General features: G+C 41.0%; 1 protein-coding gene and 2 long non-coding RNA genes across 10 annotated transcripts; 1 reads left to right on the plus strand and 2 right to left on the minus strand.

The window, feature by feature from the left end:
• Nucleotides 1-7,149: 7,149 nt before the first annotated feature.
• LOC124035196 lies at nucleotides 7,150-9,116 on the minus strand. Its single transcript, XR_006838699.1, has 3 exons — nucleotides 8,927-9,116; nucleotides 8,447-8,513; nucleotides 7,150-8,015 (listed from the first exon to the last, which is right to left on the minus strand). It is a non-coding gene; the product is annotated as an uncharacterized LOC124035196 (long non-coding RNA).
• A 23,715-nt stretch (nucleotides 9,117-32,831) lies between these two features.
• LOC124036254 (pre-B-cell leukemia transcription factor 3-like) lies at nucleotides 32,832-108,761 on the minus strand. Of its 8 annotated transcripts, none has more exons than XM_046350564.1 (11): nucleotides 107,338-108,761; nucleotides 106,527-106,606; nucleotides 48,750-48,991; nucleotides 47,774-47,964; nucleotides 46,621-46,756; nucleotides 45,652-45,681; nucleotides 39,295-39,460; nucleotides 38,668-38,745; nucleotides 38,105-38,217; nucleotides 36,984-37,073; nucleotides 32,832-34,582 (listed from the first exon to the last, which is right to left on the minus strand). In XM_046350564.1, exons 1-11 carry the CDS (start codon nucleotides 107,529-107,531, stop codon nucleotides 34,490-34,492), a joined length of 1,413 nt encoding a protein of 470 aa, XP_046206520.1. In that variant the 5' UTR covers nucleotides 107,532-108,761; the 3' UTR covers nucleotides 32,832-34,489. The 8 variants fall into 8 exon arrangements, with proteins under 8 accessions (XP_046206520.1, XP_046206521.1, XP_046206522.1 ...); XM_046350565.1 differs by having other exon boundaries at nucleotides 106,527-106,600; nucleotides 107,338-108,759; XM_046350566.1 differs by lacking the exon at nucleotides 45,652-45,681.
• Nucleotides 84,643-90,247, plus strand: LOC124036256. The gene is made up of 3 exons (XR_006838900.1): nucleotides 84,643-85,016; nucleotides 85,885-85,990; nucleotides 89,520-90,247. It is a non-coding gene; the product is annotated as an uncharacterized LOC124036256 (long non-coding RNA).
• Nucleotides 108,762-144,179: the final 35,418 nt, after the last annotated feature.

Below are 144,179 nucleotides of genomic sequence, written 5' to 3' on the forward strand. Positions count from 1 at the left end.
GAACTGTACTTCCTCAGTGGTAGGGAGGCGAGCAGGCCAGAGAATAACAAACACTGCATACTATACATACAATGGAATTTTATAAAGGAACTATAAGCCGTTATGAATGCTTATAACAAGTCTTAAAGGCACGATTCATGATATATTTACATACAGGTGGGTCAAAGAGAGTGTCACCATAATATTGTCTTTTTCATGAAGAATTGTGATCACTTTATAATTATCACTCTTACATTTAAATTGACAAACTTGATTTTGTATTTTTTTTTTATGTGTCTTTTCAAATATCGCTTGACATAGATTCTGGACTGGGCATATAAAAATGGTGGTCTACAAGCCCGGCTGGCCAGTGTCAAATTCCTTCAATTCCACCCCTGATTTTGAATGATTATATACAGTAAAACATGAAATACAGAACTTGTGATAGAAGGTAGAAAGTAGAGTCATTCTTTCATAACAGAAAAACTCATGTACACATATCTCAATGATATAATCTCACAATAGTGTGTCACTTACTCCAAACATAAATGCACTAGAATGGTATCCCAAAAGTAATTGGGTGAGACCAATGTCCAGTGTTCGCTAGATGGATGGGTTACAAACTTGCATTGAGCGCACCCTCAGATCCAGGGTGGACTGTTTAAATCAAGCAGTGGTCACACTTGGTGTGTACATCACCACTGAGGCATGGTGAGCAATGAGACGCTTGTACAAGGCCCCTGCCTGCCCGTCGCAGGGCTGGACTGCTGAGGCCCGTGGGCTGCCTAATCAAATCTGAAACCATCACATTTACTTGCCTCTCAGGCAGCTATGCATGCAAAAAAAACTGACTAGGCTACATAACCAATCACACCCTCATGGCCCTTAAAGACAGCAATTTGAGAAGGATTATAAAGGAATACGCGGATGGATCATATTTGATTTGTCTCTTTTAGTTTCCCTCTATAACCATAGGAACCATGCTTGCAGTTACTATTGAGCTGAGGAAAGTTAGAACATAACCTGACAGTGAAATATCATGATGATTTATTATAAAACAAAACCATGTGTTACATGAATGTGGAGCAACTGTAGTCTCCACTAAAAGATATCCAATGCCTCAAACCCTGAACATAATATTGATAAGTGTTTATTTTGCTTGGCCAACCCAAAGTAGAGCTGTTATTGCCTGGTCTGAATGGGAAAGATGTAAGCCTCTTATTCATTACCATACAAGTTAATAGTTTCCTTTGATGGAGATTTGGGCCATACAAACTTAATTAGACAAGCTTGAGCAATGATCATGATAAAGTGCAGAGTACTAATTAAAATGCTTAAGCATTACAGTGTTTTAAACATGACAATAAATATAACAGGAGGCCCAAAATGTATCACATGCTGTAGAGGGCAGACTTCCAGAGAAACTGTAAGGGATGTAATGAAAATATGTCTGAATAGATGAGATCCACCATGAAACAGCGGCCAACTGTATTGTGTAACATCCTTTTAACCTTAATTCTATACCCCCAAAGATACTATAAATCCAATATTGCCACATTGACTGAAAGAATGTTTACCTTTCTCAGTATTGGAATCAGTAGAAGCCTGTTTATGTAAATAATGGTCATGCGGGGAAAAATGTTAGCATTATTCTTTGAATTCAATTGAACAGATCAGTGATACACATAAATCTCCCAAATTGAATGAAAATTGTATATGTTGCTGCATTAGCTTCCTGTAAACTGGTATTATTTATTTTAACTATAATCCTGTCATTTTTTTAAACTGAGTTGTACCTGGTTTGTATCTACTCTGCTCATTTTGTGAATATGTTTAACCAATCAAATGAGTTTGTTTGGAGTCTTTCTCTAGATGGATAACAACAATAAATTGTAACTCAATGTAACAAAGCACTTTCTATATCCGCAGTAAAATTAATACCATTAGTTATCCAGGTTGTATGAATACACATAGATAATATAGTAGAAGAGCACTTTGTTTTACCCACTGGTTTGACCTTGTCTTTTTCCTTCAAAAAACATGTCCATAAAGACCCAGTCAACATTCCACATCATAATGTGATGTCAGCCGGGTTACTGTATTCATTTCTAGCCTCGCCAATCTTTTAATGCATGTACTGTGGCGACTTCCAAGAGCATTTGTTTCTCTGAAGATCAAAATAAAACAGGGTTTTTGAACCAGTCTCCCGAGAGGAGCATTGATTCCGTAATGAATGCAAGGGCAGAGAAAAATGGATTTCTTCCTTTAGATGTGTCTCTATATCTCTCCTTTAACATCTCTGCAGCACTGCATTGCATTGCATTTGATTGCACATTGAGAAGGAGAAAATCTTTGCATCTCTATAAAATATTCATTTGAGTGGATGTGAAACAGTGCTCTGTGGATGGGCTTGGGGAAATGGGGAAAATACTTAAAGATTTGGCGGATTGAATAGATGAAAACAGATCATGGATTTAGTGGTAATAGGAAGAGGGAAGTATGTGCATTTTTTCATCTACAAAATATGATCAGTTTTATATTCATCGTGTGGCCGCTGAAGTTGTGTCATCCTGTTGTGTTTGGAGGCAGATTTATTTGATTCTTTTGAGTGTACGTACAGTTAGATACCGTATTCTTTAAATTGTAGAAGGATTATAGCTAGAAGAAGGACATTTAAGCTGAGGCTATAGTCAATTCTCATGTGCTTCATTTATCCATGTTGCTAATTCTGTTTTACAACGGAATTCACACATTTACATTCCCGAAACAATGCCCTATGTCCCCACATTCACTCATTAAAGCATATTTTCAGTCAAAAAAGACATAATCACAAATTGATTTTAATGCCTGGCTTTAAATGTGCCTTAATATGTGTTAATTGGGTAATAATTAAGATGGATTTTTTTTATATGCAAAACGTAATCAAATTAATTTGGAGTTTCCAGTCAATGGCCATAATTAAAAGGAATCACATTTACATCATCTGACAAAGGGAAACATATGAGTTTGTGATTGGATAATGAAAGCTGTGGTGTATTGTCTCCAGGGTATGGGTTTAGGCTACTAAATGGTAAAACGTTATTCTGCTCTTGATATATTTGGATGAGAAATACCTGGTGACAAAGTGTTTGATGCGTTTCAGTCAGTGGTGTAGCTCTTAGATGTGATTGACATGTGTATAATCCCATTGTTATTCATTACAAAATTTAAGACATAAGGGGCGGCAGGTAGTCTAGTGGTTAGAGCGTTGGACTTGCAACCGAAAATAAAGGTAAAACAAATAAATAAGATTAACTAACATTTCACATCTCAAGGCTGAACTAACTCACTACATATAAGTATTGTATTCATCTTCCATTCATTAATTTCACAATTAAATAATTACACATAAGAAATCAATTGGTTTTACTATGCTCTATGATTAGGGTGAACTTTTGTACACATTTAACTTGTTTGGATTGTGTTTAGGGAGTGCCAGAAGGTGTCACTGTTCATGCAACACTACCAGAAGGTTCATGCATCAGAGGAGCATGGAATCACTTCCTCGTACGAGTCTGCGGTCCATTGGATCATGTAGCACACTCAAAATAAATCAAAACGTCATACAGATAGTATAGGTAATTATATAGCAGGTAAGGTGGCATACAAAACGCATAAATGACTGTTGAAATAATTAATGAGAACTAATCAACGAGGAAGAGTTTGCTTATGCATGTACAGGAATTCTGATTCCTTTTAAACTTAATAGGATATGCTACTGTATTTCCGTTGAATATAGTGTAAATCATAGAAATTATGGTATTAATCATTCCAACGTGGGATCCACAGGGATGCCTCTCAGGCAAGGTGGTGTGGGCTAGAGAGACAGGAACAGTGTGCACCTAGAGAGATAGCTGGAGCTTGTCAAATCAATAATACTGCTTGCTTGGTATCTTCAAAGATGACTAGATGACAAACATGTCTGTCAGAGCTGTGCCAATATAGTTTAGGGCCTCTCGTGATGGGGCATACACCCAATGACAGAAGCAGGTCATTTCCGCTCCCTGGCACCATAAATCGAGCGTCTGGCCCCTGTCCGAATGCTGATGCTGCAGAACACCACGCGCAGAGGGCCTGTCTGTACACCATGAGCTACTGCACTGTCACCATGGCATACTGCACAGTCCACACTTCTTCCCTCCCTCCCTCCCTCTCTCTCTCTCTCTCTCTCTTGCTCTCTCAACAGCTACCACAGCAACACCTGTGTAATGCAAGACAATCCACATATTTTCACAAACTACAGTGCTTGTTATCACTTCTTGAATGTTCTGTGTCACTAGAGGCTGGTACTTAATGCTGGTAGTTGTACAGTGTCAACAAATGTTGTAAAAACCCAGAGGTCTTGCAGTTGACGTACGACGCCTTCTGGCGGCCATGTTGGAAGACCACCGCCTGAGTTCTTCTGACAACAGCTGAGTAGCAACCAACAACGGCATGATAGCAGTGCCTAAAACTAGTTGATTCATCACCACGGTCATTTTCTGTGCAGTATTTGGCTGCTCTAGCAAGGCAGAAAAGACAACGGGGATATATTTTTTTTTAAAGATTCCCTGCAATCATGAAACACCATTGTTGACACCAAGGAGATAAGACTCAAGAACTGTCGGATAAGTAAAGAAACATTTTTGCCCGTCAAGCCCTAAATTCAGACAGCTGTCAGTATGTGGTCTGCTACTATCATTTTATCACTGATAGGTCAAGTCTGTTCGATTTTGAGTTAAGCTGTTATTCTAACCAGGTGTTGACAACAACACTAAGTTAGCCAGAATTAGCTAGCTAGATAGCTTGTAGTGTAGCTATTAGCATGTGTCATGTGAGTTTCAAGTTTTGGGGAAGCTATTTTTTCACCATAAAAATGCACCTTTATTACAAAGGATTACATGCATTTATCATCGCATTTGCAGCCTTATGTAAACCTACTATTCCTAATATGAGTAGATTGGATAGTCATAATGCAGGCTATATCAGAGACTATTTTTTCCTTTGCACAGGAAAAATGTGGCCTTTGATAAACATGTCATACACTTCTACTATACTTTGACTGGAGACATTATTAGCACAATATATTTTAATAAAATCCTACCCTAGGTCCTCTCTTCTGACAACAGATGACCGTGTCTTGAATTTGCGGTTTATTATCTATGCATAGTCACATTATCCCTACCTCCTGTACATGTACAAACATTTCACTACATCCGCAATAACATCTGCTAAACATGTGTATGTGACCAATACAATTATATTTGATGTACAAATTACCTCAACTAACCTGTACCCCCGCACATTTACTTGGTACTGGTACCCCCTCCCCTGTACATAGCCTCGTTATTGTTATTTTATTGTGATGCTTTTTAGTAAATCTTTTACTTTAGTTTATTTAGTCAATATTTTCTTAACTCTATTTCTTGAACTGTATTGTTGGTTAAGGGCTTGTAAGCATTTCACAGTAAGGTCTACACCTGTTGTAGCCAGCGCATGTGACAAATACACTTTGATTTGATGTAACAACGTAATCTAGGCCTATGAAGAAAAGAAAAAAAAACAGCTTTTGTTAAATTAATGTGAAGTTATTTGTTTTGCATTTTAGTTAAGCCTAACCCCCTTCCTTACGTAATTCTCCGAACCTGCTACGTTAATTCTCCTAGCCGGCAGCGTAAATTATCCTAATCTGCTACGAAAGTCAAATTATTTTAATTTGACAAAGGTTGGATCCCTTATAGCCATGAAAAGAGGAGACAAATTATACAATGAGGTCCATTATTAACAATATTGTTTTAGCAAATGTATATTAAAAAAACTGAAATACCTTATTTACATAAGTATTCAGACCCTTTACTATGACATTTACATTTACATTTAAGTCATTTAGCAGACGCTCTTATCCAGAGCGACTTACAAATTGGTGCATTCACCTTATGACATCCAGTGGAACAGTCACTTTACAATAGTGCATCTAAATCTTAAAGGGGGGGGGGGGGTGAGAGGGAATACTTATCCTATCCTATGAGACTCGAAATTGAGCTCAGGTGCATCCTGTTTCCATTGATCATCCTTGAGATGTTTCTACAACTTGATTAGAGTCCATCTGTGATAAATTCAAATGTTTGGACATGATTTGGAATTGCACACACCTATCTATATAAGGTCCCAAGTTGACAGTGCACGTCAGAGCACAAACCAAGACATTAAGTAGAGAAAGAATTGTCTGTAGAGCTCGGAGACAGGATTGTGTCGAGGCACAAAGGGTACTAAAACCTTTCTGCATCAATGAAGGTCCCCAAAAGCACAGTGGCCTCCATCATTCTTAAATGGCAGATGTTTGGAACCACCAAGACCCTTCCTAGAGCTGACCGCCCAGCCAAACTGGGCAACCAGGGGAGAAGGTTCTTGGTCAGGGAGGTGACCAAGAACCCAATGGTCACTGACAGAGCTCCTCTGGAGATGAGAGAACATTCCAGAAGGACAACCATCTTTGCAGCACTCCACCAATCAGGCCTTTATGGTAGAGTGGCCAGACAGAAGCCACTCCTCAGTAAAAGGCACATGACAACCCTCTTGAAGTTTGCCAAAAGGCACCTAAAGACTCTCAGACCATGAGAAACATGATTCTGTGGTCTGATGAAACCAAGATTGAACTCTTTGACCTGAATGCCAAGTGTCATGTCTGGAGGAAACCTGGCACCATCCCTAAAGTGAAGCATGGTGGTGGCAGCATCATTCAACGGCAGGGACTGGGAGACTAGTCAGGATCGAGGGAACGATGAACCGAGCAAAAGACAGCGAGATCCTTGATGAAAACCTGCTCCAGAGCGGAGCACTCATGCCCTCAGACTGGGGAGAAGGTTCACCTTCCAACATGACAACGACCCTTGAGTGGCCCAGAGAGAGCCCGAACTTGAACCCGGTCAAACATTTCTGGAGAGACCTGAAAATAGCTGTGCAATGATGCTCCCCATCCAACCTGACAGAGCTTAAGAGGATCTGCAGAGAAGAATGGGAAAAACTCCCCAAATACAGGTGTGCCAAGCTTGTAGCATAATATAATAATAATAATATATGCCATTTAGCAGACGCTTTTATCCAAAGCGACTTACAGTCATGTGTGCATACATTCTACGTATGGGTCATACGCAAGATGACTCAAGGCTGTAATCACTGCCAAAGGGACACCGTTTTATTGTAGCCCCGGACAAGCACGCCTGAATCAACTTATCAACTAATCATCAGGCTCTCAATCAGATGAATCAGGTATGTTGATCTAGAACTGCAACAAAAGTGTGCTTATTGGGGGTACTCAAGGATGGGAGTTGGGAACCACTGCTGTAAGTCTTATAACTGCATTGGCTTTGCATGCCATTATCAGCTGCAAAATGGGTTCACATGGCTGATTCTGTATCTTGAAAAAAAAGTGACAAACAACTAATTGGACAGCTTACAACTGAACAAAAATGTGGGTAGTGCTCATTTGAGAAGAGACAAATTCCCTTACCCTATTTATTGCAGGATTGTGAGCTGTGGTTAATCGACATTGACACTAGTTAATCTTGAATAATGTAGTTAATTATAACTTATTTATTTGTAAAAAAAAAAAATTCAAGTTTACTTTTTACACCTTTTTTGTGATATCCAAATTGGTAGTTAGTCTTGTCCCATCGCTGCAACTCCTGTACGGAGTCGTGAGAGGTGAAGGTTGAAAGCATCCTCCGAAACGTAACCCTGCCATGCTGCACATGTTCTTGACACACTGTTTGCTTAACCCAGAAGCACCAATGTGTCGGAGGAAACACCATACTGGCCTGGCACAGGGAGTTGCTAGCACGTGATGGGACACCCTTCCCTAACCTGGATGACACTGGGCCAATTGTGCATGTGCGCCACCTCATGGGTCTCCTGTTCTTGTCCTGCTGCGACACAGCCTGGGATCAAATCTGGGTCTGTAGTGATGCCTCTAGCACTGCGATGCAGTGCCTTAGACCGCTACGTCACTCGGGAGGCTCCTTAAGTTAACAAAATAAAACAAGTTTAAACACTTCACTTCGAATAATCAACACTTTCATATCATGTCAAAGTGTACAAGTAAGCTAAATAATATTTAACAGGTTACACATCTTATTAACAAGTATGCTATTATTACTAAAGCATAATTTCAGGTGAACCAAAAAAAAAAGTAATTACCAGAGGTGGCCAACCTCACTCCACTGATCCCTAAACTACTGGCTGAGCAGACTTCTGTTCCAGCCTAGCAATAGGACACTTGATTATCAACTAATTAGGTTTGATACATTCAATCAGGTGTGTTAGTTATGGGCTTGAACAAAGCCTGCACACCCAGCAGGGTTGGCCTGCTCCAGTTGTAATTGGTTTATACATTGTTGACTTTGTTTACAAAATTTGCTAAGAATATAATCCATGGTATACTAGGATTTACCTTTATTCTCTTGGGACATTCATTGGGACCTCTTCAGCTGCAGACAGGGTTTCACGGCTCTCTATATCTGACAGAAAACATTAAAAGAAACAGGCTGCATTATACTCAAATTAAACAGCACTGAATATTATGTTTCTATATCTCTCTGTCCTCATAGTTTCTCGCTAGGGATTTTAACTGGAGTCTTTTCATAATGTCCTCCCACAAAGCTACATGCCTTATCCAGAGTAGCCGGAACTGCTAGCTTTCACCCTCAGCTAACTACAAATACGTTTTGTTACAAAAATAAATACATCAAGATAGGTAGCTAACTAGCTAATATTAAGTTAGCATATTGGTGAGATTTAATTAACTTGGCTACTGCTAGCTATATAGTATGTAAAGTTTGCTAGCTAGCAAACACATTACATTAGCAGATCATTTGAGTTAGCTTGCACACAAAGTACCTATAGCTATCATTTTCAGAATAAATGTATTTACTTGAATAGGTTCTCCCAATGCCTCCGTTTTCTGGGTCCTTAGAAAAACAAAATGGACAATCTTCCCGAAGTTTCCAGTGATAACAGAACACATCCAGCCTTTTGGACTATTGGAGGACTTCCAACAGACTGATTGGTCTTCCAACATGGCTCCTGTTGCTAGGTGGTTTGTGACGCACCTGCAAGCCCTCTATCGTGTGCAATTATAAACTGCGTAGTTCGAGCACTGAATGCTGATTGGTTGACAGCCGTGGTATGTCAGACCGTATACAACTGGTATGACAAAACGTTTATTTTAACTGCTCTAATTATGTTGGTAACCAGTTTATTTATAAAAACAATAAGGCACCTAGAGGGTTTGTGGTATATGCCCAATATACCACTGCTAAGGGCTGTATCCAGGCACTCCTTGTTGCGTCGCGCATAAGAACAGCCCTTAGCTATGGTATATTAGCCATATACACCCCCTCGGGCCTTATTGCTTAAATATACTCTTCAGCTATGAGGAATATCTCTCACCAGGAGTACAGTAATATATAACAATATCTTGCAGAACATCCATAGTCTGTCTTTTCTGTGATTCTGAATAGTGCTTGTGACATGAGCTGTCTTCTGTGTTGGCAGTGAGGCTAAGCAGCTACCACATCACACCACAGCATAAATAAAGTGTGGAACATGGTGGTGGGGTGAGGAATACTGTATGTAATATATTCATGTTTGTTAAGATCAGACTCAAGGTTAAAACAACAGCTATTTTTCTCCATGTCACTTCTCTTTGGCAGAGTGTGGAGAGTTGCAATGTGCCAAACTTGATGCCTATGTTCACTAATGGAGGAAAAATAAAAGATGAATGATAAATAAGTAAATATTTTCACAACCTTTCACTGCCCAACCCCCTCGCTCTTCTCTCTTCCAGACAGAAATGCAAATAGCCCCATTGGGTTTCATCCCCCTTATGCTCTAACATGCATTGACAGAGTCTTTATATTCCCACTTCCCCCGAAAGAAAAATATAGGCAACACTTTCGTTTAATATGAAAAGATATTAATGTTTCAGTATGTATAGGTAGGGATCAAATCTGTGCTTTAGGATGTCATAGACAGCAGTTGAGTGGAATGCTAAATGCCATACATCCTCAAGGTTATCTCTGCAGACAGGGGCCTTTTGCAATCCGTCTCTGTTTTCTTTTCTTCAATGCATGCATCAAGTCAGCCGAGATTGTTGTACAAAGAAGATGAAGGTGACTTTTAAAAGAAGCCAAATCCTCCCTCTCGACATGTATTCTGTCAGTGATTTTAAATTAGGTTCACACCTTGCTGTGACCACAATGAATGGTAGTAATTTGGAGGATCCAGTTGTGCTCTCCCAAAGCAGTGTGTGGCGTTGGTTTTGCTTGGGGGTGAGATTAGGCAGAGGTACAGTAACCCAGGGGCTATCACAAAGCACTGAAAGTGCCATTTCCCCCAACGAGTGCCCACCGAATATTAAAATTAGGTCATCAGTATAGCACACGCCAATTTTTGCCCTCATAGATCACTGCTGCCCTTCCATCCAGGATCTCATTATGCCATAATTGGACAATAAGCAGTTAACATACAGTGTAATTTTATGTAATTTTAACATGGATGAAGAACATGTTTCCATGTTTTCTGTAGAATTTTGTTTGTGTTGGTTCGAAGGCAGTCAGGCCCCTATCAAACAGTCATTTTGTATTTGTATTTATTAAGGATCCACATTAGCTCCCAAGGCAGCAGCTACTCTTCCTGGGTTCCAGCAACATTAAGGCAGTTATATACAATTTAAAATATTACATGACATTAAATTTCATAACACTTTACCCAATACATTTAGTGTGTTCCCTCGGGCCACTACTCCACTATCACATATTTACAATACAACATTCATGTGTACGTGTGTCCCCGCTGTTCCATAAGGTGTATTTTTATCTGTTTTTTAAAATCTGATTCTGCTGCTTGCATCAGTTACCTGATGTGGAATAGAGTTCCATGTAGTTATGGCTTTATTTTGTACTGTGAGACTCCCATAGTCTATTCTTGACTTGGAAATTGTAAAGAGAGCTTTGTTGGCATGTCTTGTGTGGCATGCATGGGTGTCCGATCTGTGTGCTAGTACAGAGGTTTAAACAGACACCTTGGTGCATTCAGCATGTCAATACAACACAAGTAGTCCATATATTCTCCACTTTGAGGCATGAGAGAGTTACATGCATATTATTAGTGGTGAAAAGTACATAAGAAATACTCTAAAGTACTACTTACAGTGCATTCTGAAAATATTTATACCCCTTCAATTTACCACATTTTGTTATGTTACAGCCTTATTCTAAAATATATTACATTTTCCCCTCATCAATCTACTACACACAGTACCCCATAATGACAAAGTGAAAACATGATGAACGGCGCAAAGGACAGAGAGATCCTTGGAGACAACCTGCTCCAAAGAGCTCAGGACCTCAGACTGGGGCGAAGGTTCACCTTCCAACAGGACAACGACCCTAAGCACACAGCCAAGACAATGCAAGAGTAGCTTCGTGACAAGTCTCTGAATGTCCTTGAGTGGCCCAGACAGAGCCTGGACTTGAACCGGATCGAACATCTCTGGAGAGACCTGAAAATAGCTGCACAGCGACGCTCCCCATCCAACCTGGGAGAGCTTGAAAGGATCTGCAGAGAAGAATGGGAGAAACTCCCCAAATACAGGTGTGCCAAGCTTGTAGTGTCATACCCAAGATGACTCGAGGCTGTAAACGCTGCCAAAGGTGCTTCAACAAAGTATTGAGTAAAGGGTCTGAATACTTAGGTAAATATAATATTTCAGTTTCTTGATACCTGATTTTGCTTTGTCATTATGGGGTATTGTGTGTAGATTGATGAGGGGGAGAAATAATTTAATCAATTATAGAATCAGGCTATAATCTAACAAAATGTGGAAAAGGTCAAGGGGTCTGAATACTGTAAGTCATTTTTTGGGATATCTGTACTTAATTTACTATTTATATTTTTTTAATACTTTTACTTTTACTCCACTACATTCCTAAAGAAAATAATGTACTTTTTACTCCATACATTTTCCCTGACACCCAAAAGTATTACTTACATTTTGAATGCGTAACGAGACAGGAAAATGGTCCAATTCACAAACTTATTAGGAGAACATCCCTGGTTGTCCTTACTGCCTCAGATCTGGCAAACTCACAAAACATAAAATGCTTTATTTGTAAATTATGTCTGAATGTTGAACTGTGCCCTTTACTATCTGTAAAAAAGGATTGCCTAATAGACGTCATTTGACGTGAATTATATTTTTACTTTTGATACTTAAGTATATTTTTTGCAATTACATTTACTTTTGATACTTAAGTATATTAAAAACTAATATTTTAGGACTTTTACTCAAGTAGTATTTTACTAGGTGACATTCACTTTTACTTGAGTAATTTACTATTAATTCTATTAATGTATCTTTACTTTTACTCAAGTTTGACAATTCTGTACTTTTTCCACCACTGCATATTATTAATGTTAGCTTTCCGTGTACATTTAAGGGCCAGCCAGCTGACCTGTTCTTAGCCAATTGTAATTTTCTGAGGTCCCTCTTTGTGGCACCTGACCACACCAGTAGTCCCAAGTGCGACAACTAGAGCCTGTAGCACCTGCCTTGTTGACAGTGTTGTTAAAAAGGCAGAGTATTACTTTATTATGGAAAAACTTCTCCCCATCTTAGCTACTGTTGTATCAGTTTACAATCCAGGGTTACTCCAAGTAGTTTTGTCACCTCAACTTGCTAAATTCCCACATTATTTATTACAAGATTTAGTGAGGTTTAGGGTTTAGTGAATGATTTGTCCCAAATACAATGCTTTAAGTTATTGAAATATTTAGGACTAACTTATTCCTTGCCACCCATTGTGAAACTAACTGTAGCTCTTTGTTAAGTGTTGCAGTGATTTCACTTGCTGTAGTAGCTGATGTGTATAGTGTTGAGTCATCCGCATATAGTACATAGACACACTGGCTTTACTCAAGGTCAGTGGTATGTCATTAGTGGCCTAGACAGTTGCCCTGGGGAATTCCTGATTCTACCTGGATTATGTTGGGGAGGCTTCCATTAAAGAACACCCACTTTGTTCTGTTAGATAGGTTACTCTTTATCCACAATATAGCAGGGGGTGTAAAGCCATAACACATATGTTTTTCCAGCAGCAGACTATGATCGATAATGTCAATGTAGAAAGTCTAACAAAACAGCTCCCACAATATTTGTATCATAAATTTCACTCAGCTGTAATGATATTCGTCTGCTGTTTGAAGAGAGTCAGACCGAAATGCAGCGTGTAGGTTACTCATGACTTTTAATGAAGAAAATAGCTGTACATGAAATAACTGAAAATACGAAAACAACAAACGAGTGAAACTAATTACAGCCTATCTGGTGACTAACACAAAGACAGGTACAATCACCCACGAAATACAACGCGCACTCAGGCTGCCTAAATACGGTTCCCAATCCGAGACAACGAGAATCAGCTGACTCCAATTAGGAATCGCCTCAGGCAGCCAAGCCTAACTAGACACACCCCTAATAATACACACTCCCAATTAATACAAACCCCAATACGAAATACAACATATAAACCCATGTCACACCCTGGCCTACCCAAACATATAACAAAAACACAAGATACAATGACCAAGGCGTGACATCAGCCAATCATTGTGTAAATGTGGTGCTTGTTGAATGTCCTTCCTTATAAGCATGCTGATAGTCTGCTGTCAATTTGTTTAGAATAAAATAGCATTGTATCTGTCAAATGTTTTTTTTCTCCAAAGGTTTACTAAGGGTTGGTAAGTGGCTGTTTGGTCAGCTATTTGAGCCAGTAAAGGGGGCTTTACTATTCTTGGGTAGCGGAATTATTTTTGCTTCCCTCCAGTCCTGAGGGCACACACTTTCTAGTAGGCAAATACAGTAGATGTGGCAATATCGTCCACTCAGTAATTTTCAACCACTCCACAAATTTCTTGTTAACAAACTATAGTTTTGGCAAGTCGGTTAGGACATTTACTTTGTGCATGACACAACTAATTTTTCCAACAATTGTTTACAGACAGATTATTTCACTTATAATTCACTCTATCATAATTCCAGTGGGTTAGAAGTTTACATACACTAAGTTAACTGTGCCTTTAAACAGTTTGGAAAATTCCAGAAAATTATGTCATGGCTTTAGAAGCTTCTGATAGGCTAATTTACATAATTTGAGTCAATTGCCATTCCTTTTGCTCATCCCTCTCAACCATACAATTGTACAATTCCTCATGAATCCACTGGGATTGAACTTTTTTACAATCATTTTCAGGTGCATGCTTATTAGTAACTGGAATAAGCAATTTCATAAATGTGTCAAGTTCAGCCATTTAGAAATCTGACACCTTGGCTGGATTAACAACAAGTTAAACTCTATTTTGATGTATTGCACTTGTGATTTCATTAAAGTTTAATATTTATAGTAATTTAATTTGAACTTGGCGCTCTGCCATTTCACCAGATGTTGGCCATTTCATCGGATGTTGGCCATAGGTGGGATGCTACCGTCCGACCTATCCCAAAGAAGTTTTAAGCAAGTCAATATTTAAATCACCCAAAAAATATACCTCTCTGTTAATAACACATACATTATCAAGCATTTCACACATGTTTCCAGATACTGACTGTTATCACTTGGTGGTCTATAGCAGCTTCCCACCAGAATGGGTTTAAGGTGAGGTAGATGAATCTATTCCAATATTACTTCAACAGTATTTAACATGAGATCCTCTATAAGCTTCACAGGAATGTGGTTCTAAATATAAACGGCAACACCTCCACCTTTGGCATTTCTGTATTTTCTGTAGATGTTATAGCCATGTATTGCTACCGCTCTAAGGTGTTATCTCAGTGAGTTTCAGAGATTGTCAGAATATGAATGTGATCTGTTACTAGCAAATTATTGATTTCATGACCCTTGTTTCTTAAACTACATATTTTAACGTGGGCTATTCTTAGCACTTTTCTGGGATGCTTGATTGTTTTCATTGCTTTACTGGGAATCGTAGCAGACGTAGACATGCTCATGTTATTTATGTTAGTGTAGGGTGTGCTACACACATTGGACTTCCAACTAGGGCACACCGCCTCACAGCTAACAGTAAAACTATGGTTCATAGGCACATGATTACTGCATACATAAATAGCTGTATGATCAGCAGAGGCATTCAGGTCAGTTAGTGATACATCAATTAGGTTACTTATATTGTGTCTTCCAACGCCCCTGGAATAATGTACATTTGCTGAAGCATTATGACAACTCAGCGACACAATGGTAGGGATTAACTGAGCTGGGCTTGGGTCATTGATAAGTCATTTTATCAACTCAGCCTTATATTGCTGTGAAAGGATCCATGAACCCAAATGTTTTGGGTGGATCCCATCCTCCATATAAAATCTTCTTTGTTTCCAGAAGGTATCAAAAGTGTCAATAAATGTTACACCCACAGAGCTGCAAGTTATGGAGGGCTAAAAGTCTGCTGAAACATTCAATGCCACGATTTAGGGAGGGCACGGTGCCAGATGTTATGGGGCATTTAACATGGATTAAACTGAGATTTTTTGTCACTGGCCTACACACAATATGCCATAATGACAAAGTAGAATTATGTAAAAAAATAAAATAATAATAAAAAAAATGTATTACAAATTACTTACAAATGAAAAGTTGAAATCTATTTAGTGAATACGTATCCAACCTGTTTGTTATGGAAAGCCTAAATAAGTTCAATAGTAAAAAGTCTACTAAGCTAACATAGAAATGTTTTAAGATGGTCATACCACGGCTTATTAAGCTATTTGATTTGGAATTGTAGGACCCATTTAGGTATCCACATAATTTTATTTTTAAATACTTTGATAAACTATTGAATTTGGCCTTTACTACTATAGCCCATAGAAACACATTAAATAACACATTCATAAATGGCAAAAAAATACAGTAAAAAAAATACATGATAAGGAATAAGGTTTTGAAGTGTCTGTCCTATATCTAGCAGATATAAGAAAGCTCAGGAAATAAATATATACATATATATATTTTTACACATATTTAATCACTTACTTTTGTTGGCTTAAAACTACCTCCATACTTCCATTCATTTGAGTTACCTTCAGACGAGTCCCGTGATACTTGTGGGGTCATATTGTTTTTTTTTTAGAAAACAGTTTGGATGCTACAGACAGAAGTTGGCACATCAGCATTACCGACTTCAGACTTGTCCTGTGGGGCTTGTGGAGGTCGTAGAGAAAAACAGAGAACACCAAATCCATAAAGTGGTCATATTAGTCCAAACCGTTTGGACACAACCAATGTTTTCGTGAGAAGACCGATTTTCGGGATGTCTCATGGTCTGACAAACATCGCTGTTGCTCGGCAACCTTCCAGTCCGTGCAAAGAAATGATATCTCTAGCTTAGACTGACAGATTTGGATGGTTTTTTAAAATTATGTTACTTAGATTGACATGCTTCAATAGACTCTGAAGGATTAATAGCCCTGAACATAGTTACCTGCATTTGATTGGTTCTCTTTGATTTGAAAACTTCACAATTGCCTTCAGATGAGCAGGAGGTATCAAAATTCTCTATAACAAACCAAAGCAGGGCTCTGAGCCCCCAGCTGTAATACATGGGGGAAATCGTTGTCACAGCCCATGTTTCTCTCTCCTTTAACGCAGTTACATGACTGTACTAGGACATTTATGGACTTCTTGATCCAGTGGTGGTGGATTAAAACAAAATCAAGCCAAACTGGTTTAAACACCCTTTGTGAAGGAGTCTCAGCATACTGTGTAACAAAAAGCATATTATGAACACTGAAGCATTGTTTTATTTTATTTTCCTTTTTTGATTCAATCTATTCTCCTCAATTTTATTTTCTTCAATTTTTTTGTTGAGTACCTTCTTCCTGCTTGTGAAAATGGGGTTTGTATTGATGAGCTGGGCCCAATATTGATTTCCCATCATTCCAAGTGTGGACATTTTCTGGTCTATTATACTACAGTCGCAGCATATTCCCCTAGCAGCTGTAAAGTGGATATATGGACAACCTGACCTTGGCAATACGGAGATAATGAAATATCCTTAATGACCCTCCCTGAAAGATTTTACAGGCCCGACTATAGACTGCCAACAAATGTACAATAATAGTTAGTGGAGGGGGATTTTAAAGGCCTACCTAAATCTATAGCTTCCAGTACATATTGGTGAAACGGTTAACTCTTCTGTTCCGTAAAAGTACTGCAACCATTAAGGGAACAGGAGTACATAATAGGCCCAAAAACATGAAACACAACCGGTGAGTGAAGTTTATTTTGAAGGGTACTGTTAGATATGGAATATGCGGGGAGAGTATTGTAAGATTTATCTCTTTGGCTTGCACTGGTTAGCAGCGGTAATCTCGATAACTTTTGTTTGGAGGCGCTTTCCTGTCACTTTCATTCAATGTATAACCTATAATAAATAAATACATTTACTAAGAGGGGAAATATGAATACTGATGGTAATGACCTAATCCACCAATCTTTAAAAATATATATATATACCTTATACTAGTTTCGGCTTAGACTTCAGCTGAGCGTATGCAGGTGAATACTGTAGATCATTATTCACTCTACTATCTGACAGGCATTTCAGCGATAGGTACAGTAGCGAAAGACGATAATAACAAATTTTGAACATGAAAAGAGCGTCTGTGTTGTATGATTGCCATCCAGAGGCAATCATAAAAATACTGTAAATCACTTCTAAAATTGTTGCCATAGGATAATATAAGCCTAACTATCATTATTGTGGACAGCCATCACACTTCATAGGTGTTTGTGAAAGGGCTATTGTAAATATTCATAATGTGAAGCAAGAGTTGTTTTACAGATTTGTAAAATAACAGTTACACTTGTACTTATTGTGTGGGAAGTCCTTTGAGTGTAGGTTTCTGATTTAAATAAGGCCCTGGCCATCAGTCTGTGTGGCTTTTCTGGGCCTAAATTGAGGAGGGATGGTTGCAGAGGCAGCTGGCTGAGCATGTCTGGTTCAGACACGGCTGGTACATAATGACTATAATCACAGCAGATAAGCAACTGGTGCATGGGAAAGGGGGAGGGACTGAGGGGGTGAGGGAGATAGAAAGAGTAATTTAATCTTTTGGGCCCACATTTGTATGAAAGCTGTGGGATTTGTGGGAGATGCCTTTCAGTGAATGACATTTAGATTACAGAGGCACCCCTGCTGACACCACGGTCAATACCACCCTCTCCACAACAGAGGTCCTAAGACTAAGCAACACCATTCTCAGAATAAAGCAAACATATTTTATAAGCAATCATTTTTTTTAAACCTGTAATCATTTAAATATGGACATGCTCAGGACTTAGAATGAGTCAGATGAACATTCATTTCAGTGGAATCTATGATTGCTTTGTTATTTATGTCCAATCTAGTGCACTCACTTTCACGGTAGTTTAGCAAAACATGTTGTATTTGATCATTTAAAACATGAATTGGTCATGTACTATACTGTACAATTGTGTATTGCTTTAGGGTGGGTTTATGGGATATTTGAACAACACTTGCGTTAGGTAGAGAATGCCATCTTCTTCGTCATCATCGTAAAAATTATCATCCTCCTCCGTATCATCATTATCATCTTATGTGTTGTTATCATCATATTGCATTTCATGAGTAGTAGTAAATCCACATATTTGGTGATCTCCTGTACATTGTTAAGTTTGGCCCCTGATCTACGTATGTGGACACGAAAACAACAAAATAACTACCCTCCTCAGTGTAAGACACAATAACGTAGTGCTTTGCTCCTTCCCCGTTTCCTAATATTAAAGAGATCACATATTTCCCTGCTGACATACTTCAAATGTATCTCAGATTAATGATATATCACAGTAAGGGATCTACAAAAACCGTTAGAAAGCCTGACACCTTGATGTCAGATTTTTTTACATCTGCAAGTAATCTTGTTGATTTATGAAAGTGTGTCCAGGTTCATCGAGAGTGATTTCAGATTTATCACATCCTGGTTAGAATTATTAATGATTTTCAATTTGTAAATCTGATGCTGCCATGTTCTGAAGTGCTCCGCAGAATCACCAAAGGCTGATATCGGGGTCTAAAGCTTGTTCCTGGAACCATGATTACTTTATCAAAATATCACTACCTATGAGTTACATTTCACTTATTTTCCTCTCTTGCAGTCTCTCCACTCCCCTTCATTTATTTCTCCTCACGTACAAGTGCTAAACACATTTTTCAGAAGTTCCTCAAAACAACACAGCCACAACTTACTGTATTTCATTGCCCAGCTAATCTTTTAAGGTGAATAAAACATGATTTTTATATTACTGTTGACTAAATAAAGTTATTTGACCTTCATTGACTCAAAAAGTTTTCATATGAGACTACCGGGTGGCACAGTGGTTAAGGGCGCTGTACTGCAGCGCCAGCTGTGCCACCAGAGACCCTGGGTTTGTGCCCAGGCTCTGTCGTAACCGGCCGCGACTGGGAGGTCTGCGGGACGACGCACAATTGGCCTAGCGTCGTCCGGGTTAGAGAGGGTTTGGCCGGTAGGGATACCTTTGTCTCATTGCGCACCAGTGACTCCTGTGTCGGGCCGGGTGCAGTGCACGAGGTTGCCAGGTGCATGGTGTTTCCTCTGACACATTGGTGCTGCTGGCTTCTGGGTTGGATGCGCAACCTTCGTCTCTCCCGAGCCCGTACGGGAGTTGTAGCGATGAGGCAAGATAGTAGCTACTAACAATTGGATACCACAAAATTGGGGAGGAAAAGGGGTAAAAAATAAAGTACATTTAAAAAAAAGTTTTCATACCAACAATTTTCAGTGGGGTAGAGAAAGCCACAAAGCTTGCATAAAAGTTAGACAATTATGCCTTAAAGGTACTGTTAATACAATTTACATTTAAGATAAACAAACAAGCCAAGTTAAGTTCGTGACACATGCTATATTGCGCAACCTTTGTAACAATGCTGATTAGCAGAAAAACTAGACCATCACTTTTGAGATGGTGGACAATGTCTTACTGTTGAGGTTTACTAGATTTTGATGGCTATGACATGTCATTTACAGATTCACAGATCCCCTTCACTCTCCCACTCTCATGGCAGCAACTCAGAGCTGTACTCACTCGTTATGAAGACTATGTGGGCATTCTGATTGCAATATAGACAGACATGAATAAGGATGGCAATTTGCGAGTTGGCAGTATTACCCCACAAACATGTATTGTTTGGACACTTCCGTTGAAATGTGCTGTTTCAAAAGAGTAATTTATAACTAACGAAGGCCAATTTTGCTCTTACCCGTTGAAATGTACATATAAAATCTATTTCGGTTTGCTTTATTCCAAAGTAATAATTGCTGCATGTTGTTTATATACTGGCTTACCTATCAGGCTGCGATCAGATACTATAACCTTGAAGTAAATAGTGAATCTTATGTGAGAATAACCCCCTACATAAATGGTGCCCCATGTGAGGAGAATCCACTACTTCACTGTCTAATCTGTTACAGCAACAATTGTACTCTCTGTTTAATTGGTTGACTTTTTCGTGTTCCTCTCTTGCAGTAATTTGCCAGTTGGTAAATCAGTGTGATACAGTGTTTATTGCTTTTTGGTAAAGAGCCCAGGGGAGTTTGTGTGTCCTAGTGGGGGTAATTAAGAGACATGAAGGAGTGGCAGGAAACAACGGTGGGAGTTCACACTAAATGATGGCCTATCTCCCTCTCTAAGTGATAACCCCATCTAATATGCAACATTTATTGCTGTATAAGAAACTTTTGCTGGAAACAGTCACAGAGATGCCCTTGCCTTTAGCATAAAGTGTCAACTGATCAGAGGACCAATTTGTGCTTAAAAGTTTAACAGTTAAGAAAATATTTACTAAATAAACTAAAGTAAAACATAAAATGAAAAGTAACACAATAGAATAACAGTAATGAAGCTATATTCAAGGGGTAATGGTACCGAGTCAGTGTGCGGGGTTACATTAAATGCAGGATATTACCTTCACTCCAATAACCTGTAGAAATAGTGTGCATCTTTCAGCTGCAATACATTAAATGTGACATTATTTTTGAAAGAGCCCACCATATTTAAATTGTGAATGTTTTCTCAGGTTGGATGGATAGCTCTAGTGTCGCTTTATCCTTGTACCAACTCCCTCTGTGGTGGGGATGGAGAACGGCTCATATTCCCCACCCTCTCATCCCATTTCCATTCATTGTGCTTGCCTGGGGACATAAGGCCATTAACCCTCCAGAGCAGTTGCCTCTTTTCCATTAATGAGGGTCTGGTGCTACGACAAATGCTGTCATCCATATTGCTCAGCTTCTATATGTTAGATTTGAAGAGATATTATGGGGTCTTTGATCATTACCTTTATTGAGACAAGTATTTTTAGCTAATCCACTGAAAATCCGCAAACATTCCTTTGTGTGTGTGTTTTTTACAGCCCGTTGCACACTAAATACAGCAAACACGAACAATGCCATTCTGAAACATCATCCTGACTCACTCCCATTCAGACATGCAGGTTATTTTCTCATAAGGAATCAATAGGAGGATGGAGAGTGAACAGGGATGCGTAGATGTGTAAAGCAGATGCTCTGAGAGGACACAGAGACAGGCTGATTTCTCTAGGGGGAGCGAGAGGAAAAAGGGAAAATGTGTTCCATACCTCTAGCTAGACACAATTGGAAATGGAGTTTGAATGCAAAACCCTCCATTGCCCCAACTCCTCTCTGAGCTGGGAATTCTCATTGGACGAAAACCTGCTTGTGCTAATTTGGTTTGATGTGCCTCAGTCTGTATGCCTACCTCTCAATGTGGTCATGTCTCCCAGAGGGACTGCAAAGGTGAAGGGTGACAGTACTTCTAGTAGGATTGTACATTTAATTCATAGCCTTAGGGGTTAATGAGAGAACCGTAATGGAGGAATTTGGGGTTGAAAAAGTCAAGCAAAGGATCACTTCCAACCAGCCCCTACTGCCATGACATACTGTGACAAACGGAGCTGTAAACAAACAGGCTGCCACCCTCTACAGACTTGACTACAGTAGTCTGACAACCAAACAAATTAAGGATGGCTTATGATGAAGTATTGTGGTCTAAGAGGGTAGACTGCAAGTGCCAGGACTTCATTTGTGTCAGACTAGCAATGATGGTAAGTCATTCCTGTGGTGGGCTGGACACTGTGCCAGGTTTTGATATCCATGCCATGAATACACGAGACACCGATTCTGGACAGGCCATGACGTCATTTCTAATTGCATCACTTCCTGCATGTATTCTCCTCATCTCCTCACACGTGGATAAGACCAATTTTTGCACAAAACAAGCAATATCTTTTGAACCACGGCTTAAAACCTCAAAGTGCAAATTCATGTGATTCTCCATGTAGTAACAGAGTCTCGGATGTCTATAAAGCTTTGGGCCAGAGTATTTTATCCATCCTGTAAATAACCATTTTATTGAGAAGGTCAATGAGGAGATCTGGTTACCTATGCTGGATCGGAGGAAGAGGGAGACTTAATTGCTCCCAGTGAGTGCAGTCTGAGGACTTGATTAGACCTCCAACCACTTCTCATGTTCTTCATTTGTATGGCGACAACCTTCCTCCTGACTGAAATCAGGCTGGGGTCGTTCCATGTCTACCGGTCTCCTGAGAGTCATACCCCAATGACTCTCCAACCTACTGACTACATTCCCTATATTTTACTTCACATTGTTACCCAGTGAAAAGAATATATACTGTATAACTTCAATTAATAGCCTGGTCATTTTTTTGCTTTAATCACTAGGCAACCGGTGCTTATTAGAGATGGGCTTCTACTAGAGCCAAGCGTCTATTTCCTTAATGCACGCAGCTTTTGCTCAGTAAAATGTTGCAAACACTACACTGTTTATTGTGACCAGTATGATCAGTATAGACATTACAATGAGTGGCAGATAACCTAGCAGTTAAGAGCATTGTGCCAATAACTGAAAGGTTGCTGGTTTGAATCCCCGAGCCGACTAGGTGAACAATCTGTAGATGTGCCTTTCAACAAGGCACTCAATGAGTCTGCTAAATGTAATAATAACAAATCCATCTGGATCAGACGTGCAAAGGCTTCCTGTAATTACACCCCTGATTTCGTGCTTCAGCACCATGAATTTGATGTTGTTTTTTCTTTTTGGTGGTGCCATGGCTATCAACGGTGGCAGAACATTTATTCAATCTTTTTTATGCACTTGACCATGGGAATATCAGAGCCGTGTACATGGTAACATTGTAAACCCTTCATTTATTCATTTAGACCTGCCATTTATTTTAAACAGGTGCTCATTTGTTAAAATGTGTCCGGCTATTAAAATGTTTTACATGATTCATATCAAGAAAATTAGTAAAATAAATATGTGTTGTTTTTTGAAAGTACAAATCATACTATTATATATAAAACATATTAGATGACTTTTACTTGAGTAATTGTCTTATTCTGTGACTGAATAATAGTATCTTAACTCCTGTATTTCAGTGATTTATTTTGTACTTTTGTACAAAATTAATCCAAATAAACTGTGTTGAGGGAACTGAGGACAGACAGAGCTGTTATCTCTTAAGTGTACTTTTGCTAATTGTATTATCTCAAGGAAAAAAATAGGAACTGCAGCCAGTATCATAAAATGAAAAGAGAAAATCACAATAATAGCGCTCAACTGAGCCGCCTGCCATTAGCAAGATGAATTAGTTGGGTCCATGCTAGTGACAACAGCTACAGAGGGAAACTGATCCTGGTGCCTTGAAGACCTGAGCTCCCAGACACCACCAGGAAGCAGACACAAGGCCGGGCAGATCTCCAAGACCCAGTGGACACACACACACACACACACACACACACACACACACACACACACACACACACACACACACACACACACACACACACACACACACACACACACACACACACACACACACACAGGGAAACGGTTGGCTCAGAAAAGTATACCTACATACAATGAATAATCTGAGATCTAAGATACACATTTTTGCAATTATACTTGATAGACATTCCAGTATTACTTTTCATACAACATATACACTTTAGTACTTTGGTAACAACGAACACAGAAAATAAAAACATACTAATTGCGAAAATTACTTTGCCCCTTTGGTGTATTTTACTTTTAGCTTTTGTATTTAAAATCATCCCTTATTTTGCATGGTCATTGCCTGGAGCCTGGCTCCCCAGTGGACTCTACTCGCCATTCTATCCAGAGGCCTACATAATAAAGTGAGGACCCTTGGTCAGAGGCAGGTTACATGGCAAGCACTGCTGCACATAGGTGACATTGACTACAAATTAGGTTTAATATTGGATTCCAGGCTGGCGGCCCTTGCCCGGACTCCATTACACCAGGGAGCCAGCAGACGCATGAAGAAATTTGTATCAGATCACATACAGGAGTATTTCAAAAATACGTAGCTAGGGGGAGTGAAAGTCAGCTGAATACCATGTTTATGTGGCTAAGGAGGTTCGCTTATGCAAGACCTGAAGACTTGTGTTAGCCGGAACTGATACCTAGTCTTACGCTTTAGTTATACCTTAATGTTTTGGCTTTGGTGAATGCCCCAATATCATTCAATTTATACACAACTAACACTTGAACAACATAAACCAATCAATGTTGTGGTGTGTGCCCAAATATTGTGGATAGAGAAGGCAATGTGTTAAAAACAACTATAATTGACCATTGAGTCAACTTAAACGTGCTGTTATCGGTTCCATTGAATTTCACATTAACACGTCTGTTTGTCATGAAAGTATTCTTAAATGGTCAGTATCTATATACTCGTCATTTTTAGTGGCCATAGGTGCTGGGATGATTGATGACATGTGAAGTATGACATCATGCCAGTGGGTGGCTTGTAAGATGTACCAATGAGGTCACTGGTCTCCTAATGACCTCCTCAGGTTTCACAGCAGCAGCCGCCTTCTCTTCGGCCCTACTGTAGGCCTCTCCACTCCACCCTGGCCAGCTCAACGCTTGGCTAGCCTCTGAGCTCATTGTCTTTAATCAAGAGTTTGGGGTATTGAGTAGTAATTCATTTGGTATCTCCTTGCCCTTAATTGATAGCACGTTTTCTGTACACATACAGTGGTGTTGCTATGTATCTATTGATGTTGATCCTGTGGATCTTCATTCATGATAGCATAACATCTTTCCTGCTACCTCATACTAGTGGGTATAATTTGCAATATATATTCATGAGCTTTAACTGGTCAGGTCACGAAAAACTCATGAGCTAAAAGTATGTTTGCATTAAGTATGCTTACAAGTTCTGTAACATGGTTACTATTCCTAGAGAGGGCTACTGTACAGCGTTTACGGTGGTCGCTAAAGGTTTTTTGGCACACAAACATCGCCTCAGCAGACTAGCCACAGCCTCACATCAGTATTTGTTCTGCTCTGAATCATAGGTGGCCCAAAGCTGTCTTGATAAATAGCTACTCCAGGCAAGCATGGAGTATGCTCTCTGACACTATAGGTCACATAACCTTGTTGTCGAGACTAAGACTAATGCAATGTGAAGTGTCAAGTTATTATACTGAAACTAGACTGTGGAACAGAACCCGAACTAGTCTGGTGATAGGAAATAGGTGAAACAAGGCAAGGTGAATGTAGAAAGGTCAGAGAACAAAGAGATATTGAGGAGCAAATGAGAGGGTACGGCCGGGGAAGTATTACACATTAACGGTAGCCTGTTGGAGCTGGAAAGGGGCATTGGGGGTGCTTGCTAGTTGATGTGAATGATAATAGGCTGCACAGAATAATTGAACACGTGATATGTAATAGCTACTCAATGGAGACTTGGTAACACATGATGCTTGTAAGGAACTTGTTTGTTTATTTCAAGACTAAATAATGCAATAATAATTCAACTCTCTGTGTCTCCTGAGCAAATGCTTCAGCACCTGTCAGAGATTGTGGTACAGTGCCTATTGAGAGAGATGCTAGAAGAAAACATGCTATTATAACAAAGCCAAGTAAACTCAAAGTAATTGTCTGCAGATGGTGAAAACAAGCCACAGCTGTTAATATAGAGTGAAACATGAGCTATAAAATATAAATGTAGCAGCAAGGGATTGAGAACACACAGCACCAGACCAAAATCAAATGACTTCCCATTACAGAATATAACCTACTGATCTGACTATGCTCTAGGTACATAGAGCATTTAAAGAGACCAATCTATGACTTGCTCATAAGGGTGGGGGGGAAGGAGAGAGAAGGAGGGAGAGAAGGCGAGAGAGAAGGAGAGAGAGAGGTCTGATTTCACTGATATGCCTTTTTCTCTTTTCTCTTTTTTTTGGGGGGGGGGGGGGACTTGATGTCAGTGTACTTTACCAGCACAAAGGAATCCCGTGCTTGCTGACATGCCTCTGCTGAGAGGTAAAGAGAACATCTGTCTCCTGTCACAAGCCTTCACAGGCCTGCCATTACCCAACAAGGGTAAGATAAGCCACCATCAGTTTGGAAAGGAGGCTACTTGAAGCCTTGTTGCTATCCTCATATAAGAACGTACATTGTACTAGCTATGGGGAGGGAAAGATGGTGGAATGGTTTCAGTGTGCTTTGAAATGAAATTGAGAATGAACTCCAGAGCTGCAAGGATAGGTGGGATCAAATGTTAATTAACTGTACTGTTTATAGCTCAAAGGCCACTTAGGACTCATGTCTTTATAGAAATCAGCACTCCAGATGAACTCAGTATAGAGAGTCCATGCCCCATAATGCTCATACTCAATAAATCAAACTAGTCTACAGCTTGAGTCGTGTGCTATATGCACGTGATGAAGCAAGTGCATTATAAAATAACCATATCCACTGAAGGCAAACTGACGTGTTTGTGTAATGAGTGTTGACCACATCCAGACAGCCTATATTTGCTGAATTCCCTACAACTATCACATGATCAAAATGCAAGAGGGCATGCTAAATACATGTCCATGCTTTTCAAATAATATTATGCTGCTTCTTTCAGAAGTCTTTACCCGCTATTAAGGTTGTGCTGGTAGCCTAATGTTAGTGTAGTTTATTTGGTGACAGATGGCCATTTTAAACAGCAGAATAAGCCTACATAATGCTAACATACTCAGTCATTTACATAGATACAGAATCAAACCAAAAACAGCAATCATCTTCCATCTCCATTGCTATTTTCCTGCAGTGGAGATGTCTGTGCACATTGTTAATCAAATGTGTTGTGGAAAAGCAATGCATTTGTCTATACATCACCCGCCAAGCAGGGAGAGCCAGGCAGGCCCTGTGCAGTAAAGGCCCTGTGCTGTAATGGGTGTGTGGTGGTTCAATGAAATATTAAAGGATCCTAATGAAAAATAGGAAGATTGCCTTTTGCTGCAGAATTACAAATGTGTCTATTAATTTATATTTGAAATCATACCAATTGAGTAGAGCCAGGCAATAAGAGCAGTTTAAATTTTAATGTATAAACATTGTTTCCCTATTGAAATGTAACATGGGTCTTTGAACAATGTACTAGCAGCAATAAATCAACAAGAGTAGAAAATTGCATGTCAAATTTGCATTTAACAGAATATGAACTCTACCTTAATAAAATCAATTACATCTTTCTTTAATTTAATTGGCGTCAGCTCAGATCTTGCAGAATGCTAATATAATTCAAGATTTCCATATTTAATGATGCATGATTTTCATGGTAAATTTTACTTGGAAAATGTTGTCTTTAATGAACCTTAGAGAAAGCTTCAGTAGGATTCTTATTTGATAAATGTAACTTCTTTATTTCTAAAGGTCTTTTGGTCATTTTTCATATTTTATTATAAAAAGCCTAATGGATCATATTTGAACAATAAAGAAATACTTAAATAAAATAAAAAAAACTTAAATGGTTCTTGTTTATTTATTAACGTTGCACACCGCATAGGGTTCCTACTGTGTGTTAGTGATGGAAAGGTTGACTATTTTTACTGACGGATCTTTTCGACTCGTTCGGTCAAAAAAACTAATCTTTCGACTAATTTCGTTCATCTGAGTCTGTAATGCCCAGAGCACACAGGACCCCCTACCGGCGAACGATGAACTGACGACTCGAAAGTGTTATGATTCTACAAGCCTCTCGTTCATATGTCGTTCACTTTAGGGGGCTTATTGGAGCTTTAATTTCCGACTGAGAATGGTAAAAGTGTGCTTTAAACAATCTAAATGTATTCAGTGCTAGTTATACAAATATGATTACTTCTTGGTACATGTATTTTTCTTCTCTATGCTTCCTGCAGCGTAATCTATTTTCCTGCGCGCATTTATGACGGACAGTTCATGGTCGGAACACGTTCCTGGACTAGAACTCCTGAGCGGGAGGAGCGTATATCAATCCTGCTGTAGGACTCATTGCGGCCAGCAGATCAAACTAATTACTAAAATGAACAAGTCATTAAAACGAATCATGCCTCTCGTGTCAGTAAAAAGAGTTGTTAAAAAATAATGAATAGTTTGCTCAGTGCACATCACTACTGTATGTGCAGAAACTATTTCAGGGGTTTGTTACATTATTGTCGAGCTATACAATATCAATACAACAGTAACACATGATCTATTCACACTATTGGTTCATACTGCATGATGTAGGTATAGCTACAGTAGCCAGTTTGCCAGGTGCTAGCCTAAATTAAATAATGCCACATGAATTACAATGCTAGTCTGTTTTACATGTGTGGTATTTAATCCATCATTTACAGTTGAAACTGAGCTTTCATAGCGAACATATTTTTGGGTGTATACCATGCTCTTAGCTAGTGTTACCTGGAGTAAATGTCCGAGCCCACACAATAAAAAACATTGCCATCAAAATCCCTCTGTTTAAACTATAAACTATCTGAGACTCACGAACGTGTTCTACGTTTATTCTACGACAACCAGAAAATTCACCGGCCTCGTGACGCCGGCGTTCAAACTTCGAGCAGGTCTTCTCACAAAAACGTCTGTCAAATCCGAACAGTTTGAGCCATAGGCTATGACCAAACCATGAAAAAATGGGACTCTCTGTCTGAAGACAACCCGGTACAGAACCCGGTAGAACATGAATGAAAATTAATAAGATTTTTTTGGGAAGCAGTGTTACACATGTAACTTTTTTTACAATTATTGTAATGATTTCCTATATGTATCAGATGCATCTCAGACACCTAAAACCATACTTCCTTTAGATTTATTTTTGGATGAATGTGTTATTCAATGCGTTTCTACTAGCTAATATCACTCAGGCCAAATAGCACTAAGGCCTAATTCGGTGTTTCATCAAATATGCAATGCATTCAGAAAGTATTCAGACCCCTTGACTTTTTCCACATTTTGTTACATCACACCCTCATTCTAAAATGGATTAAACAATTTATCTCATCAATCTAATATATATAATAATAATATAATAATAATACACACAATACCCCACAATGACAAAGCAAAAAAAGGTTTTTAGGCATGTTTGTAAATTATTATAATATTTTTTTACTTTAAATATTACATTTGCATAAGTATTCAGAACCTTTACTCGGTATTTTGTTGACGCACCTTTGGGTATGACGCTACAAGCTTGGAACACCTGTATTGGGGGAGTTTTCCCATTCTTCTCAGCAGATCCTTTCAAGCTTGGATGGGGAGCGTCGCTGCACAGCTATTTTCAGGTCTCTCCGAAGATGTTTGATCGGGTTCTGGCTGGGCCACTTAAGGACATTCAGAGACTTGTCCCGAAGTCACCCCTGCGTTGTCTTGACTGTGGAAGGTGAAACTTCGCCCCAGTCTCTGGAGCAGGTTTTCATCAAGGATCTCTCTGTACTTTGCTCCATTCATCTTTCCCTCGATCCTGACTTGTCTGCCAGTCCCTGCCACTGAAAAACATCCCCACAGCATGATGCTGCCACCACCATGCTTCACAGTAGGGATGGTATTGGCCTGGTAATGAGTGGTGCCTGGTTTCCTCCATTCAGTTTAATCTTGTTTTTTTTATCAGACCAGAGAATCTTGTTTCTCATGGTCTGAGAGTCTTTAGGTGCCTTTTGGCAAACTCCAAGCGGGCTGTCATTTGCCTATTACTGAGAAATTGGTGGAGTGCTGCAGAGATGATTGTCCTTCTCTCCAGGGGAACTCTGGAGCTCTGTCAGAGTGACCATCGGGTTCTTGGTCACCTTCTTGCCAAGGCCCTTCTCCCACGATTGCTAGGAAGAGTCTTCGTGGTTCCAAACTCCTTCCATTTAAGAATGAAGGAGGCCACTGTGTTCTTGGGGACCTTCAAAGCTGCAGAAATGTTTTGGTACCCTTCCCCAGATCTGTGCCTCGACACATTGCTGTCTTGGAGCTCTATGGATAATTCCTTTGACCTCATGGCTTGGGTTTTGCTCTGACATACACTGTCAACTGTTGGACCTTATATAGACAGGTGTTTGCCTTTCCAAATTATGTCCAATCAATTGAATTTACAGCAGGTGGACTCCAATCAAGATGAAGAAACATCTTAAGGACGATCAATGGCAACAGGATGCACCTGAACATGATTTGGAGTCTCATACCAAAGAGTGTAATACTTATGTAAACAAGGTATTTCAGTTTTTTATTTTGCCCTTACATAGCTGCATGCTTCCCTTTTCAGTCGCAGTAAATGCACAGTCCCTTTCCAAGGAGTCTGCTACGAAAATGGGAATAAATGGATGTCAATTTCCATTTTAAATTGGTAACCAATGACCCATTGAGACAGCCTTTCTACCACAGACAGACAGAATAACTGGAATTAGAACAGCCTGACATTTCAGTTAATTGCACCAAGCATGCCACCTTCGCAATAACCTCCAAACCAGGTTCAATTAAGTCTTCACCTTCCAGCCACAGTTTCAAATGAGAGCAAAGACCACTTAAACAGTGCTATGAAACAGGAGAGGCATGATAGATTGTAGCAGTCTTTTAAAACAAGTTCCTATTGGAAAGTCACATTGGGTAATTATATTTTGTACACTGAGTTCTGTCTCTGATCAATTTTTTTTTCAATTAGACATATTTCCTCATCTTTACTCTAATCTTCATAATTGGCAGGCTCTTCAATACTCAGCTCTTTGCATCTAAATGCATTTCCATGCAGACATCCATGAGAAGCTTACTTCACTGTCCAATGATTTTTACATGTTGTTTGTTTAGGATAATCCAGGATTTGGATTAATCACAAATCTGCAAACATCCCAATTCATTTAGTTGCCTTTGTCAGAGGACTCAGGCAACAAATATAACTATTACTATGATCTCGTCAGATGTCCGTCTTGTCATTTTTCACGTCATTTTTATAGGCAAGTCAGTAAAAACATCCTAAAGATTGATTCCATACATCGTTTGACTTGTTTCTACGACCTGTAACGGAACTTTTCAAGTTTTTGTCTGGACGAAGTGCCTGCGCCTCGATGGATTACTGGGCTGAACACGCTGAACACGTTAACAACAAATGGCTATTTGGACATAAATTATGGACTTTATGGAACAAATCAGTCATTTATTGTCGAACTGGGATTCCTGAGAGTGCCTTCTGATGAAGATCATCAAAAGTAAGTTAATAACTTGTTTCTAACTTCTGTTCACTCCAAAATGGCGGATATTCCTCTGGCTGTTTTGGGTTCTGAGCGCCGTTCTCAGATTATGCTTTTTCCGTAAAGTTTTCTTGAAATCTGACACAGCGGTTGCATTAAGGAGAAGTCTATCTTTAATTCCGTGAATAACAATTGTATCTTTTATCAATGTTTCTGCCAAATCACCGGATGTTTTGGAATCAAAACATTACTGCACGTAACGTGCCAATGTAAACTGAGATTTATACATGTATTGTGTAAAATTATGTCCTATCTGATGAGGATCATCAAAGGTTAGTGATTAATTTGATCTATATTTCTGCTTCTTGTGACTCCTCTCTTTGGCTGGAAAAATGGCTGTGTGTTTTTTTGACTTGGCTATGACCTATCATGCGTTGTGCTTTCGCTGTAAAGCATTTTTTAAATCGGACACGATGGGTAGATTAACAAAATGTTTATCTTTCTTTTGCTGTATTGGACTTGTTCATGTGTGAAAGTTAAATATTTCAAAAAAATATTTTTGAATTTAGCACTCTGCCTTTTCAGGGGAATGTTGTGGAGGGGTTCCGCTAGCGGAATGCCTGCCCGAGAAAGGTTAAGAACACATTCTTACTTACAATAATACATGTGAATTGCAAGTCCTATTGGACTCCCAATCACAGCCGTATGTGATACAGCCTGGAATTGAACCAGGGTCTGTAGTGACACCTCTAGCACTGAGATGAGGTGCCTTAGACCGCTGCACCACTTGGGAGCCCATGTAATGGTATCTTGCAAGCTGTTCCTCGTATTTATATCAAAGCAAATGCCTGAAATGGGCCCTGAAGTCTTATAGCCTTGTCTGGCCCTGTGGATAAACCATGCTTTCTTTAAGGGTTGATAATTTGATATTTAGCATGCCACAACAGAATGAATGACCTAGATTGGTCATACTTTATGCAATGTATCAACCCTTTATGCAATGTAGGGAGTGGTCTTATGAGCATATAGATACGCTATTACTTTTGACTTTACTAGTTTCTTTAATGCATTCTGATCATGACTGAATGTCAAAGTCAAATAAATGTAAATTATATTATGTATATATAGGGAACGATTGTTAGTAGTAATGTACAAATTAATAATAAGAACCAATTTCAATTTTTAAAGCAAAACGTTTATTCATGTTTGAAATTACACAGAACTACCACAAGGAAGACTTTTCAGTCCAGGGTGTAGTCGGGTTAGAAAGAAACACTAAACATTTTTAATACGTTAGAATCACTGCCACAAATCATTTTCCATGACTTTATCGGTTTCAGAATCACATACAATACAAAAAAGAGAAAGAAAGTTTGAACCCTGTCAAACAGAGCTTGAAATGTACAGTTCTGAAAACTGAAACCTCTATGTATTACAGTTTTTATAATGATTTTTTGTGTGAATTAGTAACAAGATGAGCAACATTCAAAATGTTCTTCAGTATTTACAACAGTTTAACTGTTTGGTGTTAATTTATGACCAACATTCTCCTAGCCCCTCCCTCAAAATCCACCAATTAACAATTTTGCACCTCTCCCTCTTATTTTTAAAAATGACTTTTTTTTCTCATTATTCTTAGTATTAATATTATTGTTGTTAACATCATACATTTTCTTGTTTTTGTCTTTTTGAAGTTGCAATAAAGCAACATTCTTTTTTTAAGATTAAAATATACATTAGATTACATGAACAAAAACAAAGAGTTTATTACAAGATGTAATCAAAACCACTAAATAAAAATGTTAAATAAAAAGACAAAAACTATGGTGGTGATATTGTTTAGAGGTAGTAAGTGAGCACTCTAAGCTATAGAAATGTTGAAAATCTATTGGTTTCTATGAGTTTGAATGAGGTAATAAAGCTGTGTATTGATTGGTGGGATGTATAAATACTCTTAAGCTATATTATATACAACATATTTTGTGTGACTGGTATCTTGTCACATGCCAAAAGGAAGTGCTATAACTGGTTGGATTTACTGTTAGACCCATGACTATTTCAACCAATAGCTCAAAATAACATTTGAATATCACATGACTTTCACCTCACACAGAATGTTAACCTATATAAAGTTGTCATTTTCTATGCTTGAAGATTTTGTCCCAAAATACAGTGTTATCCCATTAGTCTTGTCAATGAAAGGACTGCATGTCAACGAAAGGACTGCATGTCAACCTGGTGGTTGTAAACTCTTCCAAGCTGCCAGTGAGTTTACAACAGTAGCATTTCTTATTTGCTGCATTCCTTGCGTTCAGTGATGGAACTGCTACTTTGTTAGTCAATATACAGTAGGTAAGATACCAAGGGAATTAGCTGATCTAAAACAAAACACAAATGATATATATTGCATTTCAAAACCAAAACATTTTAGAATGCATATGACAACACCAAATGCCATCCACTTAGGAAGAAATTCAGCTTGGGGAACATCACTTCTTAAATCAATTGTCAATTGAAATGAATGTTGCGCAATAAACATCTGGGCCTTGTTTGATTGGTACATGTATGTGCTTACCCCTTCAAATGACAGACATAAAATAGAGAAATGGTGAAATATAATCATGAGACTGATGGAGTTTGAGCGAAGACTTCACTGAACTACCAAGAAAACATCAGGTGTCCATATTGTAGAACATCATTGTGAGGGGGGTTGAGGACTCTGGTAGATGTAGCAGACAATTAGTTCTGAAAAAAAGTTTTGTTTATCCTCTCTGGTTGGTCAGTCAGTGAAAGTTCATGCTCTACAGCTTGGGGATCAGATGCATCGATAACAGATCAATTCGAGGTATCAGAGTGCACACTTCCAGGTCCTTCTGTCGGGGAGATTACAGAAGATGCAGTCATTGCATCGTGCCATCCCCCATTAGCCTAGGAAGGAAGCAGAAGAGAAGGGATCAAAACGAAATACTACAAATGAAAGAAGTCCATGTTAACAACATAATGCTTCGTAAGGAACCTATATTTGTAATCAAGACCAGTTACCAGTTAACCAAAATGTTTTCATGTGAGGGAGAATATGATGACTCTGTACAATAAAATATATTTAGTAATACAGATAACCAAAATACAGGTAAAAGAGTCATTCTTATGGTGTAGAGTTTGTTTGTGACCATATGTTCATTTACTAATTAATAAATAAAAAGAGGTATCTCCTTTGATATACAGTAGTATGCAGTACAACTGGAAAGCCAATGGCCATTCTCTGCATTATACTAGCATCAGCCATGAGACTCCTAGAAACAAATGTGCCTTATGCCTCAGCCAATGGGAGCGATCCCTGAAATCAATGTCTAATCAGATTTCAGCAGTGGCAGACAGCTTGTCGCTACATATTCTTATGTCAGTCAGGAAGGAGGAGGGCTGGGGGTGGGTGAGGTGGGGAATGCTGAGTGGAAGTGACGGGGCAGGGCCTTTCCCAGAGAGCCAGTCTGAGCCAGCCTGACTCCGATTGGCTCGCGGCAGGGACTAGCCTTTGCTGGATCCCCTTCGTCACCATCAACAAAACAAAAGGTTAGCGTATGCTAATTAATCTATGATGCACTTCATTATCAAAACAATCCGTCTGCATTACTGTACATTGGGGGCTCTAGCACTCGTTGTTCATTGGTGGAATTAGTATTTTGATGATTTAGATCGCCTGGAATAGGTCAATAAATAGCTTTATCTGGTCTGCTTTGTCACAATGTCGGTACTGCATTGAAATAAGTGTATTGCTGTATGAGAAGGCCTCTCCATCTCTTTAAATGAATTATCCAAAGCATGTTTTTGTTGTTTTCTGGGTGTTTCTCCTTTTTTCACGTGCTATTATTGGATGTCTTGACTTGTCAGTAATGTTGTATTTCAGAGAGTATGTTTGTGTGGTGATTAATTGAGCACTGGCCTAAACAGTGAAGGAAAGTGAGAGAGTGAGAAACACTTCAGTTGAGCCTGCTAGAGGTTGACACTTCTTCTAAAGGCCTGCGGGCTAAAAGGTGTTCAACAAAACCAAAATGACACCAAACGCTGTCCGAGAAAGCTAACTGTGTTATCGTGTGTGTGATTGCTTACATGGTAAATCCCCCCCAATTCTTTTTATTTTAAAGATAACAGTGTGATATTTTAATATACTTCCAAATATGTATCCCACTTTGTGAATGTCAAGTGATTGTCAAGTATGGAAAATTAAACATCTAAGCGGTTAATTGACAAAGGTTGGCAATGTCGAAAGTATTAGGTTCACCTCTTTGCAATACTGAAAATGTATAACTTTTATATGACTATCAGAATGTACATATTAGCTCATGATATTAAAATGCCTCTCAATAACAATAGCTGTCATGTTGGGAAGCTGAAAATAACCAAGCCTTCACATCACTACTGTCCCAACCATGGCAACATGAAGACAACAAATGGTAATCGTTTCTCTCTGACATTGCAAAGGGAAATATGTCAGTAACCATTTCTCTCTCTCCCTCTGCCTCTATCCTTTCTCATCAAACAAATTAATCTTTACTCTGATGGCTTCAGAACCATATCAGCCCTCATCAACGAAGATGGAATTCACGTCTGGAAAAGGCTGCAGGCGATCTCACTTTCATATTTTATCATGGTGATAAGGATATGGCAAAAGCTCTGAAGCATTTCAAAACAGCTAAACTAAACATAGAATACAACTAAAAGCCTACTTATGTCATTTTGCTTTCAGTCACATAAGGTATTACAAGATGTTTATAAAATCAAAAACGGGGGGGAGATTTTAAATCCAATGTGTTTTTATTCCACCTGTACTATGATCTAGGTGTGTTTCATTAAACTCTGCTTTTATCCCCCTGCAATGAAAATGTGCCAACTTTCCTACAATCTCTAATCTCCAGTGTCATGTTTGCTCTATCCTTTAAGAAGCTCAATCACTTGCTGTGTTGCTGCGGCAGTGCTGAATGGAGTTTCTCACTCCCTGGCTCCCAGCTGCTACTATGTATTCTCCTGACATCCTAGATTTCCATTCAACCTTTCAAGTAACATTCAAAACTTTTTTCTAAGAAAAGTACATGTATAACGAGTCAAGAAATAAAATCAATTAGTGCAATTCATTTGCCTAAGATGGCACTTTAATCAAGACAGTTGGCAGCAACACGGGGTGTTCTCCGTCTGAGCTACACACAACTACCATTATGTGTATAATGTTTACAGTAGAATGGATCCAGTTTGGACAAGGTCTGCTCAAGGTAATGAAAAATAACCACTGTCTCCAGAATGGTGCCTACAGGAAGAGGATACCGAGATCACTTACATTCAAGCCATTTGGGCTGTACATAGTGTTCCCCCCCAGAGCTTCACTGTATCCTGCCGTCTGACTGATAACATGGCGCAGGGTATCCACCTGTGGGGATAGAGAGGGTGGGCATGGCTGTCAACTCACTGTGGCATGGGGTTTTACATTAACACACATGCTCAACGCCACATTTCAAAACATACAGGACTTACTCCATGTGGAAAGGGACTATGAGACACAGACAACACATTATGGTGGGTGTTTGCATTATGCAATGTATGTAGAGTATATCCACTGTCATCTAAATGACTTCTCTACCTATGGCTATGTCGAAAGTTATTGTGGAAAATGTCTCATTTCTAACGTTGAGACATACCATTGGGAAAAGCACGGCCACACTATACACATAAAGTATTCAAACATACAACAATGTGTTTTGTAAAAAAAGCTATATGCACAAACAAATAGAGGGGAGGAATACATCCGAATGGACATAATGACGAGGACATGTTTGCTGTAACATATGGACAATACAGTTGTATTGTACGGACATGATTCATATGTTCTTTAAAGTGTTAAAGCCATACGTCTCTAGTTCTAAGGGGTTCATCTGACATGCGTATGATTATGCTCCTCTATGTGTCTCTGAACCCGAAGAAATAACATAATGGATGACAACAACAATATGTAACACAACCGAAATGAGACAAAGACAGGAAAAGATACAAGAGAGGAATGTAGGGGACCATAAAACCCAACACCAACCCAAGAGCTCAAGTCAAAGCCAAATGCATTCACAAAATGGAAACTTCAATCAAGTCTGTTACAGAGATCAAATAAATCCATTTTCTGGAGGCTTTTATAAATAATTGTTGATAGCAATGGGGTGGGATATTTTTAGGTAGGCCAGAATATTCCATCCAAAGCGAATTAGAGTCAGTAAAAAAGAAAATGGAGCTCACAGTGTGGCTCACTTTTGCAGTGGAGACCTGACTGTGGGAATTTGAGCTGGCCCAATGTGGGCAGCATATCTTAGTTACTGTACTTCAGACTGCACTGTGGATGGCTCAGCACACAGGCAAAACTGGGACGGCTCTGTGCATTTGCACACAGGACCTGTCCCTGTTTTTGGCTCCTACCTGTGACTGCACATTGACTCCGACTTGTGCCCCTTGGTAAGAATCCCCATTCAGAGACTGCATGCTCAAGAACATGTCCCCAGAGTTTGGGAGGTTAAAAGAACCTGAAGAACCTGGAAAGGGAAGATGTAAGTAGCTGAATAACTATATAGAGGGCTACGAGGGAAGAGTACATACTAACTAAACACACACAAGCGCACAGAGAGACACAAACGCAGACACAATCTACTGTACATAGGAACACAACGCCCACTACTACACTCAGTTACTAGATTCCCAGAAAGTAAGCAACTACAAGAGGAAAGGACGGAAAGCAAGGAAATACAAGATAGAGGAGAGGATTATGGTCATGTCAGAACTCTGAGAGGCTATACAGATTTTCCCCAAAAAGGAGGCAAAACAAACTGAATGAAAATCACATGACACAAACAGAGATTCAATATGTGGCTGGTGGCTTTAAGCTCCAAATTTGTTCCACATCCCTTAATCCTTATCTACTGTTAGTGGGGAAATATCATATACCAATGACAAGGACAATAAGAAGCTTATGAAAAGAGCAGTACCAGTAAACATGTTGGTTAAAAGAGTGTTTTTGCTCTCTGCAGAGTCCAGCTGAAATTCTTCATCTTTCATCTGGAATCCTGGGTGCAAGAAAAAGGGGACCACTTCAAATAGCTATCGCTTACCAGATCACATCCCCTTGTCAGGTCAGCCAAGTCCAAAATCACAGTCATTCTCCTGGACTATACATTGTGTTGGATGTCTTTGTATTGTCATTTGTGTAACCTATACAGTCTACTCTAACTGCTCCCAGCTATTATTTTCAATCTCTCTTAGTATAAAATGCACTACCATACAGTGGAGCTACAGATTGACAAATTAGAGGGGGGGCTGAGCAAAAGTCAAGGGAAAACAAAACCTCAGTGACATCATTTTGAATTGTCTTTTTGCCAGAAATACATCTGTTCTCGGTTCACAAACCAAGAACGCACTCTTTATGCATGAGTTTGCTTGTCTTATTTGGCATCGACTGTCTCAAAGACAGGAGACTCTGGGATCCCCAGGCTGGGAGCAGTGCCTGTCACTCCTGCCTGTGTGAATGGTGCGTGAGTGGGGGTGAGGCATGGGGGGGCTGGGGGCTGAGGGCTGGGGGTGGATGGCAGAGTTAGGGCCTGCACAGGGGTGCCTACCGGAGTTGGGTGTGGTAGGGGAGTTGGTCTGGCTGTTCTGCACTGCGGCGGCCACTGCATGCGCTGCTGTTACTGCAGTCTTAGCAGCGTACAGGTTAGCTTCTTCCTGGAACTTGCCTATGTTCTTCTTGTACCGGATTCTCTTGTTGCCGAACCAGTTGGATACCTGGGGGAGAGAGCAGAGGGAGAGCCGAGGTGTCAGACGTCAAGCAGCCAAGGCACTGTGCACTGAGCAGTGTGATTGTTTCAAGACGTTTGGGTCCATCAAGTACCCAATTCCCAGCCCCTGCAGTAATGTCCACTGGGTATGCAGGCTAATTAAGCAATAATCAGGAATCACTTGTGCGTTTTCATAAAAGTGAGCATGACATGCTCTCTGTTTGTCTCTTGACAAAACCAACACACCAGGGGTTGCTCGTCTCCCACAACACAAACTGAAAAGTTCTCCTGACTGTATTACATTGCCAGGCCTATTGCTAAGGAAACAAGTTCTGCCATTACACTCAAAGAAATGTATAGACTTGTTTGCTTCTGCATTGGTGGTAGAACTTGCTTGTGTTTTTAACAGATACACAGTTTAATATTAATGAAGGATATTGCGTACAACACCAGTGCAGAGCATCAAACCCATGGCTGGCCACTGCACATTCTGACAGCCGGGCTGCATAACACAGGACACAGGCATTGTGGTGCTATGGTGAGGTCAAAGAGTAACAGTGAGACCTAAAGTGCCTTCACAAACTATTCACACCCCTTGACTTTTCCCACATTTTGTTGTGTTACAGCCTGAATTTTAAATGGATTACATTGAGATTGTGTCCCTGGCCTACACACAATCCCCCATAATGTCAAAGTGGTATTATGTTTTAAGAAATGTTTGCAAATGAAGAAAAAATGAAAAGATGAAATAGGTTGAATACTTATTTACTCAAGATATTTGTTATGGCAAGCCTCAAGTTCAGGTGTAAAAATGTGCTTAAGAAGTCACGTAATAAGTAGCAATAATAGTGGTTAACATGGTTTTCAATAACTATCTCATCTCTGTACAACACACATACCCTTATCTGTAAGGTCCCTTAGTCGAGCAGTGTTTTTTAAACACAGATTTAACCACAAAGACCAGGGAGGATTTCCAATACCTCCAATATGCTCCCTTTGAGCATGGTGAAGTTATTAATTACACTGCGGATGGTGCGTCATTACTTTCCTAACTCAGTTGCCGGCGAGGAAGGAAACCACTCAGGGATTTCACCAGGAGGTCAATGGTGACTTTAAAACAGTTACAGAGTTTATTGGCTGTGATAGGAAAAAACTGAGGATGGATCAACAAATATTGTAGTTACTCCACAATACTAACCTAAATGACAGAGTGAAAAGAAGGAAGCCTTTACCGAATAAAAACTATTCTAAAACATGCATCCTGTTTGCAATAAGGCACTAAAGTAAAACTGCAAAAAATGTGGCAAAGAAATTCAATTTATGTCCTGAATGCAAAGCATTATGTTTGTGGCAAATCCAACACAACACATCACTGAGTACCACTCCATATTTTCAAGCATGGTGGTGGCTGCATCATGTTATGGATATGTCATCGGCAAAGACTAGGGAGTTTCTTAGGATAAAAAGAAACGGAATGGAGCTAAGCACAGGCAAAGTCTTAGAGGAAAACATGGTTCAGTTTGCTTTCCAACTGACACTGGGAGACAAATTCACCTTTCAGCAGGACAATAACCGAAAACACAAAGCCAAATATACACTGGAGTTGCTTATCAAGATGACATTGAATGTTTCTGAGTGGCCTAGTTACAGTTTTGATTTAAATCGGCATGAAAATCTATGGCAAGACTTGAAAATGGCTGTCTAGTAATTATCAACAACCAACTTGACAGAGCTTGAAAAAATAATAATGTGCAAATATTGTACAATCCAGGTGTGCAAAGCTCTTAGACTTACCCAGAAAGAATCACAGCTGTAAGCGCTGCCAAAGATGATTCGAACATGTATTGACTCAGGGGTGTTAATACTTATGTAAATGAGATACAGTATGTCTGTATTTCATTTTCAGTAAATGAGCAAACATTTCTAAAAACATGTTTTCACTTTGTCATTATGAGGTATGATGTTGTAGATGGGTGAGACCTTGTTATGAATTCAGGCTGTAACACAACAAAATGTGAAAAAAGTCAAGGGGTTTATGAGGAACTGTTGCGTCCATATGAAATACAATCTCAGGACAATGTCTGCTGTGTCTCTTCAAATTGAAACCTGAAGCCTCACTTTAACAATACTAGTAAATGCTAACATTAAAAACAGTATAGGGTCCAGCTTCTATATTTCTAAACTGCAGTTTCTATATTTACATTTCTACATTTCAATATTCATATTATATTACTATGACTACTACTTCAATATTACCTCACTGTGATAGAAATAAAACTGTCTCTCATAGTAGAACGAAAGATTGACATTTTCTTTGCATGGGGTAAAACCAGTGTGTGAATGCTGGCTCTGCAATAATAGTGGAATAATAATGAGATTAGGTTTGTGTTTTAATAGTCCTATAAATTAGAGTGGCCTGTCGCCGTGCTATGGCTCCCCTCTCAGCTCCTGCAGCCTTCTGCCGGACCAGCCAAAGAGCAGCTGCCCCTAATGAAGCTTTATTTAATTTCCACCCCTGCGCTTACTTTTTAATATCTCCAGCAGCCCGCCAATACTGCAGCAAGCGCAAACTGACTGGATTTGCATGACATCAGATCATTTCTATCCTGCATGTCTCTGTGCTTCTAAATCTTTAATATCTAGGCAATTAAAATTAATGACCATTCAGGCGAAGCCACTGTTGGCATGGTTTCCTTGACATCAATTGTTTGATGGGTTTACCTAGAGGTTAAACTAACAAGCAAGGTTTAATTGGATGCAATGAAAGCCCTAGCCATCATCCTTTTTACTTAACCTGCTTACAGTGGTTTTTAAGGGCAGACAGGATGCAGGCAGTCTCACCCTTTGAGCCAGATCACCAACAGCATTGCAGACCATAGAAAACCTCTCTCTGAGTGGTATCATTACTGGAATATTACTGTATATATTTAACAGGAAACAAAAACACATTACCCTGCTTTGAGAAATCACTTTAAGGCAAATGCAATGACATTGTTATATTTTAGTAAATGCAGAACTAAATGAAGTATACAATTATCATTATTACAGTTAATTAAAATAAATGCATTTAATAACAGTGATGATTCTGCGGTATAGTACAGGGGCTAACATTTAAGAGAGAGAAAAACAAAGCATAGGTAAAAACAAGCATCCAGCCAGCTCTCTAAAGCCTCTGGCCTGTTTCATCTAATAGTAAAGGCCAAACTGAGCTGCCTGTCTGTGTGTGCTTCTGGGTAATGGCTGGAGCTGCCTTTCATCCATCCTTTATGAAAACACATGGTGGACCAAGACTGATGCCGTACACCCGTCTGCTTCAATGGCATCTATGGGCCTCACAGCGCATCATAAAAAAGTCACTTATCAGCAGCGTTGTGTTAACACAAGGGCCACAACATAATGAAAACTACCGAGCCCACCATAGCCAGACACTTTATGCAGCCCATCTACATGGCATTATAGTGCATAATAAACACAATGATTATGACACTGAGCTTGGATTAGCAATATATGAGAGGCCTTTGAACATTTTTATACCAGTAATGATCATCATTGTGACTATCACTGGTTTTGGTTATGCTATACAAACAGTAGTTCTGTCAGAGATATTTGCTTCTGATTCTTGATAATAATTCACTATCCGGTATTCAACAGTGTTACATGAATGCTTGAAATAGAAAAGTATTGCAATCAATTCATCAAAAACAGAATTGCTTTGACAGGATATATAATGTTGAAATGGTATTTAATATATCAGTATATCAGTTTGTGATGTGTTCAGTGTTCAGGTCAGTGTTATTCTGTTATTCAGGACAAGCTGTTATGACTGTATTTAACCACTGTTTGGTGTTGTTAGATTGCACAGCCTCAGCAGTGTTAGCATCACCTAGCCTGGGTACTCAGGGGCCACTTCCTCTGGTCTACACACATTTTACTCCTGCCCACTGAACCCTGGCTTTGGTGATTCACAGGTTGCGCGAAACATTGTGTAAATGCAGGCACCGTAAGGTAAGGACCACAACCCAATCCACAGAACTAATTCCCTTTTATCTTGTGGCAGACCGTGCATTCAATTGACTTCCCTGTGTTAGTGGGAGCCAGGTTGAAAGACTGAATTACCTGACCTCAGCAGCTGCATCAAAGGGAGCGATTGTATAATGGCCATGCAGACTCCTTGCAAGAACAAGACACCGGTTTTGTTCTCAGCGACCCACTAGAGAGGGCATGTAACAGTAGTTAATAATCCACTAACATTTCTGTCCCATTCCGGGTCAATACACCGCTCTTGTCATCGAAAGAGAATAGATGATCTTTCCCAGATCTCAATACAACTGGATTTATAAGGACTTCTTAGAGAACTCCTAAATGAAGCCTCACACTTGGGTCTTAATTATACAGACAAAGGTGGTTTCAGTGGCCTGCTGCTACTTATATGATCAATAATAGAACAGAGAACATTAATACTTAACACATTAACCCAAGGCATCCCTCGCGCCCTCGCCTAAATATATAATGACCTGAAATATTGATAAGTGTCGCTCAATTGAAGAGTGTGAGCTCTGAACTGGGCAACCACAGATTGCGGTGCTGAGTCGGCCATGTGTTCTGAACTCTCTTGTTTGTCCGTCTGGAGGGCTGCCTGTCCCTGTTCGTGCCCTGGGAGCAGAGTGACCCCTCACAGCAGCACTGTCTGGAGAAGATATCAATTACGGCCCCAGACACATCCATAAACCAAGACACAAACCACTGCCGTCCAATCACATGCTTTCATTTAGGAGCCCAGTGTCACACATGCAAACTGACAGAGTGAAATAATACGACTGCATCCTGCATTTAGAGGGCCATTGCCTCATGAAGTGAGGTCAACTTTTAAACAACACCATTAGCTCCTTTCGCATCACTGATGGTCGCTACAAACAAGCACATTTGGCCTCGGATGGTATAATCCGAGGATATGCTGTTTACTTCACCAGTAAATAAGTCATCCATTCCTTTGATTGGATGAGAAGTCCAATTCATGCTTGTAAGTGTTGGTGCACATGTTTTACAGATCTAAGTTAGGTTACTTTTTTCCAAAATGATGTTCATGCAATGAAACTCACACTCCGTTCCTTCTTGTCAGAGAAGAATATAGGCATTGTAGAATGTCCACCCAAACCTACTTAATCAATCCATTAATCAAAGCAGTACAATCCACCTAGACATCTGTGATAAACGTCAGGCTGATATGTAATGCTTATTGATTCACATAGTTCTACTACAGTCATTGAGGTTCACCATTAAATTTGAGGTTATTTGGAAATACCCAAACACTCATTCTCTGGAGTAACTTTCCTGGCTCTCCTCCTATGCTTGAGTATTTTAGGATGACAAACTCAAAGAGGACTTGGCTTAGTCTAACTCAAAAGTAGTCAGCAGGAGTGTCTGCAGTGGCCGAGGCTTGTCAAGGAGAACCCTGCTAATGGGGCTTGAGATGAGTTCAAGTGAATATGTAAAAGACCTCTTATTTCTGCATAGATTGATTTGTCCTCCTGGGAACTCCTACAGTGTCCTGTTTAGTGAAGCACTCAGAACAAAGAATTGTTCCACTTGTGAGGTTCAATGTCCACTCCTTCAACTAACATGAAGCACACAGGTAGAAAGCAGAACATTAGACACACGCTGCATGTTTTAAAACCAAGAGGAACATACCTAACAAATGATCTACAACTAACATAAAATGCATACAGTATAGAAAACAAATGATTTGTGTTATAGAAATAACAAAAAAGTGAAATGATATGACATGAGACATCAAAACAAACACAGTGTGGTGGCATGGGTGTTATCTTGAACTGGTATTTAACAATCATAAAAAAATGATTAAAAGTGAGCTGAAAATACAAATGGAAATGTTGTATGATCCCTAGTCTTTGCATATGATTTGCTCACACACTGATGTGTGAGATTCAACAGCAAAATAACACGCTCTATGTATCACAGTGGAACTTGCTTGGTGCCAAACCTACAGTAAAACTGTAATCATGGTATGCCTACATGAAAATAGCATCGGATACATTTGTTATGCCAGGATATCAGTCCATTTGTGTGAGGGAGGGGAGCTGTGTGCAGTGGTAGACTGTGAAGGTGCACATACAGAAACAAAGAAAATATACAAAGAATGAAAACAACAACAGTGGATCAGGAGAAGTCATGACATACCTGTGATACTGTGATGGTGCTTCCCACCCCCTGAAGGCAAAAAAGAATGGGCTTTTACAGTATCTGACTGCATGACTACACTCAATATACCCTTTCACACCCCCTCCCCACAGACAAGAGAGAACATTGCAAATCAGTGTTTCTTGTATGGGTAATTCTCAAATTGGAACAGCCATGGATTAACATCTGAACTAGAATACAAAAATCTAAATGGTTCAAGTTGTAACAATAGTAGCAGAACAGAGTGCAGGAAGATAACAATACTAAATTGGTTTGGGTGTGGGGGTTGGGTGTGAGAGATTATATTGCCTTCAGGTTAACCCAACTATTAGGCTAAAGGTCAAGTGGGAAAGTCACATAAGTTGTCTGTAAAAACAAAATGTTTAGTGGGTGAAGCAGTGTCGTCTCCATGTACAAGCCACTGTGACCACACACGTACACCTTAAAAATCATATTTATTTACTGGATAACCTATACTGATAGACATCCAGTCACCTGGACTGATCAGGCAGACAGAGAACACGCATGGCAGATGGGAATGAGAAAGAAAATGGCAGGAGACCCAGAGTGGACAGCTATTGAAAGGCTAACATACTGTAGGCCCAGAGTGGACAGCTATTGAAAGGCTAACATACTGTAGGCCCAGAGTGGACAGCTATTGAAAGGCTAACATACTGTAGGCCCAGAGTGGACAGCTATTGAAAGGCTAACATACTGTAGGCCCAGAGTGGACAGCTATTGAAAGGCTAACATACTGTGGGCCCAGAGTGGACAGCTATTGAAAGGCTAACATACTGTAGGTATCATTAGGCTCAATGTCAAGGTAAGATAAAGACACTGGGCTCTGATAGTGCGGAATAGCCGTCCTTCCAGGCTGGTCTGGTGTTGCAGCCAGGGGCCTCGTTTACTGCCTTTTCCCCCCTGATTACCCAACAGCCACTGCGTCTGAGACAAGGAATCTGCACCCACCTGGGATACTGTGATGCTGCACTTCTTGGCCAACTCCTCTTTGGCTTCTTCACTGGGATATGGGTTGCTGAGGTGCGAGTAGAAATACTCGTTTAAGATTTCCGTCGCCTGCTTGCTGAAGTTTCTTCTTTTCCGCCTGAAAAGTGAACAGAATGAGAGAAAGGCCAATCTCATTAGCAAGACCAGTATTAACTCATCCATTTGGAACAGCCAAATTGCACAATCAATCTCACACATAAATGGTGAAAATAATGAGGAATGTGGGTCTGAGAGAGGCGTCAGGAGCGGAATATTGTGTCCTGCCTTTCAGCACCATCCTCATCAACAGACACCAAGCCATCCGGTGACCCACAAACACACACAACACAAACACGTACAGTACATTGCTTAATTTGGTCTGTTGGTCTCTGATCTCCAGTCCAAGCGTGTAATGTGTAGTGTTTAGTGCAGTGGATGGGTAGGCGTGGTGATGGAGAGCTAGGCCCAATTGCCCAGTCGGAGTGTATCTCGGTACATTATAGAAATCACAACATGCCCAGCTGAGCATTCTTCCTGAAGTGCCACAGCCCCAGGGAACTTCAGTGGGAGCAAAGCAACTCTAACTAGATCCGGGTCCCCTTCTTCCCCCCAGGGCACTACTTACCATGTTATTGAGCATTAACTTATTTTGCCTTGTTTACTGCACTTCACGAAAGCAATGGGAAGCAAATGTGCTTCTGCTTGGTTTGCTTTAGCCCTAAACTTCCTCCCGCTCTCCTTAGAGCTCCACTCCACAAACTGTTTGTTATTACAGTAATCCAGAACACCTGCTCATGACCTCCACTCCACCAATTACACATGACTTTGTTCCTGCTTCATTTAATCTAAACTGCTTTCAGGTGCTAGCGGATGATTGTTTTGAGAAGATGGCTATAATACATAACGAATGCACTTTATGGCAAGATCATCTGTGAATATTTGCAGTGTGCTCTTTGGCGCTGTATGTTGTGGGTTCGTTTTTTCTCAGACAGGAAGTGCATTTCTCTAATGTTGTTATTACGATCATATGTCTACATACGAGTTCCTGTCTATGGGCACCTTCCGATGCTCCAGGCTAGAAACATTGGTTTTGTGCATCACAGTGAAACACACACGCACATATATACACACTGACCTGGCATCAAGGAATCTGGAGCGCAGGATCATGACGGCCTCACAGGTGCTCTGTTTGAGCTGCATCTGGATGGAGCTGAACTTGCGGTGGATGATCCCCACCATGCGCTCGATCTCTTTGGGAGAGATGGGTCGCGTGCGGGACTGCTCCCTCAGCAGGTTCATCACATGGGTGGTGAACTCGTTACACGCCTGCAGAGAAATCACAGAGCACAACCCAGCCCTGTTAGTGTCCTCCTGGCTGTATCTTTTGGCGAGGTACAACTCTCTAAGTAGCTGACCCGCCTCCCTTGGTTAAAAGCATCTTCACTAAACATTCCCTGTATTTACCCTACTGCTGAGTGCTTCAATGACTTAATAGGTGAAGTCATCTATGAATGCAAATGCCGATTTGCAATTTGGCTTTGGCCCAGCAGAGAGAGAATTTAACCAGCTTTTTGTTAAACCAGTAGTTCATACATGATTCATTAGAATAACTAATTTACGTTGTGCACACTTTAGCTCATTACTCTGAGTAAAATTCGTTAAGTATTTACATTTAGATAATTAAACAGGGAAACACCCCTAAGAAAGATGCCTTCACTCCAGACAATACTATCTCTCAGAATGAGAGAGTACGTTTGTGTAATTTACCTCGCCGCCTTGCTGAGGCAGTGTTCCAACCTTTCATTTTCTCCTATAATACTCCTCTGTTTTATTGCTGAAGCTCAACGTGGCAGCCTAATGAGTTGATCGTATTCTCATTTTACTGAGTCGACTGCACCACTCCTCAGAATTTGTTCACGAACCACACAATATATACATGTTTACAATATTACAAGGGGAATATTTTGTTCCCAGTTTTGTACTCATGGTGATTAATATTACTGGCAATATTTCTAGAACATCTGGGCAAAGTGAGAATGAAAAACATCATGCAAGCCTATGAAGCTTAAAGGTGTGATGTAAAGGAGGTTAAAGGTGTGACTCACACCCACCTGTTCGTATTTCTCCAGCTCTGTGTGGTAAATCTGTCTGATCTGGGTGAGTTTGGATCTGTAGTCTGAGTGTTCGATGGAGTTGTCTGAGGCCCCGCCCGAGGCTGCAGCTGCAGCGGCTGCAGCGGCTGATCCACCCCCTTTCTCTGGTCCTGACACGCCCTCCGCCAGCAGCATGTTGTCCAGGCGCATGAGTTGGGGGTCAGGAGGGTCCTCCTCCTGGGAACCACGGATGCTGAGGCCTGAGAGACAACAGAGAGAGAGAGAAAGAGAGAGAGAAAGAGAGAGAGAAAGAGAGAGAGAGAGAGAGAAAGAGAGAGAGAGAGAGAGAGTAAGAGAGTAGAGAGAGAGAGAGAGAGAGAGAGAGAGAGAGAGAGAGAGAGAGAGAGAGAGAGAGAGAGAGAGAGAGAGAGAGAGAGAGAGAGAGAGAGAGAGAGAGAGAGAGAGAGAGAGAGAGAGAGAGAGTTAGAGAGAGAGTTAGAGAGAGAGAGTTAGAGAGAGAGAGTTAGAGAGAGTTAGAGAGAGAGAGAGAGAGAGAGAGAGAGAGTAGAGAGAGAGTTAGAGAGAGAGTTAGAGAGTTAGAGAGAGAGAGAGAGAGAGACACACGATGACATCCAGACCTCCAGACATGACACAGAGGCTTTTTGATTAGTGGGCCGTATGATAGGGCAGAACCTCCATGGTAACTGAAAAGTAATATCACTCCATTATTTGTTTAGTGTTCCTTTGAAACCAGAGGGTGAGTTTGATTGGCTCACCAAGAACCACACCTAGACAGATATTCTCAAACAACTCCATGGCTGACTGGGTGATTTCCATTAGGGTGGAAAACACACAACAGCTCAAATTATGCAGCTAAAGTACCAGCCTCACAAGTATTGTCTTGTACAGAATCCTGAGCAGTGAGCCACTAAAGCCCAAATTCACTGGATGTCTGAATTCTGGTACGTGCAAACATTGCAGGGGTAATTAACGCCATTACCTCAACAGAATCGTAAAGCCGTAGTGTGGGACAGGTAGTCCCCTGTGGGCATGGATTGGGTACTTCCTGTGTATGGTCTGTATTCCTGTTGCCCAAGCCTTCTTTTAACTGCACACTGTGCTGCTCACTGTGTGTACATGGTGCCTTACATGACAGCAACATCCATAAACTGACAAAAGCTCAACTGCAAGGTAGCGCTTCTATTCTCCGAAAGGATGAATATACCTCAAGCATGTGTCTGCCTTTTCGGCATAGAGCAGAGCCTTAAATCACAATTGTCACTTTGTTTTCTGAGATGAAACACATATTTTGCATTATTCCACTTCATTTACAACAATCTGCGAGAACTACTGTACTACTACACTATAAAAAAGAAGATCCTGCTAATTGTGCACTTATTTACTCTGCAACTAAGAAACCTCAGGGCACACGCCCATGCACGCACACACCCACAAATCGTTGAGCGCTGACTTTTGCTGCTGTTTCTTTTTCCTTCTTTCTTATCTTTCAACAAATCCTGATTAGCCATCAGTCAGCCTCGGAGCACACCTGTGCGCATAGAGAATGTTGCCATGACGGCTGCAAAGAAAAAAGACTGCAGCAGTTCAGAATTAACAGCCAAATAGCCCTGTATTATTTAGTCTAATAAATGGATTAAAAAAACTGCACCCAATCTGCAGTAAACACTGAGTGCCCACTCAGACGTTATGATTACCAGAGTTGTCTCAATTCAATAATCTGCCTGCGATTCAGGGATTTCCAGCAGCTCATTAAGACTTCATTAAGATATGGTGAGCCTCTGAATTCCAAATAAGAAGATTAGTGGTTCTATTGTGTGAGGCAGTAGCCTAGCAATCAGAGGCCCTCTCAAATCACATTTTATTTGTCACATACACATGGTTAGCAGATGTTAATGCGAGTGTAGTGAAATGCTTGTGCTTCTAGTTCCGACCATGCAGTAAAATCTAGCATGTAATCTAACCTAACAATTTCACAAGAATATGTACATACAAATATATGAATGAGTGATGGCCGAACGGCATAGGCAAGATGCAGTAGATGGTATAGAGTACAGTATATACATATGAGATTAGTAATGTAGGGTATGTAAACATTATATAAAGTGCCATTGTTTAAAGTGGCTAGTGATACATTTATTACATCAAGATGGCAAGATGCAGTAGATGGTATAGAGTACAGTATATACATATGAGATGAGTAATGTAGGGTATGTAAACATTAGTGGCATTGTTTAAAGTGGCTAGTGATACATTTATTACATCAATTTTTCCATTATTAAAGGCTAGAGTTGAGTCAGTATCTTGGCAGCAGCCACTCAATGTTAGTGATGGCTGTTTAACAATCTTGAGATAAAAGCTGTTTTTCAGTCTCTCGGTCCCAGCTTTGATGCACCTGTACTGACCTCACCTTCTGGATGATAGCGAGGTGAACAGGCAGTGGCTTGGGTGGTTGTTGTCCTTGATGATCTTTTTGGCCTTCCTGTGACATTGGTTGGTGTAGGTGTCCTGGAGGGCAGGAAGTTTCCCCCCGGTGATGCATTGTGCAGACCTCACTACCCTCTGGAGAGCCTTACGGTTATGGGCGGAGCAGTTGCAGTACCAGGTGGTGATACAGCCCGACAGCATGCTCTCGATTGTGCATCTGTGTTTGTGAGTGTTTTTGGTGACAAGCCGAATTTCTTCAGCCTCCTGAGGTTGAAGAGGCGCTGCTGCGCCTTCTTCACCACGCTGTCTGTGTGGGTGGACGATTTCAGTTTGTCCGTGATGTGTACGCCCTCTCCACTACTGTCCACTACTGTCCCATCAATGTGGATAGGGGGCTGCTCCCTCAGCTGTTTCCTGAAGTCCACGATGATCTCCTTTGTTTTTTTGACATTGAGTGTGAGGTTATTTTCCTGACACCACATTCCGAGGGCCCTCACCTCATCCCTGTAGGCCGTCTTGTCGTTGTTGGTAATCAAGCCTACCACTGTAGTGTCGTCTGCAAACTTGTTGATTGAGTTGGAGGCGTGCATGGCCACACAGTCGTGGGTGAACAGGGAGTACAGGAGAGAACGCACCCTTGTGGAGCCCCAGTGTTGAGGATCAGTGGGGTGGAGATGTTGTTACCTACCCTCACCCCCTTGGGGCGGCCCGTCAGGAAGAGCAGGACCCAGTTGCACAGGGCGGGGTCGAGGCCCAGGGTCCAGATGGGTTAGTGCAGTGTGATTGTGATTGCGTCGCCTGTAGACCTATTGGGGCAGTAAGCTAATTGAAATGGGTCTAGGGTTTCAGGTAGGGTGGAGGTGATATGGTCCTTGACTAGTCTCTCAAAGCACTTCATTTACCTTAGCTTTCTTGGGAACAGGAACAATGGTGGCCGTCTTGAAGCATGTGGGAACAGCAGACTGGCATAAGGATTGATTGAATATGTCCGTAAACACACCAGCCAGCTAGTTTGCGCATGCTCTGAGGACGCAGCCGGGGATGCTGTCTGGGTCTGCAGCCTTGCGAGGGTTAACACATTTAAATGTTTTACTCACGTTGGCTGCAGTGAAGGAGAGCCCGCAGGTTTTGGTAGCGGGCCGTCTCAGTGGCACTGTATTGTCCTTAAAGCGAGCAAAGAAGTTGTTTAGTCTGTCTGGGAGCAAGACATTGTGGTCCGCGACAGGGCTGATTTTTCTTTTGTGATTGACTGTAGACCCTGCCACATACCTCTCGTGTCTGAGCCGTTGAATTTCGACTCCACTTTGTCTCTATACTGACGCTTAGCTTGTTTGATTGCCTTGCGGAAGGAATAGCTACACTGTTTGTATTCGGTCATGTTTCCCGGTCACCTTGCCCTGATTAAAAGCAGTGGTTCACGCTTTCAGTTTTGCGCGAATGCTACCATCAATCCACGGTTTCTGGTTGGGGAATGTTTTAATAGACACTGTGGGTACAACATCACCGATGCACTTGCTAATAAACTCACTCACTGAATCAGCGTATTCATCAATGTTGTTGTCCGCCGCTATGCGGAACATATCCCAGTCCACGTGATCGAAGCAATCTTGAAGCGTGGAATCAGATTGGTCAGACCAGTGTTGAACAGACCTGAGCACGGGTGCTTCCTGTTTTAGTGTCTGTCTATAGGCTGGGAGCAACAAAATGGAGTCGTGGTCAGCTTTTCCGAAAGGAGGGTGGGGGAGGGCCTTATATGCGTAGTGGAAGTTGGAATAAAAATGATCTAGGGTTTTGCCAGCCCGGTTTGCGCAATCGATGTGCTGATAGAATTTAGGAAGCCTTGTTTTCAGATTAGCCTTGTAAAAATCCCCAGCTACAATAAATGCAGCCTCGGGATATGTGGTTTCCAGTTTACATAGAGTTGAATGAAGTTCTTTCAGGGCCGTCGATGTGTCTGCTTTGGGGGGAATATACACGACTGTGATTATGATTGAAGAGAATTCTCTTGGTAGATAATGCAGTCGGCATTTGATTGTGAGGAATTCTAAGTCAGGTGAACAAAAGGACTTGAGTTCCTGTATGTTGTTATGATCACACCACGTCTTGTTAATCATAAGGCATAAGGCTTCTTCTTACCAGAGAGATGCTTGTTTCTGTCTGCGCGATGCGTGAAGAAACCAGGAGGCTGTACCGACTACGATAGCGTGTCTCGAGTGAGCCATGTTTCCGTGAAACAAAGAATGTTACAATCTCTGATGTCTCTCTGGAAGGCAACTCTTGCTCGGATTTCATCTACCTTGTTGTCAAGAGACTGAACATTGGTGAGTAGTATGCTTGGGAGCGGTGCGCAGTGTGCCCATCTACGGAGCCTGACCAGAAGAACGCTCCGTCTGCCCCTTCTACGGCCGCATTGTTTTGGGTCGCCGGCTGAGATCCGATCCATTGTCCTGCGTGGTGGGCCAAACAGAGGATCCGCTTCGGGAAAGTCATATTCCTGGTCGTAATGTTGGTGAGTTGACGTTGCTCTTATATCCAATAGTTCCTCCCGACTGTATGTAATAAAACCTAAGATTTCCTGGGGTAACAATGTAAGAAATAACACATAAAAAAACAAAATACTGCATAGTTTCCTAGGAACGCAAAGCGAGGCGTCCATCTCTGTCGCGCCGGAAGTGCCTGGCACTGACTGAGCGACTGACCCAGCACACCTAGTGACTAGGCACTGGAGTGTGTTAACACTCTCTCTCTCTCTCGCTCAGACACATAAACACAAAATTGAGCTGAAAACAGTGACACTATATGGTCCTTTTAAATGAACATGATGTCATTTCTCCTATCACATTCCCAATTGACATTGGTGTGTACGGTGTGTGTAGCTCAGATGTGGAGATGCGAATGCAAGACAAATGTGTGTCTATTCATGGATTGTCTGGATGTTTGTCTTGTAGGTGTAATGGTGTGAAAGTAGAGGATGAATGTGGCCATTTGTGTTGGAGACACTGATGCTGGAAGAGTTGTAGCATCAGGTCTGCCAAGCCAAATCACCCATGTGGACAATATGCCATTAACTCCACTAACTCTAACCCCATCCCCATCATACCTGCAAAGATGCTAAGCTATTAGAATCGTATCTATGGTGGTGGCAATAGCTGGAGGTTGATCTTCCAAACAGGTTTGCTCAGAGCAGTACTTTTGTCTACCTTTTGCTGCAGACACTTGTTTAAGTCTGCACTTTCCTTTGTGCTGGAGGTGCTAGTAAGTAGGTAGGCACGTTTTTCATGTCAGGTATATTAACTAGAACTCTGAGAGCAGCCGTTCACATTTCCACACCAAGCCCATGTTGTCACTTTCACTCCACTCTTTATCCAGGGGAAATACAGCTGGGGGAATTTACAGGGCTTTTCAGTTAAATGGACATAAATCACTGGTTTCATTCCAACCAAATAATCACCGGCCATAAAGAGCTCCTTGTCTCTTACCATATATTACCTCAAAGTTCCTATGAGCAATAATGTGGCCATTCAGAGCTTGGGAAAACAGACCGAGGTATTTGGAAGTGACATGTAATCCTGTTATGAAGCTGACGTGTGGAGTGGCCATGACATTTTTATCATAAGTGTCCATTTCTATTTGGGAAATCAGCGGGATAAAAATGATTACTCTACTGGTCTGAGATAGTGCCACCCCTCCAGCAGCCCACTAGGGTGTGTTTGTGCCAGAGCAGCTATCGAGCCCCATCCATAACAAACACGTTTGGAAACACTGCCACCCTCCACCTGGCTCAACATACAGTAGGGAGCAGCTCTCATTCAAAAGACCAAGTGCTGCGATTTTCCTCACAAAGTCTATCTACTACTGTCCCACTGGGTAAAAACTGGTTGAATCAATGTTGTTTCCACGTCATTTCAACCCAAAACAATATAGTATATGTGATGGTGTTAAATCCTTGTGGAAAACTGATTGGATTTGCAAAACAGTCATCAACGTACTGCAAGGGAATTGTCTTTTTTTCACCCAACTTTTAAGCTAAATCCAATATCATGGTGATTAAGTTTGGGGGGGGGGGGATTTCTCGTTGAATTCACGTTAGTTGACAACTCAAACTAGACGTTGGAATGACGCCTGTGCCCCGCGGGGTGTTTCTCTCCCTCTCCCTCTCACTCCCCTTGTATTTTTGTTTTCTCTCATCATTGAAATCTTTGTTCATGTTACTTAATTACTTAATTTCTCCTCTAGGGTTGAAAGGAATAGAAGTCGACAATGTGATTAATACATTCATATCAGCGAGGTCTGGCCTGACTTTTTATTTGTACATGTTTCAATGTCGTATCTGATCCGAGACAATAACACATACGACAGATAAAGACAAAGCAGGCCTCTCTCACAGCCTCTCTCCCCTCCTCTGTTTATGATAATTTCCGGTTTCAGGCCGTTGTCTCGTTCATCACCCCTGCTTGAAGTTCTGACAGTGATCTGAGCAGTGCCTCCAGCCTCTCCTTCCTACCACCTCTTTCCCCCTGTGCCCTCTTTCATTCCGTTGGCTTAGCTGACCTTTGGCCAGTGCTTGTTTACTCTCATCACTGAAGTGTGAGCTGGAGAGCCATAAAGGTAGAGCCCTGCTGGGTTAATGTGAGCTTCTGAGTAGAGGAGCAGAATCAGGGGCTGGAGCAGGGTTATCCACCAGTTCATACTGCAGTACTACACTGTTATAGAGAACAGTGACAATCATTTTTTCTAATGAGATGATTTTCTTATTTTTGCATTTCCTTGTATCTCTGTAACTTCCACTGCTTTCAAAATATCCTGTTCGATACACTTAACCCTGATCCCCTGCAGTTCCTTTCCTGCTCAATGCTTCCAACGAATGGGCCCAGCGCATATCTACACACTCTGCATCTAATTGCATCGATCCACAAAGGTCTCCCAAAGCTAACTAATCGAAACAGAATTTATTTTCTGTCAATAATTGCAAAGGTCATCTCTCTTAAACCAGGAGACAATCCCAGGCAGTACAGATGCGGGCAGGCTGTGGTTCTCCTCTCTCCTCTCAGCCCTCTCTGTTGTGTGTATTAGTGAAGATCCCTGATTTCCACCGTGTGGTTAGACCACACTGCCAAAGCAACACACCAGAGACCACGGAGGACTTAAGAGAAACACTATCACAAAGAGCACCGTGTCACTACAGTCTTGTTCCCATGTCTCTTTTGACTTAATATCATCTCAATTTTCAAAGCCCCCGGATCAGTGGCTGTCCTCTTTGGAAGCAGGGAAGTGCATCAAATTACCATTGGAAATCTTTTGTTCTGGCAAATCAAAAATAAAGATTCTCTTTCATTGATGTCCTTAAAGTCTCTTATAAGCTTGGCCTACATCCACATGGTACAAAGAATCTGGGAGAATGCCTGCGGGCTCTCTCAAGCATGTACATAATTAACATGCCATTAACACATTAATACACATTAGCTATTCCCAATGTTAATGGCAATCACACTGAGGGAAAGCTAGCACGCATTAGCCACATTTTGTTCCAATTTCTTTCTTACCATGAAAGAGCTGAAAAGGATCCTGTCTAATTCAGGGGCTAAATCATTATATTTCCCCATAGACAGAAACAGTGGCTTTGACAGTTCTCTGCACATGTCTGTCAATGCGTGCTCACACTCTCTCTTTCAAACTGCATCAATAGGAAGAGATACACACATTACATTACTATTCCATCTCAATAAAAAGAGACTTCAAAGCATGCAAGTTCTCGTTGTATTCCATGTAAACCGCAAAGGGTTTGACTTTAAAGGAAGAGAAACTGTGGGGATGAACAAGTGAGCATGCCGATTAAATGCAGAGTAATAGAGGGTAAGAAAGGGACCCTAAACTGGGGAATCCCTGTCCAGGATGATGCTGTATTTCCTCCCAGTATGGTGAGTGATAAGATAATCAGCAGGCCCGTTGACAGTGAAGTGGTACAGCCCCCCGGTGCTGGGTCAAGTCATACACCACCAGCACACTCTAAACGGACAGCACGCGAGGGTGGAGGGACAAGACGTGACAAAAAGTGGCTCCGGTCAGAGAAGAAGATCCCTGTCAGCTCAGGTAGCCTTTGTCCTTCGATGATGATGCTCTCCTCTCCCAAAGGAGGCTTTGACAAGGTAATGGGGAGGGGGTGTACTCCAAATCAGAAAGATTGGAGAGGGGATGGGTTAGGGGGTGGGAATAGATAACCCGAACAAACATCTTGTAGACATTTTGCCGAGTACACCAAAATGAATCACTGTCCCATTGTGGTACGGACATTTCTGGAATGTGACACAAGGCATGACAGGCCAGGGAGAGAGGATGGGAGAAAACTGAGGGAGGGAGACTGGGTAAACAAGGCCTAGTGTCACTTGCTGTGTCTGTGTGTGTGTCCGTGTGTGTGTGTGTATATGTGTGTTCACTCTGAATGCTGCCCTCTCAGACTATGGTGGGCAGGCAGCCAAATGGCGCGGTGATGGCTGACCAGGCCTCGCTGTGGCGGCCGCACGCGGCGGTCGGGGAGACTGGCCAAATGAGTGGACAGGACCTCCGTTACAGATCAGCACACAGACTGACCCTACAGAACACATACAGGGATCAGCAGCAATCACCAACTCAATTCTGCCTGTTTACCTAATGAACCACTTACCATCAATATTAACATAAACCTAGTAGAAAAATATGACATATTTATATACCTCATTAAAAAATGGCATCTTGCTCTGCTTTAGTAACAAATAAATGAGATTTACAGTAAAGTACTCATGTACAATTTCAATATGACTAAGATAATGTGTTGCTTCTTCCCTCTTCATTTCATATCTTATGTACTTTTGGTTTTTAGCTGCTAGCCTCAATTTACTGCAAAAGTACCCAGATTTTTTATTCAGACCCCGAGCACATAATGCAAATGTGGCACTGAAAGCCACTTATGAAATACCCAAAGGCAACTAATCTCTCCTCCTCTTGTTCCAGCCTTCTCTGCAGCTCCCTAATTAGAAGATTGTATGAAACCAGGTCACACAGCAGGTCCTGTACACACAGACAACCAGGCATATATACAGATACCATTTCATCTAAACATCATGTGCATGAAGCCATGCATACATTATTCTACAGGCTAACGGTGTTATTAATCCCATGATTTTACTGTTGCCCTCTAAAGAAATGGTTTAGGGTTGAAGAAGTGCGTGTGTGTGTGTGTGTGTGTGTGTGTGTGTGTGTGTGTGTGTGTGTGTGTGTGTGTGTGTGTGTGTGTGTGTGTGTGTGTGTGTGTGTGTGTGTGTGTGTGTGTGTGTGTGTGTGTGTGTGTGTGTGTGTGTGTGTGTGTGTGTGTGTGTGTGTGTGGTGTGTTACTCATGCACACATAAACCATAAAGCAGCACGGGGAACATACAGCAGACCATGATCCAGTGCCAGACAAATTATTCTTTGCAGTGGCATTTCTACACGAGAGTTGACAGTCTATCATCTAGATTTTGTTGCAGTGTATCCACGGTAGAGACTGCACTGCCTGAAGGAGCTGTTTCCCTCTGAAGAATGTATTTTATAGAGAAGAATATGACTCCAAATTATAAATTAACATTCCCTTCACAGCCGAGCTAACGTATATAGTCCCAATTACACTTGGAGGCAGAGGCTGTACCGGTGGAAAATGGGCGTCTTTGACACACAAAAGAGTATCATACTGCTGAGCGGTGAGAAATGCTGAGAAGCGCACCATACATTTGTTTTTACTGTGTTTATGACCTAAGGTAAATAGTGAATGTGATTGGTAGAGACAGAATGCTCAGGTCAGCCAAAGTCACGTGTACCTGAACAGGAGCATCATAGCTTCTGGCGTATTGTTGTGCCTGATGCTGCAGGTTGCTGTGGTCTGCAGTGTGACTTTGAGGAGGAGCTGGACAAATCAACGTCCAGTCCCAACAACAGCATGTGACAGAAGCAGGCCAGAGAGGATGGACAGAGGAACAGAGACGACCAGGAAGGCTGCCAATCTACTCTTAATCAGCTCTCCTTTTGCTCAATGCATCACATCATATCCATCGCAAGAATAACTGTGACAGTACTACAGTGGTATTGGGGTTTAATACAAACTATTATAATAGGGATTCACAATAAATAAATTAATTCTATAATAATTCCAACAACAAATTGCTAAAGGGAAAAAACCTTTTGTTTTTTTTGTGTTTAATTTGATCTTATGAGTAACTGTTCTGTATTTATGGTGCTACTGCTTGTCTGGTATCCAGTGAACAAGTTAAAAAAAGGTTGTTTGTTTCTAATTATTCTCAAAGTGTATTTTACGCAGCATTTAATGAGTTTGTCTGGAGGAGTGGCCATGGGCTGTGACTTCCTCCCCTAGTTATCCAAGATCAACCGTCCAGTCTCCCCCACGTCACCCCCATCATGTGAATCAAGTCCCTCTCCCTACACAATTCTCTACAACGGCTTCACCGAAGCAAGACAACAGCTCCCGTGCCATCTAGTCTCGGCTTACCGGGAGAGAGAGGGGGTTGGGGAGGACAGAGCGAGGGGCTTGCTCCATAATTACAGTAATTAACAGTTGCAGATTTAATTGGAAGGGAAGGCATTAACGGGAGGAACATTGTGGCGGCGTGTGCGGAGAGAACCTTTGCGGCACAGGGCTTTTGTGTGGTACACACCTAATGGAGCAGTGGCTTGCTAGCTGGCTGGCTGGGCTGCGGTAGCGCTGCAGCCCACTGCTGACACAACAAGCACTGGGTTCAGATGCCGGGGCTCGTCACGACTCAAACTGGAAGCAGATAATTAGGTGCCAGGTTAATGAGAGCATAGGCTCTTGATGGCATTTGGTTACTGTATGTGGGCAATTAATGATTTAGCTTTTGTGTGGAAAACATAGCCCATTACTCAGCTTGGCCTCTGAGTTGGAGTGATGGAGAGGCAAAGGGCTGTAACTATGAACCTGTTTTAAATGGCTAACGTTGAATACCTGCAGTCAACTTGCAGTTCTATAACAGACGTTTAATCTCAACTTCCGTGTTGGAAACATACATTTTATCTCAACTTCCGTGTAGCCACTAGCTGACCTTTTCAGACTGTATTGCCCTATGTCACTGCTTCTACGTAAAAAAAATAGCCCCATAGACATCAAGCAGACCATGAGGTTCCAGGTCAAACACAGTACATTGCACGCCCATACACACACAAGAAGAAAGAAAATGGGTAGTCATGCCATAAGTGTTAACTCACGGTATCGCCTTTCACAATGTGTTTGTGAAATCCCATACACTTTTGAAAAGCACTGCATTTTCATTCCATAGGATTTACTGGCAATGAATCCACAGAGAGAACTTAAGACATCCTCTTTCTTAGCCCTCCAGCCCAACGGCTCCACATCTCTTATTTTGGAGTATGTTGTTCTCTTGTCTGTGGTGGCCAATTAGAGTGGTATAAGATAAATGGGCACACACAACTTTGATGTCCATCTTTTTAATAAGCTTTGGTTAAGATGACATCTGTGTGAAAGGGTTCAATATCCTCACAGTGGGAGAGAAAAGAGGTTTATTCAGAAAACAAAAATCATGTAAATACTGTTTGAAGGTTTGGGCTGGGTTGGGGATCATCGCTTCTGCTGTGACTCTGCTGCTGATATTCATGATCATTTATAGCCCAACATATTGGACATCTTAGTTCTGCAAATTAGCCGAGGAGAGATGATGTTTAGAGCCTTTCCAAATCGTTACTTTTATTAACAGAGACATGTGCAAAAAATATATATTCAACTACAATGTATAATCCCTCCCCCAAAAATATTTCATATTTCATGCATGGACAAAATATTCAATTGAAAATAATTTTCAAAAATAACTCTATACTAGTATAGAATATGTATCTGTGTAGCCTTTAAGCCTGTGACATACTGTACAGTGCATGGAGATATGATCACGTTTTTCTGAGCATATTTGTTGGGCGTCCACGTGTGTGTGTGTGTGTGTGAAGTGCGCATACCCGCTCTGGCCTGGGGACGTGCCCTTTTATATGTGTGTGTAACTCAGCCAGGAATAATGTAAATGTCTGAAGAGTCTTAAGACTGAGCAGGCCGGTATAAAAGCGCCCTGTTTGAGGCTAGTAAAACAAGTCAATAAATACAGACGAGAAGCCAGAGCTGTCTGCTGCGGGCTCTCCTGAATGAAAAGAGAGGTGAGCTGCTTACTTTCAACATGGCATCACAAGATGACAACAGCATTATGAGCCCTCATACATTCTGACTATCACTCGTCACTCGCTACGTATATCTGTCAACATAAAACTCGCCTACATCCTAGATGTAAAAAAACATCCACCTCCACAAGAGAGAACTGTGATGGTCATGGAATTTTGGAGGATGGTAATTGGCCAGCCAAATGACCACGGTCACCGTAATAACCGTTCGAGTAGCATTTATTTTTCTGGCTGCATGAGCTTCCCTAGAAATAGAATGAATCCCCATTCAAGACAATGATGGCATAGTGGGTGGACTGGTGGCCATAGCGAGTGTACACATAGGAGCAAAGTAGGAAGTCAAATACTGTATGTGCTAAAATATGTGTTGTGTTTTGTTGATTCAACTCAACTGACATTTGCACATATTTTACTTCCTGCTTTGCTCCTATAGGTACAGTCGCTATGGCCACCAGTCCTCCCTTGAATAGGGATGCCCATTCTATTCATTCTATTTCTATGGTAGCACATGTACATGTTTGTTCCACAAACACAAATATATATATATTTTTTTTTGGGGGGGTTATGATGGTTATTATATTTTCATGACAGTCTACATACATACCCGTTGGTTACACGGTTATACAGTAATTGTGCCAGGCCTAACTGTCAGTACACAGCTGGTTGTGTTGGGCAGTGACACATTGTGTTAAATGCTGCCTAGTTACTGATCCAGGTTCTCTCTCTCTCTCTCTCTCTCTCTCTCTCTCTCTCTCTCTCTCTCTCTCTCTCTCTCTCCCTCTCCCTTTGAATTTTTTATCTCTAAAAGAACAGCAGCAGGAGATGGTACCACTCTCTGACTCCCACCACAGACAGCATCCAGAAGGTAGAGTTCCCTTCCTGTTTGCTCTCCAAATGGGAGGGTGATGACACAGACTTACCTAAATGGAAACACCATTACGAAGACAAACACTACACTATAAAAACTGTTACCTGATTACAGGTGAGAGCAAAGCCATGGCTTTCTACCTTTTACATTATGTCAACACTTCAGAAAAGCTAATAGGTCAGCAACTGACTGACTGGTCTGGTCCATGTTGTGTTCTTTCCCTTTTCTCCATATCTGTTATCCCAACAGGATGTGTTTACCAATGGGGAAAGTTCCTCTGCAAACAGGCTACAGTACTGTACTGTATGTATCATATCTGTGGCTTTATGTATGAACACTCTGAGGTCATATCACCACAGGCCATTTTCAGTCTTTTAAATAACACACCTAATATTCAATCGCGGATGTGTGGATATCCGTTTTCCATTTCGTTTGCATGTTTTTAGGGAGGATTATGTAGTATGAGTCATTCCACCTCAAAAAGCATGTCACATTGTTCTGAAATTGTTTCTGTAGTTATCGTTGCTGAAAACGTATTTTGTTGAATATAATGAGATGTCAGCAAAATTGATTGCACCCACATTTGAATTGACAGGATTCACATAGTATAAACAAAAATAGTACCCAACATCCAATTTGGAACATAATTCTTCTTAACAATGAGTAGGACGTGAGGAATCCAATAAAATGGTCAAAAGCCACCCACGGACCCCCCCACACCCCACGCTAATCCCATCCCAACAACCAGGATACACAGTCAGTTCTCTATGTCTGACAAGTAGTATGGAGCTGCTGCTTGGAGTATTGCTTCTTCAACATTTGTAGTGTATTCCCTGTGAGTATGGTGAAGGGTTTTTTTTCATATTCAGAGAAGCTATTCGTTTTCTACACAAAGTTGCAAAGAAAATGTTGTGATCCATTTAATAAACACAAGAGATCAGAAAATGGATACAAGGGTGTTGTGGAAGTACTCAATGGTAGGAAGAAGTTTGGTCCAAATCAAATGGTGCTTACTATTTTTGTTGAATATTATGTGAATCCCATAAATGAAAAGGGCCAATTTGGGTGCAATCAATTAGCTTAATCTCTCAGAGATCAAATAACGTTTCACCAAAATAATGTTTCAGGAATGATAATCTTATCTGTTTCCTAACTACAGAAATGATTGCAGAACAATCTGAGATAGTGGGTGTCATCACTTGCTGAAATGACATGGAATTTACCCATATGAAGTATCATGGAGGCATGTACTGCACACATCTGCACAACAATGTGTGGAGTGGGAGGTGTCATGAGACAAATCTACAGGAACAATTATTAGTCCGTTTCTTTCCCCTCAGACAATACCACCACTGGTGTAAGTCGCTCTGGATAAGAGCGTTGCTAAATGACTTAAATGTAAATGTAATGGTGATACACCAAATGTTGCAAGCCTAAAATCCTGTGATAAGCGATACAAATCCCCTGGACAAAATTAAATGTATTAAACATATGGATTTCATAAATCTAGCCTCCCTCACTCTGGGTCAGAGGTAGAGTCACTATAGAGCCCATCATGCAGTTTCCCTGAGTTCTGTTACTCAAAGTCACAAGTGCTCTGTCTGCTATAAAATTGAACACCAGCAAAAGCAGCAAGAAGCCAATAAAAAATGTCTCTCGGTCCAGGAGTTGTTGAATTTCTCAGGGAACTTTGACTTACTAGCATGTTACACGGTAACTATTGTAAGCTATTCCAATGGTTGTGACTCTAGTACAGTATAACCTGCAAATCTGACACTTGGAACGGTAGTAATGATGTTTCAATTATTACTACTTTCTGGCATCCATATTGATGGTGGATGAAAAATATGGATCAAAACCATCTAATTGAGACAACTGATCATCTTCATTCACTCAAAGACAAAGAGTTCACCCGGAAATAGGAGGGAGATATTCCTCAAGGTTCAGTGCTCTGCAGCATTGCTATTCCTGTTCAAGATACAGTAGCTCATGTTAGTGTTAGCCCGGGTCCAAGCCGTACGCATTGTTAAACACCCAACTGGGATCCTTCTAACCTTGAGCAGCATACCAAAGGTAGAGGCAGCCTGGGGCTATGGGGGGACTGGGTTCCACAACTCCCAGTGCCATGCTGCTTCACAGTGGGGGCCCAACATGGCCAGATTGGTAGAGAGGCCTTGTGGTATAAGGGCTGAACAGGGAGGAGGTAGAGGCTAGATGAGGGCCGGGGCACTAAACCCATTCATCTGAACCAGTGGTACTACATTCATTTGAGTTGTTTCATTATTTATTTGCTTTGATGTCCAAATGAGGCTTGTCTGGCCATCTCACTAGGCAGTGATACAGGGGGAAATTGCATTCACCTTGGTAGAGACAGTGGTGGTATATGAGCATCTGCTCCCAGTCTGTTCACGAGACATTCAGGGTAATTATTTCTCTAGCTTGATGGATAATCTGTGATCACTAAAGATCAGAAAGAGCTAAGAAAAGACAGCCAGTAATTATCATTGCTCTGTGACTCTCCCTGATAGGTGAAGGACTTTTGAGCATCTCGTAAGTCAACTGCGCAACTTGTTTTAAGCAAACGAACACAGAAATCTTCAGATCCAGTCTGGCAACAAGGTCACACTAACAAAGGCAACGTCTTCCCCACTAAAATATGTTGTTGGAGACACGGCATATGTCATGTTGACTGCAACTCAGAATGTCCTGCTGTAGTAATCTTTACAGGCCTCTTTAAAACAGATGCGGCCTATTTAAAAAATAATAATAATTAAGACATGTTATAATTTTGAGGACCATTGTTGTACATGGTCAATAGTAATTTTTGGAATGTTGTTTTACAACAAAAGGGGGCACTGTAGAAAATACTACAAATGCTTCCATTAGTAGCTAGCATTTTTTATGCCATTTTAAAAGTGATAGCAAATAGGCTTTTGTGTCAGAGTGGAGAATAGAATGGAAAGGAAACAGTAAGGAATGTGTGGAAATAGGTTAGGACAGAAGTGCAGTGGGCTAATAGATGTCCAGTAGTCCTATGAAAACCATGATTGTGTCCCTCACTACCAGGCTGTCCTCAAAGCACACAGAGTCCGAGAACAGCCAGAGTGGATGACGGTAATACACTAGCAGACTAGGTTTAGCAGCCTACTGTATGTGTGGGCAGAGTGAATATGATGAATAAATGAGTATTTGAACAAAGTAGAACCCTTTTTTCTCTCAGGCTCATATTATTAGTTGTGCAAAAACAAATATACAGACCCCACCATTTGAATCATTTAAATTCCGATTTCCAAGTATAATTTAAGATTTTTTTTTGTTGCGACAGTTGGCGGGTTATTTCAAAACAGCGTAATGACAGATTTAAAAAGTTGGATATTCAAATTGGATATTTAAGAGGACTGCAGGCAGAATTTTTAAAGGAATAACACAGATTGGAGATGAAATGAGGAACCTACATGCATATGTTATGCCATAGGAAATGAATACGTACATTTTCCTCCAGGCCACCTACTTTCTAACCGGGAGTGTATAGACGTGGTAATGTCACAGAGTAGAGTTCATGTGGGCGAGACATTGCTTTTCCACAATGATGTCAAAAGGAATATGTCAATGTGTGATCATGTGGAATAAAGATGCTATTTTCTTCTCTCTGTGAGTTAGTATGGTTTCATTATTCCCCTTAAGAATAATGAAACCAGCCTTTTATATGAACCTTGAATCAGCTTCTATTGAAAGTGGTTAACAGCATTTTAGTTTTCCATAGCAGCACAGATCTGTTGAAAATACCCACGTGTAACATAGGCTGTAATGTAACAGCTTTCTTATATATTGAACAAAAGAGAAAGTGACAAGTGACAGTAATGGTATGACAGTTTTTGCGAACGTACAAAGCCAATGTGCTGGATGCAAGAGGGTTAAGTCTCAAAGACAGCAGGGTGTTGCTATTTTACACAGCCAACGTAATTGATTGTAGGAACAATGTCTGATCAATACACACATACAAGCCTCTTCCTAACAAAGACCTGCATGTAGAATTCATATACAATATCATATCTCAAAAACAGATAGTTCTGGACAAGCATGCTGAAATAGCACTTACTGGACCCAGTGTCACTTCTGGCTGTTATTATTCAACACTTAACGATATAGTTTTTTCTGACCTTTGGTCATTTTGTTGTTGTTTGTTTGTTTTGTCTTTCACAAGCGTTTCCTTTCAGTAACTGTTACTCAGAAACGCCCTCATGTCCATACACACTTCCTCATGTCCATACACACTTACTCATGCAATAAGCATCATTGTCACAGTTCCTTCCCTTCCAAATGGCTCTGCCTCCACCATCTGCAGGCATTCCCAGACACCCCGCTTTGAGTCTGCCATAATGATGCATGACTAAGTACAGTTAAAGTGTTGCAGTCTGTTGGCAAAAAGCAGTCAAGCACTTTGCTATAGTGTCACTACAGATAAGCGAGACAGTTGAAGGTTGACGTTGGATAAAAGGCAGTGACAGGTGGTGTGTGTGTGTGTGTGTGTGTGTGTGTGTGTGTGTGTGTGTGTGTGTGTGTGTGTGTGTGTGTGTGTGTGTGTGTGTGTGTGTGTGTGTGTGTGTGTGTGTGTGTGTGTGTGTGTGTGTGTGTGTGTGTGTGTGTGTGTGTGTGTGTGTGTGTGTGTGTGTGTGTGTGTGTGTGTGTGTGTGCATGTGTGTGTGTGCGTATGTGCATGTGTGTGCGTGCATGTGTGCGTGTGTGTGTTCGTGCGTACGTGTGTATGTGTGTGTGTGCGTGCGTGTGTGTGGAGACCTTGGCACAACAGCTTTGAGTGTGTATTTCAGTGGCACGTGACATGAGGATGGACACACAGAAGAGAAGTGCTGCGCTGGGGTATATTAAATCTGGGACATGGTTTAAAATAAGCTCTTCTGCCAGGGAGTGTGGCCACAGTGCTGCCAGTGCAGCTTGGTCACGCCACTGCCACTGGCTCAGTACAGCCACAGCAGCTGGGCATCTCCTTCCACACAGGTGGCAGAACCCGGGCAACACTGGCACCATCTCTTAGGAAACTAAAACAGCCTCATGATGCTGGACTAAAAATACTTCTCAAACGGTGAAGGAAGTGTATGGTGTAAACACATGGTAATATAATTGAAACGATCACATTTATAATAAGAAATCCCTTGGAGAAGGCAACGTTACTCTTCTGAGAATGCCTACACAGAGTTCCCCAGCACTTGCAGTAAGCCTGTGAACAAAGTACAGCCTTTCCAGTGCACTCCTCATTAATGCAGTTTATTTGGCTTCTTATGCTGGGCTGTGAGAGCCGGTCTCTTTGGTGAGTCTATGGAGCAGCTGATGCCTGCTCTGTTTGACAAAGCAATCAGGGGGCTGGAGGTTCACTCAGAGCAGGGATTCTCTCTCTTCCTCTCTCTCTCTCTCTCTCTCTCTCTCGCTCTCCCTCTCTCTCTCTCTCTCTCTCTCTCTCTCTCTCTCTCTCTCTCTCTCTCTCTCTCTCTCTCTCTCTCTCTCTCTCTCTCTCTCTCTCTCTCTCTCTCTCCATTGTCCTGCTTCTGCCACTAGATATTCAACTTACAGTCAATGAAAAGCAGACAAAGAAATACCCGCTCCACTTTCTTTTGCCTGGGGTTTAATGTCTACAGTAAATGCTGCATAGACTCACTCGCTCCTTTACCAAATGTAATGCCGCTATTGCTTTCATGTACATTTTTTAAAGAACGCTTTTTTTTTGTAGAAATGCTCCTTTTGCCTCATCATTCTGTCACAAACCCTTCTCCTCTCCCTCTTTCTCCCTTCCACTCTCTTTCTCTCCCTCTCAGCCGCCACAGACTACATAATTGATGCAAATGCTGTCACTTGCGTCAAGAGTGGAGGCTCTTCTGGTTAACTTCTCTGCAACACTTTATCGAGGAACATTAACTAGAGAAAGCAGCCTCGCGCCAGGGGTGGGAAATATGCTTGTCATGGGTCTCATTCAAGCTGCCATTCAAGGGACTACTTCAGGACTGTTTCATCAAGGTGATTGAGAACAAAAAAGTACTGAAGCAAATTCCAGCTTATGTTTAGGGGCCTCGGCACATACATTATTTATACTGGCCCAGCCCAGCCTCTCCACCCCTCAGAATACATCATTGCCTGATTCTCAAATATTTCTCCAGGTTTCATTCCATTTAAGCTATATCATTTTCGCATCAGGCTCGACAAACCATTAGGCACAGAGAGCCTGCTTTTTGTGTGTGACACAGACCTGAAATTATGGATTGCTGCTTTCATGTGGGAGCAGTTGGGGCTTGATGGGAAAGTCTCTCACAATTGTTAAGCGACAGGGATGCAGTCAGAGACACAAACCCGAGTTCCGTCTAATAGAACAATGCTGGAGGAATATTCCATTTAAGCCTGTTTCTAAAAGATTGTTTTCATTTATGCAATTACAAGTATTGAAATTCAGCATATTTTTATGTGTAGGTCCAACATTTAGCGTTCTAAAACTGGTTAGGAAAGATACTTGAAAGGCAGACATTTGCAGTTCTCAAGTATGCACATGGGCTACTCCCTCCGACTTCCAGCAGAGTGCTGCACTTGTCTGCTCCTGCCTCCCCCTTTCTCCCCCTCTCTCTCGTTCTCTTTCTCTCTCACTCCCTTGTCCTCTGTTTCTGGCCCAGGCCTGTGCTACAGATTAAGTGACTTGATCCTGCAAACATCTGAGGAATTCAGTTCCACATAGGGGTCAGAGCGAGGCCAGGGGATAGCCTTACAGGTCCTGGTCCATTAGCAGATCAGCAGAGGTGTCTTCAGCACGGCTCTACCGGCAGGACAGGAAGAAGGTATCTTGCAGGATGCCATTCAACAACACTCATTATCATTACAACCATAACCTCAGCCTGCTCACTCACATGACCACAGAGATTAAAGAGGAAATGAATTAGTACCACACAATAGTTGTTTCTTTGGTAGCACGTGTCTTGCTTTATGTGTTGTACTAAAGAAGCATAGCTTTGGAGACTTTAGTTAGTAATTGCGGATGACATAGTTTTGAAAAGTGCACAATGATATTTTGAGCAGTCTTTTTTGTTGTTGTTGACTTTTTCACTTATTTGTGAACTGCACAACTCAATCTCACTAGCCGGCTGACTGGTTCTAAGTAGGTACTTCAGAAATTAACAATACAACATATTTCTGGCCAATAACGAAGATCTGGCTTCCTGGAAAAACATTTAAACCATAATTAGCTTTCTCCGTGAGAGGATCAAATGCTTCAGATGGATTTTCTGATGCTCTCACTGTGTTGACTGTTCAACCCTCTGTGCCATTCAGAGGGTGAATAGGCAAGACAAAATATTGAAATGTCTTTGAACGGGGTATGGTCGTAGGTGTCAGGTGCACCAGTTTGAGTGTGGCCAGAACTGCAATGCTGCTGGGTTCTTCACACTCAACAGTTTCCCGTGAGTATCAAGAATGGTCCTCCACCCAAAGGACATCTTGACACAACTGTGGGAAGCATTGGAGTCAACGTGGGCCAGCATCCCTGTGGAACGCTTTCAAAACCATGTGGAGTCCATGCCCCAACAAATTGAGGCTGTTCTGAGGGCAAAAAGGGTACAACTCAATATTAGGAAGGTGTTCCTAATGTGTTGTACACTTAGTGTACACAATCCATGTCTAAATTGTCTTAAGGCTTCTTAAAAATGTCTCCTCCCCTTCATATACACTGATTGAAATGGATTTAACAGGTGACATCAATAACGGATTATAGCTTTCACCTGTACTCACCTGGTTTGTCTGTCACAGAAAGAGCAGGTGTTCCTAATGTTTTGTACACTCAGAGTATATTGTGGTAAGCAATTTAGGTACGCTATTTAGCTTGCTTGTTTTATGGCATTTACATTGATTGTGTTTGGCTCTATGTGGTAAAGTATATGGGGTGAAAACATGCCAGCATGAAGAACTGCCGTTAAGGCAGTGGTGTCCATCTCTCAGGAGCCAGGAGCCCTGCATAGTGTGACCTGCTCAGAAGGAGCTCCTGTAGCTTACTGGCAACGCAATGTGAGTTTACGGCTAACACAGACTCATTTATGTGACTTATAGAGAGGCCCATCATGGGCAGGTTCTGTAGAACATGCTGACCTTGTCATTCTGGGGGGGGGGGGGGGTAGGCTGGCTATCCCCCTGGGCTGTTACCCATCCACCCTCTGGCCCATTACAACACAACAGAAAGGAGATTGTTATGTGTGACAACAGAACAGGTGTCTGCTGTAGGGTTAGGCATAACTAACCTTTTTGTAAAGTAAGACACAGTAACATGTTGGTCTTATTTCTGAGCCCAGCCTATGGGATTTTATTAAATGTAGTACATTATATCAGATGAATAGGACATAAATGGGGTATATCTGGTTTTGCAAGAAGATACATATTGCCTTATACCAGGGCTCTCCAACCCTGTTCCTGGAGAGCTACCGTCCTGTAGGTTTTAAATCCAATCATGTTTCTGGAGAGCTACCGTCCTGTAGGTTTTAACTCCAACCCTGCTCCTGGAGAGCTACAGTTCTGTAGGTTTGAACTCCAACCCTGTTCCTGGAGAGCTACAGTTCTGTAGGTTTTAACTCCAACCCTGTTCCTGGAGAGCTACAGTCCTGTAGGTTTTAACTCCAAACATGTTCCTGGAGAGCTACAGTTCTGTAGGTTTTAACTCCAACCCTGTTCCTGGAGAGCTACAGTTCTGTAGGTTTTAACTCCAACCCTGTTCCTGGAGAGCTACAGTTCTGTAGGTTTTAACTCCAACCCTGTTCCTGGAGAGCTACAGTCCTGTAGGTTTTAACTCCAACCCTGTTCCTGGAGAGTTGTAGGTTTTCCCTACAACCTTAATCTAGCACACCTGATTTTAATAATTAGCTGGTTAATAAACTGAATCAGGTTAGTTACAACTGGGGTTGGAGCGAAAGGAGGGTAGCTCTCCAGGACCAGGGTTGGACAGCCCCGCCTTATACATATGCTGAGTATAAGAGAACCTAAGCATTCATTGCAATAGTCTTAAAGATGGTTTAAAATGACACCAATGACACCAATGAGCCAAGAGCCCAGTAACTGCCCAGTGTTTCCTATCTTCTATGAAATATGACCTATAAATATTGTATAATTACAATACGAGTAAAATATTTTTCCTTCTATGTTAAAAATAGCTTTTCTGTATTGGAATGGTGTGGGCATACCCCAACAACAGAATGGTGTGTATACAGGTCATTAAAAAGGTTAATGCAAGTAGACCGCTGATTGGGCAGCTCATCGTCCTCTAGACCACTGATTGGGCAGCTCATCGTCCTCTAGACCGCTGATTGGGCAGCTCATCGTACTCTAGACCACTAATTGGCCAGCTCATCCTCCTCACAGAGATTATATCATGTTCTATGAGGAAAAAGCAAGCATTTTTTAAACAGCCTGAGATACAAGTTTGGGGTGGGGTTGTGTCTCCAATATGTGCTTTGGCCACAAATATGAGTATAGGGTGAGTCAACAACATTATTTGGATATGAACATTTAAAAGTGAAATTTTCACTGGGCAGTTACTTTAAGGATAAAGGGGGAGGAGTAGTTGTAAATCAGGAGCAAGGAGAGCATCTTTTAGCTCCCTATAAATCCTTATTATTTCAAATAGCATTTTTGAAGGCTAGAGAGTAGAGCAGAGCATGTTCTCTTTATTCTGCAGTCAGTGGCAGACACGGTCAAGCACTATGGGTTAATGTAATATCACAGTTGGATGCATCCCCAAGCCACTTAAACTCCCTATTAGTAAAACAGTCCTTCTATGCACAAAAAAATGAATGTCTGCAGTAACTTAAAGAGCAAAGAGCATTGTCTAACCTACTTCAGGGAGTAGATATGTAGGGAGTAGATAATGAAGAAAAAAATACAAGCTGTTTCCATTGCAATATGAACAAGCATATGAACATAATTTCAAAAAAACAGCTACAGTTGGTGAAAATAATCATAATTACTAAGCTTTATTCAGAGTTTCTTAACTAACTGAGATATTCATAAACCCAATTTGGTCATAGGAGGAAGTTAGACTAAGTAGCCTATGGAAAAATGGAGTGTACAAAAGCCATGGTTCATCTAGTGGGACTGGCATATCAATTAGGATTCTGAATAAGAGTGTAATTGGAAGCAACAGGAGCAGAAAGAAGCGGAAATTCATCAAGGCAACCATGGAAAAGCACAAATGGGTTCTGAAGGAAAAGTAGAGAGCCGCTCCGCCACTCCCCTTCCCAGTCTTTGCCAGGAATAAAATCACCTACTATCACCAAATGCTTACCAAACAATTACATCAGCAACCAAACAACTCTTGATTAGTTGTTTCCTTCCCTGGACAGTCCTAGAAAAGTTCATGGTTTTGCTGCAAATATTAGCAAATTATTCCAGAAGCCTTGGTTCTTCAAGTCACATCAGCTGAGATTTTAAACTGGGTCTTAAAAGCAAAACATGGCATTAAAGTTTTATAGCTCATGTGCTCCACCAAGTTGTAAAATTGTTTCATTAAAAACAAGATAAAAGGGAGGAAATGACTGCCTGATGCTCTCGGCATCCCTCCCGTCCAAAAGAGGGCAACGTCATTTTGTGAAAACTGAAATAGCTACGTGGTGTTTGGGTCATGGGCCATTTTCCAGGGTGTTTTATAGGTAGGTGGGTTTTATGGGGTGAGCATGGTGAACACACATACAAATACAGCCAATGAGCACTGTCCTTGTGTTTTCAGAGTAGGACTGGCTGCCTGGTGACAGAGGCCCACTGCCCAGGAGCATCTGTCTCTCCACACGCCCTGCCTCTGCTGCCAAACAGGCACACTGGCGCAAGCTTGCCACACACTCATTGTGCCACAGCTCCACTGTCACTAAATGGCACGTTCTCTCAGCCCCAGTCCTCCCTTTTCATAGGCACAGGCTTCTCCAGCTGCAGCTTAATTTCCTGTGACTTGCCTAATTACTGTAATTAAGGATTAATTGCCATTAATTATTCACACATAAGCTCATCGCAAATCATGGGGTAAATGTCTTATGAAAGCTGCCATACAAGTCATGTATAAACACACTAGGATGCTCCAGGCTGCTGAATCGATCACTCAGCCCTCCAGCAAATCTCCACGCCACACTTAGGAAAACAGCGATAACTCTCCCCAAAATCAACAGTCTAGCCAGGTAATGGAGGAATCAATCCAAATGCTTTTTTTGTCTCTGTTTCAATTCATCTATTTCCAATGGTGCATCCGAACCTCTAAAACATCAAACGGATATATGTGCCTGAAAGTGTTACTCGATCACAACCGTAAACGTTGCCGTAGCAATGTTTTGGTTTACCCGTGAGTCATGTGGTCAGGGATGATGTATGTTGGTACTAAACACAGGACATCACAGACTAAAGAAACCAAGAGGTTGGAAATCAAGTTAATGTGGGAACATAAACATGAGCATATGAAAGGGCTAATTTAGCATTAAACTCTGCTTCTAATTCTCTCCCTCCAGGTCAACTGCATGGGAGGATAGTTTATTCAAACTGCTATCACAGCAGAAAAGATGCCTGAAAACTGGCAGGAATTATCTTTGTGTGGCACATGGGGTGAATTAAATCAGTTAAAACATGTTCAGGAGGTTTCAGGGGGGAGGGAGTAAGACAAGGTTTCAGGGGGAGGGAGAGAGGGATAGAGATGGGGTTTCAGGGGGAGGGAGTGAGACAAGGTTTCAGGGGAGGGAGAGAGGGATAGAGATGGGGTTTCAGGGGGAGGGAGTGAGACAAGGTTTCAGGGGGAGGAGAGAGGGATAGAGATGGGGTTTCAGGGGGAGGGAGTGAGACAAGGTTTCAGGGGGAGGGAGTGAGACAAGGTTTCAGGGAGAGGGAATGAGACAAGGTTTCAGGGGGAGGGAGAGAGGGATAGAGATGGGGTTTCAGGGGGAGGGAGTGAGACAAGGTTTCAGGGGAGGGAGAGAGGGATAGAGATGGGGTTTCAGGGGAGAGGGAGTGAGACAAGGTTTCAGGGGAGGGAGAGAGGGATAGAGATGGGGTTTCAGGGGGAGGGAGTGAGACAAGGTTTCAGGGGGAGGGAGAGAGGGATAGAGATGGGGTTTCAGGGGGAGGGAGTGAGACAAGGTTTCAGGGGGAGGGAGTGAGGGATAGAGACAGGATTTCAGGGGAGGAAGTGAGAGATAGAGACAGGGTTTCAGGGGGAGGGAGTGAGAGATAGAGACAGGGTTTCAGGGGAGGGAGTGAGGGATAGAGACAGGGTTTCAGGGGGTAGGGAGTGAGGGATAGAGACTGGGTTTCAGGGGGAGGGAGTGAGTGATGGATAGAGACAGGGTTTCAGGGGGAGGGAGTGAGAGATAGAGACAGGGATTCAGGGGGAGGGAGTGAGGGATAGAGACAGGGTTTCAGGGGTAGGGAGTGAGGGATAGAGACAGGGTTTCAGGGGTAGGGAGTGAGGGATAGAGACGGGATTCAGAGGGCGGGAGTGAGGGACAGAGACAGGGTTTCAGGGGGTAGGGAGTGAGGGATAGAGACAGGGTTTCAGGGGGGAGGGAGTGAGGGATAGAGACAGGGTTTCAGGGGGGAGGGAGTGAGGGATAGAGACAGGGTTTCAGGGGGTAGGGAGTGAGGGATAGAGACAGGGTTTCAGGGGGTAGGGAATGAGGGATAGAGACAGGGTTTCAGGGGTAGGGAGTGAGGAATATAGACGGAGTCATGTAGCAACAACCTCTCTCTTCTCTTAGAGCTACACAGACATAGACACACATTTACATGTGCCTGTGCAAAGCCTGAGAAATCCCCATGCACTTTTGAGGCAATAGTTTTAAAAGCTCATGGTTCATAAAACCATAATAATGGCCATGTAAATCTGCTGAATATGAAATGTCTTCCAGGGGGTAGCAGGCAAACAGTATTTAAAATCAGACACTTTTACTAGCCCTTCAATCAGTCCTTCCAGTTTGGCCCATTTATGTGTTGAGAGACAGAAAACAAGATAAACTATGTAGTTCTTTACAGAGGCTCTGCACAACCTCACAGCAACCTAACAAACTCAGTTCTAATATACAAGTCTGACAATTATTTTCCAATTCCTGGAGTGGTGTCTGGCAAAGGTGCTGCTTCAGCAGTGACATGGAACTCCAAATCTGCTGTCCCAGGTAGTTTCTACATAAACACTACTGGTACTACTGATTGAACTTGGGCTGGGGTGCGGGTGGGGTGCGGGTGGGGTGCGGGTGGGAGCAGTGGCAGAGGGGGCACTAATTGTTAGGCTGGGGCCGGGCCGTCTGTGCCAGATTAATGCAGGGAACATTTTCATTTGGGTACATAAGTTTGTTTGTCTGATTTAAACATTTATGTTAATGGCCCTTCTGGCAGCTCTTTAATGCTTTATACACTCTTGTAATCTACTTCTTAGCTGATCCATCATTTAGCCATCCTCTCCTTGCTATCCTGCTCAACCCAAATATTGTAGAAAAAAGAGAGCAGATAGAAGATCATTTGAGATCGAGAAATGTGGATTACAAGACCTCCTAACAGAGCTGGAGCTAACGCATGCAGAATTTCATAAGATCAGCATTATTGCAGCCAGTGTTTAATTTATAGAGCCGACCCAGGGCTGTTTTATGCGTTTACTAGATTCATGTGCAGAGCCATACTTTTTTACTGCTGTGGTCTTTGATCGAGTGAAATTTATTGGGATTAACATGTGGTTAAAGCGTGGTCTGTGATCCATTTCAAATCATTATAAGAAGCCACTATTTTTTCCTCTCTACGATTGAGTCTACAAAGCTCAGTTATTATATACAAACATAAACTGGCAGGTTGTCTGTCACACCGCTATGCAAGTCTCACCATAAATGCTATTACTGTACATTTTGAACAACTCCTTACAGAAAAAAATAAAAACCAGTCCAAGTGTCATAAAAAGTCCAACTTTGTAGGCTGAATGTGTTACTCTATGTGACTAGGTGCTAATCATTACACATGTAGACACCATCACCTAAAGCAACACCTTATATCCATAAAAAAACAAAAAGTGTCTGGGGTAACGTGCTGTTAAAGCGCCAACGCGAGATGCAGTCAGTGTGTCATCACCCCTACTTACACAGTGAGTCAATGTGTGAGCTGCAGGACCCCACAGCTTCTGTCTGTAGCTAGCTATCTGTAGACCCCTCCGCCCCCACACAGCACACTCCTGACTCTCACCTCCACCCCCTGCATGACACCTCCCAGCACACGCATCACCGCCACTGCCTCTGCCTAATTGATACTTCTCTATTTGTCGTCACCTTCCCTCTGTCAGTTGGCTAGGTTCTCCATGTCGCTTTGCATTTATGGACTCCCAACTGCCTTGATCTGGGTAATTAGAGTTTATGTGTTAATTGGTGTAAATACAAAGATGGGAGTTGCAGGCGAACATTTCACACTGCCAGCTATAAATTGTGGCTCTGATAAGTGCGGGCTGCCGTGTTGGAGGGACAGCAAAGGGAACAGAGAGATTTCTGAAACTGATTTTATAGCCTCTCCTTTCAAGTGCAGCAACAAACTTTATGATGTGATTGCAGCAAAGTGCTTCTAACAATCCGTATGTATGAACACACGGTGAGTCGTGTTTAATATCTACTATACCTTGTTAATAAAATCCCCATATATTCTCAATGTAATTTACTGTTTTGAGTATTTGTGTACAAGAAAATGGCAAATAATTAGCAGAAACACAAAACAATAATAATAATAAATGTTATCATTTAAATAAATACAAATGTAAAGAAACACAATATCAGACAAAATATGCAGATCAATTACACAACTTTGAGCTGATTACAAATGTGCCCCAAGCCTGTGCTTTTCACATGCAAACACACAGATGGATGTTTCTTTCCCCCCTTTTCATTTTCAATGTGGTTCTTTTTCAAGTGGTGTCAGCAGATGTCCTTCTAACGGAGACAAAGAAAATGAGAAGGGGCTGGATATCATCAGCATAGAAATGAGGCTCCTCTTACTGCCCCCTCTAAGGCACAGCCATAGCGCCGCTCCAGCCACTGCACTACCTTTTCAACTTGCAAATGACAGTGTCACCAAATGCTATCCTTCCATCAATCAAGTCGGGGGGGTCATGAATATACAAAAGGCGAAGCGGAGACTGGCTGCCTCCCGCCGCTCTACTTGGCCCAATTATACAGGCTCAGCTTTCTCCTCTGCGCTCCCACTTTTTGTTTCAGTCTAAAGGGTACTGTCCTAGGCAGCCCCAGGCTTAATCAAGGTAGGTCACGCATACTGGCCCTCTCAAGTGGACTGCAAATGCAAGTTAAATGTGGACACCAAATGTCATCTTTCTTTTGCATCATTACTGCTAGAGGGCAAAGACAGCAGGGGACATTTCTGCACCCCTTACCCAGACATATCCCATGTGCCGCATTCCTCCTCTTCCGCCAGAACCACACCAAACTCCTACATGTCTGATCATAGTAGTGAATTAGCATGCTAACGGATACACTCCAATCCAGGGATGAATTAGCGCACTGGGCTAATGACCTTCCTACTGAAAGTAGAACTGATCGTCGACCGCACTGCTGATCAATACCAAAGCCTCAGCTCTCCCTTTCCTGTTTCCCTTTTTGTTGATTTCTCAGCCTCATAACACACTATAGATACATCTTCAATACAAACATGAGACCCTTTGTTACCATGGGAGCCATAAGTGTGGAATAAGGTGGAGAGAGAAAGAGAAGATTTCTGATCAGGGTTGTATGATCAAGAAAACTATAGACACTATTCAGGCCAATCTATTTCCTTTGTCATAGATAATTGTCAGAGAAGTTGGATGTAAAAATGCAAATAAAATACTGTGCCTACAAATGCAAGTATGGCTAACAGAGCACAAGACATCAATCCCCGAATACAGAAACAACTGATGTACCTGCGCCGCATTGACACATTTTGTAGTGAAAGATGACTCATTTATCATCTTATTAAAAGTGATGACTCCAACTGCTTTGATTAGTGCAGGTCTGAAACAAAGGTTAAGTTAAGGCCCTTTCTTGGGGCTCAGCCCAGAGTGGACGATGTCCTACACTATGTCTGAATTTGACACATAAATCTGTGCTGATGGAGGGGGAGGAGACGTTCCTCTGCGTCTGACCTGGTAGACTACACTTTGTTTGGACATGACCACTCCCTGAACTTAGTCAGTTTGGCATTTCCTTGAGAAGTTCATACTCCCTTTCTCAGATCTCTCAGACAGATAGGATCATGAAATACACAAAAGCATATTTATACTGTTAAAGGAGAAGGATTACAATAGTATTTCTCCATCTTCACAACAGTCCGTCTGAGAAAGACTCGATAGTTAGTGAGCGTCTAAAACACATTCGACAGGGTCTGTTTTCAATTAGCTTTGATCAGGTTCTTGAGGTGTTCATGTGGCAGCATTACCTTGGTAATCAACACACACACACAGAGTCCCACAGGAGAGTGAGAAAGTAAAGGGTTAACCTTGGCCCACGGCTGAGAAAATAAATTACTTTAAATATGTAAGTGGACGTCAGAATGGGCCATGCAAGAGCAGTGTGGGTTTGGGTAAACCAACAGTCTGCCTCCAGTAATTTATAGACAGCTATGATAAATGCTATTTGTCCATGACAGTCACATGAAATAATAAACCTTGGCTTGCTATAAACATTACCAAATCCTGACACTATTGATTTATAATGTCTAGCAGTGACATCAAACCAAACAACTGACAGAAACAATGCCGGGGCTTTAGGAGCAGTTTGTCAACTATTAATTCTGTCAAAGGGGGTTTCGGCTCTAAGCCGGGAGAGCTTGTCTTGCAGTTGTCAATCCCTGTACTGAGAATGAGTGCAGTGTGTTCGCGGGTAAGGGCCCAAGGTACTGCTCCGTTAGCCCTAATTACCCCCAGCCCTGCCTTGGCAACCACAGGGCCAGCCTCTGTTTAAAATGCATGTTAATTATGCAAATTATTAATTGGGCTGGTGCTAGAGGATTTGTGTTTATGCCCGGATTATAGTTAATAACTGTATCAAGCCGCATTTTAAGCCTGACCTATGACAAGTGATGCTGAGGTGCTGAAAGGGACATTTTCCAATACATTAGCTTCTCTTCTCTTCCAAGTCCATTCCCCATTACTACGCGCTGAATAAATGACATGTGCATTTTCCAACATAGTGGAAGGAAACAGGGTATGAATACCCTCCTGAAATTGTACAGTAAGTGCATTAGATCTTAAGAATAAGTAGCTATTCTTCTGAAATTAATGTCATGTAATACTATCTATTATTTGTATACAGTATATTTTAAAAAGCCAGCTGTTTATTTCACACGCATGCACACACAAACACACACACAAACAAACACACAGGCATTTTGGAAGGGGTCCTATTTCATGGCTGTCCAGGATTAGCTGTCAGGCTAATTGCACACACCTGTGAGGGAGACCACACATGCCCTGTCACCACCTGCAATATGGAGCTGGCTTATTGCATGCTGTAATCCCCATACTACCAAAGTCCTGCCACCCAGCCTCAGCCCCGGCCAACTCTTAACATCTGTAATGGGGTCCAAGTAGACGTAGGTCCCTCTTACTCCACACCTAAACTACAGGTCCTCTCCAAAATTCTCAACATCAGTCCTGTGTCCCCTGGCCCTAACTTTCTCAAATGCAGCTCAAGCCGTCCTGTGCGAGTATGTGAGTATGCAAACTAGCCTTCAAAGTTGAGCAAGAATACAACTCTGGGGCAAAGTTATGTCAAATGCCATAGTGAGCATGGTTGTGACTAGCATACCTTAACCCTGGCAATGACTCACTCACAGAGATCCTGATGGAGCTTGCAGGCCCTTTGGGAGCTTTGAGTGTTTCCTGGATGGGGTTAAAGCTTGATTTGGTGTGCAGACAGTCATGCATGAGTGAGAAAGTGCTACACAATACCCAAGAGCTATGAAAAGAATATCCTCGGCCAAAACCTTGACATTAAGGGATTAGATAAATACAGTGAGCTCCCAAAAGAATTGGGACAGTGACACATGTTTTGTTGTTTTTGGCTCTGCACTTTGTATTTGAAATTATAGAATGACTATAAGGTTAAAGTGCAGACTGTCAGCTTTGATTTGAGGGTATTTTCATCCATGTCGGGTGAACCGTTTAGAAATGTTTTGTACATAGTCACCCCATTTTAGGGGACCAAAAGTATTGTGACAAATTCACTTATATGCTTATTAAAGTAGTAAAATGTTTAGTATTTGGTCCCATATTCATAGTATGGAATGACTACATCAAGCTTGTGACATTACAAATTTGTTGGATGCATTTGCAGTGTTTCTGATTATTTTGTGCCGAATAGAAATGAACGGTAAATAATGCATTATGTCATTTTGGAGTCATTTTTATTGTAAATAAGATTTGAACCTAAAAGGGTTCTTCGGCTGTCCCCATAGGAGGACCCTTTGAAGAACCCTTGTTGATTCCATGTAGAACCCTTTTCGTTCCAGGTAGAGCCGTTTTGGGTCCATGTGCAACCCTTTACATAGAAGGTTCTACATGGAACACAAAATGATTCTAGGTGGAACCAAAAAGGGTTTTCTTAAGCGAACAGCCGAAGAACCTTTGTGCATCTGTAACGCTCACTCATCATTATTCACAAGTCATTCAGGATTATCCGTAATCGTGGTAGGATCAAATTAAAGCTGACAGTCTGCATTTTAACCTCATAGTCATTGTATCATTTCAAATCCAAAGTGCTGGAGTACAGAGCCAAAACAACAACATTGTTCTAGTCCCAATACTTTTGGTGTTCACTGTATTTCTCAATCTTAATGGTTCACTATGCAGAAATTGCTCCACCATTTCCTGGTTGGTAAATTCAAATATTTCGCCCAATTTCAGTTTACAAAACAAGAAAGTATAGTGTAGAGAATCATTGTACCATCTAAACAATGATTTATCATCTATATCATTGTACCATCTATTTTCAGCTGTTTGAAGCTGGTGTACAAAACCGAAAGTAAAAGACAAAAAAACTCAACTTAAGAACGGGAAGCATACAAATAGTGCATATTGAACAGATCTACCACTTATTAGATTTGCTTTCAATAAGAATGACAGCTGTATAAGAATGAATGACAGCTATATGAGAATGACAGCTGAACCCCCCTTTTTCTCCATATCCAATTATAATCTTCGCTGAAACTCCCCAACAGGCTCAGGAGAGGTGAAGGTTGAGTCATGCGTCCTTCGAAACATGACCCGTCAAACCACGCTCCTTAACAGCCGCCCGCCCGCTTAACTCAGAAGCCAGCTGGACCAATGTGTCGAAGGAAACACCATTCAACTGACGACCAAGATCAGCCTCCAGGCACCCAGCCCACCACAAAGAGTCACTAGAGCGCAATGAGCCAAGTAAAGCCACCCCCTCCGGCTACACCCTCCCCTAACCTGGATGACACTGGGCCAATTGTGCACCACCCTATGGGAATCCCAGTCACAGCCAGTGTGACACAGACCTGGGATTGAACCCGGGTCTGTAGTGATGCCTCTAGCACTGAGATGCAGTGCCTTAGACCGCTGTGCCACTCGGGAGGCCCAATAACACACACAATTAAGGCATTTTTTCCTTCAGTGAGCCAGGACACCATAGCAAGATATTTAAACCTATGACTCAAAAAGACATGTAAACTGTCAGAAGCCATTCTCTGATGTTAAATAGAAAAGTATTGTCAAATGTACTGATACTTAATGACATTACTTCACAGCAAGAGGGGTTTCACGCATTCCTGATAATCACCTCTATTACTAACCCGAGCTAGCTAGCTAACTCAGAGGCCTGTGCAAGGGAGGGAGCAGTACGAATAGCCCAAAGGAGAGTTGTAATGCTGTTGAGATTGCACACTGTACATCACATTGAACAGTAAACACACTGAGAGTCACAGTGTGTACTATTCCCCGGCTCAAGTGCCAGCTAACCAGCAGTAAGCAGGGCTTCCTCCAGTTGCTGCCTGCATTGAAATGGTTAAGAGAGCATTAAGCCATTTTGCTCAATAGCCTTTGATCAATACAAAGAAGTGCTTGGATTGCGTGTTCTTATTTATGCCCTGTGAACACATGCATGCACACACATGCCTATGCACACATACAAACACCAACAAACACACTTTGCTCCAAAAAGCGTTGCTATACCACACTAATTAGTTAGAATATCATGAGAAGGAAAGGCCAGTAACCTTTGGCAACGGACTGAAATACTAAAAACAGCCTTCCTAGGCACTTGTCTTACATCACCTTTGAATTTGAATTTTAACTATTCGCTCAATTGATTTAAATGCTAGTTTGAAGAGAGCCTAGTAGAAGGCTACTGTAAATCCTGCTCTCCTTTAATGTTTGCTGCAATTCCTCTGAAATGGGGAATATTGATCAGTGTGATTTCCCTGGGTAGCCAGAGCCAGGCAGAAAGAGTGACAGACATTCTTTAAGAGACATGGAGCCAAAAAGTAGAGGGGATGTTTTTTGCAGATGTTTTCTACATCCCGATAAGCTGATAGACGACACGCATCACTTCCCCATGCTGCATGTGTTGTACGTTGTTGTGCTGACAATGGTGGATTTGCTTTAACGTGGGACTGTCGGCTACACTGGCTCTAGCTCATCTAATGGGTATTCTAATGGGTATTCTAATGGGTATTCTAATGGGTATGGTAGGAAAAGCTCTTTTCTTCTTACTTCAAAACTGTGGAGCGGAATCTGCCATTATTTGCACTAGATCAAAGCATGTAATCATGTTTCAGAAATCAATAATTGCTATTTTCTCTGAGTTGCCTGTTTTTCTTGGCTGGAATGTTAGAGCCCCTGAAACAGATGAGTTAGCTAAGTGGGTTCGCTAAACGGAGGGGCTTTAGCTGGTCAGGTAAAGAGTATGTATGCATCAATGCCTGGGAACCAGTGAGTCGTGATCTGATGTTGGTTTTACATTATTAATTTGAGACACACAAGGTCATTGGAGCCTGATAGTCCTGGGAACTGGTTGTTATCTTAACAAAGTTGTCAACCTGCATCTGCATTGACTGATATGGCACTGATTGATAACACTGGGCTGAGTAGCGGTTCTGGATATTTTTTGATGATCTCTGAAATGTAAATGCCAGACATTTTGCTTTAAAAACAAAAACACAAAAGTGATTTTTGGAATACTGAAAACAAATGTTTATGCAGTCTGTTTGGTGTGCAAACTGCCAGAACTAAAACATATCCTTATTCCCTTAAATCTAGCTCAAACGCAAATGTTAAGGGAATATTGTCAGAACGTATGGTCAGTTGGAAGAGAAAGCACACCTATTGTGTGAATTGTTTTATTCTAACTGGAAAATAAACATTTGAAAAACCTGTGCATTTTTTTTTTTTACAAAAGGGTGGAATCCTGAGCAGCTGGTATGAAATGAACTCTTCTGTAGAGGGAATGCCAGTTTCAGAGCGCCTTGAGCATCGATTTGGAGCCAAGGCAGTAAACAGCTTTTATCAGCAATAATGATGGCATAATCCCAGTTAAAGAGGAAAGTAGCATATGGCATCAGGCTTACAACTGCAATCCCAAACAAAGTAGGAGGATTTATAACACTATGTCCACTTGAAGGATATTTGATAGCCAATACTCTTCTCTTTTTTTCTCATTCACAGGTTATCATCGACACTGTTAGAGATTAACCCGACTCATGGGATTTATTTATTCATTCATTTTTGTCATGATTTGAATCATGCCAATACACACCATAAGAGTGTATTACTGCACCATAAGCAACATAAGCAGCATGGCACCATATGGTTAATAGCTTACAACTGGCAAGTGGGGAAGTATCCATGTTAGCCATGCTACCATGTTAAACAACTTGTCACAAGGTATCAGTCAAAAAAATCCTGGCTGATATAAAATTATATAGAAAGGTATAATACCTCAATATTGCTGCTGTATTGCGAGCACCTGAACGGACTAGCTACAGTAGTGTACAGCGTGTTTATGCAGAGCAAAAGCAGTCTCTCTACTTCCCCTAAGCAGCAAATTTAAATGTATTATCAATCAGGCCTATTGCATGGCTGGGGCTCTGAAGTAGAAATTCACTGCTCCGCAATATCTATATTTCTGTTGTCAGTTCTATCGTATCTCCCTTCATTAAACCTATCAAGTTTTCCCTTTGATCACGCAACCAAGGCCAGAAGGCAGATTTGTTCCTGGAACAGTGTGCGCCTGCCAAGTTGCTCTCGAGACCGGCTTCAACCTCCTCCATTGATTTTCCTCCAAGCTGCGACCATTCATTGTTTGTGACATTCTCCTGTCGCCTCTTTAACACTCTTCAACCAAATCAATTTCATATTTTTGTCAAAGCCTTGCAAGAGGATGAGCCTGATGGAAAGGGACTATACATGATTTAGGATGTCGATTTTCTACAACAGTTTTATCTGCAGTTTTTACAAGACTTTTACATTTAAGGACAGAGAGGAAGAAGAATGTGCTGTCCATCACTGTAAGCTAACAGTCCTCTTAACCGCCTCTCTAAACAAATGTTTAAAAGAAAAAAGGGGATAAAACACTGCAATTCTGTGAGACAAGAGACACATCATGTATGTCTGTGGAGCACAAAAAAACTCATACTTGATTTAGCAAAAAATGACAACCATTTAAAATACAATCTTCCTAGAATTGTAACCTAAAAGCTCATTCACAAACTAGCAAAAGGTAAGACATATTTGTATTATGACCAAACAGCATGCACTTATATTTTATGCTTTACATTATAGGAATTCTAATCTTATTTATTTTCCTTTTTATGTTTAATTTGTTCTGTTACTTTCTCTCTCATCTCAGCAAGCGTATGCCATTCTGCTTCGCCCTCTATTATAGTCTTGATACCAGAGTCACAATGACAACAATAATAACAAAACTGACCTTGACTTTCGGCATGAATTCTAAGAGTACTATTTGATAACAATATTAACTGTAGCCATAATGAGATGAATATTCCCTATTTAGCGTGGAAAGCTTTAGGACAAATTCTGAGGGGAGAGTCTGCTCCAGCTACATGCTGGTCACTCTTGATGATTTATTGCCTCCTAGCTGTTCAATTTCACATTTTGTCCTCGTCATATCCCCGACTCATGATCATTCTGCGCTGACCCTTGTAGGGCAGGCAGGGAATATTGATAAAACAATTATCTGCTTGCCGTTCATTTGATTTTCCATTTCAATTACGGATTGGAGAAGGCAAAAAGAAAAAGATTGCAGCATTGATTTTCCCCCCTACCTTACAACAGGAAGGAGGCTGGGTTTGATGGGATGCTTTGGTGACATGAAATGGAGGCAGGTGAAGCGAGGCATTCGGTAGCTTCAGGCTTTCTACATCTTATTTTCTGTTGCCGGTGTAAAGGCTTTGCTTTATGGCCTGTTCTCAAATTAGGTTATAAAGATGTCATAGGGACCAATGACGGTATTTTAAAATGCAACAAGATGGTGAATAAAATTTTTAAAAAAATACAAAAAGGGTATACATGTTTATCATTGAAAATCTCAAACAAAATCTTAACCCAATTTCCATCCCACTCTATAGGCTAAAGGGTTTGACGCCTGTCCTCTCCACCAGTGGAGTCTGAACTGCGATGGGATGAGCTGCTCTCCATGGGGGAGCACCATATTCACACCACTGCTGACCTGAGGTAAATCAGTGTCGGGTCCTCTGGAGGCCAGGGGCCCAAGAGGTCAGGGCACTTTGTCAGTGACACCATTCCATTCCCCCATTCTGATGTTCTGCCAGTGTGTATTTGTCACTCTGAAATGACAACATACTGTAGCTGCATCATACTAGTACTCCCCATGGCACTGACACAATCCTTACTCCACATGGGGCTATGCTCTGGTTGAGAGGATACAGTTTGACCAGACCAGACAACAGAGCGTTATGTACAGTATTCCAATAACAATTCAACTATACACAAATAAAGGCTACAGGCATTTGAGTGCAAATTCTGTCATACTGAAAAATCATGTAAATATATACAGTGCCAGTCAAAAGTTTGGACACACCTACTCATTCAATGGTTTTTCTTTATTTTTACTATTTTCTACATTGTTGAAATAACACATATGGAATCATGTCGTAACCAAAAAAAGGTTAAACAAACCAAAATATATTTTACATTTGAGATTCTTTGCCTTGATTACAGCTTTGCACACTCTTGGCATTCTCTCAACCAGCTTCATGACTTAGTCATCTGGAATGCATTTCAATTAACAGTTGTGCCTGGTTCAAAGTTAATTTGTGGAATTTCTTTCCTTCTTAATGCATTTGAGTCAATCAGTTGTGTTGTGACAAGGTAAGAGTGGAATACAGAAGATAGCCCTATTCGGTAAAAGACCAAGTCCATATTATGGCAAGAACAGCTAAAATAAGCAAATAGAAACGATAGTCCATCATTACTTTAAGGCATGAAGGTCAGTTAATCAGGTAAATTTCTAGAATTTTGAAGGTTTCTTCAAATGCAGTCGCAAAAACCATCAAGCGCTATGAAACTGGCTCTCATGAGGACCGCCACAGGAAAGGAACACCCAGTGTTACCTCTGCTCCAGAGGATAAGTTCATTAGAGTTACCAGCATCAGAAATTGCAGCCCAAATAATTGCTTCACAGGGTTCAAGTAACAGACACATCTCAACATCAACTGCTCAGAAGAACCATTACTAAAGAACACGAATAACAAGAAGAGACTTGCTTGGGACAAGAAACCCGAGCAATGGACATTAGACAGGTGGAAATCTTTCCTTTGGTCTGATGAGTCCAAATTTTAGATTTTTGGTTCCAACCACTGTGTCTTTGTGAGATGCAGAGTAGGTGATTATCTCCACATGTGTGGTTCCCACCATGAAGCACGGGGGACGAGGTGTGATGGTGTGGGGGTGCTTTGCAGGTGACACTGTCAGTGATTTATTTAGAATTCAAGGCACACTTAACCAGCATGTCTACCACAGCATTCTGCAGCGATACGCCATCCCATCTGGTTTGTGCTTAGTGGGACTATCATTTGTTTGTCACTCGGACAATGAACCAACACACCTCCAGGCTGTGTAAGGGCTATTTGACCAAGAAGGAGAGTGATGGAGTGCTGCATCAGATAACCTGTCCTCCACAATCACCCAACCTCAACCCAATTGAGATGGTTTGGGATGAGTTGGACCGCAGAGTGAAGGAAAAGCAGCCAACAAGTGCTCAGCCTATGTGCGAACTCCTTCAAGACTGTTGGAAAAGCATTCCAAGTGAAGTTAGTTGAGAGAATGTCAAGACTGTGCAAATCTGTCATCAAGGCAAAAGGTGGCTACTTTGAAGAATCTAAAATATATTTTGATTTGTTTAACACTTTTTTGGTTACTACATGATTCCATGTATTATTTCATAGTTTTGATGTCTTCACTAATATTCTACAATGTAGAAAATAGTAGAAATAAAGAAACACCCTTGAATGAGTAGGTATGTCCAAACTTTTGACTGGTATTGTATTTCAAATGTCACAAAACTTCAACAGGAAATCATGAAGTCTATACAGAAGAAACGAGTAAGACATGGATGTGGAATTCTGGTGTTCATGAGCATTGAGCAAGCCATGTGAAATAAATTTATTAGCATATAAAGTAAATAATTCTGTATTTGGAACGTTGGTAATGGGTTAAGACCTAATGGGAATCCTAGTAAAATAGCCTTCTGGGAGCCTGGGAAAATGTGCCTCAGTGAAGTGGCCGGCTCCTGGCCAAAACTATGTGTAGAGGGGAAGGGGAAGGGAGGGGAGGCGCTGACTTCACAGAGATGGCAGGACAGTGTGTGAGAGAGAAAGGGGGAGGCAGAGAGAGAGAAGGAGAGAGACTGCTCTAGGAATCTTCACCCATGGATGATGTTAAGTTCCAGTGTTGAGCATAATCGTGTAAAAACGCTGAAGACTTGAAATGGCTGATGATAATGCTATTGCTGGCCAGTGATCCAGCACGGTCCCAGGCAGCAGCAGCAAGGCACCCAGTGCTCTACAACCTCCTATACTGCAGTCCGCTTCAGCGCACACAGTGGCTCCAGGGGAATTCACATGGCTGACCTTAAGGAAGTTTGGCTTTGATCAAAGTTTAGCGTTAGCAGGATTGGGCTGCCTGCTGCAGATCAGGCTAGGGGATCAGGGGCTAAAGCCAGGGGCCCTGGCAAAGATCTGTTCCCAAAGCTCCAGTGCACCCTTCCAAACCAGGATTCTGTTTGGCAATTAACGTAATGAACTGGACAACGTAAAAACGCATAATTACCTTTCTTTATCCCCATCCATTGAGGTGCCTCTCCTACATTTTCTACCATGTTTACCACTCTATCATAACTGATAGGAGGGCTTGACCTGTCTCTAACTGAGGACCTCCCTATCCTACATCACCCAGAATTCCTCAAGCTGATATGTTATGATCATCCTAACTGTTAGTATTCTCCCTTATGTCTAGGGTTGCTAAGCTACCGGTAGTTTACCAAAGTTACCGGAATCTTCAGTAATTTAGGTAATTAACAGAAAATCTATGGTATCTAGTGTAACTTGGGTAATTTATACTTGAATATAAATATTGGTCTCCATATTTTCCCTGAGTTTCTAGGGGAAATGATTAAAGAGAAAATAGCCTCATTAATGTAAAAAACTAAAAGAATCTCATCAACAATGGCAATATTTTCAATAAACTCTGCAACTCCTCTAACTGGCACCAGTTTGATGCCAAAACATTGACAACAAATACATACTGACATAGTAAAATAAATACAAATGTGTACAAAAAAAATATAAAGGATATTTCATGCTGAAACCCTCACATTAAACACCAGTGCTATTCACTAGGTTGATGGTTTATATTTAGGATCATGTTTTACAGATTTCTCATTAAATTTTTTATTTTGAAAATCATCGTATTTAATTATTTCATATATTTTAACATGTGATAAAGACACATAGAGGGTCAGAGATGATTAGAAACACCTGTGGTAATTTGAAGTACCCAAAATGACCACTAGATGTCTTGTGATAGATTACATAAAATCCTTGAAAGATACCAAAATTCTGGTAGATTACTGGTAAACTTCAAAAGTTTACAGTAATATACCATCCCTTCACAACCCTGCTTTATGACACAATAAATCATTTCACAAGTGCTGACACGTCTGTAAAATAACACTTTCTTGTAGACTTCCTTGTCATCAGCAGGGGTGAAACACTGCAGCCCTTGTTCAGAGAGCAGCCAACAAGGAGAGGCCATGGAAAGAACAGAGGGGCAGACAGAAGAGAGAGTGGAGAAAGAGAAGAAGACCTCCAGTAGGGAGAGAGGTAGTGCTTCCAGGGCATATGGTGTGTGTGTGCATGAGTGTGAAAGATAGAGCCATGTGTCCATATGTGTTGCTGGGAGTGCCCGTGCTCTCGTTCCCCCATCCAACCTCCCAACTCGTCGATGCACAACATGTCTGCTCGCTCCCTTTTCATTTGAACACATTTACTAGCCCCAAATTTCACTTCAATCTCACCTCATCTCTCCATACTACATTAACCCCTGGCAATTGCCTTCCAAATGACCCCATTAAGCCGTAATTGCCTCAGCAGGCCCGCTCCCTCGCTTGTAATTCTGTGCTGCTCGCCCACCAGACGTTCCCCCGGCATTGTTTCATGTTCTGGCTCCCATCAGTGAGTTCAGATGCTGACCCCCCCCGCCATCGTGGCCGGAGCCACCGCTCCACTCACTGACCGCTAGCTAACAGTGGCACTGTCAGATGACTACTACCCCCCCACGCCACAGTGAGCTCACACACACTGGAGGCACCATGCATTCACTTCCTCCTCAATGACCAGACACACAACCGATTTGATTGACAACCTTGCAGATGATACAGGAGCCATTCATTGACGATCAATGACTCTGAACTTCAACCTAGATTACCTCAGACTCAGACTATTTTAGTGTTATACTCCATTTATGATAACCGCTGTCGTGACGTTGTAATGGAAATATGCTATGGAAGTGTGATGTAATATATTTTTCTTGATGTGTGCAAATATCAGCTCTCAAGAACCAAAGCCAAGATTTTCATGTGATGTGTTCAATATTTAACTTATTAAGTGATTGGTGTGATATCTGAGCATTTACAGCCAATGAGCTAACAATCCATTTTTGCCTTCAGTATTAATCATGTTCGTGTTGGGAGAGAGTGCAGCCAGCAGTGACACCCGCCATGGCACCTCCCAACATTGCCTCACCTTCCGTGTTCCCACCAGGGAGCTTGTGTCAGGACTGCTCAACTATTTTGATGAGGGCCTCCATGGGTAACTAACGTGCAAATGCAGATGGGTGGGGAAAGCAATCCTGACAGTGATGTATTGCAACTGGTTGCAGGTGTCAGAGAAGAGAGAGGCTTGGCCAGCCATTGGTGTGCGTGTGTGTTTGGGGGGGGGGTAGGACTGATACCCCATCTCCTCTCAGCCACCATGTCCACACTGCCTCCCACAACTGGTTCATTACCCCATCAAAGCCCTCATCTTCTCCTCTCACAAACCCCTCTCTCCTCTGCTCTCTCTCTCTGTCTCTCTGCTTCTTCACAGCACTACTCAGCTAACATCCATAATGTATGTGACATTTGAATACAGTACTGTTGACATACGTTCAGTAGAAAACTGATAATAACAAATCAATACTCTATACTAGACTATACATTATAAAATATTGTGGTACAGTTCTACATAAGTATTGTATATTTAACGAATCCACCCAATACACTACACAGGACACACATTCATGCATTGTAAACACACACACATACGCGTCGTTTATAGCCATTTCATTGTTTATTTTTTCAGTTTTTAAATAGCTCATTCATTTAAATTCATTATTTTCCAAAGCAAAATGTTCCCTCGGAATATCAAGGTGTTTTTGTTGCAAAGCTCTAACTGATCCAGGGGGATTTGGTTCCAACAGCCTGTCTCTCCCTGGCCTTTCAACACAAAACTCTGTGCTCCAATCAAAATGAACCACCAGGGACCCCCCCCCCCACACACACACACACACCCTCCCCTCCCCCGAGCTATGCCTTCTCTGAGTGCTGTGATACCAGCATCTCTGCCATTGATCGCAGAGTTTTGCAAAGAGCACGCATGCTAGTATTAGCAGAGAACAAAGGCCTGTGCTGCCTTGATAAACTACTGCACACGATTAATGCACCTAATGTCTCAAATATATATATTTTTTTTTCTCCAAAGAATAGATCACTATTATACAGGTTAACTAGGGTCTCACACTAGTCACAAGTAATATTTTTTGAGAAATTGTATGATTCTTCAAAAAATGTATTGATATCTTTGTGGTTTACAATTGACTTGTCATATATGATAAGTATATACATATACAGTATGTAATAAATATACAATGTTTTGTGTGATGCAGTTCTATGCACTTCAATTGCTTTCATTATGTCCAATCTAATTTCAGGCACTAAGTACATTAAATGAAATACAGCTTTATTGATCCATAAACTTCAGCTGACACAAATCAAGGAAATCTAATACATTATAATTGGGATAAATCACAATTAACCCACGGCAAACTCAGTTATTGGTCGACCACTGACATAGTGCTAATTATTTTTGGAAAACTGTGTAATTCTTCCTGGCAAAGTTTAAAAATAACTCTTCTATAAATACAGTATGTGCTCGTTTATTTAATCAAAGGCTAATTTACTTCTGACAGAGAGTAAATTCCACTATTTTCTGTGAGGCTCTATAAAATTGCCATCATTTTTAATTAATTCTTAATTAAAATATATTACACCACAGCTTCTACCCATCTCTCTTGATATTCTAACATAATCAATTCAGAACCATTTACATATCATTAATTAAAAGCTTTCCTCTCTCATCCTTAAACTCATAATGAGGGCCTATTCCTCATTAACAACCTATAAGGTAGAATATAACAATGCAGTGGAGAATGGATCGCAGATTTTACAATGTGTCCTCTGGTTTTCAGCAGAGCTTTTTCTCATTCTAAAGTTGACTAAAATGTTGCAGTGTAAATTTTTAAAGCACTGGAGGCCTATGGGTGAAACATCATCATGTTTAGAAATCACAATCAGAATTGTGCAAAAAGTAAACCTATCGTTCCCAATTTTGCTATTCAAAGAACATACTCATCTTTCAGAAAGGGGAGTTTAAATGTATTTATAATGCAAAGAGAATTGACAGTTAAATATCAGCAGTCCTGCATTTTACTGTATAATGAATTGTGCAGTAAAATAAAAAATAAAAAGCATGCGTGTATTCATTACCCAGGCTTTAAAAACGCTGCCACGTTTCAAATATCTCTCCATCTTGAGCTCTCTCTTAAGGAAGAGTAATAATATCAAGTAATGGTAGGTATTGTTATGCCGAGGATCAGGCATATCCTGATTTTTATCGTCAGTCTCTCACAGGTGCTCCAGCGTTACTTGTCACGACTGCATGTCTGGGTCTTCCACACGTCAGATGGAAATCTCTGCACTTGGTGTTTCAGCAGGGTGACAGCAATTTATTTGAATGTTTCGTCACAACGGTGGTGCATATTGTGTTGGCTGTCCGCACACCAGAATGGCAACAGCTCGTACCATTCTGACACACACATAGTGCTGTCACAAGTCCTGCCATATTAGCCAAATGGCCAGTGAGGGGGTGACACGTTTTTAATTCCTTATTCACAACCCAGATCCCGGGATATGTCTTATATTCAACCATCGAAACCACCAAAATGACTGATTTGTGCAAAATGAACCGAGTCAAAGACACACTGACACATTCCACCAATGTAAGGCAATCAGACAATAATCAATAACAATGCTTGTGTGTTATAACCTCAGTCGCTGTTGAATAGTCAGTATTATTAAGGAGTTCTAGCAGGTGGAGATCAGCAGTCTCTCTGCACCTCCGGGTTGTACAAACAGCCTTTACCCTGATAAGTTTAGGCCTATGCCCAATTACACGCTTGCAAAGTCATGCCCAAGTAGAGAATTATGAACAGATCCTACCGCAGCCTCATCCGCAGCCTCATCCTCTCACACAGTGTTAATACCACCGGCCCAAAGCAAGCTAACAGGAACACACACACACACTCACAGACATATACAGACAGCTAAAGCATTGCTGTACTTCAATCTGCAACCACAAACACTCGTTTCTAAGAGCAATAAACAAGAGTGGGTTGACCATAATTGACTCCACGGTGGATAACAAACATATTCATGAATGAAAGAAATACATCATGTTGTTGTGGCCAGGAAATAACAAGAAAGAGAGCATGTCATAAAACTGTTATGTATTGGATTCACACCTATAGTAAATATTAAACTTACATTACATTACAGTACAGTACGGAAACAACTTCAAAGCCAAAATAGTTTAACACCAAGCTGTCAGCAAATGTCAAGAATCTTATTGACTTGGGAACTGACATGAATATGTTGTCTCTATTTTACAATAGGTGCTTATATTTCACTAGCCAGAATAGCCCAAGGCTGGCTGTGTCAGTACATACCTACTACATACCGACTACATAATGTAAATACAATTCCTCGTATTATTCTGGAAGAACAAATTTAGCACACACCGGATAATCAGTAAGTTAATGAAATCCTCTCAAAGATAAGAACTCTATTTTTACACTGTGATAATTAAAGTACTGCACAGTTATAATTTACAGCCCTCGCTTAATTGCATAGGAAAAGTAAAATGGGAAAGGTCTATGAGGAGATTAAAATGAGTGTGTGTGTGTGTGTGTGTGTGTGTGTGTGTGTGTGTGTGTGTGTGTGTGTGTGTGTGTGTGTGTGTGTGTGTGTGTGTGTGTGTGTGTGTGTGTGTGTGTGTGTGTGTGTGTGTGTGTGTGTGTGTGTGTGTGTGTGTGTGTGTGTGTGTGCGTTTGCGTTTGTGTTTCTGCTCTCGATGTTGGGTTGCAGCCTCAACAAGAGATTTCCATGCATCTAAACAAAAGCATTATATCTTTTAGCATCATGGAATCAATCAAGGATTAGGTAATGAAATATGTACTGTCCTATTTTCTTCTGCTACCAGGCCCTTTGACAAATCGAGCGCAATCCAAAATCTCCATAAATCACTATTAAAGAGAAGTATATCATCTCCAGCGCATATATCTTCCCCAGCCTGACCCGTAGACTAATGAGAAGAGGCCTAGACTATCTTGTCTGATTAATTAATTCAAAATGTCGCCTGTTATTCAAATGTGAGGCTGGTGTTATTTGAATAAGACTTGACAGAAATGCCTGAAGAAATCATTTCTGGTTTGTGAGGTTGCTGTTGCATTACTGATGATGGCTTATGGAAATGTTAGAAGCAGGGAGTATTTTCTCGCTCTGCGCCACTTCTCTCCCCCTCTCTCTCACCTCTCTCCCCCTCTCTCTCACCTCTCTCCCACTCTCTCTCACCTCTCTGGTCATGATAGCTCAGAGAAGTATGTCATTACTTCTACCCGTTCACAATTAGGGTTTTAGAACTTATTTCCACTGTCCTCTGTGTTTTTTGCATTCCGTCCCACCACTGGCCCAGATCTGCAGGGCAGTGCTTTGGCTCCACAAGAGGCATGCTGGCAGAGAGCGAGGTCATGGTTTTTACAACAGCAGCTCCCCACTGCTGACAGCCACTGCTGCCAAAGTGACACACACTGTTTGGCTTTCCCACGTTCATACAGCTAGCTCCACAGCCCTTCATCTTTATCACGCCCCATGCCACACACAACTAATCACAATTACAATGTAACGTTACTCCTCACTCGGATTTCCCAGGATAGCTCCCTTTAGCTCACCATGCTAAATCATATACAAGGTAGGCTACACAATTATCAAAGGCGTACAGATAATAATTGCAAAATATCTGACTCTATAGCATGATTTTTCCTTAACCCTAGTGTCTGACCTTTACTGGAGAAAGCGGAGGAGACGGATAGAGTGGAGGTGGGGAGGAGAAAGGATGGAGGAATCGGAGTCCGTGGGTCTAAGTGCGTGAGGCTGGTGCACACCACTCTATCCCTTCCCTCATCAAGCATGGATTCTAATCAGGGCTCGGGAGATAAAAGACACTCAGTCATTAAATAAATTAACTCTTCCACTCCATGCTCTCCATCAGCACCCGGGAGAGGCCAGGCCGTGCTCGGCATACTTACAGACGGAGGTACCAGGCGCCCTCGAACCCAGCCTTCACTCCAGGACCTGACGGGTCGGCCGACCCACACAAAAACACACACACACTACGTTAGGGGATATTTTTCATTATTTAGAGAATGTGGGGAACCACGCCTTCTGTTCCAACCCAGCTATGTGCACATTTGCATGGGAGGCCTATCACTTTGCATAATTGTATTAAAAGACCGAAAGCAAATTGAGGGCATTACATATACAGTACAGACTGACACAACTCACTATATGTAGTAAAACTCTAGAGGTTTAAATAGTAAACAAACCCTTGCAACTATGCTGATTCAGTGATATTGTGAGATTTTGTTGATGGGAGCTTTGAGCCTTCATACACAGGAAACAATTGAAATGACGAATGGTGAGATAGTAACTATTCAAATCACTGACAAGCCAAACCAAAGCTGACAGTGTCTTCCTACGCACCCGTCTGAGAGCAGAGAGAGACCCTTATGAGGCTTTCTGATTCACTGTTTAAAACTTTGACTTCTCTGCTGCTCGCATACAGTGCTACGAGAAAGAAAGTGCTACCTAAATATGTATCAATCATTCTGACAGAGCTAGTGCTTATTTGAGAAGCAGGAGTGAGGGAAATACACCGTGTCAGCAGAATGTCCATTGGCAAAACTTGCTTTTAGAATTTTCACTGCAATGTGCAGAGAGAAATGACCTTAGAAATCCCTTACAAGGTGCCTGGTATCATCCTAATGCATGCTTTAATTCTCCATTACGTAGAAATGAAATACCTGGGAAGGTGGAAAAGACATTAGTGAAAGTAAGGCCTGAACAGAATGCTCTGGGGATGTCTGTGGCACACAGGATTAAATATTAATGTGTCTGCTGCTAGGACACAACAGACACTCATATCATGGCTACTGCACATCAGCTCAGTGTGTTCACACATGGGCTCCCGAATCTTTCACTTTCAGAAAATCCTCAATGTTTAAGATGTTCAAACGACTGTTGTTAATATCCCAAAACACACTTACTATGAAAAAGCACATTGTCATCATCCTTTCTTTACAACATCGAATATATCTTTTTTTTGTTTGCTGTCCTTTTCCAAGTGTACAGACATGATCGATCATATTGATACATGGATCTAGGTTGCCAACATGCCATTAACTGTGTTATAATATCTATAGACATGTAGTGACGATATTAGGGACGCCTGTTAAACAAATCAAGCAAACATCAGTCAATACCTGTTATGTTGTAACATAAGTAATTCCATATATCAGTAGGTGCTTTTCCTTTCCCATGTACTTCCTAACAGCCATAACTCCAGGAAAGACTGAGTACTCCCAACAGCATGCTAGTGGACAGGATACCAGCTCACAAATCTGGGGAGCGGACCCATCCTAAATTCATTAGGAGGAACCATCCAATCTCCCACCGGAAAAAAAGGGAGAGAAAAATAGCAGTAATGTACTCTGGGTGACCTCCACTTTCTAAAGGGAAGAGAAGCCAGCCTTTTTCGCTTTTCAATGCCCGTCAATGTGGAGTAAAAGGAGGGACAGCGTTCCCCTGCTCGCCGTCATTAATCATGGCTTTCTGGGAGCAAGAGCGTATTAATTTCTGTCATCCCAAACATCATTGCGTATTGTTATGGCACGGCTCAGTCCTCATTCACCACCAGGCGTTACCCGCTCGTCCTGGCTGAGGGAATACAGGCCCGGTGTGGCTATGTTTCAGAGCAAGAGGCCTTTATCCCTGGGGCTCTGACACCAATTAAGCCATTTCACCAAGAGACGAAAACAGGACCCGCCGTTTCACTGTAACATGAGCCAGAACCTAGTCGTTGGCCACTTGCCATCTTTCCATTGCTTCGGCCCACAAAAATGAACTTCAAGGGCTTAGGTGAAGAAAAAGAAAGATACATTTAGAGTAGGCTTATACATTCACCAACCCTTGCTTGAGTAAATATGACGCGAGAAGAGGAAGGGGATTTCAGTCCCTTGTGTATTGTTCTAGGAGTAGAGATAGTAAATCTGGATCACTCAATAATAGAAGGTTTCTCTGTGTGTTCAACACCAGGAACCAATATGTTGCCTTTAAAACAAATACAGCCCCATCATGGAATTGTTTTCATCTGACCTTCAACATATATTTTCACTTTTTCTATCATTATCTTAACGTTGAGTAAAAATAGACAATCTCTGCCCCATTTTAATAGTATAATGTAAGGCAGTATAGTATTTATTGATGACTTCAAAGCTGCTCATCCAGTTGTCGTTAGACATTTACATCTGCTTTTACATTTTTATGGTTGCCTTTTGGCAGGCAGCAGAGTGGGGCTTGTTAGGGCAGCAGCAGAATACTGCAAGGTTTGTTATGAATTAAATATTAGAAATCTTAACACAGCAGCCATAAGAATTATTTGCCTTATTAAAGCAGCAGCAGAAGACGCTGATTAAATTTTCATTGCATTGCAGTCTTTTTCCCATTTCGGCCTTCAATATATCATTCTAATGTGTGAAACATGTGGAACAATGGCTTGTGGAACAATGGAAAGGAGTCTTCATTTCAGCTGAACAAATAAGGAGAGAACTTTAGAAAGCACCTTTTGGGAAGTTAAATATATGGTACCGCAAGGGAGACAACGGACTACAGTCACACGTTGTTATTCGACATGGTAGAGCATGTGTGTGATAACACTGATAATGACTTGAACACGGTAGCAGCCTTGCAATGTTGTACTGTTATAAATGCTCAAATAAAATCTGTAAATCTAATAGTTTACATCTGAAAATGCCAACACTTCTCTGAGAGAAAAACTGATCACCTGTAAGAGTTCCATTCACTATACATGTTACTGTATTAGATGGATAGTATTATATTCATCGTATAACGAAGAAAACAAACGGCCAATCATAAAATAGATAAACCCCAAAACAAATAGCATCATCAAAATATATTTCCTATGAACAGCAGCGGTGCACCTCTGTACTAAAAACCATTATAGCATGTTGGTTGTCCACATGTAATGTGTATGGAGAGTAAATTAACATCAGGCATCTATTGCCCCATGAGAAAATCTCTTCCCTGAAACACTGGAGCTAATGAAATGGGGACCTATAAATAGCAGTATCATTACTGACAGCAGACCAGTCTCTCCATCTTTACACTAATAACTGCTATATGGCAATATAGCTCCACCATCTAACGATGCTGCGTTAAAACATTAAGACCTAGATTGGGCTCAGATAAAGAAACTCTATAGGAAACATCCGGTAACCAAACCTTTAGTTGTATCACTGTTATAACTGTGTAACAGTCTTCCCCATGGTCCAGTGTCTCTGTTTACCTGACCTGATCTGTGATCAGCTCTTACTGAATCAATAGCACTTATCGCACCATAAGACACTTTCAGACTAGTCCCTTATAGGCTTGAACTGAATATTACCGACACAAATCTAGCAATGTATAATTGAGAAAATGTCATTAAGTAAACATGAAATGAATTGATTTAACAGACATACTCGCTGTCAGATCTATATCTGAAAGGAACCATCCAGCGAGGTCTGCATGGGGTAAATGGTCATTTTACATTTTGCTGTAGACATAAACACCGTGGTGGGTGGATGGCTTTTTAAGCTTTTACGCCTGCTGACAAAATTATTGATGATAACACATCACAAATTGTACTTATTTCATATACACATGTCAGGGGAAAAGCATAAAATATTGAAAACAGCGTGGCTGGTGGAACATTCACTTTAAATGAAAATGTAATGTTTCAATACTGAGCACAATTTGGTTAACCTGCAAAGAATAGCTGCCGAGTCAAAGGTGATATCGAATTCATCAGCCGGCCTCTTTCTGGTCTGTAGAGCGCGCAGCCACGGCAATATATTAGAGGAGATGCCATGCTAACAGATGCCGGGGCCCTGATAGAGAACAAGCTACCTCCTCCATGTTGCTGTGCCCCTAAAACATCTACAACATTTCAGTTCCTCCATCAACATAAGGGCACCATGTAGCCCACAGGGGGAAACATTATGACCTCTGGCCCCTGGAGAGGGAGGCTTAGCTACGCAACGATCACAAGGGATATATAGTGTAGAAAAATAAATTATATATTCTGCAGGGATTGAACATCTCGAGTAACTCACACGTAAAACAAACATATTCCCATTTTTTTTTTAATTAAAAAATTTAAGCCAACTGAATTGATCAACTCCAATGAAATTACAATACCAGAATTGTGGCTATGAGTTAATATTCTATATGTTCATATTCACTGTGTTTTCTTGAATGACAAAGAATGGAGCAAACCGAGGGATCTGAGATAGAAGGTACTTAAATTAAACATGAGCTCATCGAAAGAGTTGGGGGTGGGGGTGCAGGGACCACATTTATTAAATGAGATTAGCAAATATAAGACAATGTCATCGATACCCAGACTGGGTCAATGTGGGAGGAGCCTTTCTGCCTGATGGAGGACGAACAATGCTGAGGAGGATCTGAGAGATTTATTCTAATTTTCTTTTCTATTATTCATCACGCTTCAGCAGCATGTTGGTTCAGGTGGGATACTCTGTTTGGTTAGCAGAGAGAGGCACCAGAACATTGAGGATAATGGAGAGTGCACAGAAAGCAAGCAAGGGCCATGATGCTCCAAGCTTTACCGATGTCAAACGTGTGAAATAAACGTGTGGCAGACACAAAGAAGTATTCCTTGACAGCCACACTCCTACAGCTGTAACCCCTCAATTTCAATCAATCCTTCCCTTTTGCATCCCAAGCAGCCTTTCCTGGCTGCCACCGCCTGAAGATAGCTATTTCACCACCTCTGTCATGCCTAATTAACAACGCAGATGTACAATTTCGAAATTTCGCAATTAACCTACTAAAATATTGTTGGAGGATGCTAATTCTTATGCCATTTGCCATAAAGACTAATTTGCATAACGTATGTGGAAAAAACAATTATCGGCTGTTGTTCACATAGGAGCCCAGAGAAAACGCTTCCAGCTATAGAAATGGGAGCGAGAGAGGCAAGTGCAAGGTTCTGCATTTGTACAGATGGAGGGACATCAGCACCAGCGGATTATCGTTCAAAAGCGCCTCGTTCAGATCAGAATCAGATCCCGGTGCTACTGTAGGAGTCAGGATAACAATATACAACAAATACTCAGAGCATGTGAAAGCATGAGATTACAGATTTTCCCTCCCTATAGATACTGATATGCACCCTACTTTTTCTCCATTCTCTCTTTGTCATATGCTTGCTCTTTTTTCTCTGTTGTTAGGAGAAAGGAGGGAATTTGGGAGCTGCTTAGATAACAGCCCCATCTTCCCAATCCCCTGCCCGCTGCCCGATGCAGAGGAAGCACAAGTGGCCCTGCCATTGAGACGGCCAGGAACCCAGCTGTGAGAGAACCATTCTGCCGAGCGCTATCTAGTCACTGCAGCCACATCACTGAGGCACTCTCAAACAAAAAGCAGCCAAAGTCAATTGTCTGTCTGCTGAATAGCTTTCTGTTCCCCGGCATACATTGACTCTGGTATTGTGCACAAATCAACACTATGAAAAAAACAAATGGTAAAGAACAAGGCAGTCTTGACAAATATTGACTTTTGATCTTGGGCCACGGTAAGGATACTGATATCATTAACTTAGTATTATTATTACATTGAGAAAACAATCTAACACAAATGCTAATAATATGAATACAAATATTACTACTACTATTAATAATAATAATAATAATAATAATAATAATAATAATGGGATGTAAAATTAACACCAAACTAGAATAAGGTGGCTCATTAACTCTGTCAGAGAGCCTTGAAATTAATGTCCCCTAAAGGTTTGAGAAATGCTTACCCCTAAAACCTAACAATATTTACGCAAGGTAATGCTTTTACTCAGCCTTGCATGTGGTTAATTACAACCTCACTCTGAAATTAATTCAGCCAGTCCAGTGTTCATAACCACAGCGTGCACATAGATGAACAGACACATTTTGTAGCATGTTCAGCAGTGTGTTCAGTAATGTGAGGAGGCTAACATAATGCTGTCCAACACAATGCTGACATTCCCTAGTCTGTAGCTAGTCTCTCTAATCCTCTGCTCTACACACTGGATCTGGGTATCTATCAGCCTGAGCCTCCTGCACTCTCTTACCTCTCCAGACCTCCCGTTTCTGAACTTGATGAGTCAAAGGTCAAGAAAACAACAGGTCAATAAGCAGCCAGGGGGAGTGCAGTGCAGCTGAGAGAGCTGTGAAGAGGACTAAGCCTCTCAGTGGCGCGCTGTGATTTAGATTGTAATAGTTTTCTGTAATCTCTTTCTATTGATTAAACCTCACATCAAAGAGGAGTCCTGCTGCAGAACCTCTCCTTTCCTGGTCAGAAATACCATATGGAGGTAATCTTTCACCGTTGTTATTCTTGCTGCACCCGCTGCTGCTGAAAGCCTCTCTTCCAGGGCGAGAGAGAGGGGAAAGGAGAGCAAGAGAAACAAACCCAGCACATCTGATTAGCACTGAGATCTCCCTCCACAATGCACTGTAGTTCTTCCTATGGCAGAAAGAAATGACAGCATACTTATCTTTTTAGAGTTTACTTTTCTTTTTCTGCCCCTGACATGCTGGGCACAATTCAGAAGAGGTGTGGAAAAAAGTAATGTTGAAGAACAAACCTGTGTGATCTTTTGCAGATTGCTATTGTCGAACATGATGAGAGAGAAAAAACAAAATGGGCAAAAGGGCACAGAATTCTAGTAGTTTTAGCAATATCTCACATTCAGCTCATTGAAATGCAAAACCAAGAGAAAGTGAAAAAACAAACCCCTCCTGCTAAAAACACTCAATTTACTGACAAGTAAATGACTTCATGCTGCCACTTAATCTCATTTCTTCCATAATGCCCTCTAATTAGCATATCAAAGTGAATTAATACTTCTAGGGTCTTAGCAATGAGCAAATCTGCTCTAGGTCTACAATAAGAGTGCCAAAAATCCTCCGAACACTACAAACAGCCTTGCATTGCAAAACCCATCTGTCTGTTTACCAGTCAAGTGCATCCCTCTCTCTTTCCCAACCACACAACACGGGCTACTGACCCAAGCGGAAAAATAGATTTAACTTAACCCCCCGCCCTTGACGCCATGCACCGAAGTCCCTGGTGAGTTTCTGAGATTCTAAGTGGGAGGCATACATACATTAATTCTCCACACAGGTTGAAATGGCCGTCGTATTTCCTACATGGATATTAATGTAAAGATTCTAGATATATATCAGGTACTGTTTCACATGTTTCCACTGGAGCTGTTTAAGAGAGCCTTGATACAACTACTCTACTTTTCTCCCAAAAATACATTTTCTGCTCAGTTTTGAAGCACATACTTTAAACATCAAATAATTAAAGCCGTGTTTGTTTGTTGCACTGCTGTCAAATTCATGGTTGGAAATGATTTTCACCGGATGGGATCATTGCATGGTTAAATGACATTGGGATTGTGTGCCACTTGAACAGACATGAAAGGGGCAAAGATTCACAGGGGCATGTGAATGGCCCACAGTGGGAAAGGAAAACAACCCGGTCAAGAAGGCCACCAGACCAGCTGAGCTCTGTCAATGGCTAAGAGGGGGGAGGCTGTGACTCCAAACCACATGTTAACCACACGCACACTCACACAGATACACACTCACACACACACACACACACACACACACACACACACAGATACACACACACTCAAGACAGATACACACATCATCCATTCACTCTTTAAACAGATGTAAATACGTATGTTTGCTGTCATTGTTTACATGGCTACAATACAAACACTTCTGGTTTGATTTAGCCTGTTTTTATTTATGCTTGATACAGTGTGATCCAAGAATAATAATGAGCATTTTATATTTCCGAACATTGCTCTCTCCTTTGATTTACGACAAAATATCTTAGCAAACTAATTGCATTGAATTGCATTATGTATCTATTGATAAAGTATAATCAAATGAAGGCACTGAATGTCCACCTGTTAAATGTTTTCATACATATAAGATGTAGACAAAACTGCAAAGAAGCTAAACACACACACACCTCTGCATTTTGAGGCACGTCTCAATTCAGAACAGGAAGTGGATTTAAATTCATAAAAGTAAAAACAATAACTTTACAGCTACTTCCAAAAGCCAAACGGCACACAAAACACACACTGATCAGAGGGACTGGGATAGAGAACATGTACAACCAGAAGAAGCATTATTACACAGCCATTTCTAAATTGAGTGCTCAAACAATGTAGAACAGAAGAATATTGTTTCGTGGAAAAATACATTGAAACAAAGGCCATCAAAGGGATTAAAGAAGATTACAACAACTGAGCTGGTAAACAAGCTCATTTAAATAATTTGCACACTTGGAGACCCTATTCCTCATGCATATTTAATTAGATCTTTAATGTAATATGAAATATAAATATGTAAAAAGTAATCCAATATGTGCCCATGGAGATTTGAGTTCTACAGGTGGGGTTTAGATCTGAAAGCGTATAGGGAAACATACATATTGTGTGTGTGTGTTTATATTGATGCATGGATTCATCTATGATGCACACACAGAAGCATACACAATACTGTATGCACAGTCGCTCACACACTATTACATCGAACTAAACCATCCAGTGATCACTTTGTCCCTTTTTCTTATACGATCGCTCGCTCGCTTTCCCTCTTCCTTTTCGACAGGCATAAAGAATGCCTCAAGTAGGCAAGGCAGCCAAGCGGGCCCTTCTCTTGCCCCTGTGGACACCTCCTGTGGCCAAGAAGTTCATTAAGTTTTATGGTCTTCCCCAAGTCACTTCTGCTTATTATTAGCCCCACAAAGGCCACAAATCTGGCAAGCCATCACTATTTTGAAGCAGTAGCAAGTGAATGTCATTTAAGTTTTTTTGTATGATAGGCCACTTTCCTATGTTTTAAAATGGGTTTAAGAGTTTACCGGTATTTGACAGCTGTCATCACTCTCTCTCTCTCTCTACAGACACCAATATACAAAACTTAGACCTGACCGGCATGTAGGGGAAAATGCCAAATGCTTACATCACTCTTGTAATCTGATGTATTGTCTCTTGTAGTCATTAACTAATGCAACTTTGCCATTGGTATCAAACATACCAAATAGATCAAATATTCACTAGCAAGAGTAAGTATATTTCCACAACTTGAAATCTTTAAAATGAAAAGGACATTTTATATTAAATGTATTTAATAAAGTTCAATATTTTGGGCAAGAATAAGAACCTCTTCCTATTAGACTGTATAGGGTATTGGCCCAAAAAAACAAGCCACACACACTTTAACAATAATAATGAATTGCAATATTTTGTATATGTTTCATATACACCTACAATACTGAAAACTTGTATTTGTGTTTTACATTGCAGTGCAAACACATTTTTGTAATAGGTATATATGTGAGAAGTTGACTAGCAGTAACCTCCTTTTGGCTCATAAAAATTGTGAGAGGAATCCTATCCATGAAAAAGACCTTAAAATAAAATCCTTAGTATTTTTTTGTCATATCCAAATGTTATATTATTTGTATTAGGTTCATACGATATCCATCTGGCCTTGGAATGACTGGCAACCTGTCCTAACAAAAGCATCACATCATTGGCTGTGGTGTTTGTGGCTTCTTATGAGCATTTTCCTTTCACCAAAACCTACAGGCCCACTCGACCTTGGGTAAGCAACAGAAATTAAAAGGCGCATTATGATAAAATACTGTGCTATCAGTGTATCATATTTGATTTGCTGCATTTGCTGTGAGGTCAGGATTGCATGGCATCGCAACACACAAGAAAGGTGCACAAGACAGGTTAACCCACTTTTAGCAACCTATTCGTTTGTGGATTTATTATGGTTAGAGTTTGAAAAAGGTGATCCTAAAGTCGCATGGTGCCACAATTGTCACTCACTCGCTTGCACATGCACAAACTCACTCACACAGTGGACACACACACAATGTTGCTGTTTGGGGGGCACTTGTTTCCCCTTTCGTGTTTTACACAACATCTTACAGAAGGCTACTAAGATGACCAAACAAATATAATATAAAAAAATATATACTTAAAATGAATTAAACATAATAATTAAAATCGTAAATCATGTCCTACTTTCTAACAATGTGTGAACCCTAATACAATTACTAATTTGTATGCTACCCATTTGTATTAGGAAAGTCAAATGATGTGCAGAGACGGGTTCTAAAGACTGTCCACGAATGCCTGGCAAATATTTGTATGTGTTGGTATATATACTTTACACCGTTTCATTGCACTTAGCTTGTCACGTTAGAAACGTCTGACTTTATTGATCCAATGAATGCTGTATGTGCGTTACAGATGGCAACAACGGTTAGATAGACTGGCGCTAATAATGTCAATAGTGATCCTGTGGTCAGAAAACCTCATTGTGCAGGAGATTACATTATAACTGACACATTTTCGGATTAATTTAAATAGTGAAAACAGGGATAATCACTGTAGGCTATACTTTCAATGTTAATAAAAACACAACGACGTATAGTTGAGATGCAGCTCACATAATGGGAGCTGTGTGGTGTAGCCTAAAAACACCAAAGCCGGTGAATGTCCTTTATTTGTGCGAAACGGGAGAATGTGACGCACAGCGTAAACATGTGCAGGTTGCCAGCTTGTCCATTCCACGGCAATGAAACCACCGAATAACAACCCACTATCAATTTATACGTGAGAGCACATAATACAATTTTTTTGTGGGGTATGGATGCTTCTCAACGGGTGAAACCATAGCCTACATTTTCCCGTTACAAATTTGCTCCGTTGCGGAGCTGATTCTGTCTCCCGCTTGATAACATCGGATAAGGCTGCCTAGAGGAAAATAAAGATGGCGGTGTGCAAATGCGTTGTGGTTCCGCAATGTTTCCTATTATTACAGTCCTCGTGTTGTTTATTCCTACACTTTAATGCATGTGAAATCTTACCAGTTTTCTCTTTGATCTCGCAGAGGACGCTGAAGAGTGCAGGTTTCATTCTGTGGCAGTTCAGTCCATGTTTCCTGTTTCAGTTTGAGACAAGAACCAACATTGAAATATAGTCACTATAACACCACAGTTGTTAAAACTTTTAAGAAATTACTGAAATGTCCTTGCTCTTTACAATAACTTCGAGGTCTTGCTCACTTTGCACATGGAGGATCTGTAGGTAATGTTGACATGCATATCAAAGTTGTAACATAAAGAGTTATTTGTCAACACGAATGACAATGGATGCATTGTTTGTTGAAATACTAACTATTCTGTATGACTTCAAAGTTAGTTTAAAAAAAGTTGATTTGTTGAAAATGCACAATTGAAACTACTCAAGAGTGTACATTCAAAATTGTTACTAATGGAAAATAACTTGCTATGGAATTAAATTAGGATTATTTTAAAACATCATGAGTTACTGTGAAACACATTATTCTACAAATACGCATCAGTCAATGTTTACAATAGCCCAGCCTGCCAATACGCAACATTATATGTAAATGAAATATATAGCCTGCACTTTCCCCTAAAAGTTTATGTAGACTCCACACAAGGCAAAGATGCAAGTGTCAAAACTGTTAGAATTACTGGATGACAGGTGTTAACCTTGTAATATACATTGGTCCCTGCAACTAATTGTCCGTGGGTTTCAGGTATGGAGCAGCATTTTATAGCCTAGCTACCTGTTATTACATGGGCATTAATTAGCTATAGTGCGTAATGGTGCGTAAAGTGTTTTGTAGTGAAAACATATAAATGAACCAACTTTGCTTGCGCCTCGTCCAGACTTTGGTCAGTAATGGTCATTATTTGATGCAGAATGTCACCGATATCTTGTTTTCGCCCATCATCTGTCCCATCGTGTCCATGTGGAGGCTGCAGTCCCATGCCTCCTTGTACGGAGTGGCCAGCCAAGCTGACACCGCCGAGAGCCTGCATGATCCGGGCTTGTTCGTCCATAGTCAGCCGCAACAGAATCAATGCACTAAGCCACACAAACGGAAATTTAGCTTGAAAAACTCACATACAAAAACTACTAGTACATGTGTTGCGTTAAGGAGCTGAATATTGGTGATATTGCGCTTACGCGTATAAGAAAAAATAAATAGGTGAGTACCAGTGATGGTATCAATATCGCGTGTCCATGTAATCACTTTCTTATTATCTTGTTTATTTACGGTCCGAAGTGTGTGTAGTTATGAATGTTTGTGTCCGAAAATGCATAAGCTATAATTCTTCAAAACTTCTTTGTCAAAATGACAGCTGCTGTCCCTCTTATCCTGCACGAGTCCTCTTGTCAATTCGTCTTTCTCTTTAGATTTGACGTGTTGGGTATTGCTGATCCTTGCTGATCTCTCATTTATTAGCGGTCTTCTTTTGATTATGTTTCCTCTTGCAATTCCTCTTGTAAATGTTCAAATCCACATTATTGTGAGCGCGAAAAATATCCAAAGTGAAATAAAGCAATGAGCAAGTGAATGAAAAAACAACAACAATTAAAAACAAAATACAACACTTAGGTAGTAAATGAGTACCTTCTACCTGTAAATGTATAGCAATTATTTCCAAGATAACTGCAAATTAAATAAATCATTAGCGGCATTGGTAGCCAAATGTAAAAATAAAAATATGAAATGTAGAAAAAGTTAATAGCGTTAGTGGAAAAATTATAGAAAAAATAACAGCGAGAAATTAATTAGGCTACACGCTTTAAAGCGATGCGCAAAAATATCTGCCTGCTGAAATTTATGAGCCCGAGCTTCTGCCTGTGTGCTTTATGTTGTTTGATGGCAGCGGTAGTGAGCGATTGACAGTGTGCCAATGCCACTCACTCAGTGCAGACGTGTCAGAGCAAAAAAATACTCAATCGGAATAAAAATGCACGCTCCGCCCTTCAAAGGAGGGGTCTATATTCTTGTCACTTCTCTCTGGAACCCCGAAAATAAAATGCTAGAGCAGTGCTTGAGATTGTTATTATAATGATGAAATAACGGTGGAGTCCCACTTGTCGTATGCCTTACCCGTGCACGTGCACCAAAATGCCGTCATTCTCCACACATAATAAAAAATTGGAGTGTAACACACAAAACAAAAGGCTTAGCAGAGTTTTATATAGTTTGATACAGAACTGATAATGAATTGCACTGACTCTTCGCTTCTCAGGGCTATGCTATGTATGGTCGTCCCTACCAAGCCTTGCCTCATAGGGTAGGCAAGCAGTAGACATGTTTATAATATTGGAAGTAAACCTCATCGACCAATCAACGCTGTGTTTGAATGCGACTGACGACCAGGGTGACCTATTGCTGGCCGATGCATGGTCCTGAAAGCCCACCCACCACATCCCTTCATGTACTTCTACAAAGGACATAGAGGAAGAGGCGAAGCGAGAGGTTTCACTCTCCCCAAAATCTGTCCGAAATAATCCTTATGCATTTCTATGGGCTTATTTTGGACCTAAGCTTTTCGCCTTTGGGACAATTACTCCAATTGTTAGGGCAGAGACATGAGCATCTCTTCATTATATACAGATCTCTGAAAGTATATAAACTTCTGATTGGTCGTTGCTACGGGTGACATCCATAGCACAAGCAGGCAGCACTGCTCAGCGCTCCCCTGCAGTTGCTATGGCAGCAGACAAGTTGTTGAGCTGGATGCAAGGTTGCAACCATAGAGATCCTATTAAATAGTATTCTAGTAGTCAAATTCCTAATTCTTGGGCAACAACATTTAATCATCATCTATATACCCACCATTCATATAAGACAGGTTTTAATGAAATGTCACCATCATGCAAGCACTCCAGAATAGCAAGTGTGGGAAGAGTATCTCTGTGCAAACTTGTCAGAGAGCTCCACATGTTGGTGAGGGTGTAGGTCACACAAACTGTGGTGGTGCAATATGAACCAAGACATAATAACTAAATGTTATCTTAATTCATTGTAAGTATAACATTGACACATTTAAAAAGACTATACAGAATCTTTGCCTCTAGGGGTGCTTTTGAGCCAAAGGGGGTCCCCTAAATGGACAGATATTCTCCAGAAATGAACTCATTAGACAAAAAGGGGCTCATCCATGCCCATGAGCAAAAGCCCTGTTAGCCTAAAAGAAAATATTATGTGCTTTTATTAGTTACAAAATAAAGGTACTGTACAGCCTCTAATGAAAACTGAAGGGAACCCCTTTTGGCTCAACAGCATTCCCAGAGCATGAAGTTCCATATAGCCTCTCTAATTCTGTCAAAACTCTTGAGATAAATTGCAACAAAAATTGAAAACTGTTATTGGATCATACAGTCATCATAAAATATAACAACAAAAGTGGTTTAGTGTTGTTTATCAGAAAGGAACACCAAGAGGTTTTGCGTCACAAAATAAAATCAAGATTACAATGTAGCCTTTGGGAAAAGTCATGCCACTGAGTGAACTACACTATACTATACACTACCCTGTATACTGTGTACCTTCACAAAATTAATGAAATAAATCCAAGAGAGATTTTGTTGTGGATTGAATCAAGAACCTCAAATGTCTGAGGGTTGAGATCACGGCAAACAGCTTCTAACAAGTGAACTGTGTGGTTCCGCTCCTTTCTTATTCACTTGACCTTGAAGTATCAGCTCAACACACTCTTGAGTTTAGTGAATGGGAGTCCCAGGACTACTGCATTTATCATTGAAATACCGGAGCTGTCAAGTCACACTGCATACCTGTCAAGGAGGGCTCAAAGGTACAGCTCGAGCTCCTCTCCTCTGTTGCAGTGCATGATTCTTCATTGCATTGCATACCATACCTTTTCACCATTGTTTTCAGTCATATGTCAACATAATTCATTTCCGTCCTATGACAGCCCCCTGCAAAAAGACACAGTACCATTACAAATTCACCACCCTATGTTTACATAACCAGTCGTGCACTATTGTCATAAAACAATGTTTTCAATTCTGAAACCATATTATTAATCTAAAATATATTATTTATTCTACTTTTATTCATTTCCCTAATCATTTTCAGTAGAAAACCATTGAAAAAAATAAGTACGTAATAAAAGCCTCTTCTATTGCATTTATAATGCGACTGCAGTTGATCTAAAAAGGAGTAAGACATAAACCGAAAGTCAATTTTACTGTATACCTGGTACTTATTTTTAGTTGATTTGTGTTAATTGAGACATCACCACTTCGATGAAGAAAAGTTGAACATTTGAAATGAATTATTGCTGTTATGGCAACACCACTTGAATCAAGGGGGGGAAAACAAGCATCACATTACATTGCATATGAGATCATCTGATCATTTTAGGATTTACCTTCTGTGGACTTTGTCAAGAATGGACATGGTATTGGAGGAAAGGATGCGTGGCATAACATGATATGTTTAATGCATGAGGACTTATTACTGAGCCTCATCAACTCACCATTACTAATGAAATGAGGACTTATTACTGAGCCTCATCAACTCACCATTACTAATGAAATGAGTACTTATTACTGAGCCTCATCAACTCACCATTACTAATGAAATGAGGACTTATTACTGAGCCTCATCAACTCACCATTACTAATGAAATGAGGACTTATTACTGAGCCTCATCAACTCACCATTACTAATGAAATGAGGACTTATTGCTGAGCCTCATCAACTCACCATTACTAATGAAATGAGGACTTTTAAAGCAGAGCATGCTCGTCTGTTTGAGCTACACATGAGTGTGCAGAGATAACACTTTGTCATCTGTTCAAATGTATATTATGCTTTTCAATGTGACATCTGAAAAGACCCACAGGTGCCATAGAAAGCAGTGACTGTGTTGTCATATTTCATTTAGGCATCCTTCTGCAAAGCTGTAATTGCCTAATTAGCTTGTTAATTAGGAGATTAGCATTTACTGATAGAGTGGCTTGCTCTGTTTTGATGGGAGGGATACAGTTTAAGTGAGGAAGTTATGGGTGCGTGATTTTAGAAGGCTGTTGTCTGCAAGGGGTTAACGGAATACTAAAGAGTATTAAAAAAAGAAACACGAAAATTCTGTAAACCACCCAGTGGTGTTGAACACAAAACAAATGAATCAACAACATTTCCAAATGAACTGAAAATCCAAATGTTTGCGTTTTAAAGCTGAGATCAGCGAAACAGCACCACTGGCCGACCCACCACCATTGTTATTGTTTTTGTTGCCGAGCTAAGGAGCATCTTCCAGCATAGAGAAAAGAAATTGCAGTACATATTGTGCTCTTCTATCGCACGTGCAATGATGTCAGGGGGAAAAAAGCGGTGTTTGTTGTTTGCTGTAACTTCTTTGTTGTTGTAAAATCGCAAACGGACGTGGCCGTTTCACCATTAAGGATTGCAGCTTTAGCATATCAAAATGATATGAATTAACAATGTATATCTTATTGTTATGATTCATATTTTGTATGTTCAATAGAACTAGAGCTGCTGGTAATGGGTCTACCTCTGACCAATGGTACAAAGGAGCGGTGAGATGGATCCTGGTCTGAGTGTCGCCTCTGTGATCTCCTTGTTGAGGGAGATTCGAGGAAATGACCAAGCAGACGGTGCCAGAGACATTACTAACCAAATTATGAACAGTCTTTCATTTGGTTTGTGTACATTGTTTATTTATTTCCCGGCATTTGTTCCAGGCTTGCACTTTGTCTTCATTATTGCTGCACATGTGAAAGATGAGAGGTACTGTGACTGTTTGTTGCATCTGTTTATGGCTGTAGAGGGGTGAAGAAACATACATGCTGCCTGCTTTTGGCTTGACCTTTAGGATCTTTGCTCATGTTTGCGATAATTTTGCATGATACTGTTTCAGAAATATCAAGCTATGGACATTTTTATTGACAATGTGAGGTAAATATATGATTCGCTTCGGGCTCTAAATCCATGCTAAATTTGTATGAAATATGACATGCAATAGATGTTTTGTGATTGTGTATTGCCTGCATCGACTGTTCCAAAATGAATCTATGAAATGGTCTTATTCATGGAAAGGGATAACTAGTCCAAGAAAATTGTCAATGCTGCCTACTTTAATGCTGGAATGTACATTAGGGGAAACAGCGCCACTGTTCGCCCCCAGCGTATTTGTTAATTTTGTTCTGTTTATGACATGGCGGAGAGGAGCATTGAGTATGGTGGTAAAAATGCAATACATTCTCTGTGGTACTATTGTGCGTGCTATGATGTGCAATGATGTGCTATGATGTGCTATGATGTGCAATGATGTGTATGCTGTTCTATGATATGCAATGAAGTCCGATGATATGCAATGATGTGCAATGATGTGCTATGATGTGCTATGGTGTGCAATGATGTGCTATGATGCACTATGTGCAATGATGTGCATTATGTGCAATGATGTGCAATGATGTGTTATGATATGCAATGATGTTCAATGATGTGCTATGATGTGCTATGTGCTTTGATGTGCAATGATGTGCAATGATGTAAAATAATGTGCTATGATGTGCAATGATGTGCTATGATGCTATGATGTAAAATTGCATGCTATGATGTGCAACGTTGTGCTATGATGTAAAATTATGTGCTATGATGTGCTATGATGTGCTATGATGTAAAATTGCATGCTATGATGTGCAACGATGTGCTATGATGCGCTATAATGTGCTATGATGTAAAATTATGTGCTATGATGTGCTATGATGTGCTATGATGTAAAAGTATGTGCTATGATATGCAATGATGTGTCATGATGTGCTATGATGTGCTATGTCCTATGATGTGCAATGATGTGCTATGATGTAAAATGATGTAAAATGATGTGCTATGATGTGCAATGATGTGCTATGATGTGCTATGATGTAAAATTACATGCTATGATGTGCAATTATGTAAAATGATGTGCTATGATGTGCTATGATGTGCTATGATGTAAAATGATGTGCTATGATGTGCTATGATATAAAATGATGTGCTATGATGTGCAATGATGTGCTATGATGTGCGATGATGTGCTATGATGTGTTATGATGTGCTATGTTGTCAGAGGGGAAAAAACATTGTTCGTTGTTTGAAGTAATTTTTTTATTGTTGTAATATTGCAAACAGACGTGGCAGTTTCACTATTAATAAATCCAGTGTTAATGTTGATTCTTTAGAAGTCCATGTGTGTGCTCTTTGCAAAGGTAAATACATATGTTTAAAATAATGCATCTGCCATTGCATGTTGTTAACTCCCACTGTCATCATTAACTAATTTCAAGTGCAATCTTAGTGTAGGGGGGAAATTAACAAACCATTAAGACTGTTTTAAATGCACAATTAGCATGCTGACATTTCTATAACATATTCATGAGCAGTAATTTTTATAGGGAATTTGCAGACCCTTTTTTAAAGCAATATAGTCTAAAGTCTGTCTGAAAAAGAGGTCTCAAGATGTGCCCTGATTTAATGGGTCATTAGAAATGAGTAACCACCACTATATCTGGGTTAGAGCATGTGCCTCTCACCCCACACTTCTTTATCTTTGGCCGTTCCTGCTTTGTAGACCATGGCTGTTTACATTGCTCCACCGTAGATGAATAAACTCTAAAGTCCATGATACTGTACATTGGCAGCTCACCACTGTAATTTTAAAATAATAAGATGAGGGTGCCAGGGTGTTTGTGATGTGATATGTGGTTTATGAGGTTTTAATAAATGAAGCCAGAAAGATAAATGTACTCAGTCACAATTAAGCTTGAGAATATGACCCTCATTGGCAGGGTCAACCCCCCCTTGGGGTGTGCCGTGGCGGAGAACTTTGTGGGCTATACTCAGCCTTGTCTCAGGATGGTAAGTTGGTGGTTGAAGATATCCCTCTAGTGGTGTGGGTCTGTGCTTTGGCAAAGTGGGTGGGGTTATATCCTTCCTGTTTGGCCCTGTCCGGGGGTATCATCGGATGGGGCCACAGTGTCTCCTGACCCCTCCTGTCTCAGCCTCCAGTATTTATGCTGCAGTAGTTTATGTGCCGGGGGGCTAGGGTCAGTTTGTTATATCTGGAGTACTTCTCCTGTCTTATCTGGTGTCCTGTGTGAATTTAAGTATGCTCTCTCTAATTCTATCTTTCTCTCTTTCTTTCTCTCAGAGGACCTGAGCCCTAGGTCCGTGCCTCAGGACTACTGGCAGGATGACTCCTTGCTGTCCCCAGTCCACCTGGCCGTGCTGCTGCTCTAGTTTCAGCTGTTCTGCCTACGGCTATGTAACCCTGAAATGTTCACCGGACGTGATACCTGTCCCAGACCTGCTGTTTTCAACTCTATAGTGACAGCAGGAGCGGTAGAGATACTCTTAATGATCAGCTATGAAAAGCCAACTGACATTTACTCCTGAGGTGCTGACTTGCTGCACCCTCGACAACTACTGTGATTATTATTATTTGGCCATGCTGGTCATTTATGAACATTTGAACATCTTGGCCATGTTCTGTTATAATTTCCACCCGTCACAGCCAGAAGAGGACTGGCCACCCCTCATAGCCTGGTTTCTTCCTAGGTTTTGGCCTTTCTAGGGAGTTTTTCCTAGCCACCGTGCTTCTACACCTTCATTGCTTGCTGTTTGGGGTTTTAGGCTGGGTTTCTGTACAGCACCTTGAGATATCAGCTGATGTAAGAAGGGCTATATAAATCAATTTGATTTGATTTGATTTGAATGACAATCGGCACAGTGAACCTTTTGCCCAATTGTTTCAACACAGTCTGATCTCATGATTTAATGTTTTACATTTTTTGGGGTAAACATTTGACAACCCGTTACCATAACCCTAACCCTGACTCTAACCCTGACCTTACTCCTTACCCTTGCCTTAACCTTAACCTACTGTCATCCTACAACTAACCCTCATCAATACAATACGTACAATTAACAATACTGGAAATCCCAACACTATGGTTTGAAAGTCTTGTCCCTAATCCCAAAGTTCCTCCAAAGTACCCGTCAAAAGAGAGTCAGGAATTTAACTGTGAGAGGTATTCTGGGGGAGTGTTTCTTTGGGAAGTCAAGACAGATGTGAGAGATCAGGACCAGGCAGTAAGCACAAGGGAAGGTGAGAGCTACACAGCTATACTGCTCCCCATGATCAATCATACTCTACTTGTTCTTCCTAGACTCCAGCTGTTACACTGTCTCCACTGAATGCACTGTTCTCTTTGCTTAAAATTATTACACAGGCTATAAACCCTGAGTGTGAGGAGACCTGTTAATGTGGGTCCATGTAGTGGTCGCAATAACCTTTAAGATCGGCCAGTGGTGGGTTGGACACGGGCCATATATCCCGTCCAATACAGGATCGAGAAGTGACTTGAGGAAGCATTTAAGGCCTTTCCCTTTTAATTGCCACTCACTGACTGTTTGCTGCAGTTCCATTGATTATTTTATGACCACGTTGGACTCAGGCCTTCATTTCAAGGCTGCACTGAAGAGCAAGCAAAACAAATCTGCCATTGTAAAACAGATCATGAAACATTGGAGGAAACTGAATTGTGTTGTTGGTTAAGTAATTATGCATTGAATTAGCCCAACATGATAGCATTTGCCACATCAAACAATGTATTATAAATCAATGAGTCATCAATATGCCAGATATGTTACACAAGCAACGCGAAGTACTGTGAGATCATTGTTATCCATTTATCATAGAATAATCTGTAACTACTGAGGATGCTAACTAGCAGTAATGCTAATCATGAGTTCTCGTTATTCAGTTGTTTACAATTATGGGAAAGTATGTTAGGATTAAATGTGCTAGATTTGGATTAAGCCTAGAGTATGTTCTCATCAAGGGTAAATGTTGTTTGTGTAATCATTGATGTGCTGTAGCCTATGATGATGTGAAACATCCTGATAACAGCGTATCATTCAATATACCGCTCTGACATTGCTTGTCCATATAATTATTCTTAATTCCATTCCTTTACTCAGATTTGTGTGTATTGGGTATACTGTATGTTGTGAAATTGTTAGATATTACTTGTTAGATATTACTGCACTGTCAGTGCTAGAAACACAAGCATTTCGCTACCCCACAATAATATCTGCTAAACACGTGTATGTGACCAATACAATTTGATTTGATTATACCCTGTAAACAACTTGAAACGTAGACTTTGAATATACAGTATACCGTCTTATTCAAATGCTCCCAGACAGATATGGTAAAGATTAGAAAATGAGGATGACCATGATAAATAAAGCAATTGTGTTACCTGAATGACACACCCACAATTCACATCAGTTTCTTGGTATCCGTCCGTCTGATTTTTAAATGGTACAGCACTTTTCCCTGCTACATTAATTAAACATTGTGCAAAGGTCATAGCACAGTGTGTCTAAATCACTGTAGCCAGGCTGCCCTCAACTCAACTTGGGTGTTGACATCATGCCAGATATGACACCATAACTCAGCCTACTGCGATGGTCATTTGATAAATAGTGCCATAAATTGTTGACAAAACAATTTGTGATGTATTATGTTACCGACTGCTTATCAAATCAAGTAATCTGGCAGGGTGCTCCATTCATCAGTATAATGTCAGCTCTCGTTTGGGCGGGATAGAGACAACTTTCCTGTCCAGTGGACATATCGATCTGCTTGGAGAGATCAGCAAAATGTTCAGAGAATAGTTGTGCAATTTTTCTCTCTCATTTACTACTTCTGTGTATCACAAGATATTTTATGACTTATTTTTCTCTTTTGTTGTTTTTATTCTGCTATGTTGAGAATCATGACTTTTAAAGTACTCTTCGGGACTTTTACTATGCAGTAGGACCTGGACTTAGCTGTTATTGTAAGACTGCTTCTCTCTCTGAACTCGTACTGTTAAGCAGTCGACAGATTCACTTTATTTGATCCGTATCCGCAGTCATCTTTCATGACAAATGCCAGAGATACAAAAGGACAACTGAGAACAATAGTTGATTAATATTGGACAGCACTGTGTGATCATTTCCATCATCTCTATTCCTCCTTTTATGTGTCCTCGTCTTAAGCTCAAAGAAATAAAAAGCAAAAAAGCAGGCAACAGAACGCTACAATGGAGAAAGTAACAGTGACTGAAAAAGAAAAACCTTGTCCAAATGAAGTGTCTGTGCATTCAGGTACACTTACAGTATCATACATGTTAAAAGCAATCTCCGTATTTTGTGTTCCTATCAACAGAATCATACAATTGAAAATGCTCTCCATTGTTACCATACTTCAAACTCCTTTTGTTGAGCATGTCTGTCAGTATCATCACTGTGACTCGCTTCTTTGTATGCTACTCATTAAGTGAAATGTGAGCAATATCTGTGCTACTCTAAAGCCATTCAGCCCACGCAATAGTCAGTTTTAAACAATGAAATATTTGATCTTAAAATAATGCCATTGCTCAATAGCAGTTGCATCTTCTTGATCAAGAAACAATGTCTACATAACGCCTCTTCATCATGTCTTTGCTGGAAGTCGGCTGTCCACCCTCTCATTTATAATGTTCAGTATCTGCTCGGCTGACAGTGGCTGACCTGTGGGCTTCAAAGAGACATTGAAGTTCTGCAAATAACCTGTCTATCATGGAGTCTGTCAATGATCACGATTTATCCACAGCATCTCAATGATGCCTTTAATGAATACTCAAAGTATGTTGGCAAAAACTTTTTCATCATGACTACATGTTAGACTGGCCTCTCCCTATTCCTCCTGCATGTTCTAGCGTATAACTTGTTTAATTCTTTGCCATTGTCTTAATGCAATCTTGTTTGAAAAAGTGATCAGATGACATCCTGACCTGTACTAATTAGTATCCAGCAAAAAGGGCCAGGGGATTTATGAAAGGGTTCACACTGACACTCATAAGTCTTACTTAGGCCTAGAGTTAAAGTCACACAACCTTGAGAGTGAGGGAAACAGATTGCCCGAAAAACGTTAATGCGGTGCATTCAGCCTAGATTAATTAAAAAGGCAATTACAATACATTTTTTAAGTAGACAAATAAAAATGGAAGTTTAGAATTATGTGTTCTTTCACTATATCTTCAACATTAAGGACATCTTCACTTTAGCTATGAGGAACATGTGTAATTTGTTAGGTGGTGATATCATCATGGCTATTATTATTTTTCTTACTGTATAATGCGAATGAGTGAAACGTGCTGATTGGAAAGCTTTGTGGTCTGCCAGTGAGAGCATCTTTAAATGCTGCAATTAAGCCCAGCTGTCAGTCTCTGGGGGAGGCGGAGGCGGAGTGGTGGAGGGAGTGAGGTGGGGCTAGGGATGGGATTGGAGAGGGTGTGGTTGGAAGCTGGCACATCAATGTTCTTCCTTCCCAATGAGGAGCCAGGTAGGCATCTCTTACAAATAATTTAGAAAGGTCTCACTTGTACTGAGAAAACTTGTCTTTTAAACCATTAACAGGGGTGTAATCATTAGTCCAAACAGTTGCAAAGTGTTTAGTTTAGAAACAAAAATAAGAGTTCCTATTGAACAATTTCAGGTAGGTCCCTCCACGTTCCGTTCCGTTTGCTTCTGTTTGGTTTCTAGAGAATCCACCCACGTTTCCTAGTTACTAAACATTTCTGACAACATGGCAGTCAAAATTAGGGGATTTGACTAAGTGGCCTGCGTTGAACCGGGCTATGGCCCCTCAAGAGACCGGGCAAAGCTGGTGAGGGAGGCACACTCTGCTCAAATTGAGAAGTAATCTGTTCCCCTCGGTCATGTTCTCAACAAGGCAGTATGATGCATGTTTCCGAAATAAAGATAATCTTTCCCATAAAATAAAGTGAACTCCCAAAGTATTGGGACAGTGACAATTTTGTTGTTGATTTGGCTCTGTACTCTAGCACTTTGGATATGAAATGATACAATGACTATGAGGTTAAAGTGCAGACTGTCAGATTTAATTTGAGGGTATTTTCATCCACATCAGGTGAACTGTTTATAAATTCCAGCACTTTTTGTACATAGTCCCCCATTTTAGGGGACCAAAAGCATTGGGACAAATTCACTTACAGTGGGGCAAAAAAGTATTTAGTCAGCCACCAATTGTGAAAGTTCTCCCACTTAAAAAGATGAGAGAGGCCTGCAATTTTCATCATAGGTACACTTCAACTATGACAGATAAAATGAGAAAATAAATCCAGAAAATCACATTGTAGGATTTTTAATTAATTTATTTGCAAATTATGGTGGAAAATAAGTATTTGGTCACCTACAAACAAGCAAGATTTCTGGCTCTCACAGACCTGTAACTTTTTCTTTAAGAGGCTCCTCTGTCCTCCACTCGTTACCTGTATTAATGGCACCTGTTTGAACTTGTTATCAAAGACACCTGTCCACAACCTCAAACAGTCACACTCCAAACTCCACTATGGCCAAGACCAAAAGCTGTCAAAGGACACCAGAAACAAAATTGTAGACCTGCACCAGGCTGGGAAGACTGAATCTGCAATAGGTAAGCAGCTTGGGTTGAAGAAATCAACTGTGGGAACAATTATTAGGAAATGGATGACATACAAGACGACTGATAATCTCCCTCGATCTGGGGCTCCACGCAAGATCTCACCCCATGGGGTCAAAATGATCACAAGAACGGTGATCAAAAATCCCAGAACCACACGGGGGGACCTAGTGAATGACCTGCAGAGAGCTGGGACCAAAGTAACAAAGCCTACCATCAGTAACACACTACGCCGCCAGGGACTCAAATCCTGCAGTGCCAGACGTGTCCCCCTGCTTAAGCCAGTACATGTCCAGGCCCGTCTGAAGTTTGTTAGAGAGCATTTGGATGATCCAGAAGAAGATTGGGAGAATGTCATATGTACAGATGAAACCAAAATATAACTTTTTGGTAAAAACTCAACTCGTCGTGTTTGGAGGACAAAGAATGCTGAGTTGCATCCAAAGAACACCATACCTACTGTGAAGCATGGGGGTGGAAACATCATGCTTTGGGGCTGTTTTTCTACAAAGGGACCAGGACGACTGATCCGTGTAAAGGAAAGAATGAATGGTGCCACGTATCGTGAGATTTTGAGTGAAAACCTCCTTCCATCAGCAAGTGCATTGAATATGAAACGTGGCTGGGTCTTTCAGCATGACAATGATCCAAAACACACCGCCCGGGCAACGAAGGAGTGGCTTCGTAAGAAGCATTTCAAGGTCCTGGAGTGGTCTAGCCAGTCTCCAGATCTCAACCCCATAGAAATTCTTTGGAGGGAATTGAAAGTCCTTGTTGCCCAGCAACAGCCCCAAAACATCAATGCTCTAGAGGAGATCTGCATGGAGGAATGGAGCAAAATACCAGCAACAGTGTGTGAAAACCTTGTGAAGACTTACAGAAAATGTTTTACCTCTGTCATTGCCAACAAAGGGTATATAACAAAGTATTGAGATAAACTTTTGTTATTGACCAAATACTTATTTTCCACCATAATTTGCAAATTAATTAATTAAAAAGTCCTACAATGTGATTTTCTGGATTTTTTAAAATCTAATTTTGTCTGTCATAGTTGAAGTCTACTTATGATGAAAATTACAGGCCTCTCTCATCTTTTTAAGTGGGAGAACTTGCAAAATTGGTGGCTGACTAAATACTTTTTTGCCCCACTGTACATGTATTAAAGAAGTCAAAAGTTTAGAATTTGGTCCCACATTCCTAGAACGCAATGATTGCATCAAGTTTGTGACTGTTGGATGCATTTGTTGTTTGTTTTGGTTGTGTTTCAGATTAGTTTGTGCCCAATTGAAATAAATGGTAAATAATATAATGTGGCATTTTGGAGCCACCTTCATTGTAAATAGAAATAGAATATGTTTCTAAACACTTCTACATTCATGTGGATGCTACCATGATTACGAATAGTCCTGATTTAATTGTGAATAATGATGAGTGATAAAGTTACAGAGGCATAAATAGAAAAAATAAATATTCCCACCCTGCAGACGGCTATATCGGTCAGCTAATACAGGACTTGTCAAGGCCCAGTGCACTACATTTGTGAAATTTAAAAAATATATAGATTTAGATTTTTCAGGGGGTACTGCAGCACCTCTACTTCCTGTGGCTATGAAAATACCCTCAAATTAAAGCTATCAGTCTGCACTTTAACCCCACGGTCATTGAGTACCTTTACCTGCACAATAATAATTGGATATTAAACTGTAGGTAGATTAGGCAATAGTCATGTAAACACCTTACTCTGCTTATCTTAATCGGCGTTGAGTCAAAATCGAAGTAAGCCTACGGCGATTAAAAACTCCTGGTTTTCTGAGCAACCTTTCACATTTTTACGGCATGTAAACACCTTATTCAGTGTTCCAGATTTGTATTTTATATGTGCATGTGCTCTAGCCGAGCGAGCCTCCCTGTTCAGCGCGAGTGACTTGAGTTCGGAAAAACAATGTATCTGTCTTAGAAGTCGTTATCACATACAAACGTTATATGTCAGAACTCAGAATCAAATATGCTTACCACGGTAGAATGTTTATTATGATTGCCGATTTTCTACCAATTAGTCAGCCTGATTTCAGATGTGTCGATAGAAACAGGATTTATTAGGCAAATCGTTCTTCATGCAAAGCATGTAAACAATAATGTCAAAGTGGAATTTTGTTTGTCGAAAGTTTTTTAATACAAGTATTACGAGTATTACAAGAATACAAGTATTCAAGGCTAAATATGTTCAGCAGTAAAAATATGCTTAACAAATTCACATAATAAGTTGCATGGACTCATTCCGTGTTCAATAATAGTGGCTAACATAATTTTTGAATAACTACCCCATTCTTTGTACACCACACATACAAGTACCTTTAAGGTCCCTCAGTTGAGTAGTGAATATCAAACACAGATTCAACCACAAAGACCACTGATTAGTAGATTAAATTTTAAAAAGCAGACGCTGAATATCCCTTTGATCATAATGAAGTTATTAATTAGGCTTGGATGGTGTATCAACACACCCTGTCACTACAAAGATACAAGTGTTCTTCCTAACTCAGCTGCCGAGGAGGAAGGAAACTGCTCAGGGATTTCACCATGACGCCAATGGTGATTTTAAAATAGCTACAGAGTTTGGTTGTGATGGTTGTGATATGACAAAACTAAGGTTGGATCACCAACATTGTAGTAACTCCACAATACTAACTTAAATGACTGAGTGAAAAGAAGGACGCCTGTACAGAATAAAAATATTACAAAACACTCATCCTGTTTGCAACAAGGCATTTAAGTAATACAGATTTTTTTATGGGGTAAAGCAATTAACTTTTGGTCCTGTATACAAAGCGTTGTTTGGGGCAAATCCAACACATCACATCACTGAGTACCGCTCTTGATATTTTCAAGCATTTATTTTTATTGATTTCACCTTTATTTAATCAGGTAAGCCAGTTGAGAACAAGTTCTCATTTACAACTGCGACCTGGCAGGTGGTGGCTGCATCATGTTATGGGTTTCCTTGTCATGGACAAGGACTAGGGAATTTCCTAGGATAAAAAGAAACGGAATACAGCTATATGCACAGGCAAAATCCTAGAGGAAAACATGGTTCAAATGGCTTTCCAACAGATACTGGGAGACAAATTCACCTTTCAGCAGGACAATAACCAAAAACACATAGCCAAATCTACACTGCAGTTGTTTACCAAGACAACATTGAATGATTCTGAGTGGCCTAGTTAGAGTTTTGACTTAAATTGTCTTGATAATCAATGGAAAGACTTGACAATGGCTGTCTAGCAATGATCAACAATCAACTTGGATAAAAAAAATGGATAATGTGCAACTATTGTGTAATCCAGTTGTGCAAATCTATTTTGAATTCAGGCTGTAACACAACAAAGTGGAAAAATCAAGGGGTATGAACACTTACTGAAGGCACTGTATGTTAAAATGATCAAACTATGTTTCATTGAGAATTCAAATAAAGCATTTTTATCAAAAGCACTTTTGCATGTAAAAAACACTGTCAAAAACACTTTTGCATGTAAAAACACAAAATCCTACTCATTACTTGCCGACTTCGCCTTCAACCAGAACACGACACCAGGCTTACGCCCGGGAGGCAGTCCTGTTCCATAACGAATTCAATCACTTTTAACCCGGTGGAAAGCCCGCCCGCCCAGGTGCCCGGACCAGGTTAATCGAAGTCCCCAAATGGCTTCTCCCATTTCTGTCACACTCACTCTTTCTGGGAATCTCAAACCATCCCCTCACCCCTAACAACTCACTTGGAGGGCCCTCCGTTGTCACGTGCTGCTGAAGAAACTCAGAGGGTGACTATCAGAGAGTGGTGATGAGACCAATAAACCCATCAACTTCGGGACACACTCCTGACTTGACTGATGCAATTCATGTTCCACTTTTAAATAATAAAACTAGCATGAAATTCAAATGAACAATCCCTTTATGGCATATAATGATCTATTCTTTGGTATAAAATTGCGTAAACATTGCAGTGTGTGTCAGGATAGCACTTCAGCTCGGTGGAATTAGCCCTTACACCCTAGATCATTTTCACTCCCTCAGCTTTGTGACACTTGTGCAAATGGTGGAGGAGCGCATGAATGCTCAAATGGATGACCAAGGGGCGAGGGAAGGGGGTGATTTGGGTTTCAACCCCATTTCACTGAAACCAGGAAGTGACTCTTGGTCACCTCCTAGTTTCACTATCCATTCTAGTGGGCTCTTGTAGCCTCTCTGTCCCTAAAGTCAGAGTAATCCATAACACATTCTATGAGAAAATCTAGTGTTCTGCAGCTTGGTGTTAAAAATCACAATAACACCCAAAAAATATTTTGTCAAGAAAGCCTTGAATATTAATGTGATGTAGGAGCCCTTGCACCAGCCTTTTCTGCAGCAATTCTTGTAACTAGGCTTTTTTTTAAACAATGTAAATGGTAGTGCTGAGTTTAAGGTACAGCTTTAAACATGTGCTCTTAAAGTCTGTGAGAAGCAGATAACATAGAGTTCAACAGAAATATAATACAGTAGTATGATGATTACAGTAATGGTCATATGAGAGTTTAATCAAGCAGGCTGATAACAATTGGATGTGCCCCCCCCTGAAATTTGACTGCTCCACATACACTACAGGACCAAAGGTATGTGGACATCTGTTCGTTGAACATCTTATTCCAAAATCATGGGCATTAATATGGAGTTGGTCGCCCCTTTTCTGCTATAACAGCCTCCACTGGTGGAAGGCTTTCTACTCGATGTTGGAACATTGCTGCTGGGACTTGCTTCCATTCAGCCAGAAGAGCCTTAATGAGGTCAGGCACTGATGTTGGGCCATTAGGCCTGGCTCGCAGTCGGTGTTCCAATGTATCCCAAAGCTGTTCGATGAGGTTGAGGTAAGGGCTATGTGCAGGCCAGTCAAGTTCTTCCACAACGATCTCAACAAATCATTTGTGTATGGATCTCGCTTTGTGCACAGGGACACTGTCATGCTGAAACAGAAAAGGGCCTTCCCTAAACTGTTGCCACAAAGTTGGAAGCACAAAATCATCTAGATTTGCTGGACAGCAATGGGTGTGGCTGAAATAGCCAAATCCATTCATTTGAAGGGGTGTCCACATTCCTTTCCATGTGCTGCATATGTGCTGCATATGTGGATAGGTGAACTGGGTCACAGGTCATAACTTTACTTTAGGAATTATTGTAGCTCTGTAGGAGAAGGGTTTTGGAAGACTTACTGTAACATCTACCATAACTTTAGGAAATCAATTAGGCTATTTTCTATTTAAAGTTGCCCCCCAACTTTGTTGCACAGGCTGATAGATAGAACGATGAATGCTATTGAATTCAAATTATGTCTTGGTATTTGACATTGAGGTTTTCAAAGAGAAGTTGAATAGGAAGCAAGAAAATGTGTGAAATTATTTCAATGTTTTCTCTTACTCATTTAATGGGGAGTGTCATCAGTAGGCTGTGACTGGTTCAGACAGAACATCGGAGACTCAATTCAGTTGTTTAAAAAGAACGTTCCTCATATCCCATTATTTTATATTGAGGAAACGGGAGGTTAATGTAAAGTCCTGAATTCCTTCAAGATGGCTTTCTTTAGTGTTAGAGGAGGACATTATCATTGTGAAAAGAGATAGCATAAATAGGTCTGTTGACCATGAATAATTTTTGTACATTTTGTTACTCTGGCATATCCTTCATTAGGCGTTCAGCATTAAATTAAAGTAGAACCAGTTTCCAATAGTAATTAACTTGAGTATATCAGGAGGCCATTATTCACATCAAAGTAACCTTTTAATAGCTGAGCCTTTAACTCCACTGCAGGTAATGACTTTAAAAAATGCTTATTAAAAGACAAATGGTAATGAGCTTTAATAAAGCAGAACAACTTTGAAATGAACAGCCGTTTTCAATAGAAAAAGGATGGAGGGATAGGACCCATGATTGCATTAAATAGACTAATGATTCTTTATCAGCCCTCTCATGCGTACATGAAGTTAACATTAACCGTGATTGAGGATGGATCTCTGTGAAAAGAGGGGATTTTTCAGGGCTCTTTAGAGAATCAGATAAAATAAAAAATAACCCTGGTAATTTCAATTGCCGAGGACTGATAACACAACTCACATGACCTAGAACTAGTAGAGTGTAACAAAAATCTCTTTCAGCAGTTATATGGACTGTCACAATACAGTACTTATGTAAATGGTATCATTATAAAATGAACCTTGTTCATTATTTTAAATAGGTTCTAGATAAAGGGAAGTTGGTCAAAGGGTTTAACATTATGGTATAAAGGAAGGTGAATTGGATATTGGCTATCATACATATGCCATTTGCAGCTAAGGTTTATTCTACTCAAAATCTATACAGACAATGTGCATGGTTAATTCTATAAACCATTTATAAAAAATGTCGATTGAACAATGAAAAGAATTGCACAACATTATTGTAATACTGCCTACTTAGCGAATGTAAAGTGTGTAACGGTATAGGCATGCACACTTTAAATACATTATGATAAAGAAAAGACATGCAGTATGGACTGACATGCTGACTGTTTGTTTAAGGTGTACATTAGGTTTCTCTATACCTGTGCTATAACACTGTAATTAATACATTTCTACAACATGCACAATATTCCGTAGCTATGCAAACATTGCAGTGCTTTTGGTATAGGTGCTTTGAAGTCCCGGGAAAATATGTAGCGAGACAAACAATAGACTGAAATAAAGACCAAAAGAAAGTAGACAAAGAATTACCAACAGAAAGAAGGGAAATAATTATTGTGTGAGCAGCTGGAGCTGGATTCCAGCTGACACCAGCACCTGGGTGTGCAGATCAGGCTGCCTGGGGCTGGCCTCTCTCACACTCCACAGCCCCCCCTACAGCTCCCCTATGCCTGCTGGAGCTCTGGCTGGCACCCCCCCCCCCCCCCCGCCTACCAGCCTTAGACGTAAGTAGCATTGCCACTGTGACGTTCACAGACTTATTAAAGGGATGATTTGTGAAACGCCATCTTTTTATTTAATTAATCACCAACACAAAGCCATAAAACCCATGATTTAAAAATATACTTGTTAGTTTGCCATGTGCCTAATAGATCATGGTACATTAAAGAAGTGACATGATGATGTATTTTAAAATGTGGGCACCTGAAAAAACTGGCAAACTTCCCAATATTTTAAGGCCCTGTCTAGCCATTTGGTGTGTCAGCATTTAGCGACATAATACAAATGCTTTGCTCTACCTACTGGTGACGACAGCGTGCTCTGCGTTACATCACTTTTTGTTTCTCTATAAGTTACAGAACATTGTATACATTTGCAATTTACAAACAATGCTTTCTTCCTTCAATGTTCTTCTTCCACTCAACATATTAATTAGTCATAAAAAAAGAGTTATTTTGGAAGATAAGTAACAGGAGCTCTGCATGTTTGTTTTTTAGATGGCAAAGCTAAAGATATGTAGAGTGCATCTCAGCATGGGCACTTTCAGGAGAATGATTGAGAAAATTATTTGCATATACCTCATGAAGTTTCAGTTACACTTCATTTTACAGTCTGTTATTTACCTAGTATTTACAAATGTAATAATTTAGTAATGACCTAAAACTTACTCCATTGTTTCTCTAAGGTTAATTCAAACAAACACAATTACCTAACATTTGGTACCAGGTAAGTTACCCATCGTTACCACACACTTCCTTCGTAAATACCAGGAAAATATCAGCTGACACAGGACTGTAAAATGTTTATTAATATGGTTTGCTGATTGGTTCCCTCATAGTGAACTACCGTCTACCATCGTGACAATTAAGAATTGAAATAAAACATGCACATGCTGTATTTGAATATGGAGACGACACATGGGGGGGATGTCTACAATCAGGGAGTGTGTAGAGAGAAAGATAATTACTGTAATTGATGTTATCATTACTGTGATGTGTCTACCAAGCTACCAGTCAATGGAATGAGGAGCTTGAACTCATTTGTGTACAATGCACAGCACTGGTTTCTGCTGTGTCTGTGTGAAATTTAAAAACTATTAGCGACTCTCAACTGTCATTTAATTTTTATGTAACATTTCTTATCACATATCTATAATTACACTAGGCACCAGAAATGAACAATAAACATTTGTTCAGCACTTTTGGGGAACAATGTGTGTGAACTAAAGTAATTTGGTCTCTAGCCTTTCAAGATTACTTTAGTCAGGAACATGATGAATGCAATGGCAGCAATGCTCCGATGCTTCATTGTCATTCCAGCCCCTTCTATAAGATCTTTCATGGGAGTTGAGCATTTTATGATTAAGTGCAGTATTAGTCATTGTTTTGGAAGAAGACTTGTGCACTAATTTACAGAGGAGTGACAATCTATGGGGGAGTTTCCATTAACCATGACAAGGAACTAATGCTATAAAGTAAGAGTGGGAAAATGTGATTTTCACCCCTCTCTAAAACAGGAACTAATTTCACTTGTGGTTGGGAAAGTCATTCCACACTTGCAGGTATGTATACCTGTGATATTACAGTTCTTTTGTTAAAATCAGTCTTTGTCTTTAGCAGGAGTGTTGTCATGCTGCACTGAAAGCTACATTAGAGGATTTATTGAAGTTGACTAAATAGGTACGTTTGGGGTGCATGGCATGAGCTAACAGAAATATAACCCATCTGAACAACAATATCAAAAGTGAGCTATTTGTTTTTGAATTTAGAAACACATTAAGTCTTGCTTCCTTCAAGCAGTGTAATGTGCCATATATTACCTGCCTGGCGATGATAGAGGAAAATTGTTTTCAAACAAATGATAAAACATGCCTGCAGCGAACATGGAAAGTAGGGTAACAGCGTGCTAGCGAGATGAGAGTTACTGATTAAAATCTGTATCTTTATCTCCCTAAAATCTCTTCCACCGTGACGTCAATAAATCGATCGATTGAATACTAAGAAGCAAATATTAGTTTTATTTGTGATTGCAGGGTTGACCTCTCATTCAGAAAATGTCACTGTTTTTTCTTCCTTCCTTGGTGGCATTCCCATAGAGATGAATGTATCGCGGTTGTCTCTACCTTCTTGCCCTTTGTGCTGTTTTCTGTGCCCAATAATGTTTGTGCCATGTTTTGTGCTGTTACCGTGTTGTTGTCATGCGTTGCTACCATGCTGTGTTGTCATGTGTTACTGCCATGCTATGTTGTTGTCTTCGGTCTCAGTTTATGTAGTGTTGTGGTGTCTCTCTTGTTCTGATGTGTGTTTGTCCTTTATTTTATTTTAATTTTTAATCCCAGCCCAAGTCCTCGCAGGAGTACTTTTGCCTTTTGGCAGGCCGTCATTGTAAATAAGAATTTTGTTCTTAACTGACTTGCCTCGTTAAATAAAGTTTTTATTTATTTTTTAATACGGTGGCTAACTGCTGTCAGTACAGATACTCACTTCCCTTGGAAAAAATGATGTTGAAATACTCCCCAATCAGACAAGTGTTTACACATGAGTTCCAGATTTGATTGGCTTCTGTAGAGAAGAGTGTGTTTGGATTAGACCTCAATGCATGCCATACCACTCACTGTATCTATGTAGTATGTACCTCTAACAGACCCTCAGTCTGAATGGGGATGGTTCTTTCATGCTTGGCTGTTTCGGAGGAGGAAATAGAACGCACACTGGATTGGTTCCGGTTGTTTGCCTTGCACAGAGGTATTCTCTCTTGCCTGCTCATCGTAACAGAACTTGTGACCTTTACAAAACGATAGATAGTCTGCTTATTTGTATGCTAAGTGTTTGTCCGTGTATTTATTGTGCACTCTTAGTGGCAGTGTTCTTTGAACTTAATATACAGTATATGGGGTAGCCACTGTAATATCAGATAGTGTAGCTAGTTGCAAAACTTATAGCTGGCTGCCACTATTACTATAGTCATGCATAGTGTATATTGATGTATGTACAGTTGAAGACGGAAGTTTACATACACCTTAGCCAAATAAATTTAAACTCAGTTTTTCACAATTCCTGACATTTAATCAGAGTAAAAATTCCCTGTCTTAGGTCAGTTAGGATCACCACCTTATTTGAAGAATGTGAAATGTCAGTATAATAATAGAGAGAATTATTTATTTCAGCTATTATTTCTTTCATCACATTCCCAGTGGGTCAGAAGTTTACATACACTCAATTAGTATTTGGTAGCATTGCCTTTAAATTGTTTAACTTGGGTCAGACGTTTCAGGGAAGCCTTCCACAAGCTTCCCACAATAAGTTTGGTGAATTTTGGTCCATTCCACCTGACAGAGCTGGTGTAACTGAGTCAGGTTTGTAGGATCCTTGCTCGCACACGCATTTTCAGTTCTGCCCACACATTTTCTATAGGATTGAGGCCAGGGCTTTGTGATGGCCACTCCAATACCTTGACTTTGTTGTCCTTAAGCCATTTTGCTACAATTTTGGAAGTATGCTTGGGGTCATTGTGTCACGGCCCCCCCTCTGTGGTGCAGGGGCGGTTCCTCCTGCAGGCAGAGGAGGGTCGTTAGTGATTGGAATCACCTGGGATAAGGGTATTTAAACTGCTTCACTAATCACTCTTGTCTCTCTCTCTCTCTCTGCTCCTCCAGGTATGATCCTGTTTTGTTTGTTCCTTTGTAGTTTTGCATTGTTTTCACACAGTCATTCACACACACACAGATTCACGCATCCCTGCACTTTACATACACCTTACATTATGAAACTTTCACACCTCATTCCTTTTTCTTTGTTTAAAGTTAATAGTTTGGTTTATAATAAAGAACCTTTTTGATTGGCCTATACCTGTTGTTCGTGTCGCCTCATTTTTGCCACAGGCTATGAGCCGGCCTGGGACAAGTGTCCATTTGGAAGACGCATTTGTGACCAAGCTTTGACTTCCTGACTGATGTCTTGAGATGTTGCTTCAATATATCCACATCATTTTCCATCCTCATGACGCCATCTTTTTTGTGAAGTGCACCAGTCCTTCCTGCAGCAAAGCACCCCCACAACATGATGCTTCCACCCGTGCGCTTCATGGTTGGGATGGTGTTCTTCGGCTTGCAAGCCTCCCTATTTTTCCTCCAAACATAAGGATGGTCATTATGGCCAAACAGTTCTATTTTTGTTTCATCAGACCAGAGGACATTTCTCCAAAAAGTATGATCTTTGTCCCGATGTGCAGTTGCAAAACATAGTCTGGCTTTTTTATAGAGGTTTTGGAACAGTGTCTTCTTCCTTGCTGAGCTGCCTTTCAGGTTATGTCGATACAGGACTCATTTTTACTGTGGATATAGATACAGTGCCTTGCGAAAGTATTCAGCCCCCTTGAACTTTGCGACCTTTTGCCACATTTCAGGCTTCAAACATAAAGATATAAAACTGTATTTTTTTGTGAAGAATCAACAACAAGTGGGACACAATCATGAAGTGGAACAACATTTATTGGATATTTCAAACTTTTTTAACAAATCAAAAACTGAAAAATTGGGCATGCAAAATTATTCAGCCCCCTTAAGTTAATACTTTGTAGCGCCACCTTTTGCTGCGATTACAGCTGTAAGTCGCCTGGGGTATGTCTCTATCAGTTTTGCACATCGAGCGACTGACATTTTTTCCCATTCCTCCTTGAAAACAGCTCGAGCTCAGTGAGGTTGGATGGAGAGCATTTGTGAACAACAGTTTTCAGTTATTTCCACAGATTCTCGATTGGATTCAGGTCTGGACTTTGACTTGGCCATTCTAACACCTGGATATGTTTATTTTTGAACCATTCCATTGTAGATTTTGCTTTATGTTTTGGATCATTGTCTTGTTGGAAGACAAATCTCCGTCCCTGTCTCAGGTCTTTTGCAGACTCCATCAGGTTTTCTTCCAGAATGGTCCTGTATTTGGCTCCATCCATCTTCCCATCAAGTTTAACCATCTTCCCTGTCCCTGCTGAAGAAAAGCAGGCCCAAACCATGATGCTGCCACCACCATGTTTGACAGTGGGGATGGTGTGTTCAGGGTGATGAGCTGTGTTGCTTTTACGCCAAACATAACGTTTTGTCATTGTTGCCAAAAAGTTCAATTTTGGTTTCATCTGACCAGAGCAGCTTCTTCCACATGTTTGGTGTGTCTCCCAGGTGGCTTGTGGCAAACTTTAAACGACACTTTTAATGGATATCTTTAAGAAATGGCTTTATTCTTGCCACTCTTCCATAAAGGCCAGATTTGTGCAATATACGACTGATTGTTGTCCTATGGACAGAGTCTCCCACCTCAGCTGTAGATCTCTGCAGTTCATCCAGAGTGATCATCTCTGATCAGTCATGAGCTGCATGAGCTGAAAGTTTAGAGGGACAGCCAGGTCTTGGTAGATTTGCAGTGGTCTGATACTCCTTCCATTTCAATATTATCGCTTGCACAGTGCTCCTTGGGATGTTTAAAGCTTGGGAAATCTTTTTTTATCCAAATCCGCCTTTAAACTTCTTCACAACAGTATCTCGGACCTGCCTGGTGTGTTCCTTGTTCTTCATGATGCTCTCTGCGCTTTTAACGGGCCTCTGAGACTATCACAGTGCAGGTGCATTTATACGGAGACTTGATTACACACAGGTGGATTGTATTTATCATCATTAGTCATTTAGGTCAACATTGGATCATTCAGAGATCCTCACTGAACTTCTGGAGAGAGTTTGCTGCACAGAAAGTAAAGGGGCTGAATAATTTTGCACGCCCAATTTTTCAGTTTTTGATTTGTTAAAAAAATTTGAAATATCCAATAAATGTCGTTCCACTTCATGATTGTGTCCCACTTGTTGTTGATTCTTCACAAAAAAAGACAATTTTATATCTTTATGTTTGAAGCCTGAAATGTGGCAAAAGGTCGCAAAGTTCAAGGGGGCCCGAATACTTTCGCAAGGCACTGTACTTTTGTACCTTTTTCCTCCAGCATCTTCACAGGGTCCTTTGCTATTGTTCTAGGATTGATTTGCACCTTTCGCACCAAAGTACATTCACCTCTAGGAGACAGAGCGCATCTCCTTCCTGAGTGGTATGATGGCTGCGTGGTCCCATGGTGTTTATACGTACGTACTATTGTTTGTACAGATGAACGTGGTACCTTCAGACATTTGGAAATTGCTCCCAAGGATGAACCAGACTTGTGGAGGTCTACAATTTTTTCTGAGGACTAAAATTTTTCCCATGATGTCAAGAAAAGAGGCACTGAGTTTGAAGGTAGGCCTTGAAATACATCCAAAGGTACACCTCCAATTGACTCAAATTATGTCAATTAGCCTATCAGAAGCTTCTAAAGCCATGACATCATTTTCTGGAATTTTCCAAGCTGTTTAAAGGCACAGTCAACTTAGTGTATATAAACTTCTGACCCAATGGAATTGTGACACAGTGAATTGTAAGTTAAATAATCTGTCTGTAAACAATTGTTGGATGCAAAAACTATAGTTTGTTAACAAGACATTTGTGGAATGGTTGAAAAACTAGTTTTAATGACTCCAACCTAAGTGTATGTAAACTTCCGACTTCAACTGTGCGTGTATATTACATGCATGCAATATACACTGAGTGTACAAAACATTATGAACACGTCCTAATATTGAGTTGCACCCCCTTTTGCCCTCAAAACAGCCTCAATTTGTCGGGGCATGGACTCCACAAGGTGTCGAAAACATTCCATAGGGATGTTGGCCCATGTTGACGCCAATGCTTCCCACAGTTGTGTCAAATTGGCTAGATGTCCTTTGGGTGGTAGACCATTCTTGATACACACAGGAAGCTGTTAAGTGTGAAAAACCCAGCAGCTTTGCAGTTCTTCACACACTCGGACCCTACTACCATACCCTATTCAAAGACACATAAATATCTAGTCTTGCCCATTCACCCTCTGAATTGCACACATACAGAATCCATGTCTCAATTGTCTCAAGTCTTAAAAATCCTTCTTTAACCTGTCTCCTCTGCTTCATCTACACTGATTGAAGTGGATTTAACAAGTGACATCAATAAGGGATCATAGCTTTCACCTGGATTCACCTGGTCAGTCTACGTCATTGAAAGACAGCTTTTCCTAGTGTTTTGTACACTCGGTGTACAAACACATGTGATAGGTGAGTGTAATGTTTTCATGTGGATTCAGCAGCAGACTTGATTGTAGCCTCTCCACACAACAGTAAAGTAATACATTTTGGTCTATGGGGGTCTGGCTTTGTGATGCCCTCAGTATAATTAAGTGGTATATTAGAAAGAGGGCTGGAATAAAACATGAGTATGTAAATGCAGCCTGGAGCTGATGTTGTAGTGATTATTACAATGCAGATAAAGCATTTCTCATAACTGCCTGTGTCTACTGAAGCCTCCAAAAACATCTGGACCTTTTAATTGAAAAATGCCATGGTTTTCTGCCGTGCTGGTACTTCTACTAATTGAAGTCAACAATTAAGACCAAAATGTAATTGAGAAAATTGCATTACTTCATTATGTGGTGTGTCAGTCACATGAGACAATTGGTTTATCATTGTTTATGGGTCACTGGAAAAGGGGCAACAATTTTGTTCCCAGTCATTAAAGAATAAAACAGTACTTATAGATAATGCTCAAAACTCAAAAAATAGTTGTAACACAAGGAAGGTAGTGGAACTTACAGTATGTAGTTTGGTACAGCAATTTCAATACGGATTACATTCTGCATAGGATTTGTATTTCGCTTTGAGGTATGCAAATGACTACAAATCATTTGCCTCTACATTGAGGTCAATGTTCTACACCTACAGTTTGCATGCATGATCTGGGGGCGGCAGGTGGCCTAGTGGTTAGAGCGTTGGGTCAGGTTGCTGGATCGAATCCCCGAGCTGACAAGGAAAAAATGTGTCGTTCTGCCCCTGAACAAGGCAGTCAATCGACTGTTCCCCAGTAGGCCGTCATTGTAAATAAGAATTTGTTCTTAACTGACTTGCCTAGTAAAATAATGGTGAAATTGTACAATTTAAATAAAAAAATGATCTGACTGTACAGTAGCAGTATTATTGTCTTACACTTCCTGGTCGTAAAACAAGCAATTAGGTGCTAGCTACTAATGTGTTGAATGGTTTCTCCATAGATTTACCTTCCCACTTCATATTTAATTAAACCTGATCTCTGAGAAGATATAAATCCACATGTCCTTTGGCTGAGTGTGGGGAGCAGCACACCCCAATCATGTCAAATAAGACCTGCAGTCTGTGCATCTGATCTGGTTTAGGCAGGCAGGCATCATCACTCCTTTGTCATTGTGATTCCACGTGAACATTCCTTCATACTCTCAGTCTGGAGGCTCCAGATTTGTGGTCCAGGGGCAGGGGCTGTTCATATGCCAATATGGCACCACTTTGAGTGATGGGCATGTGGCGATGTCACTAATGATCAGGCCATAATGATTCTCTGACAGGAGAGGAGAGCAATAGATTGTCACGCGGGGAAGCTAAAGAGGTGTCCTAATGATCTATTCACAGACACAGCCAGAGGCCCTCCTATTTCACCCTCGCTCCACCCAACGCTACTAATCGGGCTCCTCTGCAGTGGAGGGGGGCACCATGTTGTCTTAATGCTGGTTCACTACGTAAACATCTGGCTCCTCTCTATCTATATTTTATGCCATTACCTTTTGAGCCTAGGGTAGAGTGTTAGAGAATTAGCCTCGGGAAGTTGATTTCCACAAGCATGAGCCTTCAACTTAGGAAGAATCAAGTAGAAATCATTGGGTTGTGTGGCAGTGTTTTACCAGCATGTGTCCTATATAGAATCATCCCAAGTGGTAACATTTCTGTAGCACTCAGCAAAATGAAGAATACCTTACCATGACCTCTATTTTTATCAGATGCTCTGTTACCTCCTGTCTCCCTTTTCTTTTTTGAGTTCTTAACACCTCTGTAAAAATATACACACAAGGCCTCAAATAGACTGTATTTGTATACATACAGTGTGCATTTCTACATCCTAATATCTCGATTAGCATGCAATGCGGGGGGGGGGGGGTAGAGCAAAACAGAGAACACCATTGTGTTCGTGAGAGTCTCCCCTTTCTATAGAGTGGTAGGTGAAAACATTTGCATGCTATTGACGTCTTCGTGAGAAGACTGATTTTCAGGATGTCTCTTGGTCTGACAAACAGCGCTATAGCTCTGCCGCTTTCCACCACAGTAGCGGAGGGGCGACATCGGCAGATGTGGTGGATTGAGATGCAGCTCATGTAAAAAAACATATCTCCAGCTTAAATTGACAGATTTTGATGGGAATTTCTTAGATTCGGTGCATCAATAGACTCTTGTGGTTTTTAAACTCCAACCATTTTATACAGTTAGAATATCCTTGGTCTGATCAATGGTTTTAATGCTGTTCATAGCCCCTAAAAATCTAAAACAGATTATTCTATAGTGTTGAGCTTTCCATGGATTTGACATGGCTTGATAGATAATAAGTGTTCTACCCAATTTTGATTCACGGCAACACTTCCGACCAGCATTGTTAGAGAACACTTTCACCCCATCAATGTATTTAATTATGCCTGAACTAGATTCAACTCTCAATATTATTTTATCTTATTTAAGGAAAAGGGAAAAAAAGAAAGAAAAGAGAAAAGCTGGAAGTACTTTTGGTATTTTCAGATAGTGTTAATGAGTGTCTGCTAAGCTTTCCCAGTTATCCATCATCCGGTAATGGAGGAGAGCATCCCTTTTCCAATCCGCTTCATTAAAAATGTTCTATTAAATCTAAATATGACACCATGTACCGCTGAAATTAATAGAGTTTCAGCATGTTTAATTCATCCTTATGGTGTTGAAATGTTCCTGGAACGTGTTAGCCACATTGATTTTATTGTACGAATACGATTTAAGGAGAAAGTGCATCTGAACAATAAAATGCTCATTTGGCACTGATGTTGTATCATTACTATAGAATTTGGCATTACCATTATAGAACACCTTGTGGAGTGAATTATTTATGAACTCAATGTGCTTTTGATGCCTGGACTTCATGGGTGAGGTAAAAACAAACTACAGTAAATGTGTCACTCCTTTTAATTTGTCACTCTTTTTTTTGTGCCAGGGATCAAACGGCACAAAACTGGCACACAAAGGCCATTCAATCTCATTATATTAAGCAGATTACCCTATGGCACCAAAAGGACAGGTGACATCTTCAAATAAAGTACACACTTTTGATTTCACTCTGAGAGCCTTATTGGTTGATTTATTTATTTTGTTTGTTATTTGGGCTGTGTGCAGCTGCTTCCTGTCAGGTCTGTCCTGACACAGGCGTGTGTCTGCCAGCCATCAATGCCACAACTCTGTGTGCTGCTCTTAATGAGCAACTCTCCTTCATTAGGGAAACAACATCTTACCTGTCAGAATTAGCACAGACAGCAACCGCTTACTCCGAGCTACACCTTGTCTCCTTCGATTAAATACAGTTCAAGTTTTGTCTGTCCATCTCCAGATGGGTCAGAACATTGTACAGAAAATCTCACTTAAAGCAATCACAGATCATGGACAACCTGGTTATCAGCACTGAATAACTAATCATTTGTGGCCACTAGGCTACCTGGGGCGGCAGGTGGCCTAGTGGTCATAGCGTTGGGCCAGTAATCGAAAGGTTGCTGGATTGAATCACCGAGCTGACAAGGTTAAGATCTGTTGTTCTGCCCTTGAAAAAGGCCGTCAATCCACTGTTCCTAGTAGCCCGTCATTGTAAATAAGAATTTGTTCTTAACTGACTTGCCTAGTTAAATAAAGGTTAAATTAAAACATGTAAAACATTAAATTAGTATTAGTTAAAGATCACAATAAATGGGACCTTTATGTCAATGAGCATGGTCAGACACAAGTTGCTAATATTGGACAACTATTGCAGCCCATGCAAAAAAACATCTCGAGCTTAAACTGGCGGATTTTGATGGGAATTTCTTAGATTCTTGTGTTTTTTAAACTCCAACCATTTTATACAAAAATACAGATTAGCCACAAATGAAAATATTTTGCTCTAAATACGACTGGCCTTGTTTGTTGGGCTTTGGGTCATGTTTTCTAAAGGGGGGGTTAATCAACTCTCTGACAGCACCAACCTGATAATTACCACAGAAGTCATGTTTTTTTAATCTTTTCATCTCTAAAATAATATTTTGAGCGTTATTAGATTTTTTTTTGCAGAAGAAACCATTGATCTGACAACACCTCGTGGCAATTATGTGAAGTAGGAGGTTTTGCAATTCAGTTTCAAATAATTCAAATAATATTATTTTTGACAATATGATGACCTTTAAACCAAGTCATCTTTGTATTTAGAGTTTGATTCTTTAATTATGAGTATGATATTACAAAGTCCGACTTATGTAAGTGCCAAGCGTGTAGGGTTAACCCTTTAGACCCCTATAGCTGTCATGCAGGTGATAGAGGACCCAAAAGTGACTTAACAGAAACAGAGTTTATTTAAGTCCAAACAGGGAATAACAGAAATCCTCTAGACTTGTAGAGGGGAAATAACTGGAGAAGCGGCCACAGACTGCAGGTCGCTTCGGGTAGGCGCAGGCCGTAGTCGACAGAGACACCTGCTCACACGCAGCATCTGATGAAGGCAAAAAAACACGACAGGACAGGGCGATACACAATCACAGCAAAAACACGACAGGACAGGGCGAAACGCAATCACAGCATGGTGAATACAATACAAGGAACCGACGGGACAGGAACGGATCACAAAGGAATAAATAGGGACTCTAATCAGGGGAAAGGATCGGGAACAGGTGTGGGAAGACTAAATGATGATTAGGGGAATAGGAACAGCTGGGAGCAGGAACGGAACGATAGAGAGAAGAGAGAGCGAGAGAGTGAGAGAGGGAGGGGGAGAGAGAGGGATAGAAGGAGGGAAAGAACCAAATAAGACCAGCAGAGGGAAACGAATAGCATGGGGAGCACAGGGACAAGACATGATAATAAATGACAAACATGACAATAGCGTATAGGGTTAACCCTTTAGACCCCTATAGCGTATAGGGTTAACCCTTTAGACCCCTATAGCGTATAGGGTTAACCCTTTAGACCCCTATAGCGTATAGGGTTAACCCTTTAGACCCCTATAGCGTATAGGGTTAACCCTTTAGAACCCTATAACGTATAGGGTTAACCCTTTAGAACCCTATAGCGTATAGGGTTAACCCTTTAGAACCCTATAGCGTATAGGGTTAACCCTTTAGACCCCTACAGCGTATAGGGTTAACCCTTTAGACCCCTATAGTGTATAGGGTTAACTCTTTAGACCCCTATTGCGTATAGGGTTAACCCTTTAGACCCCTACAGCGTATAGGGTTAACTCTTTAGACCCCTATACCGTATAGGGTTAACCCTTTAGACCCCTATAGCGTATAGGGTTAACCCTTTAGACCCCTACAGCGTATAGGGTTAACTCTTTAGACCCCTATAGCGTATAGGGTTAACTCTTTAGACCCCTATAGCGTATAGGGTTAACTCTTTAGACCCCTATAGCGTATAGGGTTAACCCTTTTGTGACCCCTATAGCGTATAGGGTTAACCCTTTAGACCCCTATAGCGTATAGGGTTACATTTACATTTACATTTAAGTCATTTAGCAGACGCTCTTATCCAGAGCGACTTACAAATTGGTGCATTTACCTTATGACATCCAGTGGGACAGTCACTTAACAATAGTGCATCTAAAACTTAGGGGGGTGAGAGGGATTACTTATCCTATCCTAGGTATTCCTTAAAGAGGTGGGGTTTCAGGTGTCTCCGGAAGGTGGTGATTGACTCCGCTGTCCTGGCGTCGTGAGGGAGTTTGTTCCACCATTGGGGGGCCAGGGCAGCGAACAGTTTTGACTGGGCTGAGCGGGAGCTGTACTTCCTCAGTGGTAGGGAGGCGAGCAGGCCAGAGGTGGATGAACGCAGTGCCCTTGTTTGGGTGTAGGGCCTGATCAGAGCCTGGAGGTACTGAGGTGCCGTTCCCCTCACAGCTCCGTAGGCAAGCACCATGGTCTTGTAGCGGATGCGAGCTTCAACTGGAAGCCAGTGGAGAGAACGGAGGAGCGGGGTGACGTGAGAGAACTTGGGAAGGTTGAACACCAGACGGGCTGCGGCGTTCTGGATGAGTTGAAGGGGTTTAATGGCACAGGCAGGGAGCCCAGCCAACAACGAGTTGCAGTAATCCAGACGGGAGATGACAAGTGCCTGGATTAGGACCTGCGCCGCTTCCTGTGTGAGGCAGGGTCGTACTCTGCGGATGTTGTAGAGCATGAACCTACAGGAACGGGCCACCGCCTTGATGTTGGTTGAGAACGACAGGGTGTTGTCCAGGATCACGCCAAGGTTCTTGGCGCTCTGGGAGGAGGACACAATGGAGTTGTCAACCGTGATGGCGAGATCATGGAACGGGCAGTCCTTCCCCGGGAGGAAGAGCAGCTCCGTCTTGCCGAGGTTCAGCTTGAGGTGGTGATCCGTCATCCACACTGATATGTCTGCCAGACATGCAGAGATGCGATTCGCCACCTGGTCATCAGAAGGGGGAAAGGAGAAGATTAATTGCGTGTCGTCTGCATAGCAATGATAAGAGAGACCATGTGAGGTTATGACAGAGCCAAGTGACTTGGTGTATAGCGAGAATAGGAGAGGGCCAAGAACAGAGCCCTGGGGGACACCAGTGGTGAGAGCGCGTGGTGAGGAGACAGATTCTCGCCACGCCACCTGGTAGGAGCGACCTGTCAGGTAGGACGCAATCCAAGCGTGGGCCGCGCCGGAGATGCCCAACTCGGAGAGGGTGGAGAGGAGGATCTGATGGTTCACAGTATCGAAGGCAGCCGACAGATCTAGAAGGATGAGAGCAGAGGAGAGAGAGTTAGCTTTAGCAGTGCGGAGCGCCTCCGTGATACAGAGGAGAGCAGTCTCAGTTGAATGACTAGTCTTGAAACCTGACTGATTTGGATCAAGAAGGTCATTCAGAGAGAGATAGCGGGAGAGCTGGCCAAGGACGGCACGTTCAAGAGTTTTGGAGAGAAAAGAAAGAAGGGATACTGGTCTGTAATTGTTGACATCGGAGGGATCGAGTGTAGGTTTTTTCAGAAGGGGTGCAACTCTCGCTCTCTTGAAGACGGAAGGGACGTAGCCAGCGGTCAGGGATGAGTTGATGAGCGAGGTGAGGTAAGGGAGAAGGTCTCCGGAAATGGTCTGGAGAAGAGAGGAGGGGATAGGGTCAAGCGGGCAGGTTGTTGGGCGGCCGGCCGTCACAAGACGCGAGATTTCATCTGGAGAGAGAGGGGAGAAAGAGGTCAGAGCACAGGGTAGGGCAGTGTGAGCAGAACCAGCGGTGTCGTTTGACTTAGCAAACGAGGATCGGATGTCGTCGACCTTCTTTTCAAAATGGTTGACGAAGTCATCTGCAGAGAGGGAGGAGGGGGGGGGCGGAGGATTCAGGAGGGAGGAAAAGGTGGCAAAGAGCTTCCTAGGGTTAGAGGCAGATGCTTGGAATTTAGCGTGGTAGAAAGTGGCTTTAGCAGCAGAGACAGAGGAGGAAAATGTAGAGAGGAGGGAGTGAAAGGATGCCAGGTCCGCAGGAGGCGAGTTTTCCTCCATTTCCGCTCGGCTGCCCGGAGCCCTGTTCTGTGAGCTCGCAATGAGTCATCGAGCCACGGAGCGGGAGGGGAGGACCGAGCCGGCCTGGAGGATAGGGGACATAGAGAGTCAAGGGATGCAGAGAGGGAGGAGAGGAGGGTTGAGGAGGCAGAATCAGGAGATAGGTGGGAGAAGGTTTGAGCGGAGGGAAGAGATGATAGGATGGAAGAGGAGAGAGTAGCGGGGGAGAGAGAGCGAAGGTTGGGACGGCGCGATACCATCCGAGTAGGGGCAGTGTGGGAGGTGTTGGATGAGAGCGAGAGGGAAAAGGATACAAGGCAGTGGTCGGAGACTTGGAGGGGAGTTGCAATGAGGTTAGTGGAGGAACAGCATCTAGTAAAGATGAGGTCGAGCGTATTGCCTGCCTTGTGAGTAGGGGGGGAAGGTGAGAGGGTGAGGTCAAAAGAGGAGAGGAGTGGAAAGAAGGAGGCAGAGAGGAAAGAGTCAAAGGTAGACGTGGGGAGGTTAAAGTCGCCCAGAACTGTGAGAGGTGAGCCGGGTTAACTCTTTAGATCCCTATAGCGTATAGGGTTAACTCTTTAGACCCCTATAGCGTATAGTGTTAACCCTTTAGACCCCTATAGCGTATAGGGTTAACTCTTTAGACCCCTATAGCATATAGGGTTAAACCTTTAGACCCCTATGCATACCTTTCATTCTGTTATAAAGCTTGTACTAAAACACTGGTCAAATTACTTCAGTGAAAACATGAATGTCACCTCCATAGTTGTGTTAACACCTAGCATAAACATGCTAATGAATGCATTGCAATCACATTACAATTCTTACACAGTAGTGGATGGAATAATATCACACTCACATATAGTAGAAACAACAATGAAATTCATAACAAATCATATGAAATGGGTGATGGACATAATATGTTTTTTTTGTGCTGTTTGGACAATTTCTGGGATATTTTATTTTAGCTCATGAAACACGGGACCAACACTTTATATTTTGTGTTTAGATTTTTGTTCAGTATAGATTGTTGAACCAGTTACCTACATGTAGTTGGTTGGGATGAGGGTGGGGGCTGAGACAGGACATAAATACAGTCAAAATCACATGTTGAAATTAGGTTGAAATGGAATCGTTGAAACAACGACCTCAAAAAGACGTCTTTTCAAATCTCAAATTTATTTGTTCACTGGGCAGTGTGGTTAAGGTTAGGTTTAAAAACAGATTTTAAGAAGATAAATTATAGAATTATAGTGGTTAGTGGTTCGAGTTCCTGCCCAACTAGATGTGCAGGGGTTGCAATGCATCAACATCAGATTGCTATATCATATCATGATGTGGTTAGCTAATATGTTTAATATCTATCCAATGACAACCCCAACTTGTCTTCCCGAGACATGGAGAAAGGCACACTAAGGGCTTGCATGTAAGGCGCCCGTGTAATTTACACTGAACAAAAATATAAACACAACATGCAGCAATTTCTAAGATTTTACTGAGTTACAGTTCATATAATGAAATCAGTCAATTGAAATAAATTCATCAGGCCCTAATCTATGGATTTCACATGACTAGGAATACAGATATACATCTGTTGGTCACAATACCTTTAATAAAAGATAAATGCTCACCAACAGGGATGTAAACAAATTTGTGCACATAGTTGAGAGAAACAAGCTTTTTGCACATACAAAACATTTCTGGGATCTTATATTTCAGCTCATGAAACATGGGACCAACACTTTCCATTTTTGTTCCGTGTATTTTATAATGCCTCATTTTGAATGATAATGACCCAACTGAAGCTGGGCACGCCGGCAGTGAATGCTCAGTCCGCTTTGACACTCAGCTCAATTAGATTGCAGTCACACAAAATAATTAAAATGTCCTCACTCAGTTTTTCCCCCGAACTCATATAAATTGAAAGACGTGGCAAAGGGGTGAGGCTTTACCATACATGCTAAATTAGACCAATGTATTACTTATGGAAACACAACAACACTGTCAGCAAAGATGATTGGCGATATGGATTATCCTGCTAGCATACAATCAAAGCAAAAGCCGCAACTGTCATTGGAGGTGTTGTTGCCGATGTTGAAAGAGGGGGAGATTAAAATGTATGTTTTTACTTCAAGGTAAATCCTTATATTCACACATTGGGTGGCTATGCAATCTAGACCATTTCAATCCAAAATGATTGACTGGAATAAATCAATCAACAGAATAGTGATGACATACTCTGTGAGTAACCTTTTAATTACAGATGCATAGGCCTACACGATGCAACCCTGCATAAAGCAAGCTCAGCCCAGTTATTTATATTGTCCAATCACAGTTGTTGTCTGATTGTTTTCTGTGCCTCCAAATTCCGAGTTAGTGTGTCAACATTTTTAATTGCGTTTCTCTATTAATTGCATATCTCTAATTGCATATTTCTAGATAGTATCTCGAAATGTATATTTATGTATCTCGAAATTTCGAGATAGGATCGACATTTTAAACAAAATGATGTCGGAAACGGGCTTCCATAAAAATCTCTTG

This window comes from Oncorhynchus gorbuscha, linkage group LG05 (genome assembly GCF_021184085.1).
Source record: "Oncorhynchus gorbuscha isolate QuinsamMale2020 ecotype Even-year linkage group LG05, OgorEven_v1.0, whole genome shotgun sequence".
In the NCBI taxonomy this organism is placed as follows: domain Eukaryota; kingdom Metazoa; phylum Chordata; class Actinopteri; order Salmoniformes; family Salmonidae; genus Oncorhynchus; species Oncorhynchus gorbuscha.

Bases quoted from the DNA above. Each gene is read 5' to 3' on its own strand.
- LOC124036254 (XM_046350564.1), bottom strand. From the start codon at position 107,531: ATGGACGAACAAGCCCGGATCATGCAGGCTCTCGGCGGTGTCAGCTTG. The intron at 46,757-47,773 runs GTCAGTGTGTAT...TTCACTTTTCAG, and splicing joins TCCAGATTCCTTGATGCCAG to GCGGAAAAGAAGAAACTTCA. The intron at 37,074-38,104 runs GTAGGAGCCAAA...CTATCCCCACAG, and splicing joins GAGTCAATGTGCAGTCACAG to GTGGATACCCTGCGCCATGT.